Below are 124663 nucleotides of genomic sequence, written 5' to 3'. Positions count from 1 at the left end.
GGGTCTTTTGGTACCCATGAGCTTCCCTTCTTGTTGCACCAAGATTACTCGTAGGCCAGCATGGAAACCCACCAGGGTATCAAGTGATCAGGAGCTGATCTCCAAGGACATGGTGCAAGACAGCTGAAGTATCCCTCTGCCTTCTCATTGTTTCATCCAGGACTAAGGCTTCCTGGCAGAGAGCAAATCACACAGGAGGAGGGGAGAGCTGGAGCAGGAAATACAGCTGCCAGGCTGACTCAGCGTGGCTTCCCGCTTGAACCTTGAACAGATGGGAGCTGTGAAGGATGTTAATGTTTAACTCCGCCAAAGGTCCCCTATTTAGCAAAAGGCATCTGAGACATTGGCTTCTGGCAGAAGACATTTTGCTTCGCCAGGAGCTGTGCTGGTGACAGTACCTCAGCAATCAGGGCAGAAATTGTGCCTTTCAAAAGTCAATTAAGTCCAAAGGGCCGCACAACATCTGATAAGCTCTGGGAAAGACATGGATAAAACCAACAGCATTAATGAATTCATCTCCCCAGCCCTGCACTTTGCTGAGAACACCAACTCAGGAAATTTGCACCATAAATAAGGAAAAACTCCTTAGTTGTTTGGGAAGTACTGTTAGCAACGATCTCCAAAGAAGCATTGCAGAGCCGCCTGCCTTTTTGCTCTCCTCTCTTTCTCCATCGTTCATTCTTCTTCCCAAGGGCATTTAAATCTTTACGTGACTGTCTTGGTAAGAAAGAGCATATAATGCCTGAAAAGTAGGGTAGGGCCCTAGACCTTAATCCCAGCTCTGGTACCAGTTACTCAATAGCCATTTCAGATTCCTGTTCCTCACTTCGCCCATTGTAAAGTGGGGATGGTGCTTCCTGAACTTCTATTAATGCAAGAGTCACCTAATGAGTGCTCATTAGGAAGATCCAAAACCAAATCACTAGATTAGTAGCTATGAAATACTCACTTGTTAGAGGACTACTTAGTGGAGCCTCTCAGATGGGAACCCAGATTTACAGGCTCCGAAGGCTAGAGCTCCAACCGCTGATGCCAAGAACAGCCATGAGCTGCCAGGAAAGGGCTCTACAAGGGCTATTCAGCAGTTCTGGCTTTGTCCCACAGAGCGCATACATCCTGCAGGGAATCTCTTAATCCCTTCTATTTGTTGCCTTTGCAATAACCTGAAATGTGTACAAAAGGGAAGAAATCCATAACTGTGTTCATCAGGTAGATCCAATATCTTTCTCAGTCCCCAAGAGAGCTGAGTGAGAATGAATTCTGTAATTCAAGAAAAAGAACCAACTCCAAGTGTCCGAGAATGAAAGAGCTCGCAGTAAGCAACCACGTGGTTAAAGTTACCTGCAGACAAAAAGGGGATTGCACCACACTGGGGGAGAGATGAGGCCATCCTGTCAGTACTGCTAGGAAATGGGGTTGCCGTACTGGAGGAGGTTGTGATTCTTTCATCGTGAAGTAACAGCAACTTTTGCTTTATAAGGCTCCAATGTGTAGTGCTATAATAAAGCATGCATCAGTGCTGAGACCCGAATTTTACAATATAGTTATCAGTGAGCTGGAAAAAGAGGTAAACAATGAAGTGATGAAGTTTACCAATGATACAGAATTATTCAGGATATCCAAACTGACTGGAAGGAGCCAGAGAAGGATCTCACCAAGTACTTGGGCGTTCAAACTGCCAGCAAAATGACATGCTAACGAATACAAAGCTGCAGGGGCAAAGCAAGCCTAACTATAATTAGACAATGATGGGGTCTAAGTTAGCTATTGCCATTCAGGAAAGAGCTCAGGGAATCACTATGGGGTATTCAGCTCTGTACTCCCTGATGGTTAGAAAGCAAGAAATATTTTTTAAAAGGAATACAACATTGAAAAAACCTGTCCTAATCTTGTAGGATACCACCACACTTTTTATTGTGCTTCACTCGCAGAGTTAAGATTTGTGTTTCTTGGTCAAGAAAGCACCACATGTGCTTTTGGAAGAAGCTATCCTGGAGTCCTAAACTGTCTGCCTGAATGAGAGCTTAGAAGGGGCTCCAGGACTTGACAGGGGCACTTGTACAGTCACTTAGATTTAAGACATACTAGGTTGTATCTTCTCACTTTCTGGAATAGCGGCTTTCCATAGGGCTTAAAGCTCTTCAGCCTCAAAGTCACCACGTCTAATACCGACGTGTGATGCCTCCTTAGTAAAGTTATGCCATGGTACTTTAATGATTGTGGTATTTTTCTCTTGCCTTGGCTTTATTGAAAAACAAAACAGGGAATGTAAGGACTGACAGAGTATGTTTGGAAATGAAAGTAAAATTCCAGTTTAATCGCTGATTAAACAAACCAGTGGTGCTGTTGGGAGGGGTCACATGAAGTTCACTGGTTGGGTGGAGATCTCAAAACCAAAAAAAAAAATCCATGTGGGTGTCAGCATTGTCCATACCACTGAGCATTTCTTCAGCAGCTGCCTTACCCTATCTGCTAGTGCTGAGCCTCTTTGGTAGGAAGTTCGGCAGCCCCAACAATCAGAGAATCTGTCAGAGAATGCAGACTCCCTCAGGAAGCACTGCTATGCCAAAAGCTAGACACTTAAATGAAATATCAAAAAGGGAGGACTGAGAAGATGGAAAATATTTCTTTGGATTCTCCTCTCTGGTATAAATCTACTAGTGGAGTTGCATTCTACTGCTCTAAGAGTAACACTAGGAAAGATGCCGTCCCTTGAAGGAAACAAACACCATAAATATGTTAATAATTACATCTGAGATTATTTTCCCAGAACAGGTTGCTCATATCTTATTGACTTGTCACCCTTTATACCTGCAATTCACAACAACCTCTTAGCAAACCACCAAAACCCACATTTTAAATCAATGTTGAGCTCAGAGCTGTCAGCTGCAACTGAGGAAAGAGATCGCAGCATTGTCATTGACAGTTCTCTGAAGCCGCTGGCTCACAGTGCAACAGCAGCCAAATTAGCCAGCTGAACGTTGGCTGTTTTCAGGAAGGATACGAAGGTGAGGCCAAAGCCCTCCGTTTGCTGTTATAGAAATCCTCAGTGCACTTGCATCTGGAGCGCAGTTCTGGCCTCAACTGCTCAAGAAGAACATGATGGAGTTGCAGAGGGTCCAGAGGAGGGGATGAATGAGCTGCCTTAATAAGGAACAATTAAAAAGGCTGGGACTCTTCAATTAAGAGAGAAGACAGCTGAGAAGGATCTTACTGAGGTTTACAAAGTCATGAAGGCTGCAGAAGTGAATGTAGACTTGCTATTCACCGAATCCTGCTACAGAAGAACAAGGAGGCACACTTTGAAACTACAAGATAGTTTAAAACAGACAGAAAAAAGTATTTTTTGACACAAGTCTGGAACCCGGTGTCACAGAAGACTGTGGAGACTATCAACAAGTTTAAAAGGGATTACATAAATTCACAAGCAACAGGTCCATAAACTTGCCCAAGCAGCATTCCCCATTTGCCACCACTGGAGACAGGCTACTGGGCTAGAGGTGTCACTGGTCTGACCCAGGAGGACGTTTTTAACATTCTCAAGTAAATCCTGAAAACCTTAGACACAACTAATTAAGGCAACGTGGTATCTTCTAGCTGCTACTCTCATCTGCCCCTCAGCCCGTCCTTGCTGTTGTGTGCAGTGCCTCACATTACAGCATGGCCTCGTTTAGACACTAATCCTACAGACAGATCCCTTTGCCACATGGAGCTCCCCTGAAACCAGCACAGCCAGACACTGCTGGGGAAAGGAAGCTGCACATGTGGCAGAGGCACCAAGACTGAGGCTTTAGACTATCTTCCATGCACAGTTTGACTTTTTTTCTATGTTATTATTCATTACTGATTTTGATTTGCAATCTGTGAGCTGCTGTAATGTATGTAAGTAGTGAGATGCATCATTTTACCCTTGATGCTTGGATAACTAAACTTACAGGCACTACTGCAGTGTATTTTGTGTTCTCAACATTTCCAAATAATTACTCCATCATATGTATGTAACTCTCAAAATGATCACTTTTGTAAGTATCTCATAGAGAAGGATGATGATTTCTCACTTTGAAAATCTTTAAGTCTATTGAAATAATAACATTTTCTGTATAAGGCTTAGTCAAACCAAATCACTACAGCATTTCTACGGATGAGTCTGCACATTGGGCAAGCAGGAATGACTTGCTAAAGGTGCCTGAACATTGGCATCTGGTGTCATTTGAGATGCCCCACAGTGTTCCCATCACCAGAAAAAGGGGGGAAGCCAGTCCAGCAGAGTGTAAGCCTGTAGTAGTCCTGTGTTGTACCAGACAGCCCTGTGCTGATGTCTCAGGCAGTCAAGGGTGTCTGAAATGGCAGCAGATACCTCCGCTTAGGCAACTGAATCAAGCCTGAAATGTCCTGCTCACCTAACCTAGATAAACATGCAATTTCCTGTACAAGTCATACATTTAATAACAGCACATACAAGTTTATCTGACATGCTCTAATAACACTGTCACATCTGCTCCACCTGGACATAGCTCCAACCCTCCAGTACACAGATCGCTATGCCGTTTGTTTAAGCTATGAAGTCTGTAATTTATGAAGCGTATGTATTTTCCGGGCCATAATTCAGGCTTTTTACTGGAATGAGTAAATTTCACATGTCAATGCTGAGACTACCATAAAAGTAATACCAGCATATTAATTTTAACTAGTCGCTTCCTGTCTTAATGGTCAGGGGATCTGGTGGAGGCTCAGGAGCCACTCCGCAAGCGTGGAACAAGAAGGCTGGGAATTTGGGACAGCGCAAAGTAGGTGCAAGCTGTGAGTACGACAAAAGCCGTTTTAAACTCTCAGCCTGATTAACAGCAGCAGCGAGGAGACTGAGCTGTAGCACTGTTTACATGCAATTGTATTTTTTAACTCAGGAATTCGGTACTTCACACTTTATGAGGAATAACATGGAAAGAAAAAGAAAGAAACACCTAAAGCTATTCCTGAAAGTACATTGTTCAGATAAACATCTTGAGGAGCCGCTGTGCTAGCTGAAGAGCGAGCACTCATGTCATGCTAATACACAAACTTTCCAGTATCTCAGGAATGCAGGTTATCTAGTTTGGCTGCTGAAAATCCCTTTTCTTGTTTTCAAACAAACCCACTTTGCAGGGGACCCCAACGCCTAGCACAGGCACTCCTTCCTCTCGGCACGCAGCCCTTTCTTACAACCTAGCACCTTTCAGACACCAGTGAATCACGGAGCACGGGGGCCTTTCTGGAAGAGGTGACAAGCTGTAGCTCCGAGGCCCTTCCTTCCACACTTGCCTCGCCAGACTCGGGAGGAGCCTGTGGGCCCCCAGAGCCTCAACCCACCCTTGTGGCGCTCGGGGCCGTACGTACCAACTGCCAGGACACACCTGCATGGAGAGCAGCCCAGAAGGGGGACCGGGAAGCACAGAGAGCCCCCGTTCCCTCACAGCAGAGGAGGCCATCGAGCGGCCGTCCGCACCCACCGCCCTCAGCACCGCCGGGCGAAAGGCGGGAAGCGTCCCCTGCGCACGCGCACAGGGAAGACCCTATGGAGCGTGGCGGGAGGGCGGTACGCATGCGCTGGGGAAGACCCCCCGGCGAGGGGGCGTGCCCCGAGGCGGCGGGGCGGGGCCGTGGGCGGGGCCGGCGCCGCTGCCCGGCGCCGCTGCCGGCGCCGAGGTGCAGTCGCCGCCTCAGCAGCGACAGGTGTGCGCGCGGGACCCGCCTCCTGGCCGCCGCAGGTGCGTGGGGCGGGGGGGGGGGAGGACCGCCGGGCCGGCGGGGGGCGCGCTCCTGCCGGCGGCCCTGTCAGCGGGGCCGGGGCGGTGGGGGCCCTGCCAGCGGGGGGCCGGGGCCGCCGCGGGGCTGCCCTGAGCGGGACCCGCTCCGGGGGCTCCCGCCGGGCGCTGGGCCGCGGCAGCCCGGCGGTGGGGTGCGAGCCGTGCGGGGCTGTGGCGGTGGCTGGAGCCCGTTACCCGCCCCAGAGGCAGGCTCGGAGGCGGGCTCGAGCGCGCCCCTCCGGGCTTCCCCTCCGGTGCCCGGCCCCGCCGGCAGCGCCCGCGGGGAGCACCGGGGCCCTGTCGGCTCGCCCGGGCTGGGGCCGAGCGGGCTGGGCCGGCGGCGGCACACCGCCGGCTTTGAGCCCCGGACCTCGGCGGTTCTGCTCAGCCCGACGCCTCCTGGGGCGGGCGGTGGCGGCGGGGAGCGGCGCCCTGCGCGGGGGCAGCGGGGCGGGAGGCGGGAGGTTCTTGTCAGGACACGGGGGTTGGGGGCGTGCGGGCAGCTACCGAGCGCCTCGGCGAGGGATGCGCGCCCGGCTCTGCCCTCGCCTTCTCGCCGCCGGCGGCTTCGCGACCTGCGGCGGTGCCCGAGCTGCCCCTGGCTAATGAGCTGGTTCAGCAGCTGTCCCGTTCTGCAGAGCCTTAAGCACCCAGAAGGCGACCGGTTCCGCTTTGGGGCAGGTGTTAGTAAAAAGCCGTTCTTTCGGGACCTTTCCAGAGGTACGGATTTTTATTCTACTGTTAAAGTCTTAGTTCAAGTTACTGGAGGTAGATTTGGCCGTCCCTGTCCCCTCTGCCGCCTCCTCTGGACTCCATGCTATCTTCAACATAACCCGGCTCTATTGCAATATGCAGAAGGCTCGCTGTCTCGCTTAAATTTTAGTACCTACAATAAAGGACTATTTCCTGAAATGACTTGGAATAAATTATTCAGAAGGAGCAGCAAAAAAAAGTAGAGAGATGCTTGAACATGGTGAAGCTATAAACGTATGGGAAAGTGCTAAGGATGTGGACTGGCAGTAAAAGTGTGGGAGCAGAAGTTTCAGGGCATCTTAGTGTTCTGGTTTACATCTTTTCTAGCAACTGAGATTCCAAATATGCTTCTTAACTTTCCATTGGAACATCCTAGCAGGAGCTACTGCCTTTATAAAGAGATTTTTGCCAAAACAGGCCTGATTGTCTTAATGTACCTGTGGCTTTAATGGAGAAAATGGTAGGGAAGCGGAACAAAAACCCAACGGGGGAGAAAATGCATCCACAGACAGTGATCCCTACAAGCTGCAATGGAATGCTTGGGCATCAAAACCAGGCTTATTCTCTGAACAATTAAACTAGATTTTGTTTTCTCAGTGTTTTACTGAAACTGTCCTTCCATGTAAGGTGCGTGTCAATGAGCAACCTGCTGTCTCTGCCAAGGGAGGCTTCTGAAGAATGACCTGCTACTGTTTCCTGGGCAAAACCGACTCTGTTTTGTGAAAGGCAATTTAAACTGCAAAGGGGGGCTTCAGGCGATCTCCTTTTGACTCAAGATTAATCATAGAACAAAGTTGAAACTGTAGCATTACATGGCTGAGTCAGAATTCTTTTTTAACATGGACTTATATTTTTCAGGAGTAAATTCTGTCTATAATGTCTGCATAGGTATTCTGTGGCTTTATTAAATCTCTATGCTACATGTTTGCTACTGGGCATCGACACTAGGGACTACATCCTGTAATCACAGCAATGCATATTTATTTGCATATGCAACATACTTTTTAAAAAGCGAGAAAGTTGAGCGTTCCTCTTCTATTCTAATTGGATCCTTTTTCTCTGTGGATGATCATTTGTGCAGTTGGCAAAGGTCGGTAACTATTTTAAGCCAGCCAAATGGAGAGCATCCTTCTCTTAGTCCAGTCTGGACAAAAGTTTGCAGGTTAACAGAAGAGGGTAACTTGGAGAAGCAACATGTTTTCGAGAAAGACTGAATTTCAGAAAGTAACTCTGCAGTCTGAGTTTCTCTTGCCAGTTGGAAGGGGCGATGGATGCATCTCAGAGACTGCCTTATGTGGGAGATGCGAGTCTGAAGCTGCACTAAGCTGGAACTGGAAATGTAACCTCGATGAGTAGTTCCAGTGTGTTTCAACATCACAACAAAAATAGCTTAACTTTTCTTGTTTGCCATGATAGTTCAACCTGTACATCTAAAAGCACCATCTAAATCACTATCTTGAAAAAACACGTACTGGCATGGTGTGTCATTCTCTCCATTACATCAGGTGAATTAAGGAACGTTAGAGAAAGTCCCATTCTTCCTGACTACATCCACCAAGACAGCAAGGTGTTCATCTGCTGCCTGTTTTATCTCTCCGCAGCAGCAGGGTGCAGCACTGGAGAGGTTCCTCTGGTTCCAGCACCAGCTGGGCACTTCAGAGAGCCAGAGCTCCGCTTTGGGAATTGCTGAGGCACAAAATAGTGAGACTCCGCTTGCAGCAGCTGAGTTCTTTTGGACTGAGACGTTGCAGAATCCCGAGTCTTTGTCATTTTTGAGCAGTTGCATTATATGCCTATGAGGATTTCATGAAACATGGTCTTTCCTACATTTGATTGACTGTTTATATCAAGTTATCTTAAGGTGCTTCCATTTACAGTGTGCCGAGTGGTCACGCAGACTTGTGCTCGGACTTCCGGAGTTCTGTGACCTAATGGTGCAGATCAGTTAAAGAAATTGATGGAAAATATGAGAGAGAGATCAGCCTGCCTGATGTCAGCATTGTAGGATCAGTTAGTGCACTTGCTCTAGGCATTGTGTGACAGGAGACCAGGGATAAAAGAAAAGAGGAAAAAAGGAAAGGCGTTGCCCTACAAGCTTTATTTTTGTCTTATCAGAGAACTCTTTAAATTAATCTCCCCTCCTTTCCTCCTCCACAAAAGAAAACTAAGTATGCAAAAAAAAACCTGATGTAGTCTTGTTGGCTTCTGTGGTGAAAAGCTGTACAAAATCTCTTCCCGTTTACAGCAGGACAGGGTAGTTAAAACTATTCCTTTAGGTAACTGATAGCTATTGCAACATGAGGTTTACAGCTGCCTCCATGAACAGAAGACTTATTTCAGCTCACAGAGGAAACGGCTGCTGCGTTAAGAATGAATGCCACAAGAGTGAATGAAAAATGTTTGCATAGGAATTACATCCTCTTAGGTTTCATAACTCAAGCCTTCTTACATAAATGCCAGCACATTTGGTTTAGAAACCAGAACAAGAGAGGGCATATTAGGGCTTCCTGGAGCCCGTCTGTGTGTAGGAAATACAGAGCTTCACATTAGCATCCTCTTCAATCACAGCTTGCTTCTTACTCCTGTTATGGCTTATCTCTTGCCCCTTTCGTTGCAGCTAGTGTTGTTATCACGGGCACTATCTCAATGGCATCTGCAGGGGAAATTATAATTTTAATTGATGCTTTTTTTAAGTCAGATGACGGACAAGACCCTCACTGATCAGGACTTAGTGGCACTAGTACGCTGGGAGTGCCTGGATGGTGACTTAGTATCGAATCACTTTGTGAAACTACTTCTCTGCTCACCTAACTCATGTTGACTGACACTGTACTTTCTTCCTGAGCAGGTATTTGTGGTGACAAGATGGAGCCTTCCCCGTTTAATAGAAGACAATGGACTTCGCAGTCTTTGAAAATCACTGCCAAAGAGCTTTCTCTAGTCAACAAGAATAAGTCATCCGCTCTTGTGGAGAGGTTCTCCAAGTAAGTGCCGTGCGGCTGCTGAACACAAGCTGTGCGTGTAGGTTGACAGCTGGTACCTGGAACAATGACTGCTTCGCTGACAGTTGCTTTGCTTCTTAAAAATAATACAGATCTGTAGGCATTTAAGTTTCTGGTTTAATATGTGCTGGGCAAAAGTTTTTCTAGTTGCTGACATTGTATTTTTTCAGCAATCAGAATTATAATATCTTTTTTCAGCTGTCAGAAAATAAAGTAGAATGTTTTCTGTCAAACTACAAATCACAATTTGATTTTGAGGGCAGACTATCGGAATGTAGGCGGCTATTGCCATGACCACTTCATCAGAAATGGTCTTTAACTGCTTAAGCATGAACTACATAGGTTTCTCTGCTAACATGGCATTTCCTGCCTGGTACTATAAAAAGTAGCAGTAATGCATTCTCAGTTAGTTGGAGACCATTTAGAAATGGTAGTTCTGTCAACCGGTGGTGATAGATGCAACCCTCTAGTAAGAGTTCCGTCAGGGGATTTCACAGTAGCTGTGTTCTTCACGGATGTCCCCTTCCAGATGTCTCAACAACTTGTGTAGAAAGGGAATATTACCCTTCCCTTTTCTCTGAGAGATGGATGATGGGTTACAGTCCAATCATAAAGTAGTATTTTATACACGGGGAGAGCTGAGTGCCGGTAGCCTGTACATGCTTTCTGGAAAAGCTTTTATTTCCTTAAGGAATTATATAGACTACAGTTTGGATTTTCAATGGGATTTGGGCAACCAAGTCTCCTAGGTTATTGCATTAATAGTGTAGTAAGGTTTTGGAGTATTTAAATCTTGAGTGTGGGAGAAACTTTATGGAGTCTATAGGGGCAGGATTACACAAACATAGCTCTTTAAGTTACTCTTTAAGTCCTCTGTCCTAGGGAGAAGCTGCTTGCTTTGACTGCTCTTGTTAAGGTAATTTATTCACTCATTGAAGCTTGATTACAGAACCTGGTCATCTTGCTAAATGTTGATAATCCTTTGAAAAGGGCTTACTGGAAGTAATCCAAACTGCTATTCCTTAATCAAGTAGGGTCCCGCTACATAAGCGGTATCAGGTCCTTGGAAAAACACAGTCCTGCTTACTGACTTTGCCAATACTGACACTCACAGTGAGGAGCATAATTTTTCTAAATTGCTGTTCCCTAAATATTCGTATGTGAAAACATTTTTTTCATTCCATAGAGTGTTTAGATTATCAGTTTTGTCAGGTCAGAGACATGCAACATACAGTGTTAAGATTATGAGTTTTGTCAGGTCAGAGACATGCGAATTGCAGCAGCAGAGGCTTAAACAGCGCACTGTGGTGGACTAACTTACAGAGTGAGCGCTGTCTGGGACCCTTCAATCCTTGTTTGTTTCCCAGTGTGGTACTTGACTTCCATCCCCATGTCTCTCTTTGTTGCTTCTTCCAGTATTGATCTCTCCTCCTCCATGAACTTACTTTCTCAGCACGTCTCCTTCAAATTTGGGAGCCTTTCTAGTACAGAGACAGAGGTTAATATGTTTGCATTGATTAAAGAGGGCCAGCTACACCCCTTTAGCAGCTTTCAGTCTGTACAATAAATGCAGCTTGTAGAGCAGAAATAAGTAAGGGTGCAATTTGTCCACTCGCTGGTGTAACAAGAGGAGAAATCTACTTAGGAGCACACCATTCACAGCAGGAAAAAAAATCAATTTTTACACAGAAAAAATGAGTAACAGAGCAGGTATCTGCACGTACGAGTTTTTTTCTTAGAAGGAACTAAGCCCGTGATATACATTAGTTATTGGTTTGATACCAGCACTTATGTAAAGTCTGAAGCTGGTCACTATTATGATATTAGTGTCTCATTTACTGCCTGTAACATATTCACAGTTGTGTCAAAAGTAGAGTTCCACAGATAAGAAAGACAGAAACATCATTTGCCCAAGCAGACGTTGAGTGACGTTTCTTCTCTTTGAAAAGCAGAGCTCTACTTACAAATGGCAAAATTTGTCATATCCGACTAATTTGTGCATTTCAAAAGCAAAGTGCCATCACCTTGCGCAGTGTAGTAATTGGCGTGGTCTGTGTGCTCCTAGCTGTGGATGTATTATGCCCAGTGGAGGGCTGTGCAGATTGCTGGGAGTTTTCTATAGCTTCTTAAAGGACTTTGATTCATGATCCAGGGTGGCTTATCTTCAGAGGGCTGTGATTACTGTGGCCACTGCTGGGATGGTTCAGCTGCTCATGAAGCAACTGCTGAATTGGTGCAGTTTACAACCCAGCATAGTAAAATAAACTGGCACTTATGTAGATTTTCTGCCTATGCCAAGCTGTAATTTGTTACGGTTCAGCAGCTGCTGTATAAATAGCTGAGTTATTCCTGCAAGGGGGCACAGCAGACAGCTGGGTGGCGGAAACAATACAGCTATTCCAAGGTAAACTGTCTGTATTTGAGAATCAGAGTGCTTAGGTAATGAAAAATATTAATGTATGTTATTATTGTAATCTGAATGACTTAAAATGTTTCTATCACTTGTTCTGGGACTATTTTCTACTATTTTTCCAGCCTCTGGTTTTATTTGATAGGTCTGGGAAGTGCATAGAGTCCTTGGTGGGGAAAAAAAAAATCTCAGCTGTCTTCAAGAGCATTCAGTATTCTGTTTAAAACTGTGGGGTTTTTTTCTCTCTTTTTCTTCTTTCTCAAAGGTATCAGAAAGCAGCTGAAGAAGCCACTGCTGAGAAAAAAAGAAGTGTAAGTATTTGTTTCCTAGGCAATAAGCAACTGCCTGCAATCAGAACGGATCGCCTACGTGCAATGTTTCTGTGACAGTTGATTTTTGGAATATCAAAGTTGCTGCCATGTGTCCTACAGAAGACTTGGCTTAGACATAGCGTTTGCTTTTGACTCGTTCCCCCTACCCTTTCCAGTGTGAATGAAAGGAAAGAAAATCAAGCACCTTGCCCAAAGCTATATGTTGAATCACCAATTTGCTCCTAAGCAAGAGGCAAAAGGAGTTAACCACAAGACAGGAATATCCACCTCTTTGTTCTTAGCTGTCGGCAGTTGTGTGGTACCTCTTCCTTTCTTAACTAAATTTAAAAGTCTGCTTAAAAGAAGCTGCCAGCCTCTCTGAAATCTAACGTGTATACCTTTGATAGCTGTAGAATCCATTAAGGGGGATCTTCTCCGAAGTGGCTTACAGGGTTCAAAATGCCCCTGGCTGAGGGAGAGCCATCCTTTTTGGCTCTGTTACAGCCTCGCATTCCCTCCTGTAAACTACTTTGCACTTACTGTTCTGGGGTCAGGGGACCCTGGCTGAAATACCAGGCACTAAGATTGCAGGTCTTTGTATGAGCATTTTGTATATATCAGTTCCATTTTTATTTAAAAAGACCGGCGATGTTTTCAGGATATATAGGTAAGTCTTTGTTAGACCACACTGCCTCGATCTCTTTAATGCTTGGTGAGTCATTCTGTTTGGGATATAGGTGTGATTAAAAAAGCCTTCTAAAAATTACTCTTCAGTCTTAAATTTTCTTCCTTGCTTGTGTGATCGGGGAACAGGCAAGTCCCAAGCAAGAATGACTTGTGTATGAAGTGTGCCGAGACTCGGTAGGTGTCATGTCCAGAGGTGCTCCTGTGGAAACCTGCTGTGCAGTTTTCGGTACTTCTGTTACATTACAACATTTGCCTCGTAACTTCAGTACTTTCTTTTAAACAGTCAGCAAGCAAGTGGATCTTTTTTGAAATCTAGGTGGATTCAAGTTAATTTGCAAAGCAGTGTTCAGAATGTGACCAGAAGAGTAATAGGGTGAGAGACTTAAATCCTAATATAGCTGCTAATCCTGTTTAATTCCTGTAAGCCTTGCAGACCTGTTCCACTTGCAATGAGTTTGATACATAGTGGTCTCCACGAGGCAGAGACAGCAGAAATGCAGTGGTGGCAGGTATTAGATTTGAATGAATCAAACATGGGCTGGTCTGTTCCTCTGGGGAGAGGTAACTACTTGCAAGCGAAACTAGTCTGAGAAGCGCTTGAATACGAGGGGTACTACTGCTCCATGTATTGCCATCTAACTCACAGTGGTAGGGCAGCGCTTGTGGCTTGTGCGCACGTTTCCTGCCGAGAGCTTTTGTTGCGTGGAGCGAAATAGGAGAAAAATTCCAGCAAATGATCTGGTATTTATAAATGGGAGCAAAAAGACATTTGTTGTCAGTGCTTAGCTGGAGCCTCACACTGCATGGCATAAAATACTGAAGACAGATCTCTTGTAACTAAACGGCTGCCGTTAACTGATAGTAGAAATACGTAACTCCAGTAAAGTCGTGGTTTCTGAAAGCTAATCTCTAGCTTTTTGGAAGGCCTACTGATTGCTGTCTCCTGAACCAGCTGGAAGACACTGCAGCATTTGGCATGCCACCCATCTCTCATATGGCTGCTTTTGCTGTTGTGCGCTAGTTCTAGGACTCGCCCTGTGGCTTTTGGTCCCCTTCCCTTCGTGTGTGGATTCGAGCCTTTTGTGTGTCATTTAACTCATTGGAGCTTGACTCCCTTTTTCCTTATAAGGCCATCCTGTTTGCTCACTTCCTGCGTTAGCTCCTGACTTTTCTCGTCTCCCCCTCCTTCCTTTCCTAGCCTGGATGCTTTCTCCATGCGGCACAGTTGTAACTATTCACAGCTGTCTGAGGGAGCGGAGCGCGGGGATCAGTGCGGAGCCTGTGGCTTCCTTTCGCGTAGAAAGGAAGCGCTTTAATGCTTCATCAGGCATCTGACTGGAACTAACTTCTTCTCCGCAGAGCCCAGAAAATCTTCCCCCTCATTTTCAAAGGGGGAATCTGAGTGTGCTGAAGAAGAAGTGGGAGAACCCAGTGCTGGGCCCGGAGCCTCGCAAGGAGCCGCTAGGAAGCAGCTGCGCTGAGCTTAGGCACAAGGTCGCCAGCCCCGGGCTCGCAGCCGGGAGCAGCGCTGCCTCTTCCCCGGGCGAGGAGCGAGCCCCGGGGGCGGGTGCTCCCGCGGACGCCCAGGCCCCGTCCCGCGCCCCCGGCCAGCGGCGGGGCCCCGCTGCCGAGGGCAGGAAGTTTAAAAGCCGCTCGCCCGAGCGCGGTACGATGGAGAACTGTCTGAGAGAGTCCGGAGAAGTGGAAAAGCCTGAAGCCGGCGAGAACGCGGACGCTTCGGGGAGGGTCGAGAAGTACAGCGTTCCGCTGAACAAACTCAAGATGATGTTTGAAAAGGGTGAACCGACTCAGAGCAAGGTAAGGATCTGTCCCTTCAATCTTAAGAGAAACTAAACCTCTGCCGCCTCTTGGGCATGGGGAAAAGTCCCCGGAGGGAGTGGCTCCGAAGTATTGACTCTGCGAATAACTGTGTTCGTTGTTTTAGTTGAACCATAACGTAGCTGGTGTTAATAACTTATTTGAGCCATACAGATATGTGCAGGGTGCTTGGAGTTGTGGCTATTGGTGATTGCTCGTTGGCGATGTGACACGAATTTGCTTGTGAAAGAGGTACAATTTAAGGGAAAAATAAGGATGAAATTTATTAAGGTTTTTTTTTAAAGCAAGTTGGGATCGTTGATATCTTGTCCGAAGATAAAGATGAGTTATGCAAACATGAATTTTATAAAATTAGATATGTGTATATTTATATATATATATATATATATAAAAAAAGGTAGCTGTTTGAAGTGAGCTCAGCAATCTTGGGCGGTTGCAGCCGAGATGGAAGTACTGCCAGAGTTAAGAGGTTTTTTTATATACGTATCAGTATATGAGTCACACATATGCACATATAGAGGGAGATACATATATAAAAGTAAGTCCTGCAAAATACTCCCTTCTTTTCCTGGCTGTTCTCTCATCTTTGTATCTTAACAAATGTTTCTTATCGACAAAAAAATCCTCACGGGGAAAAATAAGCAGAGATAGCCAGACAAGCTCCTGCCCTCACTAGTTTTGACTTGCAAATGCACAGGGCTCGCATTTTCCTACAACTGCTCATGAAATCTGATCCCGCATGTGGACTGCAGACTGTGTGTCCCCGGGGAGAATTGCTTAACTAGAAAATGAGTTGCATATGCTAGTGACTTGCAACATAGTCCTGAGGCCTTGATGCTGGTGGATTTTCCAGTTTTCTCATAGTTTCCTATACTTCTGGCTTTGTTTTACTGCGAGTGGTTTTCTTGCAGTATTGGGTAAACCAAACAAATCTTGTGCAAAAGTTGTTTAAATATGTAACAGTTAAGGGCTTCAGAGGTGCACCTCTGTGTTCAAGTGAGTTTTGGTCTGTATCTAGTAATTTCACAGCTTAGATTTTTGTAGTCTTTGTCACTAAGTAAGACCTGCCCATACTATCACGTCCAGTGAAAGGGCGGGCTGTCGAGGGTGATCTCCCGATAGCACTTCTCTGAACTCTTGCTGTAGGATTAATCAGTCAGGATTCCACAGGAAAGTACCGTTTTGCAGATGGGCTTCACGTAACTTTATCTTAGCCTGGGGAATAAATTGTTTCGGAGCTGACTGACGAATCTGGAACTGATATTTCTGTCAAGCTTAGTAATTCAAATATTGTTGAAAACTGATTGAAGGCAGTAAATACCATACAGTAGGTATGAAACTACTCAGGTTCAAATTATGTTCCTATTCCAAGTTCATCTGGTTACTTTTTAATTTTAGAAGGGAAAAGGCACGAAGTGCTCTAAAGTTTAAATGTATTCGAGGGGAGGGGGTGTCTTTGTAATTAGAAAGCACTACTGTAAGATTTCTGGTTCTTGGAATTTATCTGAGGACTGGAGGATGATGTCACGCAGTCACGTACAATGAAGATAGTTGGGCGCTATGGGGACGCAGATTTTTCCCCTTAAGGTAGGAAGCAGCTACAGCAATGGTGTAAGTTTGGCTAACTGCAAGCTCTGCAGTCGCCTCTTCCATTTATGCTTTTCCTGAACTCTGTCCATTGATAGACCCCTGGTTTAAGTGCAAGCAAGGCTTCAGCTGAGAGATGGCAATTTTCCTTGTTATTGACTTCAGTCTTAAGGTGTAAGTGCTGTCAGAACTTTGCTGACAAAACGTCTGTATAAGCTAAGTAGCAACATGGCTGTAACTTCATGGCAGTAAAGATAAAACGAGTTGCCTGGTTGCTGGGCCAGTCTGTGGCAGGAATCCAGATTAGAGCCTGGATTTCCTGACTCAATCACCCACTCTAAGCAAACCTATTCTCATTTTCAGGGTTATAAGCAAAACCTCCTAGTTTATTCGGTTATTCATTCAGATCTTGCTCTGTCTTTTGCAATTTAGATACAGAGCATTTTTTGTTGCATCTTCATGGAAAAAAATGCTCTAACCACGTCAGAGACAGGCATGTCAGTCTAGATTGATTCAGTGCTAAGCAAAGACTGAACATCAGGTCTTTTATCAGTTTCAAAGAATTCTTCCTGTAAGTGATAGCGAAAGCATACACAAGATCAGAAGGAAAGAAGGAGCAAGCAGATCTGTAGTGCTTCTGAAAAAGTTGTCTCCAAGTTGTTTTGTGTTTTTCCTTTAAGGCAAAAGCTTACTGTCTTGTGTAGCTAACCTTATGTGCAGGGTCACATTTGACACAGTTAGTATATAATGAAATAGGTGTAACTTTTATTTGGTCTTCTGCCCAACAACTCTTTGTGCCCCAGGCGAAGTGCTGTTAACTCTGTTTGTGCTACCTCTGCACTCACCTCTTTTGTCTTAGAACCTTGAGGCTTTCCAGACACGAGGAATATTTTATCTCATTTTGCAAGTAGCAGAAGCTGTGGCATGGGAATTGTGGCCCATCCAGGGCCGTAAAAGGAACTGGGTGGCATTGGGGGTAGGGGATACCTTCGTGCAAAAGGTGTTACCTTCCATGAGCCATAATCACCCTACTTACTTGTGGTTGGTCAGTCTATTGATTGTAATGGGGAAAGTCCCTCATCTTTCCTGTGTTAAACTTTTTTTCCCCCCTCTATTACTCCCCTTTTTTTCCCCACAATATAAAACTGTTGATATAAAATCTACATGACGTTGACTTTTATTTGTAGGTTTTGGTACTACGATGTGTACACAAATATCTCTGAACTCTAAAGCTTTTGTATTTCGGTGTTTTGGATTTTTACTCTCAAGACCTAGGCTAACTGTTATAGAACTGACCTACAGAAAAGTTCTTCAGGTGAAATTGTAATACCTGTAGATGTCTGAGGTGGCAGAGAGGACAGGCGGAGAGGAGCTGGCAGGACTGAGGAGGTGATTCAGTTGAGAGTTGGAGTACTCATTAACTCAGTCTGTGTTAGCTGATCATGAGATGGCTGCCTCTGATAATTGAACTGTGCTGCAGTGGATTCCACAGCAAGGTGGTACAATGGGGGAAAGCTCTTTGTTCTGAAGTCAGAACTCACCGGCCTTCAGGAAGGTCCTACTGAGTCAAGCAGAAGATTCTGTTTCTGATTAATATTGAATCCTTCGCTGCTGGTAAAAAATATGGAGGTTTTTGGTTGCTTGGAAGAAAACCTCCATTTTGTGCATGCGTCTAGATGAGGTGCTGGACCCTGATCCAGAATTCCTGTTGGTGGTAGCTGACTGAACACTTGTCGTAATTGTTTGACAACACGCTGGCCCCTTGCCAACTCTTATTTAGAGGTTTAATTTGTTTAATAATTAATTTCAGCGATAATTGAGATTCTTTGTCCTCTCAACATGAGGGCAGTTGAGCATGATGTTACTGGAGAAAGACTACAGTGAAAATAAATTGAAATGAGATTCTGAAACAAAGGAGAATGAGAAGAGGCAACCCAAACAAGTTTCCAATCTTGATTTCTGTCTTTTTCTCCTGAAAAGTGTCGATGGTTTCTTTCAGTGAGGTTGGAATCCCAGATGCTGGATCTAAATTACTTGAATTAAGACCTTTGTTCCCTAGTAGTGAAAACTTCCTTACGCAGTCTGCTGCCAGTTAAACTTCCCATGTGTCTATACTGCAAACTTGTGTTTTCATTTGTAGCTTTGTCACTCCAGCTGTGTGCAAGAAAATGTGTGTGATGCCATGTTACTAAAAAAACAAACAAACACAAAAACACAAACCCAAACAAACAAAACCAAAATCAGAAAAACCAAACCCAGGGCAGTGATAAAATAGTCAGGGGTTTCAAGTGGGCTAATAAACACGTTTTCTCTTCTGCGTCCTCAAAGGATCTTGTCTTCAAGTGTATTCTGCCTATAACGATCATCTTTGTATACTAGTCAAAAGCTAGACCCTTTGACTGACAAATTTCTGAGCTGCAAGAACTTCAGACTTGTGGGCTCAAGGTGACATTAAAGTGGACATAGGCTGAATAAGAATCATCTAAGGATAGTTTGCACAGAACGAGGAATCTGCAAGTCCTCACAAGTGTGCAGACACTCCCAAACTGAACCTATCAGCACACTCAATGGAAGGAAAAGACTTGTCATAGCTAAGCTCTTTTCCAGTAAGAAAAGTTACCAAAGTCTTAAACCACAGAAATAGAAAATATTTCCCATGCTAATGGAAAAAGAGGTTTTCCAGCTGCATTTTCCTTTCCTGGTGAGGTTGCTGTTTTGTATGCCAAAGCAGCCTGATTTTTCACAGTGATTATCTTACAGTGCAGTTCTGTTAAAATAAAACTTTGGAATTTCCTTCAGTTTGGTGACCAGCAAATAAGAAACTTGTTGGAAATTGGGGGGTGGGTGGGGGGAAATGTGTGGTTGGAGCATCTTGCCAAACCTGGCTTTTTCCCTACATTAGCCTCAATCTTAATTTCCAACAGGCTCTGTGATTTAACTCTTCCTAGGGAGGGAACAAAGATCTATCACCTTCTAGTATTTTATAGGCTGACTTTCAGCTGTGAAAACATCCTATCTTGATGAAGTCAAATTAAACTCTGCGCTTCATGAGAATTTAGCAAAGCAAATTTCTTTTCACAATTTCTTTTTTTGAGCTTTAGATTTTGGGGAGTTGATCTCAACAAATTAGTATAAAATCTGATTGAGGCAGCCAGAGCATCTGTGTGGTAGTGCTACAAAACACCCTGTCCAGCACTGCAGCCTTGCTGATAGTGATTATCCTGGCTATCTGAGAATATTTATCTCTAGCACTCTCCTGCTTAAGCTTCAGCCTTATCAGACCTAATTAGGGAATTATTTGGTACCAAATGCATGAGCTATCCAAATCAAAACAAGTAATTTAGATCACTTTTATTACAATAGTATTTATTCTTCTTTCTGTTGCTGAAAATCAATGCAAATGTTTGATAGCTCGCTCCTTTCATCCTTTTTCAGATTTTAAATCTTCATAAAATGGCCGTGAACATTAGCTTCAAAAGAAATTGTATGAAATGCAAAAATTGAGACTGAAGTCTTGCATTTGCCGTGGTAAATGCCTAAAAATTTGATCTTTGGTTTGCTGACTTTTCAACAAAGATAACTAGTCAAAGGGCATCTACTGACCTCTTCAAGAAAGTGTTTTCCAGGTGACGGAGGATCAGGTATTCTGTGATCAAACTTTATATTGGTTAAATAAGATGTCACCTGCTAGACTTGTTTATTCCAGTAAAGCAGATTTGCTAGTGACACCTGTGCATCTTAAAGGATTATACGCGACAATCTTTGTTTGTCCAGGCAGCTGATAGGTGGGTCTTGTCTCTAACAGGTCCCTAGAGACCAGAGGAAGACAGCAGTCAGTAGGAGGATTTCTGAAAACAGCCTCTCTTCAGAGGACTTTGATGCTGGCCAGGGAGAGAAGAGCCATAGTACATCAGGTCAGTAAACCTCATGGTTTGTGTTTTGTTTTTTAGTTTATAAAATGAAATTACTTTATACAATACAATGGGAATAACTTTTGCCTTTCAGAAATGGAAGTGCAGCCATCTTCCATCTGTAAAGTCTGTGCGAGCATTGCGTTTAATGAATTAAGTCTTGCTGTGAATTTTAAACCATTATACCCTTAAGCACAGGAAACCAAGGCACAGGAGATGATAACTAGCAAGTTAAGGAATGGAACCCCTTTTTTCCCTGTGTCTTAATCCTAGGACAATCCTAGAACTACTTTTAATAGTCAGAATAATTTAGAGAAAGTAGTGAACAGACAGACAAGACAATATGCCTTCTTCCTTCTTGCTTTAATTCTCATCCCTCCTACCTTGTCCAGACATGGGTAGCCTTATGACTTGAGCAAAATTATGTGTTTTGGGGACTCTTTTCTAACACAGCATTTACAATCTTTCGTGTTTTCAGCCTATGGCTAATGTTCTGTCTCGCTGCTTAGTGATGCACGCTGTGTCCTTATTTGAGGAATACTGGAGAGAATGGCAAGAACTACTTACATTTGTTTATTGTCCCTAAGAGGGACCTTAATGATTCATACAATTTTTTTGTCATTCAAGGCCACTAGCTAGTGAAAGGTTGTCTTTTTGTCATTCGTTATTGAACAATTAAGCTGTTACTGAAGACGTGACCATTATACAAGGAAGATAGATAGCAGAGCAGTCACAGGAGCTGGCTTTTTAAACCTATTTGGCTAACATCTGACAGCAAGAGTGAAAGATGGATGGTAAGTAATGGGGCATAGTTCTGAGAGTCAGGAGATCTGCACCTATGTAAAGACTTAAACTCCCAAATGTTTCTTTCCTCTTGAGATAAAAACAGATGCTTCAAATGATCCCGCGAGACTAAACTGAATTATTTCATAACATGTTTGTTCTTGAAATCCTCATCTGTAACATGTCATGTGATAAATTATTTTCATGAAGAAGGTGGAGTGGCAGGTGAGACTTCCTTCCTTGCTTCACATGTTTTCCCTAAAAGACTTTGACAACTATTCCACTACAGGAATGATGTATATTTCCATTTAGCCACTGTAGCAGCTGCTTTCATTTGACAATAACAGCAAAACAATCTTCAGTGTTAAAACTGTTTGCTGTCATTACTTCTGAGACCACTGGCTGGACGCTGCATCTGGTGAATACTCTGCTTGTGAAACTAGCTGGATTCAGGTCTGGAATTTCTGTGGTCTTGGGAGTGGTGAAGGGATGGGATCTGTAAATCTTTCTGTAGACAGGTCTGCTGGTCTTCCTGAAAGTTACTTTTTATTCATGTAGTCCTTTTTCCAGGGCATCTTGTAGATGCTAGTCCAGCACTCAGCCCGGATAAGGCAGAGACCAAGAAAAGCCTGGAGATGCCTCGCTTAACAGAAACTTCCATAAAGGATAGGCTGGCAAAGTATCAGGCGGCTGTGTCCAAGCAGGGCAGTTCCACAGGCCTCGTTACTGCGGTAAGTCTGTTCTTTGGCTTGTGTAGAAGTGAATTTTTGTCCCAACCTGAGACTGGAAAGAAGATCTTGTGGAAACCAAGCTTTTTGAAGATAATGCTATCTTCTTTTGAAAATAACTTTGTGCCCATAGGAGTAATTTCTAATGAAGACTTGTCTCTACATACTGCAGGAAGAAATAAGTATTTGCATCTTCTTGGAATAATCTTGAAAGTTTTCCAACGAATTAATTGCTGGCACCCTGACTGAGGTCCTCCTGAAACATAGCTGACATTCTTTTTCTTTCTGCATGTCTGTAGCTCTCTGCATGTTTGTTATTTTTACTTAAAAACAAAACCAAACAAAACAAAAAGCCCCAAACTCAATTCTGTATAGTACATTAGCTATAAGCTAGTGGAAACTGAGGCACAGTAAGAGGGAGAGACTTTCAATGTCATACAGCACACAGAACCTGGATCTCTTGGCCTGCAGCTTTGGCATCTCCAGTCGGTTTTCTTCCCTTTTGCTTTTCACCTCCTTTCAAGTCTTCTCACTCATTATCTGAATCCAATTAGACTCTTGCAGTGAATGAACTGGTGCCAATTTTGCAGATATTTGATCAGGAAATGAGCAATTAATGAATCATGGTAAAGTACTGCAGCTGAAGAGATTGCAAGAATCTAAGCTTTTGTTAAAAAGTGCTTAAGTACATTTGCTGGAACTGTCTGATAATTTTGCTTAATGATGGGAACTTCTATTGCTTAAGTATGACTTTTATTAACCAGAGTAATAAATTTTAAGAGGCTAGGCCTTTTTAAGTTAGGAAACTTGCACTGGAAAAAAAAGTCAAAAATGATGGTTCTAAGCTTTGGGAGAGTGCATGCTTCCTGGCTAACTTTGTAGAGAGGCAAAAGCCTCTACCCAGCTGAAATGATTTCTGAATTTCATATGCAGTGTGGGTCTAATTCTCCAACCCTTGGGAGGAAAGTCAAGTAAACTTCACTGCATGAATGGAAAGTGATTGCAGCCAGTGCAGCAAATCTGATTAACTGCTAATTGCTGATTTCTGCATCCTGTTTCTCACCTGGATTCAGTTTGCTAGGTTGCCTTTTCCAGTTTGTGGCTCAGAGCGGTAGCTGATGCACTAAATTATGTTCTAATGGCAAGAGGTTTACCATAGATGTCTCTTGAGACTCTTGTTTGCAAATCCCCAACACTGTTGGTTTGAGTGTCAGTCCAGCCTGATGCTCTGAGGATGTGCCATTTGGCAGAATCTCTTTTGATTTTGGCCTGGCGCATCGACAAGGGCAGCACATAAGATGGAGCAAACAACGGTTTCTGAGGCCAATGTTTGTAGGACTTCGGTGTTCCAACAGCAGCCATAACTCTTGGATATTCTCCTTCCCTGCTGACAAAGCAGCTAGGGCTCTTTTGATATGGTAGTGTGGTATTTGTACTTCCCTTCTCTTAAAATGTGTCACATCTGTGCTACAAAAGAAAGCCATAATCTCTCTTGGGAACAACTACTTTGAAGGCATTGTGGTGTAATTAGGCCTGGATTAAAACTGATAGACACTTTTACAGTTGGTTAGAGTAAGGGTGAGAAGCAGTCATTTCTGTGCATTGCAAGTGGTACAGGAAGGGGAGGGAAAGATTATAGACAGCATAGTTAGAGATCTATTCATTAAAATTCTAACATTCAGTTACATACATATAAGACATGGTTGGTTTTGTGCAGACTTGTTTACAAAATCTGGTAAGATGCTGGTGCTGGCATTTGGCTGTTTCTCTTTCATGTTACAGAGAAGATGCCTTGTGAAAGGCACGAGTCTTTCTCCAATTATCTTGTATCCTGTGGCAATGAAAGAAACACAAGGTTTCACTGGATTTTATTTTTTTTAAGTCTGAAAGATTCTTCTGTGAAAATCTTAAGTCAGTTTGTCAAGAACAAAAATCTCAGTAAATAACAGGTTTTAGACTAGTATTGACGCAAGGGTAGGATTTGCTTTTGTGTTAAATTGTATTTTTCAATTACACGGTGCTTTAGATAGCGCTTGTCTTGAAATACTTGTAACTTCAAATGAAAAGTTAACATTTCTGGAAAAGGAAGATGTGGATTGAGCAGGGGAAATGGCAGCTGATTTTAAACAGGAATCTGGAAGGAGAGAAAAGGCGTTGTTTAGAAAAATGCTGGCATTACCTCCATAAAGTATCGTAAAATTCTACAGCCCCTTCTTTTTTCTTCATTAGAATGCATCATTTACCAAGTTTGTATAGATTTTTGTGCCCCTTCCTTTAATTATCATTGTATATACTAGGAAAACAGTTTTTAAAAGATTTTAAGAAAAACAGAAGCAAGTGCTTTCCTAAGGGAAAAGAACCTGTCAACTTTCAAGTGCTTTATTCTATAGAATGAGATTCAAGCCAGTGAAAGTGAACTCAAGAATTACAAATCTGAGCAGAAGGAGAATATGCCACCAAGTCTTGAGGACTCCATTTCCTGTCAGGATGGGGAGAAGGTAAGATGCTCATGCTGGTGAAGATCAAGGACTTCACTTTAAGCGGAACTAGTTGTAGAAGCACTGCAGATATACTTGTTCCACATGCCATCTAGAAATTGAATATGAGCAGCTGATAGAGATTGTTTACATGCTGTAGAAATCCTGATTATTTTTTTATTATTTTCTTTAGACGGTATCTGAATTATAAGCTAGCAAATTTCTGTGGAAGATTTTTAAGCACTTGTAGAGAATATCGAGAGACAAATTTTAAGTTTTCTGGGAGAGTTCCCCTGTCTTCTCAGTAATGACATGCCTGTAGTGCAGCAGAATCCTTCAATATCATACTTAACGTATTTTCTGTTGGCTTCAGTAGCTGACTAGGACTGAAACCTCTGATGGTTTTGTGGGAGTTTTTTGTTGTTTTTTTTTTTTTTTCATTCTGCCATTAATTTTTTATGACTATGATGAAGCCACCTAAACTTTCTTGTGTCACGTTCTCTAACTGTAAAAAGATGATTCACAGCTAGGTATTTGGTTTGTTTATGGGTTTTGGTGCTTTTTTTTTTTTTTTAATAAAACAAAGAAGAAACCACACCAGAAAAAAAAACCATGAGAAGCTTTGTGTGACGCAAGTAAAAGGAGTTTGTCACTGTTTCTTCTGCATTTAGCTGCTAAATTTTGATTAAGGTAACTGAGAATGCCAGTTTGGGTTTGTTCCTGGTTTTGAGCTTCAGCTGTAAATTAAGATGAAATTACTCCATGAATTAGAAATAATAAAGCACGCTCAAGCATTTGTATACCAAACTGGGGACAGCAGACGGGATAAAAGTAGCTGAATAATAATTGGGGTACTGTGTATTCCAGCCATTCTGAACACGTGGCAGCCTAATGCCAGGAGGGCTTTTAGAGCTTTCCAGCCTTCCTTGGGCAAGGGGCCAAACTGTTGCTTTCAGCTGTTCCTCACTGACAGCTGAGCAGCTTCATGCTCAACTGGTCGAGGCTGCTTTTTGCTAAAAGGTGAGTTAATTAAAAGAACACCTGTTAAATCAGAATACTTCCCTGTTGTTGAATGGAAGATTTGAATAAAATTTCTTGTATTCAGCTGTAATTGTGAAGTTACTTGTTGAGGTGTCCAGGTGCAATGAAGAACCTGAATAGAACATTGTTTCAGAGCCAGGATTGTCCTTTTGAAATTACACGATAAACTTGGGAAATAAGCCTAATTAAAACTGCTAGTAATAAATGTCAGCAACAGGAATCCTCTGGCAAAAAGGAAACAAAAGAAACTTGCTAACCTTCTCAGTCATTTTTCACACTGAATCCATGAAAGATTTAGCAGCCAGACATGTGTGATTGTAATGGCCACAGAATATGCTGATGCGCTTCCCAGTATGCTAGTATTATAGTTACTTTCTCAGTAGACCAGGGTATGTTAATATATGTAACTTGCTTCCTCATTACCTCATTAATTTGCAAACTTCAGTTGCTTGCAATGGACCCTTCAATCACTAAAGTGAATGAGTGATGATTTACAGTTAATCTTGTTACAGTACTTTAGTTTCTCAGTGTAGCTACTTACAACTATTTGTTTTAATAGCAATAGTGCCAAGTTTAATAAAGAAATATATATCAAGAACTTTATCTGTAACATGTTTAGTATCTGAAACTGGTTTATATCTAACTCTTCTAAAAAGTTAGGTTTTTTTTTTAATATTAATCTATTTCTGAAGGAGGATGAGCAGGATAGGTTCAGGCATGTTTGTCCCAACCTGGGAACAGCAGACTTCTAGTTCTACGAAAGCTTTTTAAAAATTCTGCTTGCTTTCTTTTTTCTTTTTCTTTTTTTTTCTCAAAACCACTGTCTTTGCTGAATGTTTAAATGTCATAGATTTGTCAAATGTTGGAGGGAGCCGTGGGATTTCCAGTAAATGTGTGCTGCTTGGTGTCAAGGCATTTCTAAGTAAGAAAACCTGGGAGGTACATCAACGAAATCCACAAAGATTTCTGAAGACTAATAGATAAAGGTGTACAAGCTGCAGGTGTTTGGGAAAACAAAAATATGATGTTTGTGTGCGTGAACACTATGGCAGATGATCTGAATATTGCAAAAATTGTAAAATTATAAGGACGTCTACCTTGTAGCAAGGACTAACATTCTTGGCAGTCAGCTGGACTCTGCCTTGTGCCTTATAAAACAAAAAGTGGCTTCACGTGCACCTCAGTGTGGCCAGTCCCTTCCTGTTTAAGGGCTTACAGTGTCAAACTGCCTGTTGTGTTATTCAGGTCATGATTATTCAGACTTCAGAAGGTCAAAGGAGCTCATTGTCTAATATTGTCTTGCAGGTTTCTGTAGGTGAGAACAGCTTGTCCTTCCACTCTGGTCTTCTAGAGGATAGCAATGGTAAGTACACGTTCTCCTGCCTCAGCAAGAATAGAGGCAAGATCAGTCCTGTCAAATGATGAATTTGACCTAATAAAAACTTGTACTAAAAATCTGTCCTGTACCTAACTCAAACTTTATAAGAATTTATTTCAGGTTTAGCAGTTCATTGGCAATTGTAATTCTAAGACATCTGTAACTCTTGTTTGCGCTGACTGAACGCATTTAAGTGTAGCTTCCTCACAATTTGGACTTAAACTAATAGCTGTGGCAACTGCTACATCAGTCAATAAGCTGAAGTACTTACTAATGCAGGACAATTACCAAGTGTCTTTGATGTTGTCCAGAGACAGACAAGTTCCTATTCAGTAAAGTACATAAGCACATTCTCATGTTGCCTTAGCTTTATGCCTAAATTCAAGCCCACACATGAGCACTTTGCAGAAGTGAAGAATGGTTCCTGGAAGTCAGATGTTGGATCCCCGTATATTAGTTTCCTTTACATATCAACTTAACTTTCCTGGTAAATCAGGAACGTAGAATGATCATGTTTAAATATCTAGACCTAAAGGTTTAATAGCAGATGTTCAAGCAAAAATCTGTTAGCCCTTAGCTGGTAGGATTGCTGTTCGGTCTTATAAGTGTAAGTTTTCCGTGGTTTTAAAGTCATTGTAATTGCCTTTTCTTCCTCCTCTGCTCCCTTAGCGGGACAAAACTTGGAGAATGAGACAGAAGTTCAGAAACCTGTCAGCACAAAGCAGCAAAACTTTGGTTCTAAACCAGTTGGCCAGACAGATGCATCTCTGCCAAAAGCAGTGAAGGTAAAGCAGCTATTTATTCTCAAACATTGGTGATGGTTAAAACCAACTACCTTCTCTATTTAATATTGAAAAGCCTTATTGGAACCAATGTGGTCACAAAGGGTCTGGCAGTAACTGTATCAATATCTGACCTGTGTTCATGAGGGAACTTTAATTCAGAATGGAAAAGCATCTCAAAACTGTCAGTTTTTCTTCAAAGACTAAGTTTGAGTTGCTTGCTGGGAGTTGCCCTACTGCCATTATAACAGCGTGCCCTTACGACAGAGGCAGTCTGTTTCTCTTCAGTGTGGGAAAAGGGGTTTGAACAGGGGATCGTATCAGGGCTTGTCTATGCCTCTTGTAAAGTCAGTCCTGATACTGCTCTTCAGAGCCTTTAGTAGGCTGGGACTTGGCTTTTCACCCTCCTCTTCCAGCTGTTCCCAAGGTAACTGCAACTGGTAGCAACTTTGTAGTAAGGGCACTGCGGTGACTGACTCCACAAAGACTGAGTTTGGCATTCTGAATAGCAAGTCCTTAATGTTACATTTTCTTCAGCGGGAGCTATAAAGCATAAAGCAGATGGAGAACTTCTTGGAGAGGAATGTATTTGCTAATCTTATTAGACACACAAACAGCAGTGCTGAACTTTTTGATCACACTGTACTTTCTTGTCACGTGTGCTGTCTGGAGTTAGGATGCCTGTTCCCTGGGCTGCCACAGACTTCCTGGCTCACTCCTGAGGAAACAACTGTGCTTTTGTTGTTTTCCCCATCTCTGAGAGGAACAGCACTGACCTCGCGAAGACCAGGGAGATATGGCGTCCTAGTGTTCTGGAGTATGAATGCCAGTATGCAAAATTAGAGCTGCCTATAACATTTTTGTAATCTCAGTCTGTTACAGCATACAAGACACACACAACCTGTGTGTCTTGGTCCTCTATGCTATCTCTTTATATTATTAGAACCATTTTAGTCCTCTACCATGTTACTGCTTTAGATGCTGCACTGCTGAGATAGAAACCCAGATGCTGTTTATTCATGTAAGGTTCCTATTTGTCTCTTCCAGCTTCTGTTTCCTGTTCTTGGTTCCTAACCTCTCCTCCTGCCTTCTGCTTCCCTCCTAATGTGAGCTCAACTCTCAGCTTTCTCTCCAAGTTTTTTTTATATATACTGGGCCTCACCTTCCTCCTGTAGCTCCTATTTGTAGTATGGCTGGAAAGGAATTTCTTTCTCTTCACACCCCAAAACGCCTCTCCATCAGACATAGGGCTCATTGTTATACAAGTAAGTTCCTCTTCTTAGATGGGGATGTGCATTGCAGAAGTGCACGCCAGCACTGTAATGTCATTTTGCAAAACTAAGCTTTCAGGGAGAGTTATTTTTGATGGGCAAGCAAATTGTTGCTGCCTTGCTCCCTGAGGCAAGCGTGGGTGATAAGATTTTGGTTTGTATTGGTAAACTCTCATTTTTTGAGATTTCATTCAGTGACTTAAAATTCAGAATTCATATGCAGTTTTGGCAGCACCTAGAAATTGTGGGGTTTTTTTTCCAAAGGAACTCTGAACTTTTTTGGTCAAGCTGTCATCATAATTAGAACTTTAATCTACTATAACTTCAAGCAATGCCTTAACAAAATTGAAATACCTATTAAACTGGAATTAAATTGGCAGCAAACTTTATGGTTGTGACAAGCTGACTTCAGCTGGCTCTGTCTTCAGCAATCTGTCCCTCACGTATTGTAACTTTCATTGCCTAACCATTGTTTCTAGTTTGTTATAAATAAATTGCTGTGATTGTGTCTTCCTGTGACCTTCCTGTTTTTTCTTTAGCCATCATATTTTTCCTTAAAGCTTTTTAGTGAGTATGTAGCAGGTAATTCTTTGTCAAAGAAAAGCTACTATATCAATGTGTGCATGCAGACCCGTGGTATGGAGCATGGAGCCTAGGCACTCTTTTACCCTGCTGCTAAAGTAGTTGTAATCAACATGCAGCCTGAGACTGCCAATTTTTCAACTGTAAGTTATTTAATTTTTCCTTTAAAGTTTCTTCCCTATTGGCCAAGCTTAACAGATTCCAAGAAGTGAATGGCATCGAGTGACGTTTTCTCATGGACAATGTACTTGCTTCCTTGATGCTGTCACGAAACAAAATCTGAGATCGTTGCCATACAGCGCAGCAGTGACACTTGACTCCTTAGCGTTTAAGTTTACCCTTGCGCTAAACTCTCGGCAAATTCTCTTAGTAAGCACATAAACAATTTTAGCTGCTTAACCTCAAAGCCCTGCTCACTTTAAGTCTTCAGCAAGTTTGAGGGCTGCGTGTCTTGAAACCTGAGTATAGTTTCTTTGCGATAGAACTGGAATTGCTTACAAATGAAGTCAGAAGTGTTTCCTGCTGGCTGCATCCGTGCTGAGACTATTTCCTCCTCTTTAAGAGCGGAGAGCATTTAGCAAAAGTGGATCATTTCAAACCGTTGAGCAGCCTGTTCCACTCCTTTTCCCTCCCACCTTCTACCTTTTGTTTTGAGGTTATTTCAGCTCTTTTTCTGCACGATTGTTTTTATTTGGGTAAGTCTCATACTGACTGTAATCTACCTGCATGTTTCTTCATCATTTTCCTATCAAGCAAAATTGAGGTTGCAGAAATAGATGAGACAGCTTTTGGGGAGCTGGCTCAGTCAAAGTTATAACCGAGTTCTAGTATTTTCATTGTTCCTTCTCAACCATTGCTCAGCTTGTGATGCTTCAGCTGTGGAATTCACTGGGTCAAAATTGTGGCTCACTGTCAAGCCACAGCAATCCTGTGGGCCTGACATAGCCTCTTCCTCACTCCTTGCCCACCAGAACCCGCTCGACCATAATTAGCATTGAGTTGCAGAAAGCGAACCACTGCAATTTTTGAGAACTTGCGAAGCCGTGCATGAACCCAAGCCAAGTCCCTTTGGAAGCAGTTGATTCATTTTCCAGTTAACAAGCTTTCTCTTCTTCCCGTAGAAATTTCAGCTGCCAATGAAGGAAACCTGTGTTGGGTGTCAGAAGACTGTGTACCCGATGGAAAGGCTCTTTGCCAACCAGCAGGTGTTTCACATCAGCTGTTTCCGCTGTTCCTATTGCAACAGTAAACTCAGGTAAACACACTGCTCCATTTGGCTGCCCTCTAGGAAGTGTAGCTTTCCTCTTCAGCAGCTGAGAGAGATGCTGTTCAGCCTTAGCTGAGCTCAAGGCAACCATAATCCCGCGAACTGGAGAGGAGTATAGGGGTGGTAATACAGTCCTAGTTCTGCCAGTGGCTTTTGCACTTGATGTAGTCTATTTTTAAACTCTTAATGTAGTTTTATGTGGGGAAAAATACAATGTCCAACTTTGTATGTCCCTCTTTTCAAATGTCAGGAGTTCTTTACAAACTCATGAAAGGTGTAAGCTTGTCTTTTCTAAACATGTTGGAAGACTGAAATTTAATTTCTTCAGTAACTAAATTATACACCTGTCTCAGTGGCTGAGACACAGAATGCTAACATTTGACTTTGTATTTTCCTGAACAGTCTTGGGACATATGCATCTCTGCGTGGGAATATTTACTGCAAGCCTCACTTCAATCAGCTCTTCAAATCTAAAGGCAATTATGATGAAGGCTTTGGACACAAACAGCATAAGGAATTATGGGCAGGCAAGACTGAATGTGAAGAATCCCTGGAGAAAACTGTCCATGGTGTCAATGCAACAGAAAGTCCACAAAACCCAGGAGTAGAGGATGCCCCAATTGCAAAAGTAGGAGTTCTGGCAGCAAGTATGGAAGCAAAAGCTTCAGCTTTGCCTGAAAGAGAAGAGAGACCAGCAGAAACCAAAAAGCTCAGGATTGCCTGGCCACCTCCATCTGACCAAAGTATTCAAGGAAGTGCCTTAGATGAGGGCATCAAAGTGTTCAAACCCAAATGGCCCCCGGAAGAAGAGATTTCCAAGCCAGATGTGCTGGAGGATGTGGATCTGGATCTCAAAAAGTTAAGAAGATCTTCCTCGCTGAAGGAAAGAAGTCGTCCCTTTACGGTAGCAGCCTCATTTAGAACAGTATCTGTTAAAGGCCATAAAACAGAGAATTCATCTTCTCCTTCTAAGGCAGAGAGAGACATGTTGAAAAGAAGTGAGGAAATTGAGAGAGAGGTCATGGTAGACAAAAAGCAGAAGGAAAAGAAGGTTGAGAATAGGAACATTCAGAGTGCTGAAGAGAAAAATGTAGAGGAAGAACGGGAATCATCTGGTATCAAAACAGTAGAGCATAACTTTGTAGAAAATGGCCAGGTGAATGCAGAGACAGATGAGGAAGAACATGCTATGGAAGAGCAGGAAATGCCAAATGAAGAATTCCTTGAACCAAATTCTCCTAAGCATTCCAGCTTAGCCAATATCGTGACTGCTAAGGAATCATCTAACCAGAATCGCAAATCCCAAGATGTTGGTTTCTGGGAGGGTGAAGATATGGAAGATCTATCTGTGGAAGAACAGATCAAAAGGAATCGTTACTATGAAGATGACGATGATGAAGAATAAATTGGCCTTTTACTAGAAAACTTGCTGCAAGGTGCTGGGCCTTTTAAATCGGTGTTTTTAGCTTTAACAAACAGCTGTCCTCCATGAAAGCGATGCTATACTGCACATCAATGTTAAGGGAATCCTATGTGCAAATTATCTCAACTAGAAAAATACTCTGGAAGCCTGCAAAGAGTATATTTAGGTGCATGGAAACAAGTATCTGGCTGTGGGATAGCTTCAACAGGTAATCTCTGTCCACAGCACAAGAACAGAGCTGTTCTGTACTCCTACTGTCTTACCCTTTTTGAGCTTCAATGCGTATTTCACTAACAATTTACAGAATTTCACTGTACTCACAATGGTGGTGTGAAAACAGGCTTTCTGTAATACACTACTTGTACCACTACAAATGCTGCTGCAGTGCTTAGGGACCAATTTCAAAGGGACTTTCTGGCCTGCTTTAATAATGATGACTTAATGCACTTTAATACATGTAAAGGGCACAACTGGGATTTTTTTTAATAATAAAAGTGTTTGTGCTTAGTATCCAACAACTAAAGCATCTTAAACTGAGCGCAATGTGATTTTTCTTTCTCAAAACTGCCTATGATCAATTGAAGACTCCCTACTCCCCTTATTTTTCTCTGTGCAACTGGAATGGTGTGCCCATTGCTGGACCATACGTATTTTAGTGCTTATCCAGAAGCGGTGCTGACTGACAGATCTCTTTGAGGACAAGTCAACACTTTTGCAGTAGCCTGCAGGGCATTACTTTTGCATTTCATATGCATTTGAAGTGGGTTTTTTGTTTTTTCGTTGGGTTTTTTTTTTTTTTACTTGAAGTTCATCATCATTCATTTAAAACTGCACATAATATTTTTAAGGCCTTTCGACAACTCTGAAATCTTACTTGTATAAAGCTGCCATAAATCTTGTCATTATGGCTGTGAAATTATGCTGCATTGCAAAATCTCTGGAATAAAACCATCTGAACAGTGAAGCTTTCTGATTGCTAGCATTGAAGTGTAGTACATTTTTAAACTTGACTTCATGTATTTTACAAATAATGGAATCTTGAATGGTGGAAGGAGGATGCCCTTTTATATTAGCTTTTATTTGTACTGTATTCTCATGAGAATTAGCTCTTAACTGTACTTGAGGTGTAAAATATTCTGCTTTCTTAACGGTCCTGCTAACTACGAAACCTTCAATAAAGTTCGGTCATTTGCATTAAATTTTAAGTCTGAAGACTGGATTCATACTTGTTTCACAAAGAGGCGGCATTTTAGAAAGACCATGGGAAAAGATGGGTGAAATACTGGTGTTGGTACTGGAAGCTGGAGACCAGACAGTGATTTTTCTGGTGCCACTAGGTGACACTGTGTGTCCACTTTTTTTCTGGTTGACAGTCAGTTCGGCGGACTGTGCTCATATGCAAGGGTGTGTGGAGGGATCAGAACAGGATGGGCAAAAGAAATAAGGATGTGCAGGTATTTTACACTTCCATTTCTGGCTTCAGGTGGTTCTCAGGCATGCAGCACAACTGAGGGGTTCCCCCCCCCCCCCCCTTCCTGTAAGCTTCTTTGTATTGCAGTTATCTTCACTTAAGCCTGAGGTGGGTTTGGTTGGGATAGATGGGGCTAAGACCTAGAAGAAATACAGTAAGTGTCCTGCAGCAGCATAAGAAAATGCACATGTCTGTGACACGTATATAGGGGAAGGAGGAAGAGAGAAGGGAAAACAATCCTGCTATCTAGCTGGAAGCTATTAGCAGTTGCACATCATGAGGTGTACAACCTACTGCTATTTTTTCTTTCTTTTTTTAAGGGAGACGTAAGACTTGATTTGTACAGATGGAGGTATTGCAAAACTAAGAAAGCTGATGTGCAAGCACATGTTGCTTTCTGTAACCTTTATCTCTTCCTAACAAAATCCATTTCGTATCAGGTTTCCTCAAATTACTAAGCAATTGGAGATCTTTCTGACTGGAAATTGTGCTAAGTATTTGAAAAGGAAGGGAAGACTATTTGTCGTGGACTTGGATTTATTGAATATGCCTACTACTTGTTTCTTAGGAGACGCAATTGAATTTTACAATGCATCCCCAGTTACATAATAGTAAAGCAATACTGGCTACAGATACCAGAGACTTTAATGTTATACATCATTAGTTCTAGTTAAATCTGAGGCATCTGTGAGTCTCTGAGATACAAGGACCCTTACTGTTCACTCAGACTGGCTGAACATCTTCAAGGAGAAGTTAGCACAAATGGTACTTTTAAAGAAAGTTGTTGATTAAAAAAAAGTTAACAGATCATGAACTAGCCTGCCCTTGAATCTATTAGTTATTGTAGTATTTGACTGCTTAATGGGACGTTTAATTTGCTCTCAAATGGACAGATGCCAAAAGAGCACTTACATGAAAGATGGATCATTTGCTACAATGTACAAGGAAGCTGATGCTGACCACCTTTATGGAGAGTTTGAGAACCTAATTGAAAAGCTTACGCAAAGGGTAGGCTTTGTTACGTGGTAACCCTCATCCCAAGACCGTCAGGCTAAACCACAAATTTTTCTGAATGTTTTAAAAGCTATAAGGAGTATCTTAAACTCTGCCAGTGTACCTCTCGCTCTCCCTTTTGTGTGCAAGTGTTAAACCACATCGCTATTCATATTAGTGAAACTAATCCTCGCTGTCTTGCCATAAATTCTTCACACGAGAAGTTGCACTGTTCTGTTTGCAGCTCTGGCGCCCTTCCCTTCAGAGGTGAGTGAAAGGGGCTATGAGCCCGTCTGAGGAATCCTGCCCCTCGGGGGTGAGTGGGAGGCGGTTCATCTACCGGAGTTGAGCAGCAACGGCCTCCACAGCCTTCAGGCTGGGCCCAGCGCCTGCCTCAGCCGGGGCCTTACCGGGGGAAGAGACCCGACTCCGCTCAGGAGCGCGTGCTTTAGGCCCCATTAAAGACTGGCATGAGGACTTCTTTTCAGTCAGAACAACTCGCCTCTGTTCGTGGAAAAAACCCCGAGGGCTCGGAAGCGCCTGACGGGGCCGCCTTCGCGCCGCGTCCCCTCAGCAAGCGCTGAGGCGACGGCGGGAGCGCGCGCGCGTACCGCCCCCTCGCGAGCCCGCCCGACTCCGCGCCTAGACGTGGGCGCGCGGGCCCCGCACTGCGCCTGCTCCGAGCTAACGGTCCGCGGCGGGGGCGGGGCTTCGTCCGTGCCCGGCCTGCGCATGCGCCCTCGCTGCCGGGAGGGGCGGGAAGGGGAGGGGCGGTGCTGGCGCGCGGCGCCGCCCCGCTGTCGGCTGCGGTGGCCGCCTCAGCTGCGGCCGCCGGGAGGGAGGCGGAGGGAGGCAGGCGGCGGCGGCGGAAGATGGCGGCGGCCGCGGCGGCGGCGCTGCGGGCCTGGTTCTGGAACGAGCGGTTCTGGCTGCCGCACAACGTGACGTGGGCGGACCTGGCCGGGGAGCCGGGCCCGCCGGGCAGCGGGCTGCAGTACCCGCGGGCGGGCCACGTCCTCTCCGCCTTCCCTCTGGCGCTCGGCATCTTCGCCGTGCGGCTGCTCTTCGAGAGGTGAGCGCGGGACCGCCCCCGCCGCGGGGCGCCCCCAGGGCGGCGGGGCCCTCAGGCGGCTGAGGCGGCCGGGACGCCGCCCGCTCCCGCCCCGGGGGTGAGCGCGCGGCGAGGCCGCCGGTGTCTCTTAGCAACGGGCCGTGGAGCTCCCCGGGGGAGCGGCGGGCGGCCCCGGGGCCGGGCCGGAGGCGAGGCGGGCCGGGCCCCGCCGGGCGGCTCGGCTGGGCTCGCCGCTCGCCCCTCAGGCAGCGCGGAGGCCTTCCGCGGAGGCCGTGGCGGGCTGCCCCCTCCGCGGCGTCTCCTGAGGCACTTTTCGCGTGGAAGGGGAATATTGTGTAACCCTGGAAAACCTGTCCCGGGAACCTCTCTGTGTCTGTCACGACATACACAAGCCCGTAGGGCTCCGCTCTCCCTTGGCTTTGGATCCCGAGAGGCCCCTCTAGTGCTAGCGGTACCTTATGCTGAGGCAGCGCATGGAAAAAGTCTGGGGAATTCACTTCTGTTTCTTCTCCTGTCCAAGAGAACCTCGGCTGGGGGAGTGAAAGATAACTGGCTGCTGCTGCTGCTCTCCAGTTGCTTTGCTTGTGTTGCTGGTCTCTGCCTTATCGTACTTTCCTTGCGAGTTCCTGGATGAGGAAATAGGACTTGTTCACATGGCCTAGTATATTATTAAACAATTTGTGGATCCCCTGCATCTCGGGCATGACGGATGTGCGTTCAGATCATAATATCTGCCCATAAACAGGTGTAATACAGTATTTCTCATTTACTTGAGTATCCATAAACATATGATACTAACTCTTCCCTGGGGCAGAGGTTTATCCTTTCCACGATGTGTATCTCTTACAGCCACGCACGGGGCAGACTGTGTGGGTGACATAGATAATAATTAGTAAAGCGGCTTATTTAGGAAAACCGTTAGGTGAAGCAGACCAAGACACCTTGTACGCCTGTTCAAGTAGTTCATTAAAGATTGATTTAATCTTAAATTTCTACATTGAAAGGACAGAAGTATTTCTAAGCATGAAAAGGGCTGTAGGACTAATGTGAGTAGGAATCGAGTCGGTTTTGTTTTGTGGGTTTTCTGTAAGAAGTGTGAATTGCTTTGAGAAATTAAACGAGGAGGGGACTAGGGTGAAGTAAAAAGGCGAACTGTGGGGGAAAATGAAGCAGGTCAGCAGAGTAGGAGAGAAATTCAGGAGGCTCTTTTTTTTCCTCCATCTTATCTTTCTGCCCTCAAAAAAAAAAAAAAAAAGCTTCAGAAAGCTACTGGCAGTTCAAACCACTGCAGAGGACCCAGGAACACACGTGGCAGTGCCAAAATCTCATCTCAGCTTGGCATGCTACTGCTAGTCTTGGCCAAATGTTCACACTTGCCAGCAGACAAGGAAAGGAAGTTGTGGGACAGAACGATACCCCTGAAAGGGATATTGTAGGAAGGTCTCCTCATTTTCCAAGCCCTGTTTAGTCCAGGTGTCTTAGTCTGGGGAAGAAGCGCAAAAGATTCTTTTTCCTCTGGAGTATGAGATGTTAGGAGAGATACAGTGCATCCTACCACACCTAGTGACACAGTCCTGGTAGCAATTACTTTACCCTGATAATATCTACCTGGTTTGTGAAATTGCTTTTGCGGTGTTAATGTAGGGAGGAGTCAAATGACAAATTAAGGCCTCTGCCTACACAGTAAAAGCTAGAGACCATGGCCTGGTTCCCGAGAGGGTTGTTCCTTTTTTTCAACTGTGTCTTTTCTGTAGTGTGTCTCAATGGTGGTATCCTGAAGTGAAAGCAGATTGTGAGAGCAACATCCAGGGCAGTTTCTAATAAGTTTATTTTAAAAGACCATATTTTTTAAGAAACGCTTTTCTCTTTCCTCCTGCCACTTAAAATATGTCATAAAAGTTCAGATTTGTCTTAATAAAATCCCACTGTGCATATACCCTGATTCAGGCTTTGGGGATGATTGTGTCAAATATCTTCCTTGCCACACAACTGGCAATTGGACTTGATGACTCAGAACTTGAATTATATACTTGTGCAGCTCTTTTGTTTTAGCTTCTCTTCATTTCTTTCTTTTCTCTCTCCTCTTGCAGTAGATCTTCAGTGTGAGGAAGTACTTTTGTGACACTTACGATGCTGACATCTTTTTCTGTTAGTGAATGCTCCTATAAATTAACCTTTGCATCATGATGCTGGTAAAATACCCATTAGGCTGACTGTCTGTGGGAAGTGTATGACTATAGAGATGAGGCAAGACTTGTAGAGGAAGGTAAGGTCCTGACCCAGTTACAGGGGGGTGGGATTTTTGCACAGGCAAGATACAGAAGGACTTCTGCCTACAATTTTGTTTTGTTTTGGTTTTTTTCCCCCTTGGTTATACTTACTGTTATTTCTCCTTACACATCTTGTCCCACTGCAGGAAAAAAAATATTCCAGGTATCTGTGAAAACCTGGAGCCTGTTATTCATATGATGTGTTTATAATTAGGCTGGAATGCCCTTCAGTAACAGATGTGCTTGTTACTCTGCAGGTCTGAGGAAGGATCTGCAGCTTGTGCTTAAGCTGAGGGGGGAGAAAAAAGTGATTTTCGATGTTAATTCATCAAGTCTGTCTAGAAAATTAGGGACAGTTGTGGAATGATGTGGTTTAATCTTAACACAGTGACACTGAGAGATTGTGAAGAGACGAACTTTTGCTTTGAGTGCATACTTCATAACTCTTACTGTTTCGCAGATTGTTCTTCCTTTTCAGAGCTGTAAGACAAACTTGAATGTTCCATAAGGAAGGAGTCTGCCTTTGGGGTTTGAAGTACAACACGCCTGAGAAATATTTGTTACAGCATACGAATCTGCGTACTTGAAAATTGGTGTTGGTTTCAGAATCGGTCTGTCTTAATAACTAGTGTGAAAAAGGTAGCTGGGTAGGTATGACTTAAGCCAATGAGCAGATACATGTTCAGAAGAGTGTAATGTAAGTATTTAAGTGATAATAATTCCTTGCTAGGAAGGTGTGGCAGTAAGTTGACCTTGGGAATAGTTGCTGCAGTTAAGATTTCTGTGGAATCATAAAATAATTTAGATTAAAAGGGACCTCTGGAGATTACCTTGTCCAGTCCTCTCCTTAGAGCAAGGCCAATGCTTTAGTCAAGTCAGGTTGCTCATGGTCTTGTGCTGTTCAGTTTTGAATATCCCCAAGAATGGAAATCCTACTATCTGGTCTTATTTTTTTGGTGCTTAACTGCTATTGCTATGCAGATTTTTTTCTCTGTGGGATACAGTGCAAAACTTGCACATCTGAAAACCTGTTCTGGGGTCAAAAATATAGAATGCCCCAGAGATTTTAAGTGAGTTTTCCTTAATGGACACCTAAGGCAAATAGCATGCCATCATATTTTTCTGACTGACAACAGGATTGATCATTCACTTAATATTCTACCTGCAAGGTAGTAACTGGTCAAAGCAATTGGACCATGGCTGTTCAGTGGACTCGTGAGCGTGAGCCAGACATGCCCGGCCCAGGTGAAAACACCTTGCGTGGCTAGCCAGGATGCCCTGTGGAAGGACAGTTGTCATTTGCTGTTCCGTTGCACGAAGCCATTACTTTTGCGGAGTTAAAGAAGCTACGTTACGGCATTGGATTAGACTTCCTTAAAAGTAACGAAATCCATTGCTGCCATCCTTTTTCCTTCCTGTTTCTGTGACTGGGACTACCTCCCTTGCCTCCATTGTTGTGACTTGTCTGTTTGCTTGTCATGATGCTTGTCTACTTCTGTGCACCTATAAACCTTTGCGGGGTTTTCTGGTTTGCTCTTTGGTCATCTGCATGCTTGGCTGAGTAACTTGAGTCCTGTACTCTATCTGTAGCCTGTGGCATACTCTTGATTTTTATTTTCCCTGATTTCTGGAAACATCTGTATTTTTTCCCTAAGCCTGCTAGTGAAGGAAGCCTACTACTCCGGAATAGATTCATGCAAAATTTTGAGGTTGGGTTTTGTGGTGGTTTTTTTGGGGTTTTTTCCCAATCTTTACGTCCCAAAGTGAATTATTTCTGCATCTTTTTCTCTGAGGAGACGCTGTTTCTGCTTTCCTTGATGCTTCACGTTTTGAATTCTAGAATAATGTCAAAATTTTGTATGGATCACTATGAGCTTTCTTAACCATTCCTCCTCTTTGTTACTTGTTCTTAAAACAAAAGAAGACTCTCCCGAACAATAAATTGAATGTGCAGATTTTTAGACTTTTCAGGTTTCCTCTCTTAAGTGAGGAAACTGACCAAAACTGAGTATCTTCAGGCCAGGATTTATTTTTATAGAGCTATAAGCACTGTGTCCCAGAAAATGAAATAAAAATATTTGGCATCCTGTAATTGCACATGTGTACTTCTTTGCTGTTGTTGTGGTATATCCTGTAGGAAAGAAGAGTATAAAGATGTACACTTTTATGGGGATCTAGCCAAATGTTTCATAACATCAGAACATGATTTCTGGCTGGTCGTCTAGGTTATAGAGGAAGCAGTGAGCCTTTTGAGCCAAGCTAAAAGGAAATCACCCTTTCCTTTCTTCTTTTAATTTTTTTTTTTTTTTTTTGAAGCTATGGCTGTTGAAAAGAACAGGATGTATGAAGAAATGGGGCAGGACAGTGAAACCTGGGGCCATAGTGTCTATTACTTGTTTAGTATTTTCTGAAAGCAGGGGAGTTCCTTTAGGATTAGTCATGAGCTGATCTGTAATTTCTCAAGGGGAAAACCCCACAACCTGTGTCTGTTCTTAAACACGGTCATAGCTATTTGTTACTGAAGTACTAACAATGTACTCCCAAGAATGACTGCTGTTGGAATAATTATTGTCGTGATTCTCCTGAATTTTAATCTCTCCTTTTAAACACAAGGAGAAACGGTAACAAATGTAGTGGTTGGAAAAAGCAGCATTTTCTGCTTGATGGCACTCTGAGTCTGCTAAATGGAATACATGTGTCATTTGTTGTCTTCAATTCAGTTGTCTCTGAAACAATCTGTTTCAAGGCAAAATAGATTTAGTGATGCAAGTGTTGGGTCCTTTTTAAAACTGGTTTTGAGAAACAGGTTCTTTGCTCTCTCTCAAGATAATTGATTAAAAAAAAAAATAAAAATTGCTCCTTGAAACCCCCCTCTCTTGCCCACCAACAGGAGAGAAAGTAATTCACATGTTCACGTAATGCATCCATTTTCCTTAGAATCCTGTGCCTATTTTGACACAAAGGTGCAGCAAACCCTAATAATTTTTGAACATGTATATATTCATTTTAGTTGCAAAACCAGGCTTGTTTTCAGAATGTCTGTGTGATAAAAGTCACAAAGTGTTAGATCAGCTTTTGGAATACGTGGTGCACACAGGACTGAGTGAGATACTGAGATCTTGGGTCTTTTGGACTGAGTGACTTCTTACATCTTCCTCACTCTCTCAAAGGAAACAAGCCACTTTATTTTTCCCAAAACCAAAAAAACCCTCAAAAACTGTGAGTCTTTTAGGAACTGTGTCACTTGAACTTCCCTTTTTTCTGAGCTATGTGACATCAAGGCACATTCTAGAAATAAGGCATGTTGTTTATAGGGCTACAAGGGCTCTAGCATTTATGTTTGCAGCGGACTCCTATCAGTGATCTATTATTTTATTTCTGAGTGATGAGAATCACCCTGGGGGAACACATTTTGATCCTTACAAGCCAAGGACATTAAGATTTAATTTTTCATCTTAGATGTGTGTACTGTATGTGCTGTCTGCAATTACCATTTGGACTAATAAAAGATACTGCTTCACCTGTGAAGCTTCTTTGGGCAAAGAGAGTAGAGATCTTCAAAAGCTTTTCAGAGAGGTTTTACAGTTGGTGACAAGTCAGGGTCCTTGTGATTTAGGCAGAGGAGGGAAATAGATAACTTGTTTTAATCTAGCTCTTTCTTTGGAACTCTTTCAGGTTTATTGCCAAGCCATGTGCCATAAACCTTGGCATTCAAGACAGTGGACCTCACAGAGCCCAGCCCAATGCAATTTTAGAGAAAGTGTTTACATCCATCACTAAGGTGAGTCACCCTTCAAATTCTGCTAGGAATGGAGGCCTATAAGTAAGGGGCTGGGAGGGCTTTTTGCTTCCAGTTTTCTAGTTTGAGAGAAACACATTTCACACTGTGCATGCACAATGAGTCTGCTTTCTTATTTTACTTTGCCTCTGGCATGTCCTTTTTGTAGCAAAGTAAATTCTCTTCATGGCTGACCTATGCTTTTGTGCACAGAAGAATCTTTTTTTGAATAAAAAATGTTCTCTTTTTAGAAAGGTACGAGGCTTCTTCCTGTAGTTACCTGCCTTTGTCCAAATTGTAACTTGTGTAATAGGTGGTAATTCTTGGTTTAACAAGAAATTTCCCAGTATCTTTTACTTTCTATCGGAAAAGTGCTACTCTTTTCCTTCAGATCTGTTCCTTTGCTGGTTTTATTGACCAGTTGCGTGAACGCCTTCCTCTTATTTTTGTCATCTACTGTGGAGTTGGACAACAGCTGTCAGAGTGGAAGTCATTTAAGGAAAGCATTCAGTCAATGGAAGTGTGCCCTGATAAAGGGTAGGACATTTTATGTTGAGAGTAGGTGTTGCTTTTGATTGTTTCATGGCCTTTCTTTCACTTAAGCTGACAGTTCTCCTTCACTTTAGAATTGCAGAATTCCGCAGTCTGTACTTCATTGAATGTTGACAGTGAAATCCACACAGACAGTGTGACAGATTTTCATTAAAGATAATGAAATGGAAGGTTTTATGTTCTGATTTGGTGATGCTGAACTTCATTCTGAGTGGAGCAGATAAAGTGCTCAGTAAATGGAAGGGAAATTCTATAAAAACCTTACTAACACTCGCCTCATGGGAACATTAAAGTTTTGAGGTATTTGGAATGATGCGTGAACTGAAAAGTCCCTATGACTTGATGCCGTTTGTGGGGAGGACTTTTAAGTAGGGGATGTCCTTGAAATTAATGTTTAGGAAACCCATGAGGATGCATGCTGTGCAAAATTTATCTAGCTTATGAAAACAGAGCTGTGTTTAACTGTACCAGTATGCTTGTGTCTGCTGTTGGATTTGGAGAATCAGAATGTAGGGTGGCAGTGATGCAAGGGAAAGATTTCATTGCTGTTCTGAAACCGGAGCTGTGTAAATTCTCCTTTGAGGCAGGTTCACTTCCAATGCAGAAGTGTCAGGTAGCCCCAACCATTAAAGCCTAGTAAACTGCGGAGAGATCTGGTTGTGATGGAATTACAGGAAAGTCGTGGTCTCGATACTGAAAAATCTAATGACAGATGATTTTGCTTTTCAGTTGAACAGTCTGGTGACTCTTTATTAAATCAGCATTCTGCATAGTTTTTTGGGTTTGTATGTAACTGAAGTAGTAAAATGTGTTTATCATCTTTCAGTTGTAAGAGCTCCCTGGCAGAGCTTGTTAAAAGGACACTGGTCTGAAACTAGCGTGGCTTATCTCACCACTGGGCCATTTTAGAGGTAGTTATCAGGTTTTGTTCACTTTGTTTCTTATAAATCCATTTATGTCATTATTCAAACAAATAAACTGCCAGTAGAGTTTCCAGTCAGAGAACAGTGATATATTCTTTATCATACAATTATTTCAGTTTTCAAATTTAATTTATAGACTTTGATAACAGAAATGCCATCTCTACAATGCCCTTTTGGAATACACAAATATCTAGTTTATTAAACCAACTCTTACTTTAAAGTTGCCCTAAACTTGCAGTGAGTAGCAACCCTTAAATGTGGTCAGCTTTGATATTCCTGAGTTCTGGACTGTTTGAATTGATGTGCAAGTTTCAACAGGTAAGACAGGACACTTTAAAAGCTCCTTCCCCCAAATTAAGAAACAGAACAATTGCATTCTTTGTCATAATGTGCTGTCAAATGATGAAATAGATGAGGAAATGTTAAACCAAAAGCATTCTGAATAATTAAGTAATTAGTGGCTTATGAAGGTTAAACTTGAATGAACATTTGTGGCAATGGGTTCCTCCTTCTAGACTACACGTAATGCCTTCCTAGTGTGTGTGTTTTGTTGGTGCATCATTTCTGTCACAATACAGAGGGGATCTCCGTCTGAAAGTGGGTTGAGAAGTAGGAGAAATGACACTTGTTTCATTTTCCTTCAGTGTCCAGATGGAAAAAGGTTAGAAGGCTTGTCAAAGCAGCTAGACTGGGATGTTCGAAAGATCCAGCGCTGGTTTCGTCATCGGAGGAACCAGGACAAACCCACCACCCTCACTAAATTTTGTGAGAGCATGTATGTTTGTGCAGAGGCCAAGATGTGGCTTCATCTTAAAGCTCCAGCTGTATGTTCTCTTTTCTAACTGAAACTGTGGTCAGCTGCTACTTTAAGCTAGTGTCTTGGGGTTGGCTGGTGGAAGATAAATTCTTACATAAGCAAATGAAAGAAGTTAGGAGGGCCTTTAAGAAATCAGTATTCTAAAATATTTTGTGTATGTGCATGAAAGACCAGAACACGTGTACAGGAGTTATTCCTGTCAACGATGAGCAGCTTTAGCTAGTGGACCAGGTCCTTAATGCAAACATAGCACTTCAGTGTGCGTGTGTGTGCATGTATGCATATGCATGTGCACAACCTGAGTAATTATACTGAAGACAAGTCTGCTGTCTGCACAGTTATGTTGTAGACCAGCGTTTGTTCCCTGGCAGGATGACCTTCTGGCTTACACAATGATGCATATACTTTTATACATACATTTCTTGGATTTCTGTTCTTTTCATTTCAGTTCATTCTTTTGTTCTTTGTTTCTTTCTGAATGCTTGCAGTTACCTCTGTTAGTGTAGTAGCATCTGAATATTTTTTTCCTGACTTGTTATTTCTTCTGTGCTGGTTTCTTTCCTTTCCAGTAACTTTCTTCATATTAATTCTTCCCCCCAGTATGGTTTTGTCTACTTAAAGCCGCAAGGTAAGAGGGACAAATATATATATTAGGATACCTTCTGGATAACAATGACTTATCTTGTTGTTGTATATTAAAGCATATGAATGATGCATGTTCACTCTGAAATTTATTTCAAACTTGGCTGTTGATGCAAACTCGTGTGTGGTGTGAAAACTCTTGAATAGGTTTATCCTTATGTGAAATGTTTACAAATGAAGGATTGCCATTTGGTGGGTGAAAGGTGTCAGAATTGGTTTTTTTCAAAATTGTTCAATTTTTTTTTTACAAATGTTAACTAGAAGTTATTTCTATTTCATAAGTTTAATTTTTTCTTCTTTTTCCAGGTGGAGATTTACATTTTATTTAAGTATATTTTTTTATGGAATCAGGTTTCTCTGGACGGTGAGTTGGTCTGTCATCCCCCCTTGTTGTTCTGTGTGGCATGCAGCTGGGTTATGGCTGTCCTGCTGAAAAATAGGGGGTTTGACTACCTGTGTCACTTCTTCAGTGCTTGCACCTAGCTTAAAACAAGGGGGGTTTAATGGTGATAGTCATCTTTATGTTCCCTTATTTGAGATCCTGGGGTTTCTGTTTAAAGACCTTCTTTACACTGTAGGAAAGCTTCCATACAGATCTGTCTTATGGAAATATTAGAAACTTATTTGTCCTGTTACCCCAGAATGGGACAGAATTGGTTTGTTTTGGGGTTTTTTTTTGCTATGGAGAGCTGATTATTTTTTTCTTATCTCCCTTTTGAAGCGATACAGATTCATCTCTTTGGGTCTTTATTACTATTAAAGCTGTATGATTGTTTGTTTGAATTTCCATTGCAGTATAACCTGCCTTTGCAGAAAGAATATTTTCAATCACTAGGATGTTTTACAATAAATTTAGCTTGAATGGTAGAATCAAGAGAAAATTTCAGTGAAACAGTATTGTAGTGGTCAACTGCCTTAGATGATAAGGAAGAAAAAACCCAGTAGACTAATAATTTATCTTTTTCCCTTTAGGCACCTTGGTTTTGGGACACACGACAGTGCTGGTACAACTACCCTTTTCAGGTAGGAGATAAACACTTTCTAGACTCCAACTTTTTGCACAATTTCAGTTAATGATAGCAGATTGAAACTCAGTAGGCTTGAGTGCTTCTCATTACTCTGCGGGGTGGATGCTGCACAGGCTGCAACCTGGTAAGCTTCCTAGTGAGTGAATGGCCATCCCTTTCGGAAGGTACAAAGGAGGCGTTTACTCTTTATATCTTCAGATCCTGGTTAGGTTTGTCAACAGCAGTGTTTCCTCAGATAGAACTGACTTGGTTCTTATTCATTTTATGTTTACTTGCTGCTGAGATTATTAAAAGTGGAAAAAAAAATTACGCATCAAATTATACTGGTAACTTATTTACAGTGTTGTTTTCATTATGCAGCAAGTATGATTGTATAGAGGGCAATCAGTCTGTTCCACTGCCTGGTTTGCCTAATCCAAGAGGCTACAGTATGAGTTGTAAATATTGACAAGGGAATCTTACTCCTTTTGAATAAAGCTCAAACACACAAGTATGTTTGTGTGACTAAGCCTAGAGTAAGATGTGTGTTGCTTAAGCTTGTTTTTAGTAAACCTTAATTCTGGATCTTTTAACTTATGCCTTAGCATTCTGGAGGAACAGAGTGGGATGGGAAGGAAGAAAAAAGTCGATTTTAATGTAAATTTTAAAGTACTTTTTCTTCTAACTGTGCTATCTTTGTTTGTTTTCCAGCCTCTAACATCCAGGCTTTATTATTACTATATCTTGGAGTTGGCCTTCTATTGGTCTCTCATGTTCTCTCAGTTTACAGACATTAAACGGAAGGTGAGATTAACCAGAATTGCACTAACCACTTTGCTAAATAGATAGGACTAACAAAAAATGTGAGTGTGCCTGGCCAGTAAAGCTAAAGCATAGTAATAACTGTATTTTCTTCCACATTCACGTCTTTGTGTAGCCTACCTCCTTCTGTAACCACTACCCAGTCCTGGGGAAAAGGGAGGAGCAAGCCTGATGTGCAGCCTGGCATATCCTTCAGAGTCCCTTTTGCCTTCCAGGGGAAAGAACAGAATCACTCAATACCTCCCAATAAAAAGTTCTCAAAACGTTGTGTAAAAATAGATTTAATTAAAGGCTTGCAAGAAAACATGAAAATGAGATACTCAAAGCAATACCTTGCTGAGCTGGGTGAGAAAATGGCAAACACTAAAGCAATAATAAATGTTTTTTTGAAAGTAATTTTTCATCTCTGTGTGTAGCAAATGATGACTGGTCGCAATTGCCAGAATCTAATTCCATTGCGCTACGTTCTAGGATTTGGCTTATTGCTGCTGTTGGAAAACAGTTCATAGTAAATCATGGTTTATTGCTTCTGTTATACAAACTGCAAAGTAGCAAATTATCCCAATTCTTGCATTGACTGTTCAAAAAGAAAAGTTTGCCTGGGATTTTTTTCTGTATTGAAATATTAGCAGGTGAGGCATTACAGGGTATCTTGGAGCTGCAGAAAGGGAGTGATTTACAGCATCTGTGATACTGTTCGTAATGTTTAATTTTGTACTCTGACTTTAACAAAGTGGATTACATTGCCCACTGCAAGCATTGTAAGGTACATTGACATGGAAGTGTTGTACCCAGGGGGCTAAACTGGAAAACAGCCCTGAATGTATGTGCATAGTAAATGTTTTTTTAATGAAGTGGTCTGGTTCTTGCTGTTGGGTTATCTGGTGTTCTATGGCTGCTATGCTCTGGCAGGCTTTTGCACACGGACAACAGTAACAGCAGCGTACTTAAAATTTGTGCCAAGAGCTGAAAGGACTAGCAGTATGACTGTAAAACCAAAAGGAGGCAAAAATAAGGGCCATATGTTGTTCTGTCAGTCTTTTCAGTGGGGTCTGCAGGCATCTTTACCTTGCATGTGTGTGCTAAAGAGACTGTGCTGTGCCTGTGTATGCAGAGTTCTGACTTCACAGGAGCACAAATGCTGGGAGAGACCTTTCTCGAACCTTTAGTGATGATGGTTGATGTTGTGTGATGAGCTGTGCTTTATATAAAGGGAAGTCAGAGTCTGAACTGAAGTAATCCTGTGACCCCAGTTAGTCAGTTTTGTGGCTCTGTTCCAAACCTTTGTATTTGTTCGACAGCCAAAGAGCCTTCATTCATTTTTTCCTGTTCCCAGGACTTCCTGATCATGTTCGTCCATCATTTGGCTACAATTGGACTCATTACATTCTCTTATATGAATAATATGGTGCGGGTTGGAACTCTGGTGCTGTGCCTCCATGATGCATCAGATTTCCTTTTAGAGGTGAGTTTCCTTTCAAATCTTTGCGTACCTAATGCTAGTGCCGTCTCAGGGGAGCAAGCTGACTTCCCCGTTCTTGATAAACTGCGTTAAATATGCTATAAAACTTGTGCCGCTGATCCTGCCTTGTCAGCTTTTCCTCATAACTGCTTTAGCGCTGAGAATAATCCCTAAATGTTCCGAACTCCTTACAAATGTGATGGCTTGAGGGTTTTTGAAGCCTGATAATTACATGAGTGCACAAAGGGAATAATATTCTCATGTTTCTTGTCTCTTTTAGGCTGCAAAGCTAGCCAATTATGCCAAGTACCAACGTCTATGTGATGCTTTCTTCATGCTCTTTGGTGTCGTATTCATTGTTACACGGTTGGGCATTTATCCTTTCTGGTAAGCACCTTGAGCTGTAAGGTCTTGTTTGTTCTTCCAATCCTTTAAGCAAAGCCTTTGTATTAAGGCTTTTTGCAAGCGTTCCAGTCTGTCCCTCAAGGCAGCCTGAAGTTGCAGACAACCCAAGTACTGTTAGGAGCAGTACGTTCAGCTAGGCATATGAAGAAACCTCTCAACAGTCAGCTGAGGGAGTGTGAAAAATGACTAGAATCTCAATGCACAGCTGGCCCCTCTCCTCTTACTGCAAAGTGATGACAGTGCTTGTTAGCTGGAGCCAAGTCAGCCGGTATCTGCTCTGAAAGACTTGAAGGGTTGTTTGCTTCTCTTAAGAGGTTTTGGAAATAGTTACAAATGAGACATGGTCTCTTGAAGTAAATTTTGATTTTTGAGTATCTGGCTTAGTCATCGTTGCAGTTTCTGATTCTTATGACACTCGTGTCCTGTCCTTGTGTCATGACTATTCAGAGCCTGAAATAGGTCTTAGGTTTCTTGGGAGGTAAAACCCTGGCTAAATGGCTTACAGCTAGTCATCCTATAATGAGATTCCCTCTCACCTCAATAGGACAGGCTTGGTGAGGTGGTTCTGTTGATGAGCTGTTATCCACTTCTTGTTTCTGTTGAGTGTGGTGAAAATTTGGTTACACCTGATTATTACTCAGTTTATTTTGGTTTTACCGCATATATTTATTTCCTAGGCAATGGACAGCTTGCATTCCCATTCTTTTTGGGTGCCTTGACGGTAGGCAGAAGCAATACTTACGCTTTGATATCAGGGTTGCAATTAAAGCTCTTGCTTGTTTTCCAGTAAATGCATCAGAAGAGTGTGGATAAGGAAGAGCTTTAATTCTGATGTCTTCATAGGCTCCTTCCAGTGACAGATGAGATAGTTGTCACTGTTTTTATTGCTGTTGTCTGTCATGAGGTGATGCTCTTGCATCATGCTATTGCTCAGCAGTCCTGTAAATCTTTAATGTATTTTCCACTGGCTGTAATGTAATTCCTCAACTTTATAGAGAAATCTGGCAAGCTTGCAGTGGTATTCAGACCCTATGCTATTTCACTTCACGTGTGTTCCCTTCCTTAATTAGAAGTATTAAAACATGAACAGATCTCTGGAATTGCATTTAATTCCTCCGTAAACTGGCTAGGAGTTAGATGTTTCTGTAGCGGCATTTTGGGGGACTTGGGTTCTTCTTTGAAAGGCTTGTTTTTCTTTTCTTGGGACATGTTAAAAGCTATGTGAAATTAATGACGTCTTTAAAGGTTTCTCCATACCTCTCTGCTTCATAAAATCTAAAGTGTTTATTAAATTACTTAAGTACTGGCAATAACTCCCAGCGACAAGAACAGCAAAACAGTAATGAAAGCAAGCACAAAGCTTTGTCTATAAAGCAGTTTCTAGTCCTCCAGCTTGGCAGGAGGAATCTATAAAAATCTGAGGGAAGAGAATAGCGCACAGGGAGGGAGGCCTACTGGGAACAAAATTCCTTCCTGATCTTTAAATATGGGTGAAGGCTGCCCAAGTATGAATGTGTTAAGTTGTTTTGATGACCAGTGCAGCTTCACATCACTTCCTGTAAAGTTATTATAAAAGCTCATGCTTTTGAGAAGGAAATTGGCAGCAGATCTGTATGTGTAACCAAATTGTAGAACATTCACATCTTCTCTTGTTTGTTGCTCAGTTCAAATGTTTCTAATTAGCTTTAGTCTGTCTCCTAACACTGGCAGGAGACTAGCTGCATCGCCGCTCTGACAGGAGCAGAGCAGCAGATGCTTAAATGAGATACAAACTGTTGTGCATCTGGCTAGTCATCTTAATTTAGAGCTGGGAGCCATGTTACCAGCACAGCCGATCTGTAATGTGTTTCTGGATCTCTTTTAGGATTTTGAATACAACCCTATTTGAAAGCTGGGAGTTGATTGGTCCTTATCCTTCATGGTGGCTATTCAATGGGCTTTTGATAACCTTGCAAATCTTGCATATCATCTGGTCTTATCTCATCGTTCGCACTGCCTACAAGGCCCTCGTGCGGGGAAAGGTAAGATTGCTGGTGACTGTTTTGGGTCCTCTTTCCTACAAGCCCTATTAAGCAATCATGAGAAACTGGGCTCTTCAGTGAGGGCTGGGATTAGTTCTCGAGGGACTTGCATCAGGAGTGCTTTGTAGAACAGTCGGTTTTTTTACTTTGGTTGCTCTGCAGACTTGAGTTGCCAGGTGTATACCATGGCAGGGATGCTTTCCTCTCTGTTCTGGTCATGCAGGGAAATAACACCATTTTCCAGTACGTTCAGATGTTGTAATAATAGTGATGATGTGACAGACTTGTTACGTACTTTGTTTGGAGTTCAGGAATTCAAGGTGGTAGTAGGTTCTTTTTTGAACAATCACATAGGACGTTTTTCAACTTTCCAACTTCAGCTGGTTCTTGGGATATGACGAGGGTTACGCATCTTCCACTTGTTAACACTAACACAGGCTTCTGGCTGTCAGTGCAGGCTGGGCATTGAGCTGCAGCATGCAGAGGAGAAAGGGTTATCAGAAATGCAGTGGAGTTTGCTGGTTGTCACTGGACTAATGGGGTGCAGTCTAGCATCAGTCCTGAGTATTCTAATCTTGTGTTGGGAGTCTTAGGGAGAGGGAGGGTGAAACTACAGCAGCTGGTTAGCAACAGATACTGCCCTAAGCGTGAACAATGCTGACTTTGGGCTGCAACCTCAGTTGCCAAGCAAAAAGGTCTAGTTCAACTGAAGTAGCATGAGACAAGGCAAGCCAATCTAGGAACTAATTTGACACCCAGCCTACCCATCAAGAGAAACTACTTCCTTTGCAGCTACCAGAGAGCAACAGCTGATTTCATAGCACAAATGGTTTTTTTTAAATCAGATATTTGGTATTCTGATCTGCGTTTCTCTCATGGCTCTACTTTATTTTGTGTTTGACTTCTTAGCTGCCCCTACACATGGAATGTAGCCTTGAAAAACATTTATATCGTAGTTGCCTGTGGCAGCGATTGTCAGGGGAAGGCATGTTTCAGAGTATGCATATGATCTTTTCATCTGTTCCCCACGGCTGCTACTGCAAATGTCTTATATTCCATCTGTGCAGCTCCTTCTGTATCCTGAGGTCTACATCTTTTTCCTTTCCTTGGTTCTCTCCTGTCCAGGTGACCTAGCCAGAGAAAGGACTCTAAGCTCTGTCTTCTTCATTCTTTTCTCCTTTTCTCTGTGCCAGATTGGAGCTGGACAGTTTCATCCTTTGCATGTAAGTGTGATCTGTGCTTCTGTTTGTTCACTGAAACACATCTGTGTCTGTTTCAATGCTAAGACAAAAGCAAAGCTATGGTCTTGGGGCTTTAGATGGCTGATGCCTTCTCTTAAAATGTTTCTCTCCCTGGTTGATACAGTGCTGGTTCTGATAGTACGCTAAAATGCAGGTTTTCCTAAAAGTCAAAGCAGTGTCCTGGGGTTTGTTCTTATCTGCTGTCAGCTGGCTGCATGACCTTCACCTTTCTGCTTTTATACGCCCACAGAGACTCTGATATCTGTCTTTAGTGCTCATTAACACTGTGCTGAGTGAAAGAGGACAGGAGAAACGCAATGCTTTTTGCGAAAAGGAGAACAGTCATTTGTCCCCCAAATAATGGGAAAGATTTCAAGGGATTTCTGCTTCCTTCCAATGACCCTTTGAACTTCCAGCATAGCAGGAGAGTGGGGAAAGATAGAAAAAGTTCTGGCAACAGACAGAAGCCAGTACATCCCACAGGCCTGTCAAAACTAATCCTGGAGATCATTAACTTTACCTGGCTTTCTGCCAGATCTTCCCTTGAGTTCAGAAACTTCCTGCCCGGTGCTGTTTGAAAGCCCTAACCCTGACTCCAAGGAAGCAGAGCAGAATGAAATCCTGAAATCCTTGGAAAGGTGCTAGCCGCAAAGTGCTTGCACATTAAGTAAATGAGGGCTATTAGTTGCAGAGGCAGAAGTGTGGAGAGCCTGCCGTGGGGTATGCAAAGCGCGGGCCTTTCACGCAGTCACTGCTCGGCACTGCCGAGTTTATGGCTGTGGCACGCCGCCACCAACCAAGGTGCTTGTTTGCAGTTAGGGCTGGGCTTGTGATCTCTTCCCTTCTTCACCTTCTGGTGCACTTGGCTCTGCGGTGCTGGTACAGTGCCCTCCTGCGGCACTTGGCGCAGCCAGCAGCAAGGTGCGCCTGGATCTGCTTCGAAAGGTTCAAAATCCCACGTACGAATCAAATTCACCTAGATTTGCAGTCAGCCTTTTAACCGAAGGCATAACTCTGTAAAGCAGATCTAGATCTCTGGGCTGAGATGCTCCTTCTATTCCTGAACGGGGGTTTGCTGGATTAGATAGCTGTCTTTGTTCTACAGCCCACCGTCCAAACAGGCTTTTTTTTTGAGTTCTCATGTATGAACCACAAGCTGTGAAAACGGGGGAGGAACTTTGTGCAAACAGTAATGTGATAAATATAGCTGGTTAATTTTTAAAATATTAAAGCCATTCCCTGTAGGACAAAATGTTCTCTCTAAAACTGATATATATGTGTGTTTTGGTCGTCATACCCACTGATGATTATGGTGTGAGAAGTTTGCTGATTCAAAACAAATTTGTTGTTTGGAAAAGCGGCCTTTAGCCAGTCTAGAATGCAGCTCTTGGAAGACAAGAACAACCAGAGATCTACAGTGTCCTCTGATCTGGTGAGAGCAAAAAAAAGTGTAGTGTTTAGTGATGAGAGGTTCCTCCTTGTGAGTTTGAAGTGATTTAGGATCAAATGCAGAAGGTAAATGTAACTGACTGACGCTGGTTAATCACATGGACGCAACTTTCTAACTACCGTTTTCTGTGAATTTTTCAACTTCCCTTCTCCCCTTCCCACTACCAAATTTCATCTGAAATGTTTAGGTATCAAAAGATGACCGCAGTGACGTAGAGAGCAGCTCTGAAGAGGAGGATGCGACTTCCAACAGCACAAAAGGAGTTTTTAGCTCTTCGAGTAACGGCTCCAACCGCATTAATGGCCATGTGGCTAGTGGCCAGTGGACAGAAGAGGAGTAAGGCTGTGGGTTAGCCTTGAGCAAACACGAACTTACCTTTAAATATCTAGATGTGTTCAGCTCCACATTCCCAAGTGATCTTTAATCAAGATACCCCTTCCCCAGAAACCTCCAGCAAATCTGAAATGGGCACAATCCAGACCAGTCAGAGGCTTTGCACAACAGAAGGGATAAAGCCAATGACCAGGGCTAAAACAAAGCTGCAGATTTCACTTTAAGCCATTTTGTACTTAAATCTTAGTCCCATTGATATTTGCAGAGGTATCTTTGTGACAAACTGGTTTTTACTAGGATCAACTCAAGGCGGAACAAGTTTGGACTCGGCTGGCTGCCGACTGCAGGAGGGTTACGGTGCCGTTTCCATGACGGTTTGCCCCAGCGCAGGTTCAGCGTATCTCCCTGATGCACTCCAGAAGCTGCTCAGGAGCATGGAGAACGCGGGGTTCCGCGGTTCCATGTCCAAGCTACCCTGGCTGTAGCAGAGACTCTCTTTCTCGGTCCTGCTGTGAGCGCTCTGGACCACACCAAGCTTTGAATGGGACCGTGCTGCAACAGAAATGTCGTTCTAACTTGCCATCGGGGTGCTATATGCTAAGGAGGGTATAGCTTCTATCTCTGCTGTCACGAGGGACCAGGCCAGCATTTGCTGCCTATTTTGGTGCTGCAAGCCCCTCTGAAGTCTTGATTACAGCCTTCTGAACCGGGGAAGGGGGTTGTTTATTGCCCCTGAGACAACTATCACAATACATGCCTTTTAAATTTTCTTTTTTCTGTTGCAAGTTGTGGTTTTGAAGATGTTTCTAGACCTACTGGATGCAGTTGGCTAAGCTAGGCCTCAGGACAGACCAGGACCAGGGGGCTGTGTTTTAACTTTCCACAAAATAAGGTGTTTCAGTCCTGCTTGTACTCCAAGACAGAACTGAATGTTGCTGCTCTGATTTTGCAGCTGTGTGGAGGAATTGCTGGGCTGGAAAGGCAGCCACACTGTAGGCTCTGCTTTTTTTTTTTTTATTCTATGGTACTTGGGGGCAATGGAAGACCTGTGTGTCAATCATGAGCAGAATTTTGGAAACTTCTTGAGTTGTTACCGTTTTATACCGTTGTTTACTCTTATCTCCGATTAAAATGCTTCAGAAACTTGGGTGATAGGTTTCATCTTGAGAAAATAAAATCAAGGACAGGGTCTGCCCTTTCTCTGTGATTCTGAGCAGCGGGGCTGCTGCCTCCGAGAAGCACCGTTGAGGCGGGAGGGGCCCCCTTGGGCGCTGGTTGGGGCACACACCACGCAGCACCGCGCTCGGGCCTGGTCACAGCGGTTTTATTGGGCTCCAGCTCCCTCCCCAGCCGGGGGAGGCCGCGGGGACGTTTCCCTGCTTCCCCCCCATCCGGGAAACGCGGTACCGGCTCTCCCCCCTCAGTTCTCGGGGCCGGCCGCGGCCTGCCGCTCCCGGCGGCGCTGGAGGAGGCGGTAGGCGCGGACGCCGCACAGGTACCCGCCGTAGATGGTCAGCAGCGCCATGGAGCCGGAGAAGGCCTTGTAGCCGAAGTCGGCCAGCTGCTTGCCGGACACCATGTCTGCGCCTGCAAAACAAGGCGGCGGTCAGCGGGGCCGGGAGGGCTCCCCCCCCCGCCCCGTCCCGCCGGGATCGCCGCCCCCCGTCCCCTACCCCCATCCCCGTACCTGCGCCCTCGGGCTCCGGTACCACCGGCGTGCGGTTCCGCTGCAGGGCGCTTCCGGCCAGGGCCCCGCCTCCTTCCCGTCACGTGGGCGGCGCGGGGGCGGTGCCGCCGCGTTGCCCTCTGGGACGTGTAGTCCGCGGAGGCGGGAAGCTCACGCGGGACCTGCGGCGCCCCCTCGCGGGGGACGGCGGCGCTGCCGCTCTTCCACCTCCGGCGTCGCTTCAGGCGCCCGTCGCAGCCCTCCAGGTCATGGCCGCCCCGCGCTGCTGCCCCCCCGGCCCCGCTCTCCTCAGCACTTCCCTTGATACTGGCCTTTCTCAGCTGGGCCTTTCACCACCAGGCACAACCACAGGTCACCCCGCGTGAGGCTGAGGCGCCAGCAGCCCTGAGGGGCCTGACCTCAGCTGCGCAGGGGATGGAGCAAAGGCCACCGAAGGCGCGCTGCAGTGCTGAGGCACGCGGAGGCCTCGCTCCGCTTCCCCAGGGCCCAGCCTCTGCTCGCAGGCAGAGAGGCTCCTTCAAGAGGACTTTAGGACACCACGCTCCTCCAAAAGTGTTGGGGCAGCTGTTGGCAGGGAGTGGTGCTCTCCTCCCAGAGCTCCCTGCTAGCATTTGAATACTGCTGGCACAGCACTGCGCTGCTCTGAGGGCTCTGGCACGCACTGAGGCTGCAAGAGTCAGGCTCCCTCCCGCGCCTTTGTCCTCTCCCCAGGCCGCTGCACAGCAGCAGCTCCCAAGGCTGCAGCGTCCTGCAGTGCCTGGATGTGCTGAGGCTGCAGAACATAACTCCAAATGGCAAAGGGAAGACTTTTTATAGCTCATGAACTCCAGCTCTAGTGCAAGGCATAGGGTGTCTAAAAGCTGGAGACTTGTGCACTACCCCCCCCAGTGAGAGTTGGGACCTTCAGCAACTGCCGGGAGGGCCTGCAGGGACTGGGGCACTGCCAGCAGCACAGTGTCAAAGAAACCCCCACGAGGAGGGATGCACAAAGCACTTCCGTGGCCGAGGAGCTAACAGCTAAATGCAAGTCCAAAACACAATTCTAGATCCTGCTGCAGCTCCAGGCAGGTCCTGGCAAGAGTTTAGCAAGCCACGGTGAGGGACTGTCCTGAGTCTAGGGAGGAGACCTCCGAGACCCTCTCTCCTGTATGAGCCTCATGTCCAAACACCTGAGGTGGGATTCCTGAAGCATTTTGAGACAAAGGGAAGGAGAAGTTGTGCCAGCCCTGCAGGAACATGCTGGACTTCCTTCATCCCTCCTCCAACCTCAATAAAAAGTTCCTCATTAGAGAAAGCCCATGCTGGCTACTTTTCGTACGATAGCTCAGTTGAATTTAAAGGTCGTAGGGTGCCTAGTGAGAAAGCGTGTCTAATAAAAGGTACAGAAACAACTGCAGCGCCAGCAGATTAAATTCCCCTAGCAAGAGGCTGAGCAGAGGGCTAACAGTCCTGGAAAGGTCACTCAGTACAAGATGCATTTCAAAGAAACACGGCAAGGCAAGTCCAGGAAAAGCAGTTGCAAAGAAAGAGATGAATAAAAAAACACAGCATGTCCCAAGAAGCCAAGACATCAGAGAAGGAGAGGCCTGGGGTACATGGGGCGCAGTGGGGTCCTGGCCCAGCTCCTGCAGGCCCCAGGTAGAAGAGGTAGGATTCTGTACCCAGTTCAACATCACAACCTCAACGCTCTTCGGTCCTACAGCCAAACCTTAACACTGGAACCACTGCTGAGAAAAAGCAAGTGGGACATTGTGTTATGTTGTGACTGAACAGTGACCTGCAGGGGCATTCTTGCTGTTTCTGGGACAGCACATGAGGATGCAGAGCCAGGAGGGAACTGACAGTGCCCTGTTCTGCACTCTTAGCAAGTCCAGCAGGCATCGGACAAAGACAATGAGGCACCGGAGCCACAGAGCAAAGAGCGCGTCTCCCCTCTCCTCTCTGAGTTTATTATTATTTTAAACGTTCATAAAGTACACTGCTAGGCAGAAAGCCAGCGGAACTAGGACTCGGAACGGTGGTGGACAGTGAGACCTGCAGCAGCTCCGGCCTGCCAGCCCAGACAGGGATCAGTGAACCGCTGGACATGCTGGTCTGAGCAAACACAAGCGGAGTGAGCCAGCTTCAGAGGACCAGAGAGGCACGTGGCACCCAGCCGGACAAGGGGCAAGTTTGAAAGGCATAGCATGAGGCATGAGACCTCTGTCCTCTCCTGTGATGTTGGAGGTCTCCTTGTACATCTTGAGGATCACATGTCCATTGCTGCCCCTTGTGCTAGCGGGCAGTTTCCAGCACACTTGCAGGAGGGGCAGCAGGGAAAGTAAGTGTGGAACCTGCTTTCTCAGCTCCTAGAAAGCCACGCGTAGAAGCAAAGACCAGGCTAAGGCACAGACTGGAGCAAGGCAGAGAGAAGGCAAAAAGCTGCTGTGGATCATTCATCTAAAAGCAACAACTGCTTTGTCAGGTACACTGCCAAGGGTCACAGAGCCTGCCAGCTGCTCAGAAAGACTTTGGGGCAGTTGGTCCCTGCATTGCCAAAGCCAGCCAGAGGACAAACCGATACAAGGGAGAAAGGCTGTTCGGGGACAGTCAGTGGGCATGGAATTAGCACAGGCAGATCTGTGACAACAGGGGAGTTCCCTGGGTGCAGGGGCCAGGTTTGATTGTGAAAGCAAAGAGTCTAAATAAACAAGTTTTAAAGTCTCACTCTGGGGCTGCCCTCACATGCAAAGCATTGGCTGTACCATTCGGCAGGAGCCACTGGTGGTGGTTGGGGAAGCAGCATAAGGCAGGGTGGCAAAGAATGCTATTTTCTGTGCTGGTGCTTCTTAGAAAGAAGAGTGATTCTCAGTCCCTTTGAAAGTCCTGAGGAGCTTCACTCACCCTGGTGGAGCCTGGCAGGGAACTGTGCCCTCTCCATGAGACAGTTAAGCCAAAAGCAACAGCAGCAAGCAGGAAAGGGCTGGTATCATGCAAAGTGGCCCCATGGGGCTAATAGCAAAGCTTGTCCTCCCAGGCAGTGCCTCCTGCACAGCCCCTATCAATCAAGATGACCTGGCAGAGTCCCTCCGAGAACTGAATCCATCATGGCAAGAGAAAGTGAAAGGAGGAAGACGCTCGGCCCCTCTCAGGGCAGACCCTAGACAACAGCAGAAGCTAAACGAGCCCTTCAAAGACAGGAGATCAGCAGGTACCTCTGTGCAGATGCCGGGCTGAGGCTGGCAGTGTCCAGGGCTCAGAAAAGGAACCTCTGCCCTTCCAGCACTCTGCAAAGGCTCACAGGAAATCCGGACTCCTTACAAAGCAGCAAGTTGGTGTGGGCAGGAGCTCTCCGCTCATGTCGGCAGGATCAGTGGTTTTGCAGGCAGAGCCCGCTTACATGTGCTCAGGGTGGTTCTGGAGACACCTGATGACATCCGTAACAGGTTTGCCCTCATAGCAGATCTGGTACACAGCTGTGAAGAGGGGGAACCTGTGGGCGGATGAACAAAGTCACCCCCTGCACTGTCACCAGAGCGGGCAGAGTCAGAACACCTCAACTTCTGCGGCGACATGCAGGACCAGTGGGCAGGAGCAGGTGGGACAGTGGCATGGTGCCTCATCCAACAGGCCGCTCCTGCCCAGCTGGTTTGATGTGGGCAGTGCAGAGATTCACCTGAACAGCAGAGACACTATGGGTGGGTTTCCCCTCCCACAGCGGCAGGGAAGATCCCAGCCCCACCCCGAAAGAGCAGACAAGGGAGATGAGAACACTCACTTCTCCACTACGTTCTTGCTTTTAAGGATGCGATGAAGCTCAGCAGACGTCTGGGGACCCTGCAGCTTCTGCCCATTCAACATCTCCTTCTCCAGCTGCTCAATAGACTGAAACAACCCAACAGTGAGGGAGCTGGACCCTGCAACCCCATCCACTGCCCCACGTTCCTTCCCTGGAGCCAGGTTGTAGCACTCGGTGAGTGAAGACAGGTTGCCACGGTTCTAATTGGGTCCATCCTGCTGCCAGCTCAGCAGGTTGATGCAGATGTCAATGTTGCCTGCTCCCTGCTCTGCTTACCTTCCCGGTCTTGGCAAAAGCCTCAGCCACCTTGCGGTTGCGGCCACCATAGCAAGTAGTGATGAGGTCAGCAATCCCGCAGCTCTCCAGGAAGGTGGAGGAGGTGACGGGGCCCTTACAGAAGAGTTTGGCAAAACCAATCATCTCTGTCAGTCCCAGACGGATGACGGCGGCCTTCGTGTTGTCTCCATAGCCAAGCCCATCACAGAAACCAGCTCCTACAGCCACAACATTCTGGAAAACAACAGCAGCATAGAGGGACCTGTTCCCAGTGGAGCTCAGGGCTTTGCTGTGTCTATGAGCTGCCTGTGTGACCCCAAGCACAGGCTCCTGCCTGCCCCTGCCTATGCCAGTGACCATCATCCCTGCAAGCAGCTGAACAGGAGGACACATCCACAGTTCCCTCCAAAGTCTGGCCTTTGACCCAACGGTCTCAGCGAGCCACAGTGCGATACCCAGTAGGGTTTATTCAACTGGCAGCCTCCTCCCCAGAGCTCCCTGCAGAGCCCTAGAAAACCGCAGGCTCCACTAACCAAGACCTACAAACCCCAGTGAGCGGCTCACCCACCTTGAGAGCCCCACAGATCTCTACGGTGTCAGCTTCCTGCACCACCGTCACACGGAAGTTCGGTGTCTGCATCAGCTCCTTCAGCATCCGCCCATGCTGCATGTTCTTGCAGCCTGATGAGACAAAGGGAGATGGGGGAAGATGATGGGGAGACCCTAAGGTAGGACTGTGCTGCTCTCCTGCCCAGTGGTGCGTTCCTGCAGCATAGCCCTTGCAGCTAGTGCAGCGAGAGGAACCTATTGCCCAACTGATGGACGTTGCTAAACATTTGCAGGTCTGCAAAGTGCCAAGCACACATTGCCTGGCAGATAAGCAAGATTTAACCTTGGAATTCCCAGAAGACGGGGACGATCCCTACTGCTGTGTCAACAAGACAAATGACATGCCCAGTAGATTAAAGGCATCTTCAAAGGCTGCAAATTTGGATTTGGAGATTGCTGTTCTCCCTGTTCCTGCAGCATCCTGCACGAGAGCGTTTTTGTGTGTCGCAGTGACAGCTTGCTCTGCTTATACCTCTCCAGTCTCTGCAGCCTCCTGCACAGCGTGTTAGCTTTTGTTTAAAACACAGACACTTTGAATCCCGTAACTTCTAACGCAGCAAACTGTTCTGTTGGTTTTGGCTGCTGTGCATGATTCACAAACAGCATGGAGGATGTCAGGAACAGTCACCAGATGAACTTTCAAGCAGCCCTGGCTGGCAATAACATGAGATCCAGGTGAGCGTCCCTTGAAGCCCAAGGAAATGAAGGTAGGAACTCTTATTTCCTAAAGGTCCTCTTGGCGTCCCCCCCTTTCATTTGCGCCAGGCAGACTGCCTGGTGCTCAGAGTCTGTGCTGGCAGGAACTTTTAGACACACAACTCTGTTTTTAACGAAGACAGCAATCACATCGTAAACCCTGTGAATGAGTTCATCCAACTCCTATGGCGTCTCACTGCCTCCACGGGGAAAAAGGGCCGGCTCACCCTAGGCAGCTGTAGTTTAAGCTGCACCATGCTCACCCCTTCGCCTCTTCCTGCTTGTCAGAAGTGAAGGCTCCTAATGAGGAGGGATCTTGGCTCCTTACCAATGGTTGTTTCACAGAACTTCTCTTCTGCCACTTCATTAGCAATGTTGGCCCCCATAAGGACGCTCATCTCTATTCCCAGTTTCTCATGGATAATGTCTGAGATCAGCCTCAGCCCATCTGGTCCTTCGTCCACTCCCTGGGAGACAATCAGGGACAGAGATGAGCATCTGCCCTCCCCCTCCCCAAGACCTGGTCCCACCTGCCCCAATCCCGTCATTCCCTGTGCTGCAATGCTCCGACTCTCATCCCGACAGCCCCCCCAGTGCTCAGCTGCACCCCACTCCTCACAGCACTTGAGATCCCCCACATGCCCTCACCCTTCCCCTCCACCAATATCCCTCCAAATCCCCCCCGAAGACTCTGCCCTCCCTTCCCACTCTCCCCACACCCCCCCATAACCCTGGAGCCCACTTTCTGCTCCAAAACCCCAGGATTCCCTTTGCAGCCTCTCCGAGCCAGGCTGCTGCCAGCTAAGCCCCCTTGGCCCAGCGTGCCGCCCGGGCAGCGCTCCTGCTCGCACCTTGATGAGCGACACCCCAACAGCATCTTTCTTCACGTGGCCCTTGAGCTGGTCACAGACTTTGCAGATAAACTGGTGGGGCACCACAAACAGGAGGATGTCAGCCCCAGCGCAGGCTTTCAGCAGGTCGGGCTCTGCTACCTGAAGAGAGCGTGACTGGCATCAGGGACTTGTGTCTGTAGTTGTGCAGTGAGTGTGTCCTGAATCCGGAACAAGGGGAGCAGGAGCTTGAGAGCAACTGCTGGGGGCTTCCCTGTAAGGGAAGGAAGGGCACAAAGTCGCTGCCCCAAGGTCCCCTTCCAGGGCTGGCAGGACAGAGGGGCTGGAGCAGAGCAGGGCAAAGGCAGCCCGAGCCGGTCCCATGAAGGTGGTGCAAAGAGCTGGGGTCATTCTAGGAGCCTCAGGAGGCCAGTGCGGGCTGTGGGGCTGAGCGTACAGCCGTGGGGCAGCAGGCTCCGCGGGCTCTTCGCATGCTGCTGATGCCAGCTCGGAGGCAGCCACATGGCCTCAAGCCCAGCCCGCAGGATGCCAGAGCGGGGGCAAAGGTGGGCAGCGAGAGCAGCCAGGGCTGCAGCTCGTCCAAGCGCAGATCAAGGTCACCGGGAGGGTGTAACTGAGTCCCATGCAGCCCAGTGCATCCCCGTGCATCCCCTACCTTCGCACCCCTGGTGCCCCGGACACCAGGGCTCCAGCAGCTCCCAGCACAGCTATTTATTACCGCTCGCCAGTGAGCCCGGCTGTCAGCACCGGCCCTTGCACTCAGCGGAGAAGCCGCCCGTGGGCCACACTCACCACGTTGGGTGGCAGCTTGTGCCCTGGCAGGTACTTGACATTTTCGTGCTCCGTGTTGATGATGTCGGTGAGCCGCCGGCCACCCACCTCCTCCTCTAGCACCCACATGTTCACCTGGTTCTCGAAGGTGCTCAACCGCGCTGCGTTGCTGCCAGCGATCTTGGCGATGGCTGAGCCCCTGCATGGGCAGAGCAGAGCTGTAGGCAGTGGGCACCGAGGCCGCTAGCACCAGCAAGCCCAGTGCGCCCCAGGTCACACGCACAGGGGTCCTTGTGAAATGGGGACGGCTTGCACCGTGTACTGGGGGGCACTGGGGAGGATGGGGACCGCGCTGTGCTCGAAGAGGGGACCCGGGTGTCCGGGCAGCGGGTGCTCACCAGTTGCCAGAGCCCACGATGCAGACTTTCTTGCCACCCATGGTGCGCAGAGCCGGGGCACTGCGCAGCGCTGAGCCCGCCGCTGGTATTTCAAGGCTGCCCGGCACAGGGGCGGCCCCGTCCCGCCTCTGGCCCCGCCTCGCCCCCGGGGAAACCGGGCACCCATGCCCCGGGGCGGCGGACCCCGCCGCCTTCCCAGGCACAGCCCGCACAGCCCGGTGGGCGGCAATGGGGGGCTGCGCTGCAGGTGCAAATGGCTCCCCTGAAGCAAAGGTGAAATAGCTCAGATCCCAAATCTCAGCAGAACTGGGAGTCAGCCCAACCGCTCTCCCCTTTTTTCTGCATAAAAGTATTGTACTTTCCCCCTCTTCCTAAAATTGCTTTTTTAATTTTCCCCAAGTAAGAAATAGGAACCATCTGGTTGCAGACCCAGGACACAACTCCTGCCATGACCTCACAGCCTTAAGCAGCAGCACTAACTGCCTGACCTTAGGCAAACTGCCCTTTCTTCTATACACTGAGGATCTCTTGCCCCCGCAACAAAGGCTTACAGGTTTTCTGTAAAGCATTACATTTCTGCCCTTATAAACAAGGCAGGGTGAAGAGAATAATGCCCCTTTTGCATGGTTTTAAACCCTTGTATGTAAACTTTAATAGTTTCCTCAAAATTATGCCTGACTCCCATGGGGCTTGTAACAGGCTGTCACAATTCTGCAAGGCAGCAGTGTGTGGAAACTGGGCTGACGAGATGTTATCAGCAGCTTGGCCACTGGATTTCCAGTTTTGCTCAAGTTACTTTGTTTACCACAAAAGCACTTTGCAAAGGCTTAGCAGACTCTGCAAGCCAGGAGATCCTTACATGAAAGACTCTCTATAAAAGGCCAAAATATGACGAACATTTTCTCTCCCCTCTCTTAATGCAGTTGGCTTTGTTAAAAAAAATAAAAAAATAAAGAAGTGGAGATAACCCTGTCCCTTCCCAGGCAAGTACATGAAATGTCATCCACCAAGGCAGCTGCTGAGAGAAAGTGTGCTGTCAACACAGAAGGAGGGAGAACAGCTTCCTTCACAGGAGGCTTTTATTAAAACTGGGTGACATCTACAAGGATACAGTACAAAAAAAAATTTGGTCCATGGAAAAAACCATAATACTCAGTTAAGAAAAGCAGTTATCCTGCAACAGCTATGTTTGCCTACGCAGTACTCGGCATCCTTCATGTGTGACTACCCTGAGGAGTCAGTGGGCTGCTTCATCAGCACCAAGACCTTCACCCCAGGACCACAGAGGAGCCATTTCATAAGGGGGCAAAGGAGAAGGAAAGTCGAGAGTCTATCACTCACAGACATGTAGGAACACAGACACAAGGAGTAGGGCCACCCAGGCTCCCAAATTCATAGCAACCTTCCCAACCACACCAAAGCTGGGTGTGGGGATGAGGGGGGTTTGTCAGTAACACAACTTTGCAGCTATTCCAAGAGAATATGACCAACTTTCAAGTCCATTTGCATTACAGTCCCGAGCAGAAATACTGAGATCAGGATTAAGAGAAGCCATTCTCTTACACCTGACTACTACTCCACTAGTAACTCATTCCATGAAGACTCATCTGGGCTGCTATTCCCCACAGTAGAGAAAATCTACTTGTTCATTCCTGAACCATGCTGGGCCTTATGGCAGCTCCAGAACCTAAAACTTGACTAAAAAGAGCTTCAGCATGGAAACACCTGCTAACTCGCATATGCTTGGAGCTACGTCCATTCCCAAGGACTGTCCTGTTACACCCTCAGATCCATACGAAGAAGCCTCTGGTCCCCACAGCAAGTGACACAGGATAACTGTCCCAAAGGAATGAGCCTACAACACTGTGCCCCTGCACAATTCCATCAGGCAGCTGCTGCATCCCCTCTCCCTGCTACAGGGAAAACAAGCAGCCAGATGGCTTGCTGGAACCGCAAGTGTAGGTCTTTTGAAGTGCAGAGAAATCCCACCACTCCAATGCTTCCACATCCCTGCAGTAAGCCAATGCCTCATCTCCCCTGTGATCCTGGCCTAGGACAGTCTGTCAAAGAACACAAAGGGAACGGGGCAGGGAAAGAGGGACAAGGGAAGAAGCAATTCCCTACACAGTCCAGTAACTTCCTCAAGGAGGAGAGTGACCTATGAGGCAGCCCAGTGCAGCAGCACCCTCCGAGCGAGGGAGTAAGGGCAGGGAGGTATGTCAACTCATGGCATCCTGCCCACTACATCTCCTGGCACCTTGCTATAAAACGAGGCAGGGAAGAAACTAGCCACAGAACTCCACCTTTACAGCTGATCCAGGCTTCCCAGAGCCAGGTCTTGTGTGCCACAACTAGATCCCAGTTGGGGAGGAATGGGCTGTGGATTCTGAACTTAAGAAAGGCTCCAAGTCAGCAGTCATACTGGCTACTGGGGACACTACAGGCAGTGCGGAGTCAAGGGGAGGCTCTCGGAAGCCTTGGGACTGACAAGGCAACAGTCAGGAAGAAAACCAGGTAGAAATGTGTGCTCGTTGAAGCCTGTCTGTTTGCCACACCCCAGAAGACCCCAAGTGTCCTGGAGTTGCCCCAACAGGGACAATGCCAGGATGAATAATGATGCGGGCCTCGCTGCTGGAGTGGGATTATGTGAGCCTTAACAGTGTACTCTGCAGCTCTCTGTCTCCACAAATAGCTGTGATGCCTTCTGGTTGGGGAGGAGCGGAGCAGCCTATGTGTTACGGATTCCCAGGGCCTGCTCCAATTCCTGCCGTCTTTGCTGCACCTGCAAGAGAAGCCAGAATCGCAGCATTAACATACTCAGATGGTGCAGCACCACAGCATCCAAGTAACACAGGACCCAGCTGGAAAAGGGGGAACTCACACTGGGACCACTATGCATAAGCACTGTCTACAAGTGAAGCTTAGCACTGCCACTTTCCGCTGGCAGCAAGGAGTGACGGGTACCCTGAGCCACCGGGTACAGAGGGGGACCCCTGCTCGGGGACGCTCACCTTGGAGTAGAAGTATCTGCACACGGCTTCCTGAGCCCACGGCTGGAAGTAGAACTCAGCTCTACGCTCCTCTTCAGGATTCCCAACAACATCAGTCATTGTCTGGAGAGCACAAAGGACAAAACAGTTCAGGGAGTGTAAAAGCTCTGGCTGTGCTGAGCGAACCCACACCCCCTCCCCTTTCCTCAAAGAAATTTCAGTACAGTCAGGTCAGGTTCTTACGCCTGACTCCAATTCTAGTCTCTCTTTCTGAGCAGGAAATTGCCTCTCTCTCTGTGGGAGCGGGTTATAATGAGGGAAGCGTGCGACTGGATCCACCTTCCACACAAGACAAAGCTTTTACCTTTAAATCCCGGCACTGGGACTGTAGCCAGTCATTGATGAAGCCCTGAGGATCTCGGGCAAAGCTCAGCATGAACTCACGCTGGGTCTTCAGCTGGTTAATTGTCTCTATTGTTTCATGAATCTGAAGGAGATAAGTGCAGCAAGTAAACTGCTAAATAGGGGAAAAAGTCAGACAGAAACATCAAGAGACCCAACACAAAGGTGAATTCTTATACTCCCTGGTTGACTTATACCTATCAGACAGGATTTTCAGTTCCCAGTTTCCTGCTCTGAATATTACCAGTTTTCCCAATGACCATTTGCTTTAAAATTACGCTTCCAGGTAAAGCCACCTGTTTGTAAGCATGGCTGACCCCACTCCAGCCTCCAAATGCACAACAGAGCAAAGCTGAACTCCTGTCCGGTTCAGGGCTCACCTACTCCAGAGACACATTCCTACCTAGTGATGAGGAGGGCAGACCTGAAGGAGCTATTCCTACCTTGTTATCCAGAGCAGCAATTTCCTGTTGACTGGCTGTGGACAGCAGAAAGGAATTCATCTGAGTTTTCAAGGTATCATCCACCTCCACATCAATGTCATAGCAAGCTGTTTTCTTCTGGTCGTTTGGGTCAACACTAGGGGCATCCACAAGAAAGAAGCCAAAATAAGCGAGTAGCTCAAGAAAGTACCAAATTGTAGCTCCTCTAGGATGACGCATCATAGGGACTGCAGGCAGGGACAAGCCATGATAGTGTTAGCTTCAGCTCTAACACCAAGCAGCAAAGCTCCACTGATGGCTTTGCAGCACAAGGACCAAGTGATTGTTCCAAGCAGACTTCTATCTGCAAAAGCGTAATGTAAAGGACAGCATGAACGTGGGAGTGCCTTGTGGAAAAGAGCGATGCGGTAAACGAAAGAGGCGGCTATTCTTGTACAAAGAAACAATGACAGGCAACAGGGGAACTGCAGCTGAAAATCAGAACATATTACATCATCTTCCTATGCCAGCCTCATCCATCCCTTCCGCTCTTCTTCCTAAAAATGTGAAGTCAAGCAGACCAGTCTCACCTGATCACATGATTAATGATGATCGGTTCTGGGGGCATAAGCAAGGCATGAAGTCTTTGTGGGATTTCAGAGAACTTCATCCGCTGAGATTCAAATATCTGTGACAGAAACACAGGGTTAAGGAAAGGAACAGGAGCTCAGTGCCAGCGATCACTGCCTGCTGACAAAGAAAAGCTGAAACAGTCGCTCGTTCCAGCCACACTGTTACCTGCTGGAGGTATTTGTCACAGATGACATACTCCCGCTCATGGGGGTCCTGGAGCTTGTGGGTCTTGATGTATTGCCACAATGCCTGGATGATCACTGGACGGGTCTGAGTGTGAATCCCCAAGAGACGAGCCAAGCGGGGATCCAATTTGAATTGGGGAGGCTGAAACAAAAAGCACAGAAAGGTGAGATGGCCACAGACACAGCTAACAGTACGTGCCCAGCACTGTTACTCCCAATATCTTACCTGGTAATCCAGCATCAGAAGGACAGTACAGCGCACATTTACATCTCCCGGCCTCTTCACCTGGAAGCCATCTGTCTCCTGAGTTGTAGCAGTCCTGTGCCACTGGAACAGGAGAGGGCATTTAGAAGCACCCCCAGACTTGGTTCCCTTTGCTCCTGCTGCTTGGCACCCGACAAGCTTGCCAGTAAATCCCACCCACCTAGAGAAAGTTTACCTTATTCCCACTGACAGCCTGAAACAAGAGTTAATACATTTGTTCAGACCCCCAGCAAGTCAGAGGAAAAGCTAAGATAAGAATTCAAGAGCTCCTGGCTCTCAGCCACTTGTTCAAACCTTAAGTATCCCCCACCTCTCAAGTTGCAAGTGATATACAAACCCTGCCTGCTGAAACACCAACCCATTTTTAGAGGTAACACTGCAAAAAGAAGCTCACCTCTACTAGGTGATTGTCAGGGCCATACAGGTCTTTATCAAGTTCAATGACCAGAGATTTAAAGAAGGATGAGAACTTTCTTTTCTGCTTGGTGGCATCGTATTTGGACAAAGCAGACTGCAAGCAACACAGGAAGGAAAAGTGTTAGGACAGGAAGTCTCAGCACTCAAGCACAGCCACCGTGCACGACAGCGTTCCTTTAAGTTCTGAACACCCGAATTCACCAACATGTGCTTGAAAATCATGTTCCAAGTCAGAAAGTGAAAGACTGCAGTTAAAGATGAGCTCGCAGGAATTAAATCGCTCAGCAATTACATACAATGCAAGTGCCCTGCTTCTCAGAGCCAGGGTACACAAGTGCCACTGATCTGCTCTCACCATTAATTCTTATAGCTATAAGAACTTTGTATAACTCATGTCCTGCCATGGGGATACCCATCGGTCTCCAAGTTGGGCGCTCGGTCTCGTCACCATCAGACTCCTTGGAAAACAGAGATGAAGGAGGATATCAAGCCCCTAGCTACGCTCTCAGTCACCAAGAAACTGGTTTCATTGCCAATTCCAGATCCATAAAGTCACCTCTGTGGCTGGGTATCTCACACTTACATCTTCCAGCAGCCGCCCTTCCACCCGAAGCTCCCAGGACGCGACTGTTCCTTCACCATCCTCTGCATCCGACTTGGCTGGATTGAAGGTATTGGAGATAAAAATACGTAGCTTTCGTTTTTGCTAAGAGAAAAAGCATCGGCTCAGTGTTAATTCTGAAATAAAGGGCTGACTACCTTGTTTATGTTTTACTAAAACTAAGCTTAATGGTTTTAGCTGCCTCATATTCTCCCTCTCCCAGGGCAGACAGCAAGGAAAGAGGCATTTCTGTTTCCACTCCTTGGTTACGTCTGGAGCATTAAGATTCCTGATACGCCACGCTTACAGGGACACGACCCAAGCTTTAGTGCCCTCCTACTGTCTTAACTAAAGTAAGAGCCTCCAAACCTTGCTTACAATAACCATGAACGCCGCCCTTCCCTACCTTAATGGGTCGCTTCAAAGCCTCCTGGATATCCAAGCGTTTCCTCATGATGGTCTGGTCCAATTTCCTTTCGAAGGCCAGCAAGTCCATATAGGCCTGAGACTCGGGTACAAGTTCACGAATCTGCAGCCAATCGAGAATGCAAATCACTGTCAGCTCCCCAACACTTCTCCAGTCTACTTCGTATCAACACAGGCTGCAACTGCGCACACCACTCACCCTCTGAGGTAGAATTTTGTCAGCCATCTTCTTCTTTTTAGCACTGTTGAGGAAGGAGATGCACACACAGGCATTAAAATGGCAACCACTTTCTGCAAATTAACTGTAGGCATTCACGAAGGGAGCAAGATGACGGCTTATTTTCTGGTTTAGTACTACGGCATTAGAAGTGCTCTCAGCCTGGATGCCAGCCTTGGGCCCAGGCTCATTTTCAGAGGCACTTCTCGTTACCGTCAGCGCAGAGTCAGGCTCTTTATTCCCCACGGCCCCTGCCAGGCCTCCAGCATTGCAGAGCTGACGAACCCTGCAGCAGTGTGACTAACTGATTACCTGAACGTTTCACATCCCCTACGAGAGCTTAGAAAGTGGGGTTATATCAAGTTGGAAAGGGCATACTGACATAACGCCTCGCCAAAGTGACTCTCTAGCCTCAATTAGCTTTAGATTGAGTTTTCTAGGAGACGCATTTTAAATCGAGGGATGAATTACCAGCGTTACCAAGGCATCATGTTATACTGCCAGAAACGTTACATAAACTTGCTCTTGTCTAGCTGCACGTTAGTCTTTTATCTGCTGGAAGCCCCCCTCTCCCAGAGAAGGAGCTGCGCAAGAAGGCTGACGTCCCTTTCAGCCACCCAACAAAAAGAAGCCCAAGCATGACACGAAGGCAGAGCGCCCCAGACAGAGCCGAACAGAAAAGCTTTGTGCCACTAAGCACAGCCAGTGACTGACGCTTCCCACTGCCCCGTGCCCGGCACAGTCCCCGCTTCAGCGAGGACTCACTGCTCGCTCTCCGATTTCAGAGGTGCCTGCCCGCACCCCCAAACCATGCTTCTCCCCGTGGGGGCCTTTGGGGAGAGAGGCAACGCGTCTGTGCCCGGGCAGAGGATGTCCCGAGACGCCCCGCTGCCCGGGGATGCCCCGGGATGCCCCGAGACGCCCCGCTGCCCGGGGATGCCCCGGGATGCCCCGAGACGCCCCGCTGCCCGGGGATGCCCCGGGATGCCCCGAGACTCCCCGCTGCCCGGGGATGCCCCGGGATGCCCCGAGACTCCCCGCTGCCCGGGGATGCCCCGGGATGCCCCGAGACGCCCCGCTGCCCGGGGATGCCCCGGGATGTCCCCGCTGCCCGGGGATGCCGGCCCTTACTTGTGGTTGCGGTTGGGCACGGCCTGCGGCTGCACCTGCTGGAGCTGCTGCGGCGCCGGCCTCTTGCGGGCCTGGTCCAGGCTGGCCTGCGCCATCCCGGGCCGCACCGCCGGGCTCCCGCCGTAACCGGGCGGCCCCATGGAGGGGCCCTGTGGCGCCAGCCGGCTGCCCGGTAACATTCCGGGGCGCTGCGGAGAGAAGAAAACCGGTCCAGTGCCCACCGGGAGGGGCCGTCCCCGCCGCCCCCGCTCCCTCCCGCCCCGCCCCGCGCAGCGCCGGTCCGCGCGCCCCCGCCGGCCCCTCCCCCGCCTCACCGGGTAGGCGGCTCCCGGCAGCGGCGAGCGGTACAGGCCCTGTCCGGGAGCCGGGCCCATGCGCACCGGCCCGCCCGGCGTGCCCGGCCCGAGCGCGCCGGCCCCGGCAGCGGCCCCACCGCCGCCGCCGCTGGGAGTCACCGACTGGAATCCCGCCCGCGCCGCCATCTTCTCCAGCACAAAGGGGAACGGGCCGGAACCGGATGTTCGTCACAGAGAGTACGCGCGGGTGCCGCGCTAGCGAGGCACCGCCCACAACCGCCGCCCTCTGCCGATTGGAGGCTCGCGCTAGGGGGCGGCGGGAGCGTGCAGGGTGTTGGCAGTGCTGAGGCCATGGGGGTGAATGGGAGACGGGGGGGGGGTCCTGGGGCGTCAGCGAGGGGTGCAGGGTCCGTGAAGGCGGGGGGTGCAGGGAGCCTTGTTCAGGGGGAGCCTGTGGGGGATGCAAGGGCCATGGGGGTCCTGGGGGTGTTCGGAGCAGGGTGGGAGAGGCAGCAGGCCGTGCACCGGCTCCCGTCTCTGTGCGAGACCACCTGCAAGAGAAGTCGCAGCTCCTTGAATCCCCCGGCTGGCAGCCATCGAGCTCCCTTCAGGGGTGCCCAGGGACTCACCTGCCCACCTCAGCCGCTGTTGCACGCACTGACCTCTCCTGTCCTCGTTCAGCCTGGCTGATTTCCACTGCAGCACTGAGCTGTTACAGCCAGAGCTGCTCTGGCGTTGAGGGTGGTTGGGGTGACCGTCCCACGCTTGCCAGGCCGTAACTGTAGCACTCGCTGTTGTAAATACGTGCCTACTGCCAGACATGCCGGTCCTGAAGCCTCCCTTGCTCTGGGATGTGCTCGGAGGAAGGTGGCTTTGCCTGCCCCAGGGATGGAGGAGTCCAACGTGCAGACCTGGCAGTAACACCTCTCACCAGAGCTGCCATCCTTAACATCTTAAGAAGTAAGCTTACGGAGGCATAAATGGGCATGAATGGAGTCAGTTTGTTCAGGTTTAGGCTGAGCACCCAGGAAAAGGATTCCTATCTCCCTTGACAGTGACTTGGGTTGCTACAGAAAGCACAACATAAGAATTAAAGGCCACTTTCTGCAAGCATTAGCATTAAGTTCTCTATCCCCCAGAGCCCTTACCCTTGCCGTTGCTCAGAGAGCATTAATCCGTGAATAAAAGCCAAGTGAGCAGTCACACCACAAGTATTAATTAAGCAATTAATGATGATCATGGGTCATTTCGGAGGCTGTCCTGTACGGTGCCTGGCATTGTTGACTGAGCAAAGAAGTGGGGATGTGTTGGCATCTTTTCTGCCAGATAGCGGCATTTCCTATCCTTGATGAAAAACATGAAGCTCTGAGCACAGCCATTAACTGTTGTCTCAGCATCCATGTGTCCGTGCAGTTAATTTAATGCCACCTCCGACAGGCTTGGCGCCCAGCAGCCTTATGAAATATTCATGGGGAGGAAAAGCAGTGGAACTTATCTGCTCCGTATTGTTCAGATGCAACTCTGACCGAGACTTAAAGCCTGGCAGGAGCCTTTTGGCCAGGCTGGGAAGCTGCCTGGCGCTCCTGGGAGGGACACACAGAGTGAGGCAGGGTGAGAGTGAGAGAAAGCAAGAGCTAACCTGAGAAGTGGAGAGAGGGAAGTGAAACTTAGAGAGCTGCGCAGCTTGGCACAGGGAGCAGGTGAGCTGCAGGGTCTTGAGAAACCCCACATTGCATGAGCTGAGCTGAGTGTGACCCCAGCCCTCTGTCCCCAGGGATGCTCTCTGACCAGTCCTCTCTGTCCCTTGATACTAGCTACTAAGAAACACAGGGAAAAAATAACCCCAGCTTCCTTGGCTCAGTGCCTCCTTATGCGTGTCCTTTCTCCTTTCCCCTGCCCTGAGGGTTTGGTTGGTTCGCTCCTCCCAGTGGAAATGGTTTGCGAAACGCTACCCCGTGCACCTTCATTTTACTGCACCTGCTGGCACAAGGCAGCTCCTCTGAAACCTTCTTCCCTAAGCAGTATGGCTCTGGCTCCAGGCAGCCGAACAGCATCCAGGACTGTGTAATTATATCTCAGCGCCTGTTTCTGCTGGCAGCTTTAGCAGTGAGCAAATGGTAACCGGGAATTATTGCCAGGGAGGAGAAGAGGTGATGCTATCTCTGCCGTGGTTATATGCATGTTGCATGATTAATCCTTGCTCTGTAGGGTTTCAGCAGCCACACAATCCGCAAGGTAAACACAGCAGCGTGCAAGCAAGTGCTTCCCAGCATCTCAGGCCTAGGTGTGTCACACCCCGTCCTCGCGTGGATTGTCAGAGATGCTTCCCGTGAAATGTAATTAACTCCTTGTCTTGTGCACAGCGTGAGTCTCGCACCACCGAGTGACAGACGTGGATGCACACACACTGCCTGCGCCACACACCTTGCAGACTGCCAGCCCCATGCAGCCCACACGTGGTGCGCCCATCCGTGAGCCGCCGTAATCCCGAACAGGCTGAAGCTCCCCGGCCCGCGCACGCTGTCCTGCAACGCTCTGATGGTGCACGAGTCGCATGCGCATTGGAGCCTTGAGTCTGAAAACGTGCAGCTTTTCCACTTCATGTCTGAGAGCTGCTCACGTTGGTGTCCTGTCTGGCTACCCGCTGTGCACCCATGGGAATTGCATCGGCTGTGGTGCCTTTGGGGTCCAGGCACCACCTCTGCGAGTCTGCTCCAGGCTGTGGCTCACAGACATCATGTCCAGCGGCAGCAGAAACCTCAGACAGCCGTGCTGAGGCTGGGGATGCGTCTTTGCTGTGACAAATGGATGGGGTGACCTGCTCCCAGCACAGCCCAGCAGGTTAATGGGGAGCTGTGGAAGAGATTACAGCTTGCAGGGACAGGGTGACTGCCTGCCCCCTGCAACAGGAGCTGCTGTGAATGCCGCTGTGGAGGGAGCAGGCATGGTCAGCTGCTCTGGCTACTCACAGTGGCTGGCTGCAATTAATTTAGGTTCATTAACTCCCTTCTGGGCTTAGCTATATTATCTTGTTCCTATTCAAAGCCCACCCCGTGGCCTTTGCAGCACCAGCTCTGGCAGAGAAGGACCAGAATAGCAGTAAGACCGTTGTCATTTAAATGCAAAACACCCCTCTGCCATTTCCAGGAGCAACAGGGACATGGCAGAGCCAAGTGACCGGGGGGGAGTTTGCCATTTCAGTATTGCCTGCCCGCTGCCCACTCACTATTATTCAGTCTCCATGGGGTTCTGAGGGCTTTTTTGGATGCCTGGTGTTGGGTCTGGCATGTTACTTTTGCTTTGTAGCTGGAAATTTTTAGGACAAAAACTGTGTTTACATATGGCTTGTGCTACAACTGCTACTAACTTTGTTAAATTAAAACCAGGTGATATTCAAGCTAGTGACTCATTTCTGCCTAATCTCAGGTGTCTGTCCCAAACCACAGAAGTGTTAGAGTTGTCAAAGATTAGCAGCTGTGCATATGTTAATTCTCCTCCCCCACTTGAGAGCAAAAGTCAGTTCCCATCCTCCAGCCCCGTGTTCACGTGGCAGCGCAGGACCAGGCAGCGATGCCGGAGCTCGCTTAGGTACGCAGAGCAATTGCCGCCTTAGCACAGCACTTAGCAAAGGGACGCTTTAATGTCACTCCATTCAACATCAGCTCTGATGTTGCTGGTATTCACGCGCACGCTTAGAGACAGTGCTGGAAGTCTGGACCAAAGCTTTATCCGCGCCCCCCCCCCCCCCCCCCTTTGGTCTTGGCTGCAGGATTTCAGCGATGCCTTCAAGAACATCCTGGGATGATGCTGTCCTTGCCTGCCGCCTTGGGGAGCATTTCCAGCAGCTCAGCAAGAGAGAAAGGCTCAGTGTTGATGAGTTATATCATTCTTTATATCATCGTTAAGAGTAGCAGGTATTGATGTACAATGCATCTGTCATCTTATTGTGCTTCCTATGAAAATGTGTGTACATAGTACAGATACCAGAGAGAATTCAACACTTTATACACTTGAAGGCATTCAGAGATGAGTAACAGAAAAAAAAAATGGCACAAGAACAAGGCCTAAATGCTACTAGATGGGTATCTACACTGATATGATGCATATATAGAGAGATATATATATATATGTACACATATATATATAGTCATATATATTATATATAAGAAATATAAAATGCAGATGACATGATAGAAACAAACAAAAAAGTGGATGCTTCGACAGGTGAGCGTCAAGGTCAAATCCCAGCCCCATCTTTAAAAGCTTTAATGGGAAAGAGAAAGAAAGAAAATAAATAAATGAAACGCAATGAAACATTAGGAAAAATCCATAAGAAAATTTATGGATGTGGCCGACCCGTCATCTTTGGGCGATCGCTGGATACAAAGGACTGACCCCCAGTTCCTAATTTTGGTCAGGAAGCAAATAATAATAATAATGACAATAATAAAAACAAAACTGCAGTTTAGAAATAATAATTACTAAAAAGACTTATTGCAAAAGCTCTTAAAGATAAGTAGCACTTCAGCCCTGGGGGGGCTCTCACTTGATGTGTGGGGCCTGGGGGCTGGCAGGGGCTGGGGGAGGCCAATTTCCACTGACCCTAGAGTGTAATGGCGGTGCGCTTGCGGGCCCGGGGAGCAGAGACTCGGCCAGTGCCGGACGGCCGGACCCCGGCTGCCAGGACAGGTCTCTGCATGCCAGGGAGAGGGCAGCGACAGGAGGAGCAGCGGCGGTCCCGGGGCAGCGAGCCGGCAGATGCCCCGAAGATGCCCAGGGCTCATGGTGCTCGGGGCAGCTGCTGTCAGGGGGTTCAGCGGGGTGGGAGCCTGCGGTCCCATGGACCAGAGCACCCTGTGCCACGGGGTGTCCCTCAACCTACGAATCCTTTTGGTGTTGGGGCTCCTATGCCTGCCTGGCCAAAGCGGTGCCAAGGGGCTGTCCCTCGCGGTGCTCCTGGCTGAGCCGGGCTGGTGGCTGCAGCCAAAATAGGGCCAGGAGTTTGCTTTCTGCCTTTCTCCCCGAGGATGGCTATTTTGGGGGCCGCACGGGGTAGCCCCAGGTTTCCTGGGGACAGGAAGGACTGCGGGGCAGGGCTGGTGCTGGCCAGGCAGTGCGGAGCCCAGGAGAGACGGGCAGGGAGACCACGCCGTCGCCTGACCTGAGGCAGCCGAGGGAGAGTGCCCGGGCGGCAGTGGCACCCCCTGGCCGAGTCCCCTCTGGTGCTCGTGGCCGGCCAGCGAGCTCTGTGGGTGGGCACCGCTGTCCCTGGGGCAGGGTGCCGAGGAAGACGTTTTGGAGAGGTGGAGGTGCCCCGTCTTCATGTGCGTGGAGTGGCCAGGAGTGCCCGGGCTAGTGTGGGCTGCGGGCCACCACTGTCCCAGGGGACAGCGAGGCTTTCTTGGGACTGCCGAACCCGCTGCCGTGCATGCTGGGCACGCCGTGGGGCTCCTCGATGATCCCTCCTGCTGGGCACGCGGGTCCCAGCAAGCGCCGGCCAAGGCATTGGAGCAGGATGGGCATGGAGACAATGGATGGACAGACGGACAGGGCTGTGAATGGAGACTCTGCGGCCAAACGGCTGCTTCTTCTTGGCTTCTGGGTTTCTAGTTAAAAAGGCCGAGGGGAGCCGAGGGGAGGAGACGGGGCAGGCCCGTGCCCCAGCCCGCTGTGCGTGTTGCTCCCCGCGCCGTGAGGATGGCCGGGCTGGAGCGTCCTCGAGTCTCTGAACTAGCAGGGCAGGCGCAGAGCCGCTGCCGCGGGGGCTGCGTGCTGGGTTCGAGCGTGACCCAACCTCCTGCCCCGAAATCCGAGGCCGTCGCTCTTGTCCGTGTCCCACCGTGGCGAGGAGCAAGGTCCCCTAGATGTGTCTCTCCGCTGGCGCTTGCAGGGAGAAGGGCAGCTCTCCGGAGGGCTTTGGTAGCTCAGGTTGTACATCCAGACGTCGGTTAGCAGGTGAAGTCCTCAAAGGTGCCCCGGGCCGGGTGATGAGGTAGGATGTTGGCTGCGTACGTCATGCCTGCCGGGTGGCCCCGTATGCTTTCACAAGGATTCTGCGGAGCAGAGGACGGATGGGATTCTGCGGGCACCGGTTTCACCCAGACCACCGCAGAGAGCAAGTCCTGTCTCCCCACAGCATCTCTGCCCGGTGCCTCTGCTCCTTTCCCAAGTGTTTCCCAAAAAGGTGACACCCCCCCCACACACACAACATATCTGGGGCAGCCTTCGAGCTGCGAGAGGGGAGTGGCAGCTCCTGCAGCATGCCCGGCACTTACGTGGCGTTTCACATCGTCCATGCTCAGCGCGACACCCTTGTCCGTGTTGTTCCTCTTGTGGTTCTTGCGGCATTTGCCCCGCCGGCACAGCCGGTGCTTTATCACCTGTGAGAGTCAGATTTCAGTACCATGGGGGCTCACAGCCTGCTCTGCCCCACATCCCATACAAGCATTTTGGTGCTCCAGGATAACCTGGGCCCCTGGCAGCCGTGGGACGGCAGAGATGCTCACCTCATAGGCGTAGTCGAACAGCTCCAGTACTGTGAGGATACTGGCCCCAATGAACAGCCCCATCTGCCCTCCAATGTCACCTGCAGAGGAGAGGGAAGCCATCAGTGGGGCTCAAGTCTGGTGTCCGGTGGCAGAGGGAGCAGAGAAAGGGCAGAACTCGTCACTGCTGTGACTGGTGCCTGGCCATGGCGGCGAGGTGCCCCGCTCTGCATCCACGCTGTCGGCACATGCCGGTGCCTCGGGAACAGGGCCGTGGTGCTCAGGGCCAACACGAGACCACCTTGTTGGAGGATGCCGGCTGGGTGCTGCCTCAGGGCCCCCGGCACAGCCACCAACACTCACCCAGCAAGCCGGCCACCTCGTATGCCTTCTTCTGCTCGATCGTCTCGTAGTTCAGGGCTTCAAAGAAGATATCGAGCACCAGGATGTTCTCTCTGTGCAGGAAATAAGCGGCATCAGGCTGAGGTTTGGGATGGAGGGATGAGATGCCGCCCCATCACCGTGGCCGCAACGCGTTACCCGATATACTGCTCCGACTTGTTGTACTTCTTGGCCAGGTACTTGGCGGAGGCCTTGCTGGGGATCTTCACCATGGAGAGCTCTTTGCCATAGCGGGTCACGTTGCAGGGCATCTCACAGACGCAGTACTCGTTGTCCTTCTCCACCAGGAAATCTGTGCAGGGAGAGAGGGAGATGGAGAGATGGCGAAACCCAACACCCCCAGCGCAGTCCCACAGGGCCGGGCAGCCTCACCTAAGGCTGGATCCGCACACTCCTTGTACTGCTCCGGGGTGCAGTAAGGGGCATCGCCTGGAGGAGAGAGAAAGCAGGTTTTCCTGGTGCGACCGCACCGGCGGGCTGAGCCCGGCAGGGGCCGGATCCTGCCGCGTGCGGGGCTCACCTGGCATGTGCACCATGCGGCAGTTGCAGTTCTCCACCAGGTAGCGGGTCTCGCAGTCAATGCGGCAGGCGGTGATGCTGTAGGTGTCATAAAACTCCGAGTCGCCCGCCGCGGCCTTGCAGTCGCCCCAGGGAGGCGGCAGGTAGATGAGCTGGGAGGGCGCAGAAGCCAGGAGTGAGGAGAGGAGCCCACCGGCCCCCAGCACGGTGCGGGGACAGACACCCTCGCTGCATCGGTCCCCAGGGCTGGGTCCCCCTCTCCGTCTGACATGGGGGCAGGGGACAGGGGCACGGGGAGGAGGCTCAGCATCCCACAGCAGGTCCAGCCCACAGCACAGGGTGGGAGGGAGCATCCCAGACCCCCCCAGTCCCTACCCGCTGCTCCTGGCAGGACACGAAGGTCTGGAAGCCGGGAGCCACCCCGAAGCCCAGCTGGTCAATCAGCGGGGGCTCGTCCTGGCTGTGGATCTGCACCTTGATCCCGGCTTCGAACGAGGTCTCGTCTGCAGCAGAGAGAAGCGGGGTGAGCATGGCGCTGTCCCCCGCTCTGCAGGGCTGCGCCAAGCCCTGCTGCAAGAGGGACCAAAACTTCTCCTGTCTCCCACCCTTCCCCTGGGCAAATTCATTCGTTCACGTGTCCATCCATCCGTCCATCTGTTCACTACACCATGTGCTTGTCCCCTCCGCCTCTGACCCTCCTGCTCCAGCACCCAGGGAGAGCGGCAGGGAAAGTGTTTGCCTCTATTTATAAACAAGTGATGGCTGCTTGTCTAAACTGATGGGGAGTTGCCATGGCAAAGAGCAAAGACAAGAAGGAAAAAGGAAAAAAAAGGACCCGAAGTGATGAGAAATTGAAGGAGGGAAGAGGAGGGAGCCTGAGGGATGTGGACCCATGGGGTGGGGAGCTGGGAAGGGTCTGGGAAGCAGCCCGGGAGCTGCCAGTGACCGAGCGGACCTGCTGGCAGAGACGCTGCGGCAGTGGGTTACCTGTTTCCCCCCACACTGGCAGGTACTCGTCCTGTTGAATGTCCAGCATGATCTCCAGGCCATTGCCGGTGCCCCCCTTCATGGTGATGAGCCGGGGCTTCCCGTCCTGCCCCGCGTTGAAGGTGTAGCACTTCCCATAGCGGGTGAAGACCTGCGGGAGAGGACACGGGGCTGAGGCTGGGGCCCCTCCGCTGCACCAAGCCGCTGCTGGTTCCACAGCATGGAGCCGGGAGGGTGTCACCAGCCCCAAAACACAGCCATCCCCAGGCTAGGGGTACGATCTGACCCAGGCTCCTGCCCTACGGGGTGTCTCTCACTGTTGGAACTGTCTTTGCCCCGGTAGAGGAGGAGTCGTTCCCCACCAAGGCACAGGGATGGCATAGACTCAGAGGAGACACTTTGCAGATTTACAGCACCTCGAACCCACAGACCCCACGGCAGCCCCAGCTCCCCGAGATGGCGGCACTGAGCCCTAAACCCGCACCAGTGCCTGCCCCAAGCCCTTCTCCATCCCTGCAAAGGATGGGGCTGGATGGGATCCTGAACCCCCCGGTTCCAGCTAACGCCTCCGGCAGCTGGCATATCTCCACGCTGCTGAGCTGCTGCCAGCCCAGGCAAGGGGCACGTGAGGCCAGTGGGCTGCAGACTGCATGGTGCCCCACGGGTGGTGGTGACAGTGGGACGGAGGTGCCAGGCACCTCATCTGCAAGCACAGCCCTGGGGCTGCTCTCCGTGTCCCGCCAGCAGGTCTCCGCAGCCGCTGCCGTCCCCAACTCCGGCGAGACGCCCAGGTGCCAGCGAGCAGGGCTGAAATATCAGCCTGTCCCTGAGTGAGCTGGCAAGGACAGCATCGCCCGCCGTGCCTGATCCAACACGATGCCGGCTGGAGTGGCTCCCCATGCCTGGCTGGCTTGGGGTTACTCACCGCCGCGAAGTCGCCGGGGCCACACTGCTCTCCCCGGTAGCTGCAGCTCAGCAGCATGTCCTCCAGCTGGTGGCAAGTACGGTTAAAAAACCTGTACAAATTTAGAGGCTCGTCCTCATCCCCAGGGCCAGGCTGGGCCGGGGTGAAGCCCAGCTCCATCCCAGGCTCATAGTCGACCAGGGGGGCCAGGTAGAGCAGGTCCTCGTGGCTGAGCTGCGAGACCCGCACACAGTTGATGTTGCAGAAGGTGACGGCAGGGAAGGTCATCTCGGGGCTGTCCTCCTCGCTGAGCAGCGTGATGTGGTGGTACTCCAGGTAGTAGACGATGCGGTCAGCCACCTGGTAGAGGAAGACGGAGAGGGAGAGGAGGAAGGCCAGTGCCCAGAGCGCCTGCCGAGCGCCCAGGCTGCCCTCCACGAAGATGTGGCTCAGCCCGTGCAGTGTGCAGCTGCTGGCAAAGGCCACAAAGTCCGTGGCTGCCCCCGCGTCCTCCTCCTCCTCTTCAACCTCCTCCTGCCCGTACAGAAACTTGTCTGCTCCATCCTCTCCCCTCCCGGTGACTGCGGCATCTCTTGGTCCTTCCTCGCTGGAGAAGGAGATGGTGCAGAATATCTGGAGAGGCATTGTCCAGTGTGGGGGTCCCAGCTGCAGCGTGGAGGTCCCGGCTCTGGTGTGGGGGTCCTGACCCCCGCCCTGCCACAGCCTGGGGGTCTTCGACGGCGGGCCGGTTCCTTGGGGTGTGGGTGAGAGGGGCTGGGGGAGCGCAGGGAAGGAGGAAGGGGCAAGTTCTGAGAAGAGAAACGGAGAAGGGAAAAGGAGCGAGAGGCGAGCGGGAGTGAGGGAGAGGAGCAGAGGGATGCTCAGAGGGGACGGAGGGAGGAGGGTATATCAGGAGCCGGGAGGAGGAGAGGAGGAGCGAGGGGCGGTTCTGCGGGCTCCCCAGGTCCCCCGGGACCAGCCGGCTGCGGCTGGCAGGACAGAGCAGAGACGTCGCTGGCTCCAGAAGCACCAACGCATTGGGAGCTCCCGGTGCTGCCTGGGGGGCCTGAGGGGCTGCCAGGTCCGGTGAACATGGGTGTGCACGGGTGTGTGCGCAGGCGCCCGGCGTGCTGCGTACCCATGCCGCATCCTCCATCCTCACTGCGGGACAGCATGGCCCTGGCAGCCCAACTGGCTGCTCCAGCCAGGCTCTCCCCGTCGGGTGCCAGGCTGTTTCCGGAGCTACCATATGCTGGGCTCGCCGGGCTTGCTGGGCTCTTCATCAGGGCAGCTGGAGCCAGAGGTTTTCCCAAAATGCCTGTGACACTGTCCTGCTGCAGCGCCAGCCCAGGTGGTGTCAGCGAGGGCAGAAGGATGCTGTGGTGTCCCCAAGCTCTCGTGGTGCTCATCCTGACCTGGCAGCACCCGTCCCTGCGGGCTCATCTCCCCGTGCTGCGGGGCAGTGGCGTGTGCACGGGAGCATCAGGGTGATGTCCTGAGCGGTGCGAGTCCGTTCTCCTCCAAGCCAGGGCTGGTTTTGGCAGGATTGGGGCGCTGCCGTGATTCAGGTGATGATTCCTTCTGCAGAGTCAGCCAGTGCAGGGTGCGTCACCTCGTGTTTCGGATGCCTGTGGGGCACAGGGAGCCACCGCTTCCCCCGGGGGACGGCATCCAGGCCTCGTGCTGCTGAGCCGGCTGGGGCTGGGGGTCCCGGGGAGGCAGCCCTGATGCAGGGTGGTGGGATGGAGCCGGCGGCCAGGCTGGCTGCCAGCAGCAAAGGCGTCTCTTCCCTGCAGCCCTGCAGCAGCACAGCCCCTTCTTGCGGTTTGCTTTTTTCCTGCACTCAGCACTTCATAAAAGCATCCGATGTGACCACAGAGCAATCTCCAGCCCCATCCCAGCACCGCAGCCGCCATCACCAGCCCAAGGGGAAGGGGAGCATATAAATATGGCAGCGCTTTGATGCACAAGAGCTGGATGGGAGGTTTTGACCGATGCCCAGGTGCGATGAGCATGTCCCAGCCCACTGGTTCTGCTGCTGTGCCTCCTTCCACGCATGCACCGCGGGGCCCCCAGTCCCCGAGCACATCCCAGCTCGCGGACGTGGGCACCACCAAACTGGGCGAACAAATGCAGCCAGGAAACTTGTACAAATCTGATCTGATACCCGTGCAAAGTTATCTGCTCTTCCCGAGCAAGTGACGCCAGTGTAAAGGGCAGGGTGTGCACTGGGGATCCCTGCCAGGGCAGGCTCAGCCAAGAAGATGACCGATGACGTGACAGTGGATTGTCCCTCGAGGGACCATCCTGGGGCTCCCCAAGCTCAATATTCCCAACAGGGCCCTTGCGTAAGAGGGACGCTGGCAGTTGCCACAAAGCTGGGGACGCTGTCAGCACCTGGGAGAAAGGGTGGGTGACCTTGGGGACGAGTGCCAGAGCCCGGGATGAAATTTCATAAAGCTGAGAGCAAGGTTGCGCCTTTTGGGAGCAACCCAGAGAGTCTGAGCTGGAAACTCATCCTGGGAAATGGGACCAGGGAGGCGGATTGGGTGGCTGGGAGCCACCGTGCCATGGGGACCAGCTCACATCCCAGTGCTTTGCCTTTGACCGAGATGAGCTGCAGCTGCCTCGTGGGCAGGGCTGGGCTATAAAGGCACCAGGGCTTCACCTAGGAGGGGGTTTGGGGCCGTTGGACTGGCTCAGCCCTGTGGGAGCAAGCTGGGAGCAAGCTGGGAGCAAGCTGGGCTGATCACGCACAGCCCGGCGCTAGAGGATGCTTTTGGCGGGGAGCGAGCAGGTATGAGCTGGCTGAGATTGGGGTGGGATTTCTGGTGTTCCTCAGCTCTGGGACAGGGAGTTTCTGTGCAAGGTCTGTAGGAGGGAGAGGAGAAGAAAGAAAATGGAAGAGGAGCCTGAAGGGTTTTGTTTAGCCCTGGCATGGCACTGACAGGCAAGCGGTGCTGCCCGGGGCCCCGTGGGACAGTCCCTGATGGTGTGAGTGAGGGGCTGATCTGGGGAGGTTTAATGTGTCTTCTTGGGAGGAATTGCAGCAGGGAGAGGGAGATGCTCTAATGAAACCACTCCATCATCGGCTGGGGCCATTAACCCGCCTTGCTCAGCTTAAACAGCTTGCGGAGAGTGCCGGGGCCGGTTCCCAGCAGCCGCGCAGGGCGGTGAGGATGAGTGCTGCCCCAGCTCTGGTTACCACCGCCTGTCCCAGAGCTGACACTCGAGCTGGGGTGAAGGTGACCGGGACGGTCGCAGCCAGGAGCACGGTGGCACTGGCACTCAGGGGAGCGTGTCCTGACTCCACAACTGGGGACAAACCATGACCACATCCCCACGTTGCAGGCAAGGGGTTGCTGTCCCGGTTTGTGCAAGTTTTGGAGATGCTAGAGGAGTCCTTGGGCTTGTTCCAGCTCCTCCCTCGCCAGGAGTTATTTTTACCCTCTCTCAGGTAAAGCTTTGGCGGGGGAGAGGGACGGGGGATGCTATAATTAGCCGTGACATCAGCCCCCGTGGCGGCGCGTGCTGGGATGATGCCGCCACACCCGGACCCACCGCTGGGGACCAGGGATGCTCGATGCCCTCCTCCCTGCCACAGCAAGGGATGCAGGATGGTGGAAGGAGCCCGTTTTTTCCTGGCTCTGGCATAGCATTTGGCCACTGTCCCAGGGCGGTTTGTCCCCGCTCGCTGCTTTGCAGCTCGTCACAGGCCCGGGAAAGGAGGTTCCCCGGAGCGGGGGAGCACGGAGGCGGTGGGGGGAGGAAGAGGGAGGGGGATTTGACGGCAGCAACAGCACATTTCACAGCCTGTCATGCTTTAATGGCAGAGGAGATCAAAGCTGGGATGGAGTTATTCATAGAGATAAACCAATCCCCAAGGAGGCGAGGAGAAAACAACATTGCAAGCTCTGTTATCCCAGGCCTGCAAGCGGCAGCCCAGCCCTGGGGGACGCTGTCGCAGAAAGTGCCCCGGGAGCCGGACCTGCTCAATTTTGTAATGAGGTGCTGCCCGTCCCTACCAAGGACCGGCTAAGCCGGGGCCGAGCTGCCTGCATCATCCCTGGGGGTGCCCGGAGATCGGAGCCGGATGGTGGGGAGGGATGAGATGGGGTGCAACCCCACAGCAGCCAGGAGCAGGATTTGGGGGATGGATATTTGATGGGGCAGATGGGCACTGTGCAGCTGGGCTGTCCTGCTCCCGTGACGCAGCCGGGTGCATTGCACTGGAGGGGAGAAAATCAGGTTTGCAATGTGCCTTGGACCATGAAGGTGCTTTGCAGCTCCCAGAGCTGCCAAGATGCTGGCGGTGGCACCCGCAGTGCCTCCATCGCCGCTCTGGGCAGGATGAGCCACTTTGGGGTGGCTCCGGGGCTGCAGATCCCCTCCCCGACCCCGGTGAGAGGCAGAGTTGGGGCAGCCGAGCAAGGTGGGATTGCCCGGGCGGCCGGGATCTCTGCTGGGACTAATCCTGCCGCCCCTTATCAGATGCTGCCACCTTGCCTCCGCTTGCTCCGCCAGCCAAGCCGGGCGTAGCTTGTGTTATCCGTCCCTTTATCCCCCAGATTAGACGCTTCACAGTGGATTAGCATGTCACATTCTAATGCAGAAAAATTGATGATTAAAAAGGAGTTTTTCCTCTGTATTATTCCCCACCTCCGCCTCCTCTCCACCCCGTCCCCGTGGGCCCAGGCAGCCCAGCCCCAGCCATGGGGAATGGTGATGCCACAGCGCTGGGTGATGTGGGAGCCCCATTCCTGGCTTGCACAGGGGATGGGAAACCAAAGGTCCCTTTTTGGGACTGTGCAGGGCTGGCACGCTCCATCCCGGCTGCTTTTGGTGACAGGGCTCAGAGTGGAGGGGCCGGGTGCTCCAGGTCCCCGTGCCATCCTGCACCGACCCGGTTATTGGCTGCAGACCCGGCATCTGCAGCACAGGACTTTAATAAAAAGCACATTATGGTGAGTAATGCGCTAAGTGGACTTCATTAAGGACCTGGGGCCTCCCTGGCTCCCGTTGTTCCATATGATTTCATATCAGATGAGCCTTATCTCCTCTCCAAACGCTTCCATTTAAACTCCATTAATCTTTCAAAGCTTCTCTGGGCCAGTGCTGCTGAGCACTTCCCAGCCAGCCCAGCCGGGTGCCGGTGCTGCTGCCGTGGGGACACAGAGGCCACCTGCAGCCCCACTGGCTTGGGGTCTCCGGGGGGCTCAGCTGGGACCCCCCGTAGCTCCGCAAGCGCTCGAGCCTGTACCTGGCCGGGCCCTTCGCCGTGCATCCACTGTGACGGCTCCCACAGCCACCTTATCCTTCTTGCCGGGGATCTATTTACGCTCCTATAATTGAAACAGTTTGTAATGCTGAGAGCTTTCCATGTGATTTACCCGTTGGTGGTGTCCCTTTGTGCCACGGAGGGGTCACTGGGACCGTGCCGGCTCCTGCCCTGCTGGGATGCGGAGGATGCTGCTGAGGTGCCGCTAATTCCCAGGTGGCTGGGATTATTCTGTGTGGACACTTATCCCAGTGCCTTTCCATGTTTCCTGCCGATCACGAATTACCCATAAGCAGGTTGCAATTTTTTCCGACATCCTTCACAACTGCTTAGACAGTTTGTGCAAGCAGATTCAAGCCAACGGTTTTATTGGTGGGGGAAAAAAAATTGTATTCCTATCTGGTTTTCTTGCTGTGTTGGCTCGCTCTGGCTCTGCGCGCATCACGGTTTTCAAATCTAATCTAATCCAAGCAGGATGGTTACGCAGCCCCGGCGTGTGGCTGCTCTGGATGGGTCTCCCTGTTGCTTTACCAGGCTGGGAGGCTGCCGGGAGAGCAAGGAGCAGGGGGCTTAAAATCCCTGATAAACCAGAGGGTGAGTGGGAAGCGCCCTGCCCCAGCGCCATCCCGTGCCCCATCTCTGTCCTTACAGCAAGAGCCTGGATGCAAATGCACCAAACCCTCTATACAGCAAAAAGAAAAAGTCCAGAAAAATAAATAAAAGGTTATAATATCCCAGTGTCGGGGCCTGTATAAATAAATAAGAGCCTGAGATGGTGAGGAGCTTCTTGAGTCATGGTTGTTGCAGGAATTGCAGTGATGCCTGCTGCTTAGAGAGCCCTGGCTCCGGCCAAACTCTCTGCAGGCGATAAAACAAAGGCGGCTATAAAAAGCCAGATAAATTAAAATCGAGGCAAAAGGCTGCGAGACAGTTAATTTCCCGGATCTCCCTGCGGAGATCTCTGCCTCCTGCACAGCTCTGCATGCTCAGGGGACCTGCCCCCCGCTCTGCCCCGGCTTCTCCCTACTTGATATCAGGGGGAGAGAGGGAAAATGGCACCAGGAGGTTTCCTGGGCAGATTCTTCGAAATACCCACAGTCGGCAAAGGCGCTGTGTGCCTCGCTGCTGTTCAGCCTGTGTCTCGGGTAAAGACCCAAGGGACATTAAGGGGGAACCATTTGGAAAAATACCATATGCTGGTGGTGGCCCAGGGCTGTGTTTCCAGCCTGCGGCTCCCTTGGGGGCTGGCGTCCGTGGGACACGTGTGCCCAGGGTACCCCATCTGCAGCCGTGACGTCCTTGCCCCCATTGCGGCCGGATAGCACTCGAAAGCCTCCTCATCTCTTCCAGCAACCACAGATGCCATTAAAGCTTATTAATAATAATTAATAATTCATTTGCTAATGATTCCTTATGTGCAAAGGCATCACAAGAGGAGCAGGAATGGTCTGAGGTGCATCTGAGCCGCTCCGAGCTCTTGGCACGCCACCTCCGGGTGCGTGCGGCGCATCTGGGTGTGCAAAGTGCTCCCGGGCGTGCGTGACACCTCCAGGCGTGCAAAGTGCTTTGGGTGTGCGTGACATCTCCGGGTGTGCACAGCGCTCCTGTGCGGGGTGTGCTGCTGGGCACCGTGGCTCTGGGCACGCTGTGCACGCTGCTGGGGCTGGACATTGCCCCAGGCCGGGCCAGGGACTAAACAATCCCCGGCTGAGCCTGAGGCTGATCCTGCGTGACCTTCTCTCTCCTCTCCTAATCGCCCGCCGGGGCGGGTGGGAGTGATGTTGTTCAGTGCTTAGAGGTTTGAGGCGCTAAATGATTTACCTGCTCCATTGCAGAGCCTCTAATGAAGCAGCTGTGAGGCACAGGCACGCCTCAGCCTCCCGCCGTGCCGTACCCAGCGCAGATGTCCTCAGCCCACTTGTTTCTGACCCTCTTCTGCGCCAGCTCAGCCAAGGTCGTGGCAGGTTCAATGGCACTGCTCCCATGCAGCAACGGCACCGGGGTCACACTGCAGCATCACTGTCCCACTGCAGGATGAGCGTGAAACACAACTGGCTTCAAACAAGAGTTGCCATCTCCACGTTAGCGTCAGCACGGGGTGAGCAAAGCCACAAGCAGCCGAGGGATCCCCAATCCTCCTGCCTGCACCCCACGAGCAGCTGTGTCTGGAAAAGCTTGGATGAAGCTGGGGAAAGGAGGCAGCCGAGGAGCAACGCTCGCGCCCGAGGGCTAAACAGCTCACGGCTGCTTTCTGGATGATTTGCTTTGAGCAAAATGCTGTGATACTTGAAAGTCTCCGATGAGAGCAGATGAGCTGACAGAGTCGGGGCGCTCCCGACCTGCTGTGCTTCCCGGGAGAGTCGAGTCACCACCAGCAAACAGCTGCAGTCCCGTCCATGGCTGCGGCTGCACTCCTGAGCGTGGCTGCCCCTCTGCTCCGTCACCTCCAATTATTTTGCACCAGGCAGCCCATGTCCCACTGGGTTTGCTTCGTTCGTCCGGAAAATGATGCAGCCTCTGGGGTCAAACGATGCTGCTGTTCGACAGCAGAGAGAGGCCGATGCGGAGGGTGAGCCTGACCGCGAGTTTGCAGATGATGCAGGTGGGGATGGCGCGGCCGGGCCCTGGGGAGAACCGCTGGGATGCCGGAGGTGAATCACTGCTCGGAAATAACGGATACATGCGAGCAGTTTCAAACGCTTATAAGTTATTTAGGAGCCCATGTGCTGCTTTAAAAAGTGATTTACATAAATCACTTGAATGTCTTACAGAATTTGTAAACGCGCTGGCTCCGTCGGGCACTGTGGTGGGAGCTGCCGGGGCTCGGCGTGCTGCTGGGGACCGGCCCCAAACCAGGAGGACGATGCTATTTGGGGCCCGTGGCCATCCCTGCCGCCCATGTGTGGTCCCCAAGTTGTTTTTCCATAGCCAGATGGGCCCATGTGGTTTGTTTATTAACTGTCTAAAGCTCCAGGAAATATCTGGGTATCAGTAATTCCCGTGCCCGGTCTCTCCAGCTGTGTTGGAGATGCTTTTCACTCCGGCTCTATGATTATCCACTAACGCTGCGCCGTGGGGGAGCTCTGCTCACCGTGGGGCTCCCGGGCTTGTGACTGCCGCAGCTCCGCGCAGGGCCATGGGGTGCCATGGGCCGGACACCTGGGTCCCCCGGTGGGTGCTGGGGTGCGGGTCCCACAGGGCTGAGGGTCGAGGTAGGGCAGGGAGACCAGCAGCATCCCCTGGTTGAGTACCCTGAGACCAGCAGCCTGAGCATGCCCCAATGCACCCCTCCCTCTGAACTCCCCCGGGTGCTGGAGGACACCCCGGCACCCACCAACGGGTCAGGTTTCAACGACACAAGGGTGTTTTTGCAGGGGGGAAAGCCATGGTGCTCCTGGGGTGGCAGGAGCTGACCCCCAGCGCACACCAGCTGGGGTGAGGTGGGCTAAGCAGGGGGTTGGGAGGGGTGCAGAGAGGCTTTGGGGGTGCAGAGGGGCACGCATTGGGGTTTAGCAGGGTACGGGGGGCACAGTGGGGTGCAGAGGGGCACAGCAGGATCTGGTGGGGTCTAGTGGGGTTCACCAAGGTGCAGTGGGGTTCAGAAGGGCAGTGGGGAGGCTCAGCAGGGTGCAATGGGGTGCAGTGGGGCACAATAAGATGCCACTGGGTCCATTTTCCACCACAGCTACTCCTGCATTGCTCCGGAGATGGGAGGAAGGAGAGGAGGAGTGTGGTCAGGGTTTGCCCGGGGCTGCTCCAGACCTTTCCTGTTCCCTCCCTTGCTCTTCCTCCATCCACTCAGTATTTCCAGGGCAGAGGATGCAGAATCCAATGCAAAAGGCAGCAGCATGATCTCCATGTCAAACTCAATTCTCCCTAGTGCCAGCTCAGCCCCGGAGCCTCGTGGAAATGGTCCAGAGGTCTTAATCCTCTGCAGTTTATCAAGGATGTCCCGTGCACTCTGCCCCAGGGCTCCCAGCTCTCATGCCAGGCTCAGCCGCCATGCCCTGAAGCAGGACAGTGACAAGGAGTTGGGGACGTGGCTCTCCCCCGGGGTGGACTCACGGGGTGTGAGAAGGAGGAGCTGCAAATGGACATTGCACCGTGCCAGGCACGGCTGCTCGCATCACCCCTGGCTGCACTGACCCTCGAAAAGGGGCTTCACGGGCGTGGGGCACCGTCCTGAGGTTTAATGCCGGTTTTACGTGGGGCAGCCCTGATTCCCGTCCCACGGGCCATACTGGGGCATGGAGAGGAAGTTAATCCTCTGGGTTTCTCCTTTTTCCCTGGGATGGAAAGAAAATTAATGGGGTTTAGAGCCCAGAGACAGGACTCCTGGGCCTTTCCCTCGCTGGGCAAGGAGCAGATCCACGGGGATTGAGCAGGGCTCCAGGGGCCCTTTGCTGGTGCGGGGAGGGAGAGGAAACACAAGCTGGGAGCCGGTGGGGCCGCGCATTCCCGCAGAGGAGTGAGGGCTTGAACTTATAAATAATGAAGTAGCAAGCGTGAAACATTGATCTCTGCTGCTAATGAGCATGTCAGGGAGTGCAGTCCCAAAACGGAGGCGACAGCGAGGGTGATTCCCCCTTCCCCGCAAAGGGGAACTGGGCGGCTGCTCCCTGCCCGCCCCATGCGTGGCCCTGTGGGCGCGAGGCTCTGGGCACAGCCCCGGTGATGGGGACATCCTCAGCCCGTGTCCCTCAGGGCCGTGCCCTGAGTGGGATCAGGACTTGCCCCTCAGCCTTGGGTTTGCCCCTCCGGGCTTTAAGGCCGTGCCAGGATTTTGGGGCTGAGGAGAGGAGGCGGCTGCACCTCCCTGTGCGTCCTCCTCCCCATCCTGGACCGCTGCAGTGGGGGAGCTTTGGTGGATGCCAGAGACCTCCATGGCGCTGGAGGGGCTGTGAAGAGCCAGGGCAGAGTTGGGGTGGGCCAGTTGTTTCCCCCTGGGTCTTCTTAGAGGGTTCAGTCCCCTGTATGGGATGAGTCCAAGCCCGGTCAGCTCCACCTCTGTCCCTGGAGCATCTCTGCATCCTGCACACACTGCTACTGGGGAGCACCCAGCCCCTGCGGTGCACCGGCCAGGGTGGGTGGAGATGGAGGGGGATGAACAATGCCAGGGACCCCCTGATGTGGCCCGGTGATGGGCTTCCCCACGGCATCCAGCACGAGCCCTGTGTGCTGGGGGAACCTGTCCTGGCTGCAGGGCGATAGCGTGCGCTGGGGTGGGAGGGCTGAGACCCAGCCCACAGCCCCCCTGGGATGCTCCTGGGTGGGTGCATCACGGGGGGCACACGAGCAGTGCTCCCAGCACTGGGGGGGGCCCTGGGCTGCTGCGGCTGCCCCCCAGCAATGCTCTCCCACCATCCGGCAGTGCAAGGGGGGATGCAGGCAGGAGGCAGCTCTTGTTGCCTTATTGTCACCCCAGATATTTTGGTTACGGCAGCCCCTCATTTGCATTCGCCGCGTCTCCCCCGAGTCCTCCCTTCTGCCGGGGACAGATAACGCAGCAGCCGTGCCGTGTTGGGGCCGCGGCGCTGGCGGCAGAGCCGCGGCTATTCCCGTCGCCTCCTGCGCCGGCCAGCATCAGCATGCAGCCAGCATCGCCTGGGTGGCCGCTCGCCCCTCGGCTGTCCCCGTCAGCCCCCCAGCTCTCCCCACCGGCCACGGCACCGAAGTTAAATGGCTGCAAAGAGGACAGGCGCAGGGAGAGGACCGACATGCATCCTTGCCTGCATGCAGGCAGCTCCCCCCAGCCTGTGGGGTCTGGGCAGCCCCAAAATCCTCCCTGGCCAGGCCTCTCTCCGGACATGGCATCTCCTCCGTATCAGCGAGAGGAGAGGGGCAGCGCTGGCTGCAAAAGCACCCGCTCAGGCATCCCACTCTCCTGGACAGTGAAAGGGGCTTCCTGAAACGCAGAGGCAAACACAGCCCCTGCACGGGGCGGTGGGACCCCCCTCGGGGCGGCGCGGGCTGGGGGGATGATGGTGCATCACTGGGTGATGGTCCCCAGCACCCACCAGCCTTGACTGGTGCCACCAGGCCCAGAGCAGCCCCGAGCCTGGCCCAGCCTGGGCGGATGCGGTGCGAGCTGGGAGGAGGGAGCAGCGAGGTGGCAGGAATTAACCTGTCAAACAAACCCCTCTAAAAGCTTCTGCGAGCCCCGTGACCCCCGCGCAGGGACGGGGCAAAGGTTTCCTAAACAGCTCAGCGAGACGGGGCGAATGCCGGGATCCCGCGCGCAGGCAGCACCATCCCCAGCCCAGCACGCACAGACCTGCCTGTGCAAGGCTGCAAAGGGAATCCAAAGAGCAACATAAATCTAGCACAGGGGCAGCTTTTTCTAATCAAATCCATTAAATCATCCCAACCTGCTTGCAAGGAATAATCCAGGCAGGAATAACAAACCAGCTGCAAGTCTGTTTTGCTTTTGCCGGTTGGAGGGGATGCAGAAAGCAGGGGATTTGGACCCCGACAGGTGAAGGTAGGGAGCTGGGATGAGGGTCCCTGGGGATGCTTCGGCGCAGAAAACACGACCGTGCACCAGGAAGAGCCCGGCATCAAAACCGGACAGCGGCCACACACAGGCTGGGTCCCAGCCCCACTCGCTAGCCCCACTGGAGAGGATCCAGCCCCCTCCGGGCTGCAACTTGCCTCCGTTTAACAAATAAAACGCCTGACGGTTGACAACAGAGAGCTGCTCTATGTAAAGAGCCTGTCAAGAGAATTTAATGCAGATGATTAAAATCACCCAAATTGTGCTGGGACCCGGGCAGCAGCTCTGTGGATGCCCAGCCGGTGCCTTGGCATGCTCGGCGGCTTCGTCCTCGCTCGGTGTGGGATGCGAATGGGACATCCCTAGGCTGGGGACGAGGACGGGGACCCTGAACAGTCCAGAGCCGCACGCTCCACCCTGGAGCCGGCTCGGGAACAGCCACCCTGGCTGCCGAATTTATTAGGCAACACCCGAATAGCCGGCACTGTTTAATTCCCAGCTGGACGGAGGAGAGTCAGCCGCAGGGGGATAAAGGCTTTATTGTCCGCTGGATCCGTGCACCAGCGCAAGACATTACCTCTGTGGCAGGGCACAACGCCGTGCCGTGCCACCGAGACCTGTTTTCCCCAAGGGATTGTAGGGCTCCCTCGAGTCCCCGCCAGCCGTCGCCACGGCTCTCCCTGCTTTTCCACTGGTGCCTCCTCACCACACCGCAGTTTCCAGCGTGAGGTTTCCAGCCTGGCATGCACAACCCTGCTTTGCAGAGCCCAAGTGATCCCGGGGCACTTTGCCCATGCGGGAGCACCCCATGCAGCTGCACCGAGCAGCACACGCTCCTGGAGAGCACCTGGACCTCTAAAACCCAGTGGCATCCCCTGGCATCCCCTTAATGAAGATGCTGCCAGTCCTTTCCAAGCTGAAAGGAGGCAGGAGCGGCTACAGACGGACAAACAGCCTCCTTTCATGGGGGAAACGCGGCATTGGGCCGGGGCCATGGGGGCACTCACCACTTTGAAGTCTTCGGGGGTGCATTGCTCCCCGCGGAAGAAGCAGGACAGCAGCATCTCCCGGATGTCGTGGCCGGCCCGGTCATAAAACTCCAGCATGTTGAAAGGTTTGGGCTTGAAGTTTCGGAAGTTTGCTTTGTCCTGCAGGATTTCCAGCTGCTTCTCGTCGGCGGTCTGGGTGTCTGGGATCTCGTATCTTAGGGGAAAGAGCAGGCAGAACTTCAGGCCTGACCGTGGTGGCTGCTCCCACTGGCGAAAGCCATTTGGGCTTCACACAAGCTACTCCTGCCCCGACCCCAGCGTGGGCGCAGCAGAGTCCCAGGCACCTTGCACATGGCGTTTTCAGAGCACTCAACAGCACAAAGTGGCCCAGAGGCGCCTGAGAGGCGGCAGGAGGATGGGCAAGGAGGAGAAACTGGGCAGCAGCAGCGGCCACGTACCAAACCCTTCCCACTTCCCCCAGAGCTGGTCCCGTGGCACTGGCCCTGGATGAGGCAAGTCCAGCCGCCTGCCCCATGCCTTTGGTGGCATCACGGCTGCAGGCAGTGGCCTCGCCAGGATGTGAGCTGAGTGTGCTGGGTCTCAGCCCCCATTCTGCTGGCTGTAAGCCCCTCCCTGGGGCACGAGTGGGGGCCGCGGTGAAGCCCCTTGGCAAATGGCACGGGCAGGGAGTGCACCTTGCTGCCTGCACCAGGCTCACGGCAGTGGCTTGGCAGCACCGAGGAGCCGCTACAGCCATGGGGATGGGCTGGGGAGGGTGGGCGAGGGGTTTCCCTGTGAACCCTGCCACTGCAGATGTCCGAGGCCCAAGGAATGGCACCGACCTCTGATCCTGGTGCATGGGTGATGCTCAGCAGCTTCACCTGCTGGCATCCCCAACCTCACTGCATGTGTCGGGCACCCAGGACATGGTGTTGGAGCCATGCATGCTGGATCCACCCCGCAGGCATCCCAGGGTGGCCCTGGCCTTGCTGCATGTGCCACGCACTGTGTCTGGGAGCCACGTGTGCCAGATCCATCCAGGGCAGCCCAGTGTGGGAGCCACGTACCCAGGAGCAGCAAGCAGCAGGACCTGGCGGCTCTCGGCTGCCAGTGTTGCCGCACAATAGTCGCATCCAGCTGCAGAGCTGAACTAACTCAGGATCTGCTTCCTCACGGAGACTAAGGAGATGCCGCCCACGCCAGTCATGGAGTGCACCTCTCCAGCACTCCCTGCCCCACGTGGTGCGGGGCTGGTGTGGTGACTGGGGCCATGCGTGGTGCCCTGCCCTGGCACATGGAGACGTCAACTGGGGCCACCTCAAGGCACTGGCACCCACCTGTTATTGAGCAGGGCAAGGAGCTCGCCAGCGTGGTACAGGTCGTTCTTGGTCACCCGGCTGAAACGAAACTCGTTGAGGTTGCAGAAGGTGACGGCGGGGAAGGTGAGCCTGGTGGCCGCCACCTCGTCCAGCTTGGTGACGTGGGGGTAGAGGAAGTAGTACTGGATGCGGTTGGTGCAGACGAGGGCGAGCAGCGCCAGCGAGCCCAGGAAGCACAGCGCCCAGACCACGCGCTTCAGCGACAGCCGCTCGTACGAGAAGATGTGCGAGAGCCCATGGAGGGTGGAGCTGCTGGCGAAGGCCTGGATGCTCACCGGCTGCCCGCTGTCCACCTCCTCCTCGTCCACCTTCAGGTCCATCATGGTCCGTGCTGGCACCCCGGGGTGGCCACTCTGCCGAGAAGGGAGCCCATGGGTGCTCGGTGCTGCTGCTGCCCGGCCCATGGCATCCCCGCGCAGGGATGCTGGGGATGCACCTGGCAGCCCTCGCATGGGGCAGATGCTTTGCTGTGCCCTGCTCTTCCCCCCAAGCCTATATATATATAGATAGATATATATATATATGCGCGCGCACACACACACACACACGTACATGTGTGTGTATATATATATATATATTTATTTGGGTGCAGCCTTTTGCATTTCCTCCCCTCCCACCTCCTCTCTGCCCTCCCCATCCCGTGGCAGGACTGGGGTGCCGATGCCCCCCAGCACCCCGCCGTATCCATCCTTCCCCTCCCACCTGCTCCCCCTCCCCGGTCCCCCTCCACCTCCCCCAAATGGCACCAGAGCATTGACAAATAGATGAAGGAATCGAGGATGCAAACCTGGAATCAGGGCCGGCGGCCGTGGCCGGAGCTGGGCTCGTTCTGCTCCGCGACGGCGGCTGCCGCTGCGACGCGGGTGCCGGGGCTGGGACGAGCCTCCCTCCACCTCTCGCTGCTGGGTGGGAATACTGGAGTGGGAGTCGCGCAGGCACGGAGGGTGCGAGAGGCACCGAGCCCGGCAGCGGCAGGCGAACCGGAAAAGAAGGGGGGGAATAAAAATAGCCTCGGCGGTACCTTGGTGCAAGCGTGGGAGCGGGGATGCGCCGGGGCCTCGCTCAGCGCCGTGCGGGGGGACCGGAGGCGACCATCGCCGGAGAGGAGGCAGCTGCCGGGTGCGAGGAGAAAAGAGGGGGAGAAGGATGGCGAGCAGGAGGCTGCTTCCCTGCCAAACACATGGATACCTCCCCCTGTGGCTATCTGGGAGCTGGTGATTTCTTCAGATGCATAATCCGCATGAAGTCATTGTCTGTGCGCTGGTGGGGCCGGAGGCCGCGGAGGGGTGCCGCAGGCCGGTGGGCAGCGAGGAGGAGAAGGAGAAGGAGGAGGAGGAGGAGGAGGAGGAGGAGGGAGAGGCGGAGGAGCGGGGCGCTCCAGCGATTGCAGGCTGCTGGCAGGGGCTGTTGGTGCTGCTGGCGTGTGCATGTGGGTAATGTGTGTGTGCGTGTGCGCGCGTGTGCCGCTCCCATCCCCCAGCGCCTTCCAGTGATGCTCCAGCTCCTCGCTCCGCCGGAGCCCCCCCGGCCCCCCCATACATCCCTGACCCATCTCACCCCTGCCACAGCCTCCATCGCCCTCGCAGGCTTCACCCATGGGTGGCCCCGGCGCTGGGGCAGGTGCTCAGACACACGTGGGTTGGTCCTTTTCAGGAGGGCTGAAGGTGGGTGCCTTCCAGCCCCATCTGGCCGCCTGCTCGGGGCGGCAATGGGGCACCGTGGTGCCTCGAGCATCGCTGGGTGCAACCTCGCTCCTCGCTGCCTGCCGGCGTGGTTCCTGGCATGATGCTCGCTGCGATGGGGACAAGACCCTGCTGGAGGTGCTGGGCTCCTGCCCCTGCCACACACAAGACATGCTGCCCCTTTCCCAGCTATTCACCTCCTGCCATTTACAGAGTCATCAGAAAGGTGCTGGTGTCCCCAGGGTGCTCCCTGCTCCCCGGGGCAGGAGGCACTGGGTGCTGGGTGCTCTCCTCCTCCCAGGGCAGAGCAAGAGGGTTGCACAGCGCTGCCCAGCTTCCCCCCAGCACCACTGCATCTCCAACCCTGCTTCACCTCCATCTGCTCCCCATGACTGCCCTGGAGAACGGGATGCCTTCATCACCGGAGCCGAGCTGGGGGACGCGCACCCCACTGCAGACCTCCGCCCGGCAGCAGCGCAGGGAACAGAGGCTGCAGCAGGCGCCTGCCCACTGCTCCCAGTAAGGTGACTGAAGTCAAATGGAAAAGACTGTTTCAATGTCCTTTGCCAGCGTGATGTTGGAAAGGGAAAGCCAGACCCCGGGGTCATTCCGACAAGCTGTGTCCCTGCCCAAAGGTGCCTTTCTAGCGTGCTGTCCCTGCCTAAACCACGGCTAATGGGAGCATGGGCAGTTTGGGGTACAGCAGGGTAAGGCATGCGTAGCCTGTCCCTAAATCCTGTGTCTTGGACACACTTGGTTTGGTCCTTTTCTGGAGCATCCTCTCCCAAACTGGGTCCTTGTCCAAGCAGAATCCCGGGGTTTTGCAGTGGAACCTGCTCAGGGACATCTGGGGAGGGACAGAGATGGGGTCCAGGGACACCCCCGTGAGCCAGTGCCCCCCCCCCACTCGCCGCTGGGCTCAGGGACGACCCTGCCAGCGCTTGGAAACGCGGCTGTAAGGCTGGGAGAGCGGCGTTAGCGTTTCCAGTTGGCACCAGCTCTGCCTTTCCCTTCCCCGCTCCATTCTGCAGCGAGTCGGCATTGCTCCTTGCCTGGACGACAACTGCCTGCTGATAGCCGTCTCTCCATTAGGGCTCCTGAGAGAAGCCTGGAGAAGGATGTGCTGCTTGGGTAGGGGATAAGAACATTTAAAAAGGGCTTGTTTTTTTCCTCCCCCCTCATTTTTTTTTCCTTCCAGATGACAAGTCATTCTCTGCAGTGGTTTTATTGACAGTAAATCCACCGGCAGTGGCAGGGCTGCACACAGGGAGGGATGGGGTTTCAGGCCGGAGCGGATGCGCACATGGACGTGCTTGCAAGCCCTTGCTTTCCACCGCACAAGAAACCCCAGTGAGGTGGCTCTGCATCTCCAAGCCACCCTGGCTGGAAAGCACGTTTTCTGGGGGTCTCAGGGGGCCGGCGGGGCCCCCAGGCACCCCAGAACCCTTTTCTGCGGGAGCTGGGGAGGAGGCGAGCGCTTGGAGGAAACTTCCTCACCGCTGGCTCCCAGCCAGGAAGGATGCAGCTGCATCCTTGGAGTCGAGTGGAGCGTGGGGAGCGCGAGCATTTCCGCGTTATTTTTCGGGGGAGCCACGTGAGGGTTGTGTTAATTCCTGGGGGGAGAGGCAGCGGGGCCAGCTGAGGGCTGTGGGATGCGTGAGGAGCTAACAATTAGTCCCAGGTGATAATTGATAACAGCAAGGCACCAGGCAGGAAGGCTTAAAGGCTGGTAGCCCAGGGGTGGGCTGGGACCTGAGAGTGATGGGCAGCGGGGTGTGAAGAAGAGGAGATGAGCTGCTGTGGCCGTATCCTTCCTGTGCAAAATGGGTGCTCTGTCCCGGCTTGGATCCAGTGGTTAGGGCTCCCCTCAGACATGCCCACAGATCCAATTAGTATGAGAAAAGTAATTAAGGGAAGGTGTTGCAGTGCTGAGGCTCCCAGCGCAGGCTCCAGCAGACAGGCAGGCACCAGCGTGTCTTGGGAGCGCCTCGGGAGCTTGGGCCAAGGGATAACTCAAGCCCTGGGGCTATTTTCCTGGCCTTCTGAGCAATGTTTGTCCCTGCTGCACCGTGCACACCTCTGTTACGGAAGGAAACTTCCAACCTGCTTCTTGGAAGAGCATCTGCAGGGCAAGAGCATCCTCAGGGCAGGGATGGGTTTGCAAGGACCGGTAAGAGATGCTTTTCCATGCTTTTTTGGGGTTATGCCCTGCTATCACTCCCTCCGTCAAGGCAGCCCTGGCTTGCAAATTGCTTCTTTATCTGCATCCGCCGCCCAGCTGCTGTACAGGAGGCAATTTAATTCATAATGGTCTATTAAGTACTGTGGATGCTGGAGGTGCCGGGCACTGCTGCTTCCCTTCCCAGGGTGTGACGGCTCTGGGGGTGACTGGCCCTGCAATCTCCAGGATTGCATCGTGTATTTAAGGTGAGAGCTTTAATTAAAAGGCCACCAATGTGGCATGCCACAAAGCCCTTTCTGCTTGCTGCCGGGACCGCAGAGGCAGTGCTTTGGTGTCCGGCAGCTCGTTGGGAGGACGGTGCTGTTGTTTGCCCTGCGCTGTGCGCCTGGTGTTGCTCTAACCCTTGGTGTCGGTGGGTTTTGCAAGACCGGTGCAGTGTCCAGCCTCACAGCCCCTCCTGCCACCCCATCCCATCCAGGCCAGAAATTCCAGGGGAGAGGGGGAAAAAATTCAAGCCCCCCTCAAACCTGGGCTGAGTGACATGTAAAATATCTTCACAGCTGATCTCTGCTAATGGGTTGCAAATTGCTTCCATCAGCTCCGGTATTACAGATTGCTCATCTGAAATTGCTTCCAGGAGCCCATTTTGGGGCCAAACACTTCCTAGCTTGGGGAAATAACCATCGGCATCATTAGCAACAGTAAATTGTATTCAAATGAGGCACTGTGGGGCCTTACTTTTTACATGCGCCTTCCTCACTGGTGGGGTAGCTCTGGCACTAGGGAGTTTTTGCATCTGCATGGAGCTGGGTACGGCTTCTCCCAGCCCCGAGAGCCAGTCCCCGTTGGCTGTCCCCATCGCTCCAGGCTGCTCCTCAAGGCATTGCTTTGCTCCAGCTCTGAACCAAGAGCAGCTCCATTGCCTCCATGTAGGCCCTGGTAGAGGTCCAGGGCTTCCTAATTCATGAGCACATTGTTAATTATCTGCTGGAAGCCAAAGCCTCAGCATCTTGGTGAGACTAACGAGGCTATTAGCAGAGCTGCTCCTTGCCATTGCTGGCTCTGGCTGGCCCGGAGCACGTTGCTGTCCTGGGTCGGCAAATGGAGGGAGGCGTTGCATCTTTTGGTTCCTATTTGCTCTTACCATTTAAACCATGCCTGACCATTTCGGAGACCTTTCCAAAGGAAGCCACCGTATCTAAATCCTGAGAAGCGAGAACCCAGCACGAGCAGCTTGGTGATACCGTGGGATTTCTAAATCAAGCACATCCCCGTCACCCATGTGGCAGTAGATGCGAAGGGTCAAAGACAGCCTGGGCGGAGGGTCAAGCCGCAGCACCCGGAGCTGCTGCTCGCAGGAGTTACCAGCGGGGTTATCCTGAGTAAAAATGCAACTGTTTAAAATCAGCACTTTGCCTTCCTCCCCACTCCAAGCTGCTGGGTCACTCGCCCCCGTGCAGAGTGTCTCCGTCTGATTTATGCCGTGTTGTGCTGTGCTCTCGCTTGCACCCGCTTGGCTCTCCCGGCACAAGGAGCAGCCAGTCCATTAAACACTGAGTCATCCTCAGCAGCATTTAATTTTGTGAGGGGCAGCAGTTTGGATAATTAAAGGCCTCTGTGGCCAAAGCCGGCGGCTGTGGAGAGCAGGGCTGACAGGGAAGGCGAGGACACCCGGCAGCACCGATTAATCGGGTGCCACCGCCACGGTGGCGAGGCCCCGGCAGAGAGGAGGCTCCTCTCTCCCACCCTCCCCTCTCCCCCTTGCATTTTGGGGTGTTTTTTAACCTTTTCCTGCCTCAGACGAGGGCTTCCTTGGTCAGGTGAGTGCAATGATGCTCTGTGCTATTTCTGCCCGGATTAACCATGTCCTGATGGGATCTCCCGTGGGCAGATATGCTATCTGGAGGCCTTGGCTTATTAAAAGGACAAGCTGTTCAGGGAGCTGGTAATAAAGCCATGAAAGCTTTTACGAACCAGAGTTGAAGGCTCTAATATCGCTGTGCTCTGCGTGGGTGAGAAATTAGACAAGAGTTCCTCCATGCTGATGGTTTTTTTTTCCTCCCCCCTATTCATCTTTCTCAACAATTATCTTTTATTTTGATATCTTTCTATTTAAACCTTCAGAACCGCGCCCGGGATAAAAAGGAGGCTGAATCGCTTAACAACCAGGCACCTTGCAGCACGGGTGCAGGGGACCTGGAGACACAGAGACTGATGGGGAAGGTGGCTCGGGCTCTCCTGGGGTTTCGGCAGCAGGAACAGTCCCCAAGGGCCAGGAGAGAAGCTCCCGGGGGCCAGTCTCCTGCAGGAAGGCAGGTATACCTCCTCACCAGCAGCCTCGGGAGGAGCCGTATCGCTGCGTCTATGTTGCACCGACATCGCACAAGTGGGTCTGAATATCTGGTATTTCCTCCTCTTGCTGCTCATCACTCTCGGATCTGGGTGCCCCTCACCTGCTTTAGGGCTGCTGTGTTTTTTACAGTCCCTTCAGGGCTGTTTCTACTCTTTTGCCACCCTGGAAATCTTGCAATCGATCAGCCGCAGCTTTCCAGAGTTGTGAACGGCACATCGCAAACCAAAAGCGGATGGAAACCCTGCGGAAAGTCACTGAGCTGAGCGTGCGGCTTCATTAGCTCGAGCAATTAGCATGAGGCAATGTAAAACCACTGGCTACTGCTCAACGACTGTCCTGAAACACTTCCCCCACGCACCAGCTCCACCTTGGCTGGCTCTTGCCATCCTCACTTGTTTTACCCTGTGTCCAGAAAAAGCCTCTCATCTGGGACACACACAGCCCAGGGGCTGTTCCACTGGACTGGAGGGTCTGAAGATACTCAGGCTGGACAGAACCCATATCTGGAAGTGTGGGGCAGAGACCAAACAAACTCATTTCACAGGATGCTGGGCCGTGGCTGGGTCGAGCAGGGATCTGCGCAGTTGCCTGTGGTCCTGCAGTGCTGCCCGAGGCCATCCCTCCTGGCTCCTTGCTCTTTTCACCACTCTGATTTCCGTATCAGAAGCTGAAGCTGTTTTGGAGCTACGTGAGAAGAAACACCCCGTGCCGTCGGTGGCTGGGCTGGTGTTCCTGGCATTCCTTTGCCTTTGTCCAGCAAAGGCAAACACTTTGCTGCAGTCCCAGGACACGCACAGGCCTGGAGTTGAGTGTGTGCACACGGAGGTGAGATGCTGGGATGTGCAATGTGCGGCGCAGGGCAACAGATCCCCCAGCTCTGTCCTGGGTGCGGATCCAGCCCGTCCCCCTGTGCTGCCCTGCTTGTCCGACACTATTTCTCTGCCTGAGCTACCCTGGTTTTGCTAGCGGCTGCTTGTCCCCGTGTCCTTGTCATTGCCATAGAGCCCGTTCAGATCGCATTTTCTTTTATTCCCTCTGACACTGGTTGTGATCACAACAAAACTCATCTCATTAAGGAAATGCTGAGGATGGCTGGAAGGGGAAATGGATCCCCCCATCTGGTAAGTGCCAGGTTGGGCCAGTGGCACGTGCTCGCTGTGGCCCCGAGCACTGCGGAGCTGTGATGGAGAAGGCAGCTCATGCGTCTTGCGTGTGCAAACACGCTCCAGCAGCCTGAGCGATCGTGCAGGAGCCAAAGGGTTAACACTGCCGGCGTGCAAACATCCTCCGAACAGCACCGATGGGAGCAGCGAGCCTCTCCGCTCTCTGAAAGCTGGCAAACAAATTAGAGCAATGTTGCAACTAATGTGTTTCTTTGCAGCAGAGAGGAGGAAAAGCACCGCTCAAAGGCTGAGGAGACAAAGGCGGTGCAGATGGGTGCTGGGGGACCCAGCGAGCGCTGCGTGCTCTGCGCTGCTTTGCTCGGAGCTAAGCTGAGATTTGCTGCTACAGCTCCGTGACAGTGGCTGGAATAACCCGGGGAGGATTTATGGGGAACCACATCGGGGCCAAAGGAGGAACCTGCCTGGGGAGGGCTGTAGCTGGGAGTTACTCCAGTATTGCTGCTCCTCGGTGTGTGTGTGTCCCACTTCTCCAGGAGGAACTGTGGTTGTGCAGGGGGGGAATATAGCACTATATGCTCCAGGCATAGAGATCAGCACATCCTCTTCCCAGCAGCCGCCTGACACAAGCAGTCCACATCTCCAAAAATGAGGTCCCACTTGGCTTCTTGTGCTCTTACTTGCCTCGAAGAGAAATTAGACGGAGAGATGCAAATCCCCTAAAACAATTTAATGAAGCTGGTGGCTGCGGTGGCCCCAGCAGAGCCAGGTCTGGGGCCGGTGGGTGCCTGGGGGATGAGGCTGGTTGGCACAAGTTTGGTGTGTGGTGAAAGGGCTGGTGGAGTTGGGCAGCCTGGACATGCAGCCGTTGTCAGAGGGCTGCTGTTCGTCCCTGGCATGGCCTTATCGTTGTCCCGTCTTGACAGAAATGACACGTTTCTCATTATAAACAGGGGGGTTTGCTACCTTCCCCCTGGCAGCCAAGCCCGTGCAAGGAGCAGATGGAGCCCATCTTGAACGTGCAATCTCAGCAAAAGCAAAGCCAATAAGTGAGTTAATTACCAGCATGTTATGTGAGAGCTGGGGATTCCCAGGGGATTGTGGAGACGAAGCAGCCCTTTGCTTGTCATCTGCAGCTGCAGGAGCCCCACGTGCTGGAGGGGCCGGGGAACCTGGCTGGACACCAAGGGAGCTGAGCTGCCCTCCCTGGGGACGACTCGCCTGCAAAAACCCTCGGCGGACAGACTCAGAGCTCTGCAGATATTATCGAGGCCGTATCTGTCCCTTCCCTTGCGGTTTTCCTGGCTGTGTCTCACGAGGCATATTCACGGGGTGGCTGTGAAGTGCCAAGCAGTGTCTGTTCTCAACAAGACAGTTGTGGCTCTGACTGAAAATATGGATATACCTGAGGGCAGAGCATCTTTTGCCTTTGTCTCACTGCTGAGCAAAATTGGGAAGGAAAGAGTAGCAGCTCCTAAACTCCCTGGTTTAAAACTGAATTTCAACTGGGCTGGAAAGACCGTTGGCTCCTTACCTGGTGCCTTTGGGGCAGCTTTGCCGTGTCCCCCCAGCCGTGCAATGTGAGGAACTTTCCAGGCAAAGCGCCTGCCTGGAGGCAGCGTGCTGGGTTCTGGTGGCCGGAGGGTTCGGATGTGCTGGTTTGCCCTCTGTGGTGCTTCTGCTCTGCTCCCCATCAGCTGAGCTAATAAAGTTTGGACTCGTTAAATCCACAAACGTTTTCAAACTCGATTGCCCTGGGCTGGCTCGCAGCTCCAGTCCCCCCCTCCCCTTGTGTATCTGCCTGGGAGATAAGGATGGCAGTGGCTTTAATTCCTCACTTATGCATCGACTGCCAATTCTCCTGCCCGCTCACCCTTGATAAATATTGCACACAGATTTGGCTGCTAACGTGCTGGAGATAAAGGTCCAGTCCCGCCAGATCTCCTTCCTCTGTGCCTTTTGTCTCGTTGTGTGTCCAATTTGTTAAACAACCCACCTGCTGCAAGAGAGGCTCTTCCCATCTCTGCTCCTGCTTCGGATTATTGCTAAACCTATGAGTGAGCTCCCTCCTCCCCGTGCCCAGCCTTGGGTGGGAATTGAGGACTAAGAAAAGGCGCTGTCATTTCCAGGCCTTGAATTGTCATTGATTGGGGGATCAATAGCGGAGCCTGCCTTGGCTCAGCGCTCTCTCAGGCCTGGCAGGATCTTCTTTGCTGGCATCGTGCGGGTGCCGAGGTGCTGCCGTGTCATCCATGAGCCCGTCTGCCGGAGCAGAGCCTGCACCAGGATTTGGGGACACGCCTGTGCAGCAAACCTACCAAAGAGGGAGCACCAGAGGCTCTGGCTGGGCTTAACCTTGCTAAAAATCCTCTTTCCACCCCTGTGGCCAGGCTGGATGAGCACAGTTTGGGGTGCCAAGAGAAGGGTTAGTGTTCGGGAGGCATGGCCAGGAGATGTGCTGCGTCTTGCCCACCCAATGTGTCTGGGTTTGCTGGAACCGGCTCCCCCGGCTCAGAAATCCTTCAGGAGCTGCAAGCTGCTACCTGATGGTGCACAAATGTCTTATGGAGAGCGCAACACCAATGGGAGCTGCTCAGCTGTGCGATGGGGAGCACGGGGAGGATGCCCAGCACTGATGGTCTCTGTGAGACCATCCAGACAAAAGTCCTGATGCTGCAGCAGCGTGTGAACACTGCTCCAGACAGAGCCTCAAACTTCAGGGCTGCTGTAGGTGAGATGACAGGCAGAGGCTATCGATTGGGGTGGGGAGGGAGAAACAGAGGAGGGAAGGTCTCAAGCAACCTTATCGCTGCCTGTAGACCTGGTTGGCAGCATCTGTTAGAGCTGATATCCCTCCTTTGCATCCTCTCATCCAGCATCCTGAGTGTCATCTCTTTTCTGTGAAGATCAAATTGAAAAAGACATGAGTGACACTCAGATCTGGCAGTGTTTGAACTCTAATGTGGCATGTATTTGTACTGTCCTGCTGGAAGAGCAGCCGTCCCAGGCAGCTTCAGATGCTATTTATCTTTACAGGTCTCTGGGTTCCCCAGTTTGGGAGTGGCTCTGACAACACGGTTTGATCACTATCACTTCTAAATCCGTAAGAAATGTCATCTAAAGTGCAATAAATAACCCTCTGATTATCTGCTGGATCCTAATGTTACTCCCTGGAGATAACAAGCTGCAATTTTCCCCCTGGGCCATACAATAATCGCCCCAATTACTCCCAAGCAGTGGTTATTAAACTCACGGCACTGCTTTCATTTACAAAGCAAAAATAATTAAGCAGGTGTCTATGTTCACTGTTTGGCTGGGAGTGACCAGGGTTATTTCTGCTTTGTTCTGGGAAAGAAACTCTTGGCGGCTATGGAAAACCTTCTGGCTTTTCCGCTCTGTGTGGCACAGTTCTGTCAAGAACAGTACAGAGAAGCCGCCAGATGATCGACCAAATAAAATGCAGTTGGTGTCTGTTAATGCTGGGGTTGGTATCCCACAGGATGTAACCTCTATCCAACTATAACATCAGAGGGATTTAGGGAGATAGCGTGGTTAGCAAAGCTGAAATGTGATGGGCATACGAAATCACACCCTAGGCCTTTGCAGAAGTTGATATGCTGGTTTGGTTTAGCTGGATTGGTGTCGGGTGTTGCCGGGCTGCGTGCAGGACACCGGTGGCCCGTCCCAGCACAGGCTGGGACAGCATTGTACCCTGGCTCCATCAGCCTCTGGGTAGAGGGGACAACGTCCCCTTACCTCGTCCCAGGGCAAACCTGCAAAGAGAGCTACGCTGCAGCTGAGATTTGCACGTTGCTGCCATGTCTCCGGATGCACACGCGTGCTTGGTCCCCATGCACGAGCATGCTTCGGCACCCACACACGCAGCCAACACACACGGGCTCACTTGGACAGGAATACTTCCAGTTTCTGTAGGAGAAGAGCGGTGAAAGCAGAGAGAGGGATGACCGGGTAGGAGGGAGGCAGCGCTGGTGAATTATGCATGACACAGGGAGGAGAGCTGTTATCTGCATGGACAAAGGCCTGTGCCAGGCAGCCCAGCTCTCCGCTGTACCTGTACCTTCCTTTCGCCCGTGCTTTATCTCCGCTCCCAGCTTGTAATTCAGCCCAAATATCAGAGGAAGCTGGAAGATTAATTTTCTCTGTTTGCATGGCAAAGGAGAGGGGACGCGCTCTCACTCCAGACTCCCAGCTGCTTAATCCGCCGCCGAGGTCCGCTGAAGGAAAAGGCAAAAATTTATCAGTGTTGGCAAGTTGCTGGTGCGGGAAGGGGTGTTCGGACCCGGCGGCTGCGCTCAGCCCAGGGCTGCACGCCGGCCCCCCGCAAGCGGGTCATGGGCTCTCACAGCCATGCTTGATGTGTGTGCAGTTTGCGGGGGGGGCACTAGGAAAATGCAAAACCTTCCCCCTGCCCCAGTGTTAAGGTCTAGAGGAGTGTGTGGGGCTCAGGAGAGCAGGAGTCGTTCCCTGCCCTGCCACCAAGCGTGACCTGCGCGTCCTTCCAGCGTGGGAGCGTTCACGGCTGCGAGTTGCTCAAATATTTAAGAGATGACAACTGTATTAATACAAAAACTAGATAAAGATCCCTTGAGTTTAAAGCAGGAAACATCAGCTCAGCTCTTATTTTCTAGCCTTCTCCCTGAGCTTACTCCCTGGCTTAAATGAAATCATAAATATCAGCTCACAAAGGTCCTTTGTTACTGCACGCAGCTCCCGGCGACAAGAGGTCATTCATTAAAAGCCAGATGAAGGCAATAGAGACTCCCATTGTTTTTTAACGAGTTCAGGATAAGGCCCTGGCTTCTCTGCTGACATTAATGCACCGTTTCACTACGAGGAGCAGAGAGGAGGGACCACATGTCGCTGCAGAAAGGTTTGGCTGATCCCATCCAAGTGCTCTTTAGCCCGATGCCAGCCACCGCTGGAGGAATTATCCCGGGTTCACGCAGGCAGGAGCTCACAGATAAACCTGGTTCATCGTTCGGACCGATGGCGCAAACACGGCTCCTTTGGCACCCTCCTCGCAGACCACGCGGGCGATGCGCGGAGCAATATTTTGCACAGGCGAGCGGTGGCTGAGGCCTCGCAGCTCCGGCTCCCACCCAACGGCATGAGCGTGATGCCATCTGCCGGCCTGCGGCTCGGGCCGGGCGCGAGAAATTAGAAATTAATGCCCCAAAATGTCCAGCTTCCTCCGGCCAAACTCAGGCCGCACTCCCCGCTCAGCCTGCCGGCTCTTTTCCTCACGCTGCTGAATCATTCCTTTTTGAACCCAGTGCTGTATTAACGCATCAAGAGAAATGCACCCAAGATAATTTTTTCTGTTTCTTTTTTCCTCTGGAGAAAGGTTGCTGTCTTGAAGTTTCTAGTTCTGCTTTCTTTTTCCCCCTTTTTTTTCCGATGACTGTTCACGAAGACCATCACGCTCTAACTGGTTTTGGATTAAAAGGAACTTAATAAAGGTTTCCCCTGAGCACAAAGCTGCACAAATGGGTTTGCAATTCTGGAGTTAATTAGGCAGGAGCCGGGCAGAGAGATTTGTGTTTGTGAAGCTCCACCAGAGGATGAGGCTGGGAGGGAAAGGTTTGTTATTGCAGGGCTGCTTGCTAGCACAGCGAGGCACCGGGGCAGATTTCTTTGCATCCTGCCCCAAAAGATCAAGGCTTGGGGTCACCAGTGAGCCCATCGGCATCGTCATAAGCAAAAATCCCGGTCACGTCATGGGGTCCGCAAGCCCTGCCCAGCAAGGGAGTCTCCGGCGGCTGGAGGAGGGGAATGGGCTAAAGACCAAACGGAGCAAGACTGCAGGAGAACTGGAGGAGAATTTCTGCTGCCTGAAAATGTGAAGTGCTTCCGCCAGTAATCGCCGGAATCATCAAATTAGCATAAATTCTATTAACGGTTTCCCAGATGAGACATTTCAAGTCTTCTCCCTCCCCTCCCTGACACAAACAAAAGAGGATATAATTGCTTTGCAATAAAGCAGCTCGTGAAAAGACCCTCAATATTTATGCCTTTTCTTGTCCCTTGGAATAAAGCTATGTATGAAAGGTGCTTCTGACCTCTCTGCTCTCATCATGCATCAGTCAGGAAGGAGGAAAGAAAAACTCTACAAAGCTTTTAGGGGCCGGGGCTGGGACTGAGCAAGCGGCATGTGCCCTAGAACGTGGCCCGTTTGCCATGTCCACAGCACATCAGCGGGCGAGGGGGGTTCTGCAGAAGCTTTTTTGGGGTACTCGATTCCTGATGCCCTTCGAGCTCCCACCTATCATGTTTCAGAGGAGGATTTGGAAGTACGACATCTGAACACATATGGAAGAAATCCAATTTGCGTAACACTGAAACCCGGTACCTAACGCAGTAACTCATGACAAGCACCACGGGGGCAATAATCTAAAATAATGTGCCTTTTTATTGGCACGAGATTGCAGATGACAATTTAAAAGAGAAGAGAATTTGCTTATGAGCAAAAGCCTCCTTAACTCTTAAGAATGACACTAAAACAACTCGCCTGCCTATAAATATGATCTGCCAATAGAGACATCTTAGCCGTGAAGATTTAATCACAGGCAGGAGCTGCAGGAGGCCCCGGGGCGGACACCGAAACAGCTGAACCTCCTCAGAAATGGGTGCGCAAGAAGTGTGGGGATGGGATGTGCACGCACAAGAGGCTCTCAGCAGAGCCAGGTGTAACTGTCACCCTTCAACTTGCTTTCCAGATTGGGGCAAATTGGGCTTTTGGGTGATTTTCCGTGCTATGAGGGTCGATATCAAGGTCAGTGCCTTTCTTTTGCTTTGCCTTTCACTCGGAGGATGAGTCGTGCCTCTTATGGGCTTCAGTTCCCTATAAAATTTAGATAATTTTGACTATCTTCCTCAAGGAAGCCTCATTAATGTTTACTTTTCAGAAGACCTTGAGGCTTTTTACAATCTATTATGAATTAATTATTATTAATTAAGTTAAAGCAAACTATATAACCTAAATAAAGCAGTTCTGACAAAGCGGCTGGATGTTAGAGAGCAATCTGCTTTACGAACTCCCTTTTCCACTTAGCAATTTTCAGCATTTAGTTCCGCTTTCTAATTGCTAATATCCATTCTTCAATTACCCGCTGTTTTGTTTCAGATTTAAAAGATTAAAACGCATTGTTATTTTATGATTATGTGATTTCACTTCTTGTAATTGTGGGGTTTTGGTTTGTGCTTTATCGGTTTGCATATTAAATGTCTGCGAATGGAAGACTCGCACACAGCTCGAAACGGGGTTTTGCCTTTTGGCACGCGGGACGGATCGCCGGCTGTTACTCCGATCAACGTTTCAAAGACAAAAATCAGGCGAGGCATCATTTCTCGAGCGAGAACGTTTAATAACCGGCCTCCCGGCGAAGGCGCAACGCTCTGAACCAGCTGTGGGTTGCATCCAGCACCTTGCGCGGGCCCTACGGCGCTCTGCAGAACCAGTGCGTGGGGGCTCAGGCCCCCCGCGCCGTGTGCCAATGGCCTTGCTTAAAATCACAGCGGGGCTCGGCCGGAGAACAGCTTTTTCTCCCCAAAACAGCCCCTCTGGTGCCAATGGCTGCGCTTGGGCCCTCAGAGAAGCAGCAGCCCCCGGTTTCGGGCGGCCTAGGCCCTACCGGCGTCACCGGCCTGCTCTGTTGCTAAGCAACACGGGCTGGAGCCAGCAACCAACAGTAAAGATGGCGCCTGGCCGGCTTCAGCAGACGGCCGTTCGGGCGCCGGTCCGCCCTCGCGCCAGGGAGTGGAGCAGAGAGGCCACGCCCTCAGCAGACATGGCGCCAGCTTGGCTTCAGACGCCCAGTGAACGGAGCCAATGAGAGGCCGGGAGGGTGGGGAGCACGCTGGGATTGGCTGGCAGCAGGGATTCAAACCGAAGTGCGGGGCGGTTAGGCTGGGCGGTTGGAGTCGGAGCTCGCTCCGGGCCGGCGGCCCAGGTGAGTGCGCGGGAGCGTGAGGGGCGGCTGAGGGAAAGCGGCGGGGCCCCGCTACCGGCGCCTTGCACAGGCGGCGAGTCCCCAGCACCGGGCCTCGCCCAGGCCGCGGGGCCGCCCTCACCGGCCGAGGTGAGCTGCCTTCCGGGCGCAGCGCGGGCCGGCGTCCTGGGCGGGCCCGGCGCCCGTTTCCTCAGAGGCCTTTTCCCTCGCTGCCTCCCAGGGAGGGCTCGTGCCTTGGGGGGCGGCTGTGGGTGCTTTACGGGCCGGCCTTGTTCCTTCGCCCTCCCCGGCGTCTGCCGCCGAGTTGGGCGCGGTGCTAATGATCGTGGTGCTGCTAATTAAGGCACGAAACTGTTGAAGTGCTCCTTGCCGTGAGTTAAGCAGACTACAAGGAACAGAGGAGGGCCTTTCAGTAGAGAGCTTTTCCACACCTTGTAGTCTACGTAATATAAAAGGTCCCGAGCTATCTGTGTCTGCAGAGTCTGTAACTGTGAATAGAGTACTTCAAAGCTTTCCACCGTGGCCTCTTAAGTGCTAAGCTGGTGTGTTGTCCCCCCTCCTGGCACCTCTCCCGACTACGTCTGCACCTGCTTCTGGTGCTGATTTATTAGTCGAGGCTCTCCTGTGTGCCCCAACAACCTCTTGCCTCAGCGAAGTAATTTCTGTGTTGCTGAGATGGAGGCTTTCCTCTTCATTGCTTCTGTTTATGCCATTGTTGCTACCGTTGGAGGAAAATGTGCTGACTGGCTGAATTTTAACAGCTGTTTGCAGTAGGAGCTGTAACTTAAAATGCAGCTAAACTTAGAACTGTATTAAAATTCCCCAGAATGTTGCTCCTATTTTTATCTTACAAAGCTCTGAAAACTTGCAGATTTTAATGCCCTATATAGTACCAAGTTATTTGTAGACAGGGCATGAGCTGTGTTCTGCAGCCTTCCAGAAGGAGAAAGATTTGGGATCCTTCATCTTGCCTTGGGTTCTGAGCCTCTGTAGTATACTGGAGATTATTTGAAGCAATAAGGAAGGGAGCTATACTGCCCCTCTCTGTGGCTCTGCTATCCATAAACTGTGGAGGGCTGAGGATCTTCCTTCGTTCTCCAGGAAAGAATTTACATGCATAAATGTCCATAAAACACAACTCTTAATGTATTTCTGTTTGTGCAGCTTCTAAAAATCGCCTTAAAAAAATTAAAAATCATTAATTCTGAAGCTGATTCTCTTTTCTTTGGGCTGGTAACATGTTTTCTGTTCGGAAGTGGGAAGAAAGGGCTGGGCTGTTTATTTAGCTCTGGTTTCTTGGCAGGAAGATGGAGACTGTGATGCTGAACTTACGGAGTCTGTATGATCAACTTACGCGCCAGGCTGAAGTTTTAAGCGAAGGAAACGAATGCCGTAAGTTCTGTTTCTGAAGTGGGTTGTGCTGTGTTTGCTGTAAGAATATAGACGTGCAAACAAACTATATTAGCTGATATTGAGGAATCGGTTGATGATGTTTTGGGTAATAAGACTGCTACAGGCAGTCAGATTTGAGGGGTCTTTTCCATCGTTGAGAAATATGAAGGCACTGGCTGAACTTCTAGGCAAGGCCAGCTTCTGCTTGCAGCAAGCTGACTTCATCCACGCAGGGATGTTCTAGCTCTTCTGGTTGATACTGACATGAAGGACTTGATCTGAAAAACTGCAAGATCTCATGAACATCTAGAGTGTAGGTGGGTTTGCTGAAAGGTTGGCTTCCCTGCTCTTCAGTTGGGAGCAGGTTATGTTAATAGATATCTGTTGTCAGTGAAAGGAGGGCTGCTGCATCTTGTCTGCTTGCCTGGGTAGCTAAAGATATATGTGTCTTCTCTCCAGAGTTTATTCAGTTAGCGAAGAACTTTGAAGAGTATCGGAGAAAATTGCAGAAAACGGAGCATGAGCTTGGCAGGTACAAAGAACTTCTCATGAAAACTGAAGCTGAACGTAGTGCTTTGGATGTGAAGCTGAAACATGCTCGCAATCAAGTGGACGTGGAGATCAAACGAAGGCAAAAAGCTGAAACGGACTGTGAAAAGCTGGTGAGTAATTCCTTTATTACCAGTTAGCTCTTTAGAGTGTGGAGACAAGGTGATTAAGCTGCATTGATCTATGGAAAATAAGGACTGGCACTCATTATAACTTTTTTTCCCCGGGGAGGAAGAAACCCAACAGCAACAAATTGGCTTGGCTCCTTGCAGTAGCGTTCTGCTTTGGTCTGGAAAAAGGCGGCTGGCTGCTGTTTGGAGCTGAGCTGCCATTACTTGTCAGAGCACGGGCTTTGCAGCCATTAGCAGTCTATTGACACAAGTTCTGAAAACCTATCTGTGTGGTATCGCAAACACTTCAGATTGCTTCATACAGTAATTTAAATGGAGTTGGTCCTGTGGCAGCTTCTGATATTATCTGCCTTTACAGGAGCGGCAAATACAACTGATTCGAGAGCTGCTCATGTGTGATGCATCTGGGAGTATTCAGCTAAGTGAAGAACAGAAGTCTGCCCTCGCCTTTCTTAACAGGCCACAGGTTTCTATAGGGGGTTCAGGCAACAAAAGGTAGGCAACATATGTCTGGGCAACATAAGTGTTAAATACCAATCCAGCTGTGTACCTCAGTGATACATACTGTACCCATATCAACAGAGTTTTACTTTTTATTCCAGTTTGAAGTACAGTTCCTCTGGGTCAGTAAGATTGTTCTGGAACCATGGCTGACTGAAAGCCAAACTGATACAAGTTTCTTCTAATTTTTGATTTTTATTTTTTTTTAGGCTGTCTACAATAGATGAATCTGGCTCAATTCTGTCAGACATCAGCTTTGACAAGACCGATGAGTCACTGGTAATGTAACTCCAAGTTCTAAAGTTTTCCTCCACTGTAAATTGTTAGGGGTGTGGGGTAATCCCTAGAGACCCTTTTGTGTTTAGATTACTGTGGTATTAAACTGGTAGAGCTGATTTGCATTCCTCTGGTGTGCTGTTGGCTAAAGCTTAATGAAAGTCCTGGCCAGAGGCTGTATGGTATTTACACTGAGCTAACCAGTGTTGTGTATTTCCCACAGGACTGGGATTCCTCTGTGGTGAAAGCTGTCAGACTGAAAAGGAGAGAGAAGCGGGTATGTTCAATTCTTCCCCTTCAAATAGATGCCATTGTTAGCCTTAGCTGACACAATGTCACCATCTGTCGCCTCCCAGCCACCTATAATGATGTCTGAGCTACTAATCACAATCAAACTTCAGATGGATGTGCTGCTACTATAATTCAGACCTGCTGTGTGGATTTAGATTCAAAGTTAATTCTGATGTCGTTGTTTGTCTGTTGAAAATGACTAGAGTGGAGTTCCCCATATCTTGTTCTGCTGTGGCCTAGAATTTGCAAGAAAGCACTTGAAGGTTATTAACAGCTACCAGATTAACTTCCTACAGGACTTTCCCTAATATTTTTCCCTTCTGTAAAGGAGCTTGTACTTATTCTGGTCTGCTAGTATGCAGTAGGCACAGGTGGGAAAGGACAGCCTGAAACCATCACTAGGAGAGTTGAGAAGAGTCTGGGACTTGTTTAGTTGCCCTTCACTTTTGTGTGTGTGGTTTTGTTTTTTTTCCTCCTTTCTTTTTTCTGAATTGGATTATAAAGCTGGCTGGGGAAATTATTTGAAAGAGTAGTATATTGAGGCCTCATGATACTTCATGGCAACTTCCAAGGTTGCCACAAAGAACAGTACTGTGGAAAAAATTAATGCATCTGTAGTGTGTGCAGATAATTGTTCGGTCCTTCTAGTTATACTGAACTAGTATAACATCAAGCTAACAGCATACCTGCCTCATAAATAAAAATATACTATGTCTTTTCAGCGGTCTTCCAGGCAGTTCATCGAAGGCCCACCAGGTCCTCAGAAGAAAACCAGATCAATTGGCTCCACAGTGGACCAGGTATGGTGATCCCAGCTGGGTTTGTGTTCACTTAGAGTAGTTGGTCATATTGCACACCTGTTTCTAGGGCCAATGAATTAGAAAATCCTGTGTCCTGTCAGTATTGCTGTCACTAACTGCCTATTTCTCATTACAGGGAAATGAATCCATAGTAGCAAAGACAACTCTTATGGTCCCCAATGATGGCGGCCCAATTGAAGCTATCTCTACTATCCAGACTGTGCCTTATAGTCTGAGAAGCCGAAGAAAGAGTGGTAGGTGTCATGTCTCCCTTTGTCCTAGTCCTGAAGCAGCTACTTTGTAGGCCGGAGGCTATCCTGAAATGTTACTGTTACCTCCCTCCAGGACCCAGGCAGCTACCTCTGGTTTACGATGCACTTGCTTTGAAGCAAAGGTTATGCAGTGGAGCGATTCCATTCAGTCAACACTCCTCTTCTGTCTTTCAGGCCCTTTGCAGCCTTGGAGCAGCGAGTCAAGCATAGGCAGTAAGCAGCTGGAATACAAACCAGAGACTGATGGCTCTGGCACCCCGCAGAGCAATGGGGGAGTGAGGCTGCATGAATTTGTTTCAAAGACGGTAGGTTTACAGGCAGGAAGAACTTGAAAAAGCATCTCCTTCCTTTTTTAAATGCGTGTGATACCAAACTATTGATAAGAGACTACCAGCCATTATGTCTCAAGTCAATATTAACTGTACTGGTTACCTGCATGGATCAGGGAATATGTTATCCTATATGGTTATCCAGTTTAAGTCCTGCTGAGTTACTACATTTTGCTGATCTCTTCCCATCTGTATGTTCCGAATCATTAGGTTATCAAGCCAGAATCGTGTGTTCCATGCGGAAAGAGAGTAAAATTTGGAAAAATTTCTCTGAAGTGCAGAGACTGCCGTGTGGTTGCTCATCCAGAGTGTCGGGATCGCTGTCCTCTTCCCTGTATCCCCACTTTGACAGGGACTCCTGTCAGGATTGGAGAGGTAAGTCTGTAGGGTGAGCCTGGGGCAGTACAGCTGCCAAGCAAATTGACTAATGTTTGGTTAGAGTTAGAACATGCTTAGGCTCCAGAACTGCCTTCCACAGAAGAGCTCCTGTTGCTCAGAGCTGCATAACAAAACGCAAATGAGCTTGCTAATGTGTCATTCAGTAACCAGGGTAGTGGGTGGTAGGGATTCGATGTTAGGAGGGTGTTGAGTTGTGAACGTTGCAGCTCTGGGTAGGCAATCCTGCGGCATTGTGCTGATGAATATAGTGCTGATCTTCTCTGGGCTGATGAAGAAGAAATAATGATTGTTTTTTAAGCCTAGATCTCACTATGAATTCCTCAGAGTATTTTTCATGTCTTGAAGACCAAGTGTCTTATTTATTTTCCCTTCTGCCTCTTAGGGGACCCTGATGGACTTTGTCCCTTCTACTCCTCCAATGATCCCTTCCATCTTAGTGCACTGTGTTAATGAGATCGAGCAGCGAGGGCTGCATGAGGTAAAACGAAAATGAGGTGTGAAACAGGGCTAATGAAATGGGTTGCAGTGTGAGGAAAACAAATTATTAACCCAAATATCTCTATTTATGGTGTATATAGCACTGTTCAGTGGTGGGTGAGTCTGTGAGTGAGCAACAGTGTCTGTGTAGAGTGCTCAGGTGTGGAGAGAAAGTGGGAGCGGAAGGCTGTCAGCTTTAAATGTGCAGTTGATATTCTGCCTCTAAGTAATGCTTTCTGTTAACAGACAGGCCTTTACCGGATATCTGGCTGTGACAAGACAGTGAGGGAACTGAAAGAGAAGTTTCTTAGAGCAAAAAATGTTCCTCTGCTCAGTAAAGTGGACGATATCCATGCTATCTGTGGCCTTCTCAAGGACTTTCTACGCAGCCTGAAAGAACCCCTTCTCACTTTCCGGTTAAACAAGACTTTTATGGAAGCTGCAGGTAAGGAGCTGCTAAATGACATCTCTGACTATTTCCCTAGGCTTGAGGGTCACAGGTTTAGCTGTTGCGTGAACTGGCAGACCGCAGTGCTCTGTGGAGCCCTCATGCTTGCAGCTGTGTTGATGGAAGAGGAAAGAAACAAGTTCTAGTGCTTGGACAGGATACAAAATTATTACAATGGCATGTGAAGTTTCTGGCTTCCTTGTTTCTCAGGCTAGCTATTGCTGTGAGGGGAATATTGCAGCTGTGCCTCTGGGACCACTTTCTGAGGTCTAAACTTTTTTTCCCCTAGAAATCTTGGATGAGGACAACAGTGTTGCTGCTATGTACCAAGCAGTTGGTGAACTTCCTCAGGCCAATAGGGACACCCTAGCTTTCCTCATGATCCACCTGCAGAGGTATGTTCAAATGGACTGGTAGGTCTGAAAGGGGGATGTTGTCACTGGTGCCTTCTCTAATTGGCTCTTGTAACTGTTTGTGAGCATAAAATCTTCATTCTGGAAAAGCCTGCTTATTCAGAGGCTGAAGTATATGTGGGATGGCGGGAGTTGTATGACAAGTGAAGGGGACAAGCTACGTTCTCTCTTTATTAATAATTTTTTTAATATAGGGTGGCTCAGAGCCCGGAGACTAAAATGGACATTACCAACTTGGCCAAAGTCTTTGGCCCCACAATAGTTGCCCATGCGGTACCTGATCCTGACCCGATGACACTCTTGCAAGACACTAAGCGACAGCCTAAGGTAGGTCAGCAGAAAGGACTGATTTGGGCGAACGTGTCCTATTTAAAGAATTCGGATGAATTTCTGGAGGGAGCTGAGGTGATGCCTGTGTGGTGTCTGTGTCAAAGCTGTGTACCATCTTGTGACATCAGCTGCTCATGGGTGTCTCTGTAGGTAGTGGAGCGACTTCTGCTGCTGCCTATGGACTACTGGAGCCAGTTGATGATGGTGGACCAAGAAAACATTGACCCAGCGCACGTAATTGAGAACATCAATGCCTATGCCACTCCACAGACACCAGATGTTAAAGGTAGCCCCTGGGCGCTGCTCTATTGGCTGTGCAGCTGCTGTACTAAAAATAACGACCCTCAGCCAAAGCTGCTTGTGAGGCTGTTGGAGCTAGCCATTCCTGCATGCTTTATGGAGGAAGAGGGAAGAAAAGCATGCCAGGAAATACCAGATTTGTCTAGTATTTTTGACAGATGCTAGGGAATGTCTAATGTTCTTTGCATGGCAATGAAAACTTCAGCTGTCCTCATGTTGCTCACTTTGCTGCCTCTTTTTTTGACAGTGAGCATGCTTGGACCTCTCACCACTCCAGAACAGCAGCTCTCCAAGACGCCGTCATCTAGCTCCCTGTCCCAGAGGGTCCGTTCTACCTTCAGCAAAACCACCCCCAAGTAAGTGCCAGGGGGTGTTATCATGGAGATGTTGGGATGACTGCAGGTCGTTTGGGTGTTCAAGGAGAACTAGAAATAGACTTCCCGACCCAGTTCTGGGAGCAGCTTGGATTTACTACTCTGTCAACTCTCCCTTAATCAGTGCTGTAGTAACAGTTCAAGCTGCGTAATGGTTAACAAGCATCATGTTATGGTAGGGAGAGAAACACTTTGTTTGGGAGGTGGTAAAATTTGGGTGAATGACCCCTGGGAAAGGGAGGGTGTTAGACCTCTGTATCCCAAATCCAAACCTGATATTTTTCTACTTCTCTTGAACTAGATTTGGGAGCAAAAGCAAGTCAACAACCCAGCTTGGGCATCAGGGCAACTTCTTTGCCTCTCCTATGCTGAAATGAAGTGGACCTGGGAGTTAGTGTCGTCCTAGTGTTTGCACACCAATATGCATAAGTACAATAAACGCAAGTCCTCTCCATGGCCCTTGGCAGCTTATGTAATAAGATCCTTTTCCTTTTATCTTTCAGCTTAACTGAGACTTTTAATGGGATTTTATTGTGCAATGTATTTTTATTATCTAATGCTGTGCTGAATTTAGTATTGGTGAAGAAAGTAACTAGCAGGATTTGTTCAAAGTTTTAATAAAAAAAAAACCCCTGCTATTGGAACTCACTGACACTTTTGAATAGCATCCAGTCTTCTACCCATACAAAGTGGAACAGTCATACAAGGATTGTAAGTTTGGTTTTATTTTTTAAAACTCCATAGGTTGTTCTTCACACAGCAGGGACACCCCCATTGAACTTTTGTCAAACAGCACGCAGGTCTAATTCTTGACTTGCGCTATGGTGGTGCAGTCCTGAGGATGGCAGTGTTGCATTTGTCTGATGGGCAAACAATGTTCTGGTTAATTAACTGCCGGAGAGACTGTGACTTTTTCCAAAGAAATGTTTCCTGATGTAGTGTTTACAATGGGAAAATTTTGTAGATGACTGTCTGTAGATGCAAACCCAAAGGATTCCTGGGTAGTCTAAATTAACTACTAGTGCTGCTCATACTGGTGTGGGGAATGAGGGTGGTTTAATAGTACCCTTGCTTTTGGGAGTCCCTGCTTTCCCAATTTGGGGTATGTGACCTTGCCCAGTGCTGTGTGAAAAGACTTATGGAACTCGTATAGAAGTTTATAAAATGGCTGTTTTTATAGAGCTCTGGAAAACTGTCCTGACCTGTGTGGTTAAGTAAATCACTATGTTCTATGTGACCTATGATTCTGTACTCTGGCTAATGCTTTTTACTTGTGCTATAGAGTTTTAATTAGGGCCTGTGTAGCATTACAGGAGGCTGTGGTGCTGTAATGCTGAGGTGCTGTGCTCTGAGTAGCTCCTGCCCCAAGGTTCTTTATGAACCTGGCAGTCTTTGCTGCTGGGGTGCAGGATCATGCACCAGGCTGTGGCTCATGGCTCCAGAGGAGGAAGGAGAAGAACAGTTTTGGTACCCAATATTGTATCAGGAGGTGAAATAGCCTGGGCTGAATGTGGTGGCCTGGGTTGTCTCTCTTCCCCTTGGTTGCAGGGTCTGGAGGGTGAAGTCCTGAAGTCTTCTCCTGGCATGTTTGCACCCTAGCTTTGACACACTGCAGGAGATGGGGCAGCTGGGGGCTGCTGTCTCCCTTCCCCCGTGGGGCTGGGGCCACAGGACAGGTGGGTGTTTCTGGCCTCTGGTGTTTCCATGCACACCAGATGTGTGTGGGGGGGGGCACTGAGGCATGTTCCCCTTCCCCACATCCTGCATCTTGGATGCACTTGGCTTGGTCCTTTTCTGGAGCATCTTCTCCCAAACTGGGTCCTTGCCTGTTCCTTGTTGGAGCAGAAAGGGGGGTGGGGGTGGGTTGCAGCAGGACCTGCTGGGGGACATCTGCCTTGGTCCCCATGGCTCCACTCTGGGGACTGATGGGGCTTGGGGACACCCTGGCAAGCCACTCCCACTTGCTTACTGCTGGGCACAGAGGTGGCCCTGCCAGTGCTTGGAAATGTGGCTGCAGCACTGGGATGGGGGGGGGGCGTGTCCCCAGGGAAGGACACAAGTTCCACAGTGGGATGTGCAAGTAGATAGGACATCGTGGAGAAAGCTGTACTTAACGTGAGCCTGGGGGGAATGGATAGTGAAAACTGGGAAGAAAGGGTGTATCTCTGGCAGTCCATGTTCTAGTTGCTTTAGGTGGCAAGGAGCCGCTAGCTATTGCACAGAGGAAATCATATGGAAAAGAATTTGAAATATTTATTGATCAAAGAATATTTAAAGCCTCACTTTGGCCTCAGAAACAGTGCTGAGTACACTGTTCCTAGTGATTTCTCTGAAGTGGGTACCAGTGCAAGAAAGCAAACCCCTTGTTTTATTTTCAGGCAGGGACAAGCACACATGCGCTTCAAAGGTTTAGTGCAGATACAATCACAACTATATGCTCCTTAATCAGCAGCTAGCTCTTGCTACATTTGCACTTAATACAACTGGACAGGCCAGGGACCATCTCTCTGTCCTGTTCTTCACCCACATCAAGACCCCTCAGCAGTTAGTGATCTTATGGAGGAAGCCACCTCCTTCGTTGTTGCAAATGATAGAATTCTGACAACTGAAGTGAGTTAACTTCTCATGCTGCCCTAATCAGCCCTTAGTTCTTATCTACAGCAACTCCAAGGGAGTGAAACAGGTCTACACCTGCAAAGGATTGTGCTCAGACCCCATAAGCCAAATTCCTTCACCTTTGTTTTCATTCTCTCCTTTCAGAGAAGCAGGACTGAGGGCAGGGTGTGTAAATTTTGGGCAGTCAGTTATCTATGGGTAGGCCTGTATTTAATGGACGAGCAATGGGATGGTCTGAGAAGAAGCTTTATATCTGAGTGAGATGATGGGCCTGCTGTTGGGGAGAGAGAGGCACTAGTCCTTGATGCCTTCTAGCTTTGCAAAAAGAATACCTTGCTTTCTCCAGACTGGGGCTCCCACCATCAGTCTAGATTGGTTCCAGCAAATTCCGCAGGCAGGTGGCGGTCAGTCTCTTGGATGAAGCGGTAGATAGCATCAGCCTCCTCGCTGTGGCAGTGCCAAGCCATCTTTGTCAGCCTCCGTGCACACTCCTTCCTCTCTTCTGTCAGCATGGGAATTTTGTAACCATCCATAAACTTTGCTTTTGCTTCATTAAGTGACTTCTTCTTATAGAGGAAGAACTTTCCCCAGTAAAGACTAAGGGCTTGATGGCCTTTGGGGCTCAGGGTGTCCTTTCTCTCCTGCAACTCCTTGTAGATCTTCTCTTCCTGTGCTGGGTCTCTTGTGCCATAGAACTCTGCTAACTGCAGCTTTACGAACACGAGGTCAAGGTCTGGATATTTCTGAAGAGTTTGCTCGAGGTCGTTGATGGCTGCCTCCAATATGTTGTTCTTGTCTTCCTTCTTTGCATTAAGCCACTGTATCTTATAGCACTTGGCCAAGGCTTGGTGGAGAAGGTGGTAACCTGGATCCTGCTGCAGGGCTCGCTGTAATATCTCAATTGCTCTCTCTGTAGACCGTCGCAGGAAGAACAAAGCTGAAGCTTTGAGGACATCGGGGTCAGAGCTTTTCTCTGCACTTTCTTCTATCAAGCCAATTGATCTTTCTATATCCGCTTGTTCAAGTAGCTTGGCTAAATATATTTTGGCTCTGTAGTTATCTGGCTGCTCAAGGACAGTTCTTTCCAATTGGATTATGGCTTTACTTGCAATATCAGGATACCAGAAGTAACTCCAGGAGGAATAAAGAGCCACTCCGAGCCCAGCATGGAAATATCTGTTCCCTGGTTCAAGCATCAATGCCACCTCAAAGCACTCTCTTGCCCGTTCCCCGTTACGGGCTCTGATAGCCAAGAGGGACCAGCCTTTCTGGGCCTGGATATACGGGATCAGCCGTGCATCCCAAGGAGTTGGGCAGAGCTCCTGAATTTGTTCCAGATAGCTTTCAGCCTCCTGATAAGAAGCCTGAAGGTAGTGAATCCAAGCATAATTCCCATAGATAATCAAAGAAGCAGCAGCAGCTGCCTGCTGCCCATCTTGTCTCTCGTGCTCTTCAGCATCTTTAAGGCTTTGCAGAGCTTCTTTGTTCTGGCCTTTCAGCTGGTACAGGTATGCCTGCAGCCCCAGGAGTGCTGCCTGGTTTTGGTAGGGCGTGTGCCTGATTTCAACAGCTAGCTTCTGCAGGATGTGTGTAGGTTCGGCATGGCCTGTTACACCCAAATGCCAGGTGAAATGGCATTGAAGGGTATCCAACTTTTCCTTCAGTTGCTCGTTGCTACAAAGAGGAAAATGTGGGTTATGAAAAGGCGGTATGTGGAGGGGTGGGGTCCTGTGGTACCCACACAGAGCAGAAAGGAGCTTCTAGCTGTACATCAAACAAAAAGGAGGGAGGGGCAGAGGATAGGGCTCTCCCCACTTGCTCAGCAAGTCCCTTGCACTCAAGCTACTAAAGAACCTGTAAATCTTTGTTCTCACCAGCCCATTTTCAGGGAACCATCTGGAAGGCTTCATTCCTGGCTTGCTGTTCTCCAAAGGGGAGTCACCCGTGTCTGGAGCCAGGGCTGCTCCTTCTTACCTAAGACAAAGGCCCTGGGGTGGACTGCAAGAAATGGAAAGAGCAGAGCTAGCCAAAGCTCCACGATGAAAACTTTGCTCCTCGCAGGGAGGAAACAGGGGCTGTGCCTTCATCTGAAGGATACAGCAAGAGATGGCTCAACAAAGAGAGAGTCAAACAAAGAGCCATGAAGATGTTGTGCTGGAGCATCTCTTATATGAGGAAAGGCTGAGAGAGCTGGGCCTCTTCAGCCTAGAGAAGAGAAGGCTCAGAGGGATCTGAGAAATGTATATAAATACCTGAAGAGAGGGTGCAAAGAAAGCAGAGCCACACTGTTTTCAGTGGTGCCCAGTGCCAGAACAAGAAGCAGTGAGCACAAACTGAAACTTGTGAGTCTCCATCATCAGGAAACCTTTCTTCTTTTAACTGTGAGGATGACAGAGTACTGGTAGAGATCACCCAGAGAGCTTGTGGAATCTCCATCTCCATCCAAAAGCCATCTGGACGTGGTCATGGGCAACCTGCTCTTAGTGGCCCTGCTTGAGCAGGGGCTTGGTACAAGGTGACCTCCACAGGCCCTGTCCAACCTCAACCCTTCTGTGGTTCTGAACGAGGACATTGCACTGAGCCTTGTCAACCCAAAGCCCCTCTTTCTGAGCGCTACTACAAGAATGGATGCTGTGTGCTTACCTCATTTTTGCTGTGGGTGTAGTGTCACTGTCAGGGAGCGATGGCTTGGGCTGCGCCTCTTCCACAATGCAGCAGATACACTGAGCACTGGGGAGTCTAACTTATTGACTGATCCTTAAATAGAGAAAGTACTTCCTTCTGGGCAGGGTCTGATTAAACAACTTGTCTCGGAGGAAGCAAAACTGAAAGACTTAAAGCAGGAAAGAAAAGTATCTTGGTCTCCCTGCCTTGAAGCTACTGCCTTCCCTTTGCAAAATAGGACTGGGGTGTGGACGAGGTGCTTGGGGACATGGTTTAGTGGTGGACTGGGCAGTGTTTAGGTTTACGGTTGGACTTGGTGATCTTAAAGGTCTTTTCCAACCTAAACGATTCTATGAAACAAGACGGGAAACCCAGTCGTTGGAGCTGCACGATCTGAACATGCCCCTGGAGACCTTCTCCCCCTGAAAAGGACTTTGTTAGCATTAAAGCTTTTAGAAAGCAACAGGGCTAAGGTGATAGAGAAGGGTACTGGGCTACGGAATGTAAATACGTCATTGCCGTTATCATTGAAAGGCCAAAGGCTCCGTAGGGCTCTGTCAGACCTTGGCACTGGGGCTTGTCGGGCTGGTTTTGCCTGGATCTGTCCTGACCTGCCTGAAACTTTACTGTAGCTTGTTTAGCTTGTTTACCTGTAACACAACTGCCTAGCAACAAGGTGGCTGTTACCTAATCGATTTTTAGCCATTGGATTTGCATAGATTTGTGTAACTGTGAGGTAACATGGCTGTGCCTGTGATAAAGCTGATGTACGTACTTAAGGAGCAGGTAGTGCTGCCAGAGGGTCAGTCGAGCAGAGGATGGCCCCAGGACTATTAGCAATTCCCACTGATCCATCACTGACCATTGAAGCACACAGTTTTGGCAGGACAGAAACCGGTCTTTGAGCTAACAGAAAAAAATAGAGGTAAAACACAGGATACATATTATATCTGGATGTGATGTGGAATTGCAGCTCTGAAGAAAGATTCAAGTATAGAGAGTAATAGAAAATACACAAAAAAAAATAGCCCCAAGTAAACCCTAAACCAAGGAGGAAGAAACGATCACCATATTCCTCCCAGGAAAGAAGAAGAAAAAACCCATCAATATCGTTTTCCCCCCTCAGGATGCTGATGAGTCACCGCAGCAATGCAAAGGAAGTAGGGAGAATTTATCACGAGGGGAATGGGGTAGATACTTTTGTTTGTGCTTATTTTTTTTCTATTATTGACAGTCTTTAATAGAAATTGAGCAATTTGCATATTAATTGTTAGCACTGCTGTAACTGCATGAATGGTAAGCGATTGCTGTATCTTGGTTAGACTGAGGCATTAATCAGACTACCAGTAAGTTCAAATTCTTGAATCCTTGTGTAAGCGTCGTCTTTCTGTGCGCTTTGGCTTGCACAAGCTGCTTCTCCGTTGCCTGCCGTGGCCAGGACGGGGCTGTGTGAGCCGGGTGACAGAGAGCTGTTATGGCTCCCTGGGGCAGGGGCTGAGCTGGGCTGTGGGCAGTGCTGGCAGAACGGAGGAGACATTCAGAGCTCGAGTCCCTCGGGCCTCGCCAGTGGTTCCTGGCTCTTTCTCCTGCTAATATTAGGATTGGTTTGAGGAAGATTACGGTTCTGTGAAATAGCTATTAATATCATACAAAGCTTGGATGGAAGTCAAAAATAACAGCAAATGAGAAAACTACTAACCACACAGCCAAACAGGAAGCACAGGCAAGGCTCGGTGTTGTGAAAGATAAACGGTGGGAAGGAAAAGCAAAAACGCCGCAATAAGATGCGGAGAAGAAAAATACAAACAGCTTTGGCGATAGCTTGAAAACAGTCCTTAGCTCCAAAACAGTTACGTTACATCGAATAATACTGATTGAATTCTCTGAGGTGATTGAAAGAAAATCCTGGTTTATTGGCCCAGATGTTTCCCGAATTTGGAAAAACGCCCGTCTGTCATAAAGTTCCTCTGCTGCCTACTCAGCGACGGAGAGGGCTTGAGCCAGCTTGGTACTCTAACCCCCTCCATGCCTTGGAAAGTAATCTACTTTTTTTCCTCTCAAGTCTGTTCCTTTACCCACAGCAGTCTGCTGCTGTCACTGGGCAAGTCTGAGCCCTGGTTTTCATCTTCCTTTGTCATAGCTATTGTACTTGTGATAATCTATGAGTAGAGATGTGGTATGGTCTGTAGGAATAAATATCTCTGTGAGACCAAATGAACTGATGAGGAAACGCGGACAGGGGCGCAGGCTCAGAGTCCTTTATCAAGCAGGAAAAGGAAGAACAAAAATCCAGACTCTCAGCCTGATTCTTCTCAGACACAATGAAGGGGCTCTGAACCCCTAAAGTGGTCTGCAACACAAAGCAGGAAAGACAGAGCCTGGAAGTGCCGTTCTCCTGAAAACGGTGCCTGCGGGGTTAGGACATTTCAAGGAGCTTCAGCTGAGTAGCAAAGGCCAGAACTAAAAATAGACTGAGGTGTGGCGGCAGGATTTCCCTGGCAAAGTTTGAGTCCTGGCTGAATATTCAAAATCTTTCTCTTGTTAATTGCATATAACTTTTTCTTGTCGGCATTGAAGCACGGGTGAGGCTTCCATGAGTAAGAGGACAGGCACCAAAAAGGTGGGTTTACTTTCTGTTGTGGTTTCTATTACACTTTTTCAGATCGTATTGACTCTACTACTCCAGGCTGTGCTACTTGCAGTTCTGCATGTGGATGTACGCGCTCCTCTAGGAAAAGAAGGTGGCAAAAGCCGAGTTGTGCCAGCCCATCACAACTTGCGCAGAGGCACTGATTCTTAGCATTGTCGGTCACTGCACGAACCCCTGGCCAAGAGCTGTGCTGACGACAGCCTGTGGTCTCCACCTGCTCAGAAGCTAGAGGACATGCACAGGATTGCAGTGTCTTTTACTAGACCAAAATAGGTAATGTTTCTCCTAGATAAGGGCTTATATACTTCAAAGATGCCTATTTTCTCCTGCTGTATATTATAAGGCAATTGCTTCTAACCACAGCCTTTGCTTCAGGAATTCG

At 49.6% G+C, this 124663-nt stretch overlaps 8 protein-coding genes across 12 annotated transcripts; 3 read left to right on the top strand and 5 right to left on the bottom strand.

The window, feature by feature from the left end:
• Nucleotides 1-5730: 5730 nt before the first annotated feature.
• On the top strand, nucleotides 5731-33208 carry LIMA1 (LIM domain and actin binding 1). Its single transcript, XM_059832863.1, has 11 exons — nucleotides 5731-5744; nucleotides 9385-9520; nucleotides 12214-12259; nucleotides 14306-14764; nucleotides 20178-20286; nucleotides 21649-21797; nucleotides 24185-24292; nucleotides 26618-26675; nucleotides 27360-27475; nucleotides 30447-30580; nucleotides 30995-33208. Exons 2-11 carry the CDS (start codon nucleotides 9402-9404, stop codon nucleotides 31995-31997), a joined length of 2301 nt encoding a protein of 766 aa, XP_059688846.1. The 5' UTR covers nucleotides 5731-5744; nucleotides 9385-9401; the 3' UTR covers nucleotides 31998-33208.
• Nucleotides 33209-35351: 2143 nt separating this feature from the next.
• On the top strand, nucleotides 35352-53899 carry CERS5 (ceramide synthase 5). Its single transcript, XM_059832887.1, has 11 exons — nucleotides 35352-35551; nucleotides 41497-41602; nucleotides 43719-43849; nucleotides 44840-44897; nucleotides 45506-45556; nucleotides 46252-46344; nucleotides 47699-47827; nucleotides 48105-48211; nucleotides 50094-50250; nucleotides 51444-51473; nucleotides 53129-53899. The coding sequence occupies exons 1-11, from the start codon at nucleotides 35352-35354 to the stop codon at nucleotides 53279-53281; spliced, it is 1215 nt and encodes a 404-aa protein (XP_059688870.1). The 3' UTR covers nucleotides 53282-53899.
• Nucleotides 53900-54582: 683 nt separating this feature from the next.
• LOC132320489 (cytochrome c oxidase assembly protein COX14 homolog) lies at nucleotides 54583-54995 on the bottom strand. The gene is made up of 2 exons (XM_059832913.1): nucleotides 54962-54995; nucleotides 54583-54861 (listed from the first exon to the last, which is right to left on the bottom strand). Exon 2 carries the CDS (start codon nucleotides 54851-54853, stop codon nucleotides 54695-54697), a length of 159 nt encoding a protein of 52 aa, XP_059688896.1. The 5' UTR covers nucleotides 54854-54861; nucleotides 54962-54995; the 3' UTR covers nucleotides 54583-54694.
• Nucleotides 54996-56890: 1895 nt separating this feature from the next.
• On the bottom strand, nucleotides 56891-62381 carry GPD1 (glycerol-3-phosphate dehydrogenase 1). 2 transcript variants are annotated; one of them, XM_059832888.1, is made up of 8 exons: nucleotides 62341-62381; nucleotides 61964-62141; nucleotides 61172-61312; nucleotides 60649-60787; nucleotides 59584-59696; nucleotides 59016-59249; nucleotides 58719-58825; nucleotides 56891-58433 (listed from the first exon to the last, which is right to left on the bottom strand). In XM_059832888.1, exons 1-8 carry the CDS (start codon nucleotides 62379-62381, stop codon nucleotides 58337-58339), a joined length of 1050 nt encoding a protein of 349 aa, XP_059688871.1. In that variant the 3' UTR covers nucleotides 56891-58336. The 2 variants fall into 2 exon arrangements, with proteins under 2 accessions (XP_059688871.1, XP_059688872.1); XM_059832889.1 differs by having other exon boundaries at nucleotides 61172-61243.
• A 1041-nt stretch (nucleotides 62382-63422) lies between these two features.
• SMARCD1 (SWI/SNF related, matrix associated, actin dependent regulator of chromatin, subfamily d, member 1) lies at nucleotides 63423-70511 on the bottom strand. 2 transcript variants are annotated; one of them, XM_059832882.1, is made up of 13 exons: nucleotides 70344-70511; nucleotides 70030-70217; nucleotides 68881-68923; nucleotides 68662-68784; nucleotides 68238-68360; nucleotides 67632-67748; nucleotides 67199-67300; nucleotides 66953-67114; nucleotides 66745-66842; nucleotides 66176-66311; nucleotides 65695-65817; nucleotides 65352-65453; nucleotides 63423-65122 (listed from the first exon to the last, which is right to left on the bottom strand). In XM_059832882.1, exons 1-13 carry the CDS (start codon nucleotides 70509-70511, stop codon nucleotides 65069-65071), a joined length of 1539 nt encoding a protein of 512 aa, XP_059688865.1. In that variant the 3' UTR covers nucleotides 63423-65068. The 2 variants fall into 2 exon arrangements, with proteins under 2 accessions (XP_059688865.1, XP_059688866.1); XM_059832883.1 differs by lacking the exon at nucleotides 65695-65817.
• A 5743-nt stretch (nucleotides 70512-76254) lies between these two features.
• ASIC1 (acid sensing ion channel subunit 1) lies at nucleotides 76255-94084 on the bottom strand. 2 transcript variants are annotated; one of them, XM_059832881.1, is made up of 11 exons: nucleotides 93720-94084; nucleotides 92401-92596; nucleotides 78719-78869; nucleotides 78107-78234; nucleotides 77733-77883; nucleotides 77585-77641; nucleotides 77351-77504; nucleotides 77174-77265; nucleotides 76832-76911; nucleotides 76601-76705; nucleotides 76255-76378 (listed from the first exon to the last, which is right to left on the bottom strand). In XM_059832881.1, exons 1-11 carry the CDS (start codon nucleotides 94082-94084, stop codon nucleotides 76274-76276), a joined length of 1584 nt encoding a protein of 527 aa, XP_059688864.1. In that variant the 3' UTR covers nucleotides 76255-76273. The 2 variants fall into 2 exon arrangements, with proteins under 2 accessions (XP_059688864.1, XP_059688863.1); XM_059832880.1 differs by lacking the exons at nucleotides 92401-92596; nucleotides 93720-94084 and adding an exon at nucleotides 79644-80267.
• A 14970-nt stretch (nucleotides 94085-109054) lies between these two features.
• RACGAP1 (Rac GTPase activating protein 1) lies at nucleotides 109055-116934 on the top strand. 2 transcript variants are annotated; one of them, XM_059832875.1, is made up of 17 exons: nucleotides 109055-109069; nucleotides 110373-110461; nucleotides 110921-111123; nucleotides 111500-111636; nucleotides 111852-111921; nucleotides 112142-112195; nucleotides 112932-113009; nucleotides 113146-113263; nucleotides 113456-113586; nucleotides 113821-113985; nucleotides 114392-114487; nucleotides 114733-114931; nucleotides 115224-115329; nucleotides 115542-115674; nucleotides 115828-115963; nucleotides 116225-116333; nucleotides 116653-116934. In XM_059832875.1, exons 2-17 carry the CDS (start codon nucleotides 110377-110379, stop codon nucleotides 116726-116728), a joined length of 1896 nt encoding a protein of 631 aa, XP_059688858.1. In that variant the 5' UTR covers nucleotides 109055-109069; nucleotides 110373-110376; the 3' UTR covers nucleotides 116729-116934. The 2 variants fall into 2 exon arrangements, with proteins under 2 accessions (XP_059688858.1, XP_059688857.1); XM_059832874.1 differs by lacking the exon at nucleotides 109055-109069 and adding an exon at nucleotides 109859-109878.
• A 2395-nt stretch (nucleotides 116935-119329) lies between these two features.
• LOC104258112 (interferon-induced protein with tetratricopeptide repeats 1-like) lies at nucleotides 119330-121615 on the bottom strand. Its single transcript, XM_009813083.2, has 2 exons — nucleotides 121611-121615; nucleotides 119330-120641 (listed from the first exon to the last, which is right to left on the bottom strand). Exons 1-2 carry the CDS (start codon nucleotides 121613-121615, stop codon nucleotides 119330-119332), a joined length of 1317 nt encoding a protein of 438 aa, XP_009811385.2.
• Nucleotides 121616-124663: the final 3048 nt, after the last annotated feature.

This window comes from Gavia stellata, chromosome 36 (assembly GCF_030936135.1).
Source record: "Gavia stellata isolate bGavSte3 chromosome 36, bGavSte3.hap2, whole genome shotgun sequence".
Taxonomy (NCBI): Eukaryota; Metazoa; Chordata; class Aves; order Gaviiformes; family Gaviidae; genus Gavia; species Gavia stellata.
This window is presented reverse-complemented; position numbering and strand designations above follow the sequence as displayed.

Excerpts from the sequence above, each read along its gene's own strand:
- RACGAP1 (XM_059832874.1), top strand. The coding sequence starts at position 109,859 with ATGCAGCTAAACTTAGAACT. Across the intron at positions 109,879-110,372 it reads ATGCAGCTAAACTTAGAACT|GAAGATGGAGACTGTGATGC; the intron begins GTATTAAAATTC and ends GTTTCTTGGCAG. Across the intron at positions 114,488-114,732 it reads AGCAGCGAGGGCTGCATGAG|ACAGGCCTTTACCGGATATC; the intron begins GTAAAACGAAAA and ends TTCTGTTAACAG.
- SMARCD1 (XM_059832882.1), bottom strand. The coding sequence starts at position 70,511 with ATGGCGGCGCGGGCGGGATTCCAGTCGGTGACTCCCAGCGGCGGCGGC. Across the intron at positions 67,115-67,198 it reads TTCTGATGCTGGATTACCAG|CCTCCCCAATTCAAATTGGA; the intron begins GTAAGATATTGG and ends TTTTTGTTTCAG. Across the intron at positions 66,843-66,952 it reads GTGACAAATACCTCCAGCAG|ATATTTGAATCTCAGCGGAT; the intron begins GTAACAGTGTGG and ends TTTCTGTCACAG.
- CERS5 (XM_059832887.1), top strand. The coding sequence starts at position 35,352 with ATGGCGGCGGCCGCGGCGGCGGCGCTGCGGGCCTGGTTCTGGAACGAG. Across the intron at positions 43,850-44,839 it reads ACTAAATTTTGTGAGAGCAT|GTGGAGATTTACATTTTATT; the intron begins GTATGTTTGTGC and ends TTCTTTTTCCAG. Across the intron at positions 48,212-50,093 it reads TTGGGCATTTATCCTTTCTG|GATTTTGAATACAACCCTAT; the intron begins GTAAGCACCTTG and ends GATCTCTTTTAG.
- LOC132320489 (XM_059832913.1), bottom strand. The coding sequence starts at position 54,853 with ATGGTGTCCGGCAAGCAGCTGGCCGACTTCGGCTACAAGGCCTTCTCC.
- ASIC1 (XM_059832880.1), bottom strand. The coding sequence starts at position 80,267 with ATGCCTCTCCAGATATTCTGCACCATCTCCTTCTCCAGCGAGGAAGGA. Across the intron at positions 77,505-77,584 it reads GTGTGCGGATCCAGCCTTAG|ATTTCCTGGTGGAGAAGGAC; the intron begins GTGAGGCTGCCC and ends CTCCCTGCACAG. Across the intron at positions 77,266-77,350 it reads AAGTCGGAGCAGTATATCGG|AGAGAACATCCTGGTGCTCG; the intron begins GTAACGCGTTGC and ends TTTCCTGCACAG.
- LIMA1 (XM_059832863.1), top strand. The coding sequence starts at position 9,402 with ATGGAGCCTTCCCCGTTTAATAGAAGACAATGGACTTCGCAGTCTTTG. Across the intron at positions 21,798-24,184 it reads CCACAGGCCTCGTTACTGCG|AATGAGATTCAAGCCAGTGA; the intron begins GTAAGTCTGTTC and ends TTTATTCTATAG. Across the intron at positions 24,293-26,617 it reads CCTGTCAGGATGGGGAGAAG|GTTTCTGTAGGTGAGAACAG; the intron begins GTAAGATGCTCA and ends ATTGTCTTGCAG.
- GPD1 (XM_059832888.1), bottom strand. The coding sequence starts at position 62,381 with ATGGGTGGCAAGAAAGTCTGCATCGTGGGCTCTGGCAACTG. Across the intron at positions 59,697-60,648 it reads GTTCTGTGAAACAACCATTG|GCTGCAAGAACATGCAGCAT; the intron begins GTAAGGAGCCAA and ends TTGTCTCATCAG. Across the intron at positions 59,250-59,583 it reads AGATCTGTGGGGCTCTCAAG|AATGTTGTGGCTGTAGGAGC; the intron begins GTGGGTGAGCCG and ends GTTGTTTTCCAG.